At 55.9% G+C, this 104,739-nt stretch overlaps 2 protein-coding genes across 4 annotated transcripts; one reads left to right on the top strand and one right to left on the bottom strand.

Annotated features, from left to right (window-relative positions):
• Positions 1-46,121: 46,121 nt before the first annotated feature.
• USO1 (USO1 vesicle transport factor) lies at positions 46,122-77,973 on the bottom strand. Of its 3 annotated transcripts, none has more exons than XM_084266800.1 (26): positions 77,867-77,973; positions 77,368-77,454; positions 77,196-77,260; positions 71,786-71,865; positions 69,930-69,941; positions 66,328-66,428; positions 64,985-65,087; positions 64,801-64,856; positions 64,058-64,178; positions 61,395-61,573; positions 60,607-60,747; positions 59,782-59,870; positions 58,895-59,049; positions 58,434-58,645; positions 57,574-57,594; positions 54,637-54,747; positions 53,700-53,818; positions 53,210-53,391; positions 52,403-52,524; positions 51,424-51,562; positions 50,000-50,163; positions 49,586-49,675; positions 48,781-48,867; positions 47,865-47,960; positions 47,195-47,410; positions 46,122-46,951 (listed from the first exon to the last, which is right to left on the bottom strand). In XM_084266800.1, exons 1-26 carry the CDS (start codon positions 77,930-77,932, stop codon positions 46,874-46,876), a joined length of 2,892 nt encoding a protein of 963 aa, XP_084122926.1. In that variant the 5' UTR covers positions 77,933-77,973; the 3' UTR covers positions 46,122-46,873. The 3 variants fall into 3 exon arrangements, with proteins under 3 accessions (XP_084122926.1, XP_084122927.1, XP_084122928.1); XM_084266801.1 differs by having other exon boundaries at positions 58,434-58,639; XM_084266802.1 differs by lacking the exon at positions 57,574-57,594.
• Positions 77,974-79,226: 1,253 nt separating this feature from the next.
• Positions 79,227-102,271, top strand: G3BP2 (G3BP stress granule assembly factor 2). The gene is made up of 12 exons (XM_084266617.1): positions 79,227-79,425; positions 85,531-85,649; positions 87,231-87,312; positions 88,276-88,449; positions 89,420-89,510; positions 90,404-90,506; positions 91,975-92,155; positions 93,122-93,220; positions 97,546-97,648; positions 99,426-99,554; positions 99,728-99,846; positions 100,549-102,271. Exons 2-12 carry the CDS (start codon positions 85,555-85,557, stop codon positions 100,816-100,818), a joined length of 1,446 nt encoding a protein of 481 aa, XP_084122743.1. The 5' UTR covers positions 79,227-79,425; positions 85,531-85,554; the 3' UTR covers positions 100,819-102,271.
• The last annotated feature ends 2,468 nt before the right edge of the window (positions 102,272-104,739 follow it).

The following is a 104,739-nucleotide window of genomic DNA, read 5'->3' as shown; positions in this document are numbered from 1 at the left end:
CCCAGGAGAGCACGTTGTTCATCTCATCACTTGTCAGCCTCCTCTTAACGACTTCTGCAGGCATTGACTAATTCCATCGATGTTCCACACCGGGGTAGAGGTTATTGTGGTGGGGAGGTAAAGGGACAGAGGTGCCCGGTGAGCTGGGACTTACTAATTAATTCCACTGCTCAGAGAACAGCCTGTTTGGGATTAACCCCAGGAAAGGCTCCTTCCCCAGACCCAAACCTTCCTGCAGTTGTATGGGGCTTGTGAGGATGTTTCTCCTCAGTCACAGGAATTGCTCTCTCAGCGTGCTGGACAGGGCTGTCTGTCTGCAGCTCCCTTCCAAAACAGGGTCTCAGGTGTTCACTAAGTCTTGAAAACCCAAATCAGATCAAAAATCTCGATCTGACGCAGAGACAAGGCACTTCCTTACAGTGTTACACTCCGAGGGGCTTCAGGGGGGAGATGGGTACAATGCCCATCTGCCAGAGCAGTGCAGCCTGCACAAACACAGTTCCCCTCTAGCAGCCGCTGCCCCCGGGCTGTCAGCAGTCAGAACCTGCAGCAGAGGCCCCGTCTCTCCAGATTAAATCTGATTCTCCTGGTTTTCAGCCTGGAAGGAGCAGGCATTGCCTCAGCCCTGCTGCAGTCCTGGTGTTCCCTGAAATGGAGAGATGCCGTCGGAGAGGTCGGGGCCTGCGCCACGGAGCTGGGAGCACGGCAGGGACAGAGCAGCTGCAGCAGGATGCCTTTGTGGGTGGCACAGCCAGAGCACGGAAGAGACTGCTTTGATGGGTAAGCCTTGCTGATAGCTAGCAGCACCTCCAAGGAGGGTCAGATCCCACCCCAGACCAGTTTCTCCTCTCAGCACTGGGAAGGCATTCATGGCTGTTAACCATTGCTGGAGGCAGTCGGGGCGCTGGGCTCTTCCCTCCCTGCACCCCCAGATTCCCAAATAGAAGTGCAACTGTCATGAACTGGAAACCAAAGACAAGCATTGTGCAGTACTTGCTCTTGGATGCCAGTGTCGTGCATTGGAGTGGTTCTGTGATGGGTTTGTGTGAAGCCTGATAGCTCATTGCTGGTGCATGAACACCGGGTGTGTATCAGCAGGGAACTGACATGTCAGGAGCAGCCTGGAAGAGCACTGCTTGTGCCAGGTCACACATCCATCCTCCTGTAAGAACTCAGGTGCCACTTGTGCACAAACACTCCTCTGCCCCTTCTCCAGGCCAGAGGGAGGGAACGCCCAGCTTGTGATCCGAGTGTGGGGGATCTCGTGGTCATTGTGTGCAAGCTGGTGGCCTCTCCTTTCTGTGTAGTCTCTTCCCCACGTTAGATGTAGCAATAGGAACAGGGAGGATGGGTTTAAACTGAAAAAGGGGAGGTTTAGGTGGATATTCGGAAGAATTTCTTCACTCTGAGGGTGGTGAGACACTGGCACAGGGTGCCCAGAGAGGTGGTGGAGGCCCCATCCCTGGGAACATCCAGTGTCAGGCTTGATGGGGCTCTGAGTGCCCTGCTCTGGTGAAGATGGGGTGGGACTGGATGGCCTCTGAAGGTCCCTTCTAGCCCAACACATTCTGTGATTCGATGTGGAAAAAGTCACTCTGCTGTAGGATCCTTTCTTCTTCTCTCTGTAGATAAGTCAGATAAATCAGGTATCGTTTTCTCTGCCATAACGTCCATAAAATAGGCAACACCCATAACAAAACCAGACTGCTTTGGGTGTCCCCCTGACGTGGGGTGAGTGAGTCGTTACAGGACTCGTTACAGTTCCACTGAACAGTTCAAAGTCGCTTTTGTTCTTTCGGGTTCAAAACATAAGCTCACCTGACACTTTTTCTGGATCACTGAATGCCTTTGTCTGAGTTTCCAGTATAACCAGAAGTGTTCCTTCATGGAAATAATAGGAGACCAGAAAAGATTAAAAATGGGGCCAAATTACTCAGGGGAGGAAAGCAAAAGAGAGGAAAACAGAGCTGAAAAAAGGTGATTTTCTTTCCTTAATAATATTTCAATTAAGGGCTTTTCCCCAGCACGCAGAGGATGTGAGGCAGGAGAGGGAAGGTGCATTTTAATGGTGGAAGTCCTGTGAGAGAGCTCTTATTTATGGCCTTGCTGCTATTTTTGTGGGTTTCTCAAAGCTGAGATTTGAATGGGGAAATGCAGCGAAATTAAACCCTCCCAGAGCTGAGCCTCTGCCTTGCATCTCGCTGAGCATCACCAGCCCAGTCCCCAGCAGTGTGAAGTCTGTTATTTGATGTTCCCTTAAAGGCAAACCTTCATGCCAGGTTTGAAATAAAAGGCTGGGGTTTGTATTTCCTACTTCTCATCAGAAACAGGGAATGTGCAAATTCCAAAGCCCGTCCTGCTTCCAGCCTTTGGGCGAGCGCGTGTGTCGGGCTGTGCTGCTCTCCCGCTGCACAGGGGAGGGGGGAAGGATGGATCCCTGCCTCCACGTGCTGTCTGCAAGAACCGGTATCAAACGTGCCTGGGCATGACGTGATCTTGGTGAGGGCTTTGATTCACAAGCAGGAACCTGTGTCTGGGGACAGCTGCTGTTATTCCTGCCCCAGCGCCCGGCTCCGGCCCCCGCGGGTGCCGCCTCCGCTGCAGGGGTGTCTTGGTTGGTCAGGAAGCACCTGAGCAGCTGCAGGTACAACCAAACGAGGTCAGGTAAACCTGACCATGGGTCACACCTACCTTATGGTGTGACCAGATGTGTGAGAGCTGTGTCCAGAGCTGGGGCCCAACACAAGGAAGATGTGGGGCTGTTGGAGAGGGGTCAGAGGAGCCACGGGGATGCTGGGAGAGCTGGAGCAGCTCCCCTATGGAGAGAGGCTGAGGGAGCTGGGCTGGGTCAGCCTGGAGAAGAGAAGGTTGTGGGGGGACCTCACTGCAGCCTCCCAGTCCCTGAAGGGAGCAGAGGAACAGGAGGGGAATGGGCTTGTTAAAGGACAGAGACTGGCAGGACAAGGGGCTGGAGTGAAGCTGGTGGAGGGAAGGGGGAGAGGAGAGACTGGGGGGGAAGTTCTTTGCAGAGAGAGTGGTGAGGGGCTGGAAGGGGCTGCCCAGAGAGGGGGTGGGTGCCCCGTCCCTGGGGATGTTCAAGGCCAGGTTGGATGGGGCCCTGGGCAACCTTGTGTAGCTCCAGGCTGGAGGTTGGTGTCCCTGCCTGTGGCAGGGGTGTTGGAACTTTATGACCCTTAGGGATCATTCTATGATTCTAGTGATGGGTCTTCAGCTCCCAAATATCCCCCTGTGATGTCGAACAGACACAGCTCCTCCCGTTACACCAGGTAACACCCATCTGGCTCGTGCTAGGTGGCCCAGCAGCGTTAGGAGCCACGTGGACATTCGGTGCCGTAACTCCTAAGAGAAGAGGAGGTTGTGCTCAGCTCTTGGCGCCTCCTCCACTGTGGCTGGGACCCCCTTGTGCAAGGCCTTTGTTTTAGAGGCAGTTACTGGTTAAGGTTCTCTTTGGAGAAGGCAAGGAGCGTGGACACTCCTGGCTTCAGCCTGGCTGCTGGGTTTGTGGTGTGCACAGCGAATACAAAACACACGGAGGGGACAAGTCTTAGAGCAGGAAAGGGGCCCACACGTGAGCACACCTTGTGTTCACCCCACCTGTGGTGGGGGGTGGTCTACAGGGAGCATCTTGCTGCGGCTAGGGATCTGCTGTGCCTCTTGGTGCTGGTCTCTCAAGAGGAGCTTCAGGTGATGAGCTGCCTCCTGCTTGTCTTTACTCCTGTCATTGTCCTTTGACACGCTGCCGAGCTGCTGAGCGCCGGGGGTGAGCAGCGGGGCTCTCTGGCTTCCCCCCGTTGCGGCACAGGGGGTGGGTCACGCCGCAGTGCACCCGTGGCTCTCCTGCCCTCCCCATGGCACTCGGAGGCTGCCGGGCCCAGGATGCCGCCGCTGCTCCGTGCCCTTCCCAGCTCCAGGAGGGAACTGGCTGTGCCCTGCGGTGCGGCCACCAGCCGCAGCAGCGCTAACAGGCTGCTGGCTCGATGGCTGTAATTAGGCTTCAAAGTCACCATTATGCTGAAAGGGGGGAATCTCACATTCCTCTCTGCACTGTCATTTCAGGGTGGCTGGCAGCACCCCAGAAGGGCAAAACTGCAGCGCTTGGTTCCACCAGAGCTCCCTGTTTGCAGGGAACTGCTCCCCTTTGGCTTATAAGCACCCATTTTTCCAGGGGAAAAATAAATCCATGCACTTCTAAATTAGATATTCTCTCTCTGCCCTGTGGGTTGTTATCTCCCCAGTATGTAAGCGTTCTGCAAATATTTGCCTGGAAATGGCCAGAGATAAGGACGGGTGATACTGTGCTCCTGCTGCAGCAGACATGCTCCTGCCAACCTGCACAGCAGCTGCAGGGGTATTTTGCAGCTTATCGTGTCCTGGAATGAGAAGGGTTTTAACTGAGCTGCCTCTGCTGTCTGCTCACTGACCTGCTACAAATCCCATTTGCATATCTGCAGCGCTGACCTGTTTATTGCCTTAGTCCTCTCTGTCCCCCACTCCGTGTTTCAGGAATGGTGAGGGGGATGCTGTGCTGGGCTGTTCTGGGAAGGGCCTCTCTCTGTCCCAGCGTCTCCACTTTGGGAGGAGAGCAGGCTGGGGATGCTCCTCACAACCGCAGTCCTCTCTGCCGTGCTCCTCGTTCCAGCTCTGTTTTGGAGGATATTAGCAGTTTCCATCCTCCTCCACTGCCATAAAACATCCTTCTTACTCATGAAGTAGAATACCTAGATCCACCTTCTTGCCTCCTGGCTAATTACTGTCATTATCTGGCTAGACAAACTTGTCATGAGATTAGGATCTCCTCACAAAACAGGGTCATCTCAGGAAGTTCTTGCTATCCGGTTCTGTGTAAATCAGTCACCTCTGGAGCTGGGAGGCAGCTCAGCTCCTTGAGAACTCGCCCGCTCCCAGGAGAGGAGCAGAAGAGCGTTTCCACATGGGAGCCGCTTCAAAAGGCGCTGGGCGTTCCCACTGGCACCCGCGGGTGCCCACTGCACCCACTCCCTTGCACCTGCACCAGGAGCTGCTCTTTAAGATCTGCAAAGTGCCAGCCACTTGCATCGGGGTCGTTGCCCGGACGCATCGTTAACGTCACAGAGTCGTTAGGTTCTGCTTGGTGCATCCTTCACCCCTGCGCTTTCGGGGTGCGCCCTGGTGTCACTCCACAGACATGGGGTTGGGCTCGGTGATCTTAAAGGTCTTTTCCAGCCTTTGGGACTCTGTGGGCAGAGGCAGCAGGCACACACCAGGCTGGTCCTTTCTGGGTGTTTATTGAGGCTTTGGGTAATCCTGGTTTAGGAGCCTGAACAACAGCAAGGAAATAAAATTCACCCCCCTGTTTAGAAGAGGAGTTGAGCTCTGCTGCGGCACGTGCACCATGCGGTTCACCCTTCAGATCAGATGGGAGGGAAAAGTTCTTCCCTCAAAGAGTTGTGGGGCTGTGGCACAGGCTGCCCAGGGAGGGGACTGAGTCCCCACCCCTGGGGGTGCTTAACAGAGGGGAGATGAGGTGCTCAGGGAGCTGGGTCAGCACAGGACAGGGACAGTTGGACTCCATGATCATAGAATCCCAGAATCCCAGACTGGTCTGGGTTGGGAGGGACCCCAAGGGTCCCAGAGCTCCAACCCCCTGCCACAGGCAGGGACACCAACCTCCAGGCCTGGAGCTACACAAGGTTGCCCAGGGCCCCATCCAACCTGGCCCTGAACACCCCCAGGGACGGGGCACCCACCCCCTCTCTGGGCAGCCCCTTCCAGCCCCTCACCACTCTCTCTGCAAAGAACTTCCCCCCAGTCTCTCCTCTCCCCCTCCCCTCCTCCAGCTTTAGCCCGTTCATGATCAGAAAGGTCTCTTCCACCCTCGTCATCTGTGACCCTGTGATTCACAGGGCTTGTACACGGCCTCCTTCAGGGCTGGCTGTTTCGGGGTGTTGGGAATGTAGGTCTCCCTGTGCTGAGGCAATGGAAGAGTCAGGCACCTCTTACCCAATTCCCTTCCCAAGCGGGCGAGCAGTGGGAATCCCTGCGGCCGCGAGGCTGGGGTGACAGGCGCTGGCGCGGGCAGAGGCTGCCGTGCCACGGAGCAGTATGTCACCAGCCACCACAGAGCTGTGTTGCGTTTGAACAGGCCTGTGGCATCAAGGAAACCGGTGTCACCCCGCAGTGCTGCGGAATGAAGCCTGCGCAGTCACAGGCTGCTGTCACCATGGCTACAGCCAAACAGAACACTCCCTGGGCTGCAGCAGCGACCTCAATCCCGGGTGGTTCTGGCTGTCCCAGAGCCCTGCAGTGCCCCTGTGCCTCTTCTGAGACCTGCTTTGAAAAGGTGATTGCCTTCCCAGCCCTCTGCTCAGCAGTGCCTCGGTGCGGGAGTGGAGCATCCCGAACACAAGCTCTGGAGGCACGAGGTGTCCTGAGTAGTGTTTCCTGGGAACAGAGAAAGGGGCTGGCCTGGTGAAACAGAACAGGGACAGACGTGGCTGGGAACAATGGGGCTGAAAGGTGGCACGGTGACAGCGACTGTGGGGTGAAACAGCGACGGCGAGCTGTGCTGCTGGAAACCCTGCAGCACCCTGCAGAGAAGGGGCCATCAGTGCCCAGGGGCTGGACTATAATGAGACCATGGGGATGTATTGGATCCCGATTTCGCGTGTTGTCAGTTGACTTTCACCTCCCCGTGCCCCAGTTTCCAGGTCAGTAAAGCGAGGATGAGGGGCATGGCCTTTGCAGGGCGCTTTGAGATCTGCCCAGGGAGAAACGCTGGGTTAAAATGGGGGGTGGGCTGTGTACACCCACACACAGCAGCTTCTCGTTCTCTGGGGAGACAGACATGACTGTGGAGGGAGAAGGGTGCTGTGAGCCAGCATTTGGGGTGCTGTGAGCCATCCCATTCTGTGTGTATCTCGAGGCCTTGCTGCTGCTTGCTACTCCAGTGGCTCTGTGCAGACCAAGCCCTCACGCTCCCCTTGAGCTGTCCTGTGCCCCTCAGCCCTGTGACAGCCGTGTATTTCGTGTGTTTCTTGTTGGGAAGCCTGGATGTGTTTGTCCCCGTTGTACAGACTAAACCAGTGCCAGTAAATCGGGTTTAAAGAAGGTCAAAGGAGGAACATTCCTTCCTTCTGGTGATGGAGTTCCCGGCACTTCAGCAGGACCAGTGCAAGGCTGTGGTGCTGAGCGTTGGGCAGCCCTGACAGACTCGGGTTCCTTACTTTGCTCAGCGAGGGCAGGATGAGTTGCCAAGTCCTCAGGGCAGCAACCAGCTGCCCTAATCCTTTTCCTTCCCTTGCACATCGCTGTCCAAACTCAGCAGAGGTTGGAGTGGGGCTGCTACAGAACATACAGCCTGTGTGTGCCGTGGGGCTGGGTTGTAGTGCTTGTGCACAGGGTGGCTGCTTCCAAAGGCACCCAAATAAATGAGGGTCCCTGCTTCCTCTGGAATGGCCCTGTTTGGAGAGATTTGTCACCTAACCAACCCTGGGGTGCATCCTGCACTCCGTACAGCCTGGGTGTGAGTGTGGTGGAGGAGGGTGGTTGTCTCATGCTGCTGAGCTGTTCCTCAGCAGCCACAGCCCAGCAGCTCCATACAGCTGTGCTGGGACTTGTCCCTGGGGAAAGGAGACAGTCAGAGCTGAGAAAGCCCAGCTCAGCACAGCTGGTCCTGGGAGAGGCTTCCTCCAAACCAGTGGTTCTTAAACCCGGTCTGTGTGCCTGGATCATCGCAGCTGGAGTGGGGGATGCACTTTGCTGTACAGCCCAGGCTGCTCCTAGGGTTCAGCCTTGGACCTCAGCATCCCAAACAGCTGAAACAGGCGTGGCCCACATGGGTGCTGGGAAGTTTGATGTGCTTTGCATTTGGAGTGTGAGGTGTTAGGCCAAAACAGGGGAGCTACATCGAGAGACTATGAAGAAACTGCCTTTGCCCCATGGTTACATCCTCTTGTGATGGCTGAGTTTGTTAAGGACAGAGGGGTTACAGGTTCTGTACATCCACAGGCCTTTGCAACCAGTAGTATCAGTGTCCCACACTTCTACCAGTGCCTGCAAAGCAGTTTGGCTCACTTTTTCCACTCTGTTGTAACTGGTGTCTCTTGTGCTAGTGAGTGTGCTGGTACAGCTGAGAGGGAACAGGATAAGCAGGGAAGAGCTGGTAGCTGCAGGGATTGCTGGGCAGCCTTCAGGAAGAAATCTGTAGTGAGGGTAAGGCTTGAATGACCCCTCATTCATGTGGAGGGCACGTTTCTCAGCAGGCTGTTACCCCACTCCTACATCTCTTGCTGCCCATGGAAGTGCTGCTGCTGTGGTCCTGCCAGTGAGCGCTGAGCAGGTTGTCCCTGTCGTGTAGTGAGCGAGCACCGTGCTGGCAGTCCAGGTCCCAAGGGCTCTGTGGGACTGGGGACTCAGAGAGGCAAACCAGACCTCTAACCTGATGGCAAAGGGCAGCTCCAGCTGGGAACGCTGAGGGAGAGAGGAAAACCCCAGTTTACAGCCTGTTATCGAGGCAGCTGCCTGAGATAGAGCTCTGCCTGAGTCCTGCTGTGCTGGGCTTGGATCTTGGGTGATTCACTTCTCCCAGAGCCACTCACCTCCCAGGTCATGGTCGTCCTTCCTCTGTATCACCTCCAGCTCTTCCCTTGGGTGTGACGATACCATCAGGGGAGTGAGGGCTTCAGAGCTGGCTTTGGAGACGTGCTGCAGCTCTCAGCACCTGCAGCGTGCCAGGCAGCAAGGGCAGGTGTTTCTCTTGGTCAGCCTGGGCTGTGCTGTGAGCTGTGGGAAGCGGATCTCTCACCAGGGAGCAGCTCTGTGCAGTGTGGAAGGGCTCTCGGGCAGTGTCAGAGCAGCATTTGGCTTTGCTCTCACACAGACACACCATCCTGCCCCCAGGAGGGAGGAGATCTCACATCTCTGTCCCTGAAACAGCCTGAGATCCTTTCTGAGCTCTGCCTCAGGACTTGAGAGTCAAAGGAGATGCTTCAGAGCACCTTTCTCTGTCAGAAACCACCAACCTGTTTGGTGCCCTCTGTGTTCTGGGTCGTACTGCCAGTGATGCACACAGCAGCTCTGTAGCTGTTGGGAAGCCTGGTGGAACGTACACAAAACGTATTGACACACGTAGCGACCCGACAGCAAGTGACCCATCAGCTGCATGTGCAGATTCTGCACTGGAGACGCAGAGTAAACGAGCCATCCAGCCACTGCTGTGGGACACAGAGTGCCTGGGCTATCTGTGGAGCTCCTAGATACCCACCCTCATCTCATCTGGGACTTAGAAATGAAGAGAACAAGAGGTGGGTTTGTATTCTGGCATCGCTCAGGAGTCTGTGGAAGAGCCTCCCTGGCCTTGGGGTGGGAACAGCAGCTGTGCCTGCAGAGCAGGGCGCTCACTGCTGCGGAGACACGGGCAGCGTAGGCTCTGCCTTTAGTGCAGAGCAAAAGCAGGCTCCGATCCCCTCCCTCATCCCCGCCCAAGAGGCTTGCTGAAGAGGTCCAGAAAGGCTGCACCCCTCTGCCAGCTCTGCTTCCCCAGGGCAGCACCAGCCGGGCTCCCACTGGGAAGCAGCGCCCCGGCGCACAGCCTGGTACTGCATCCCGGCCCGCCTGGGGACACCAGCGCCGTGCCCGGCCCGGGACTCGGGGCTCTCTCCCCCCTGCCCCAAAGGCCTCTCCCTGCTGCGGGGAGCAGCCTCCAGCTCGAGGGCCTTACAGGGTTTCCTGGCTTTCTGGCATGATCCCTCCTCCTCCTGCGTGGAGGACGGAGGGTGTTGCCCTGGGGCACCGATCTCCCCGTGCCCTCCCCTCACCTTCCTGAGGCTAATCCATGCCAGGGAGCCCACGGGGCAGTGCCGGGGGACAGAGAAGAGTTTGTGTCACTGATGTGGAACCACAGTGTGTTCGAGTGTGTTTACAACTTCACAAACTACAAACCAGTCTGGGGGTGCTGGAAACAGAGACACAGGAGTGTGGGTGGTTCTGCAGGCCAGTGTTCCCTGCTGGAAGCCATCCTGGCCTCTGGACACGTGGTTTGTATCCTGGATCCAGGGCCAAGAGTGCTACAGGGATGTGCCCACACGCCTTCCCAGGGGCCAGCAGTGCTTGAAATCAAATTGCAGTGATGCACGGGGTTGAAACCAGCCAGGTGATGGTCAGTCTCCTCTCACAACTAAGAAGTGATAGAACAAGAGGAAACAGCCTTGAGTAGCACCAGGGGACGTTTAGATTGGACATTAGGAGAAAATTCTTTACTGGCAGGGTTGTCAGTCGCTGAAACAGGCTGCCCAGGGAAGTGGTAGAGTCAGCATCACTGGGAGTATTTAAGAGACCTGTGGATGTGGTGCTGGGGGACATGGTTCAGTGGTGGACTTGGCAGTGCTAAGTTAATGGCTGGACTTGATGATCTTAAAGGCCTTTTCCAACCTAATTCATTCTAAACATAATGATGAATCCCATGAACAAAGACCTGCAGCAGCCAGGAAGCCCTTCTGGGGCTGAGCCTGTCTTTTGGGACAACAGGTGCCCGCTCCTTGCCAGCAGTTCCAGGGCCCTGACAGCTCCTTTCTGGAGAAAAGCATCTCACCACGTCCTGGCACCTGGCTGTGGACCCTTAACTGCCCTGTGCCTGAGAGGCAACCCAAAGGAACAGAAGCCCTGGAGCAATGCTCAGTGCCTGGGTGTCCCAGCAGGTGGGGGTGTGTTGGGGGAAGGGGGAAGGCAGGAGAAGATTGAGGGGAGGAAAAAGAAAACAGAAACAATAACATTCACACTGGTATGTTCACTGGAGTTCGGTGGCCCCTCTTCCACTTCTTTTAGGTGCCACCCCCTGATCACAGTCTCTGGATCACGCCAGGGCCCCAGCGCGGTGCCCTGCGGCCGCTGCCTTTGCGGATGAGGGAGGCGAAGAGGCTGTTGCAGTGGGGAGACAGAGGCTGCAGCGGGTTCAGGGCGGTACTGGGTGATACACTGTGGTACCACTGTGCTTTCTTAACACCTTCTGACACCCTCTGGGCTTTTTTGGCCTCTGCAGGACACGGAGGAGTGGGAAGACTCGTGCTGCATCCCAGCTGGACAGCTTTAGGATGGTCTTTGAGCTTTGCTGCCACAGTCTGATGGGACCCTACAGGAAGAGCCAGGAAAGCTTTGGAGAGCAGCCTCATCTAGGGCCAGAGAGTGACCTGCTCTTGGGAGACATCTGAGACGTGCTGCAGCTCCCTGCCAGAGGTCAGCATGGACATGTGTCTGTACAGGATGGGGGGGACCTGTTGGAGAGGAGCTCTGAGGAGAAGGACCTCACCTGGTGGGTGACAGGGTGGCCACAAGCCAGCAGTGTGTCCTGGGGGCTGAGAGAGATAATGGGATCCTGGGGGCATCAGGAGGAGTGTGGGCAGCAGGTGACAGGAGGGGATCCTCCCCCCTCTGCTCTGCCCTGCTCAGGCCCCACCTGGAGTGTTGTGTCCAGTTCTGGGCTCCCTGGGATCAAACAGCCAGGGATCTCCTGAAGAGAGTCCAGAGGAGGGACAGAGATGCTGAAGGGCCTGGAGCATCTCCCCTGTGAGGAAAGGCTGAGGGAGCTGGCAGCCTCCTTCTCTGGAGAGATCCCAGCCCCGTCTGGAGACCGACCTGTGTGCCCTGTCCTAGGGACCCTGCTCTGGCAGGGGGTTGGACCCCATGGGCTCTGGGGTCCCTTCCCACCCCTATGAGTGAAAAAATACTGTGCTCTTTCCCAGGCACCCCAGATGCACCCAACCCGACCCTTCTGTGGGTAGGGGATGAGATAAGCATAAGTAAATGGTCAGGACCACCTTTTCTCCCCAGGCCTGTGGTGTCTTTGGGATGCTCTTTGGGAGCAGTGGTGTCCTCTGGACTGGGCAGCCCAGGCAGGGCAGTGGCTGCTGTGCTGCTTTCACTGGAAGAAATGCTCTTGCTCCAAATGTGCCAACTTTTGGCCCAAAAGGAAGAGAGAGAAAACAGAGCAGCTCCTGTCCCTTTCCTTCTTTCCCTCCTGCCTTCTGTCCCCCCCATGATGTTTCTATCAAACTGCCCTCATGCAGGTGCCTCCTGAGAGTCAGGGACTGGAGTGGGGATGAGTGGAGGCGGTTTCTGGGTCACAGGGGCAGTCAGGAGTCTCAAACCACACGTTCCCTTTGTGTAACCTTTGCATTCCTCTCCTCCCAGATGCAGTGTGTGTGGTGTGGAGCCGCTGGGACAGCAAGTGACACACTCTCACCTGCTCCTGCCCAGCACAGGGTAAGTAATCCCCAGGAAGCACAGGCAGAGCCCCCTCTCTAGGGCTCTTTGATGGGAGGTGAGACTTGCTGGGATGTGGTGGTTCAGCTTACATGGTTTGGGTGGTGTTTACTTGCTGATCATCCCTCAGCACTCAGGGGACAGGCATTTTAATATCCTGGCACCCCATGGGCTGGAAAGGAAGAGGTTTTTCTTTTCTTTCCTAAAAATCAAAGGTGGGGATCTTGTGCAATGGCAGAGTTGGAGCTGTTGAAGGGAAGGATTGCTCTGAGAGGAAGGGTGCTGGCACCACAGCTGGTGATGCTACCCATTGTTCTGTGGGCAGTGCTGGCCCAGGCTCCTCCTCAGCCTTCTGGGGAGCCCAGGCTGTTGATTCCTTGTGGCAGCTTTGTTTGGTTTCTGGTGGCAGCCTGAGTTTGCCTCCCCTGAGAGTGGTGGCAGCATCAGCCTGAGATCAGGGGGAGCAGCAGCAGGCCCCAGGCTCACAAACAGCCTCACCATGCAGTGCCTCAGCCTGTGCTCCTTGGCTCTGGCTGGCTTCTCAGTGATGTGTCTCCTGAGGACCCAGCATCGCTTTAAGCTGCAACCCCCGAGGGACTTTAGGCCAGTGTCCTTGGTGTCACTGTGCTGTGACCCCTCAGCCAAACCCCCTGGGTGACAGTCGGTCTGGCTGCAGCTCCTTTCTGGGAAAAAGTGACACTGGGGCTCCAGCCCACAACTTCACCCTCTGGGAAGGACAGACAAAGCCCTCCCCGTCGGTCAGGCAGCTTTCCCCCCAGTGCTCAGCCCTCCCCAGCCCCACGGGAAGCGCCGCCTGCTCTCAGCTCCTCTCTGCAGCAGCCTGGTTATCAGGAGCTTGGGCTGGGGGGGATGAGTTCTGTGTTGTCACAGCAGCTCAACACTGCAGGCAGGTGGACTGAGAGCCTCAGGGGAGCTGGAGAGCTGGTTTCTGGTCAGGCAGACAGACCTGCAGCCCTGCAGAACCAAACCCTTCTCCCCCTCCTCAGCCTAACCCACGCTTCCTCGCTCAGCTCAAGCCTTCGCTTCTGTACAGAGGGGTGACCTCTCACCTGGGGCTTGCCTGCCCAATTTGTAAGGCCTTTAATAATGACAATCCATTGCCCTGCTTTGCACATCAAAACACACACCGGCTCCTCCCAAGCAGCAGGACTTGGCAGATGATCCCTGGGTAAGGAGCACAACCACTCCTGTAAAGGATGCGACTCACGGTACCATTCCCCTTTTCCCCATGGAAAGGAGAAGCTTTGTCCCCCTCCAGACCTAACAGACATGGTGTTTATAATCAGTCACTGCAGGAATAGGCTTATGCCAGCACAGGATCACTGCTGTGGGGCTGCCATGCTCTAAGGAGGCAGCTGGCAAAGCCTCACTGCATCCCAGTGTCTCTCCAAGGCCACTTCGGAGACGGGCTGGGGAGAGGGGCTGGATGGGGCTTTCCCTGCCCCAGCTCTGCAGGTCTCTGGGCTCTGTACCTGTAACTGCCCCGGGGTTTGTCTGGCTCTGAAGGCGACTGGTGCTTTATGTGGTCACAGAGCATCTCACACAGGGAGCCTTTAATTCGAGCTGAGGATGAGCCGATTCTTTGTGGGGGAAGCGAGATAGTCACGGTGTGTTCCAGCTCCTCTTGGAGCTGATGGCTCCTGGGATCATTGTGGAGTGGGCAGTAGGAAATGGCAGGAGCTCTGCACACACTGCAGCCACAGTGTATGTTAGAGCTCCTTCGCATCCTGGGACCAGGAAAGGGGCCCTGCCCGCTGCAGGCAGTGCCCCCTCTGCCAAGGCCCTGCAGAACAGCCCTTCCTCCTTGCACCAAGCCACTCGAGTCGACACAGCTCGTCATACGTGCCACAGTGAGCCTGTTAGCATCTCTGAGATCTATGTAAATGCCAGGGATGATGAATTCTGTAGCTTCCTCTTGAAACCCTTTATTGGGTGACTTTCATGCTGCCCCCACAGAGCCCTGTTCCTTGAAGTCAAGGGAGATCTGGGTGTGGTGAAAAGTCAAGATCAGACCTGTAAATCAGATGCTAAAGAGAAGTGAATCAGTAGGAAATGCTCTGGGAGAGCAGCTTAGTCCTCTCCCATCCCGTAGAAGCACAGGGAATGGCTCAGGAGCAGCTGCCCTCCGGCGCGTTAGACGACTTCAGCAGCGCAGTGGGCTGCTAGACTGAGGACATGGAACCACACTTGTGCTAAGTAATGTGTTGAGGTCACCTAATCAAATCCATTTCTGGAGAAAAGGACATGCAAACACGTGTGTGGCAGCTCCTGGGATGTGCTCAGACCTCTTGTACAGCATCAGCATATCCCCTGGCAGAGCCCAGTCCCCAGCAAACTGCTGTGGTGCCCTGTGCTGTGCCCCAGATGTGGTGGTTCAGGTGCTCAGCCCTGGGGGATGTCTTCTGCTGTCTCCAGATCTCCCAGGCACGCTGACAGCCTCCCTTGCCCGCTGGCTCCTCCTGAAATCGCTGTGGCAGGTATGTGCCAGTTCCAGCCTCACAGTCAGCACGTTCATTCAATCGCCGTTCAGCCAGTGGCTTCCTGACGTTTTTCTCCTTTACTGTTTCAGGAGCCGGGGGTACTTGGCCTCTTGTGGGTCATAAGTCACCAAAAGGTTGCCTGTGACATCACTGCTAGTGAAATAAAAACACACAGAAACATGCCCATGCACGCAGGGAGCCGAGGCGGGGACGGAAACGCTCCGTGGCTGGGCAGGCGTTCCTTGGCAGCACCGCAACGTCCCAGTGCTGTGTGGTGTGAGCTGAGCTGGGACAGCCCATGCTCGGGCTTTGTCCCCAGATGAGGTGGGCTCCCAGCAACAGACAGGTTGGAGATGCCTGCACTGGACAGTGCTGGTATTGTCTGTGCTCGTAGCGTTCCCCGTGCTCCTCCCTTGCCCCTGTTCTGCCACCGCCTCCGTGCCAGGCAGCATCCGTGGGGCTCAGCACCTTTCCGTGAGCTGCTCCGTGGGCTGACAAGTGATGACAAGTGATGGCAGGGCTGATAGAAGAGCCTGTGGATGCTCTGCAGAGGGAATATGTTCCGCTGGGAAAGTCGATCCACAGGTCTGCTCTGTGATGGCATCAGCTGCCAGCGCTCGGTCCTTGCTCACATTGCATACAGCCAGGCAGGACCTGGGGGAGCAGCTCCCCAGTGCAGCCCTTCCATCGGGCTGCTTCCCTCTGGGGGTGTCCTGGGATGGATGGGAGAGAAAGAGGCTGGCAGTGCCCGTCCCACCCGGTCACTCCAGTCCCAGGGTTAACTGGCAGTGACCAAACAGAGGATTGGGAGGGCCATCCAGTGCCTGTGAGAGGCAGTGGCCTCTCCTCCCAGCCCCCTCGGCACACGCTGAGCTGGACGAGGCAACCCAGCAGATGTCTGGGCTGTCTGTCTGCTCAGATGGAAGGGCAGGGAGCTGCTCTGGCAGCGTTTCCATCAGTTCCCTCAACATTTTTAAAGTAACAGAAACGTGCAGCCACCTCCATTGCTGGGAGCAGGAGAAGACAGACCAGGCTCCAGACGGTCTGGAGTTCTCACCCGGAGATGAGACACACTGAATCATGTGGAGATACTTTCTTCTGTTAGTCATGACAGGGTTTACACCGAGGAACAGCATGAAGCTCCCGCCAGGCCACCCTCTGAAGAGCCTCCACGAACTGAGGAAAGGGCGCCCCTTTGTACAGGCACATCTCACGCACGCTGAGGCACCAATAAACCCAGCCTGAGAACTCGTCACAGTTTTATGGGCTTATGTTTGGTCAAGGCTTTCTTTCGAGTGAGATTCTGTTTGGTGTCCGTTTCCAAGAGCTGGAACAGAAAAATAGTGCGTTACTGCCTAGTCCAATTGAGCCTGACTCAGCCACTTGCTCCCAGGCTTAGTCGGGGCTTATCTCTGCGGCAGTTATTGAACACTAACGGCCTTGACAAGAGAACAACTACCCGGTGCGGCCCAGGGGGGCATGTGGGAATGGAGTGTGGTGTGAGGAGTCTTGGAGCGGGGATTGGCTCCTGGAGCACCTTCCCCACCCCGTGATTGCCTTTGTACCCCCTCCCTCCCTCCCTCCCTCCCACCCATCGCTGTCCTGGTCGCCTCACGGCAGCAGGATGGATGGGGTGTAACATCGGTGTGCTCTGGTGTGGGAATGGAGTGGGTTTGTCCTTAAAAAAAAGGCAGGTGTGGGTTTTTTGCTTTTCTTTCTTATTTGCCTCTTGTGACGTGTTTCTGCTCCTGCCTTGCTGCCCACAGCCAGAAGCTGGTTCCCATGAGGAGCTGCAGAGCGCGTTACCCATCGTCCCGGCGTGGGCTCTGCTCCCCACCACACATCGCAGGGATGGCTAGAGAGGAGTGGGCAGCGTGAAATTCCCCCTGGGGCCTTTTTCATTCATCCACGACCCAAATTCCCACGTAAGTATTGCTGGAATCCAACCTGGGTATTACTGTTTGGCACCCCCGGCCGTGGGGCACAGCGCTGTGTGTCTGTAACAGTCTGTCCATCCTTCCTGCACAGCACTAGAGGGACTTCCTTGTCCCAGCCTGCTCTCTGTACTGCTTTGCTGTTTGCTGTCCAGGGTGCAGGAGGTTATTTCGCTTGGGATCTGAGCACTAGTGGCAGACAATAGGAAGTGGGTGTGAAGCAGCTTACCCGTGTGCTGTGAAAACCTGGTGCCCTTTCTATTTATAGCGTGACATGAATTTTCATTGCGTTGCTATTTTGGTACAGCAAACATTCCATCTCCCAGGGAAAGGACGTTAGCAGTGCAGGTGAGCAGAGGGAAAGCACACCAGTCATGCAGACAAATATTTAATGGCCCAGAAACCGCTGCCGTTCCCAGAAAGCACATAGAACCGGGCGGCACTGCGGTGACGCTTCCCCGAGCCGCCCAGCTAAGGAGCAGAGCAGAGCTGGGGGGTGACCCCTGCCCTTTTTACTGACCTCGTGTCTTCTGATGAACTTTAACTGAGAGGGATGTTTAATGTTTCCCCGTGGAATAGGTCTGCCTGGTACAGTGAATCCCCGTGGTCGCTTGTCCCACTACTGCTCTGCCTTCTGGGTAGCTTTAAGAAGCCACAGGTGGGCTTTTTCATCCAGGAGAGGGGGCTTCTGTCACGGTTCAGTGTCTCACACCTTCCTGTTGTAGTGCAGGCAGGGTCAGCCTGGGGTCTGGATCACTGGGCATGGCCACAGGGACCAGGCAGGTCTGAGGTGGGGTGGTTGGGGTGGTGCCAAGCCCAAGGAGATGGTTCACTGACCTGTGCCATGGCTAAACTGAGGTGGAACCAGTTTAATTCCCATGGGTAGGGTGAAGCACAAGAGCACAGGTTTCCAGTGGCCCACAGCTTCTTCCCAGCAGAGACAGCTGAACAGCTTTGTGCCTGGGTGGTCTTACCATGCTGGGCCAAGAGCACATGTGAGCATGAGCACGACCTGCTGTCTCCAGCTGCTCAGCCCAAATGGCCAGGCACCCATCTGTATCTGCTGGGAATAAGGGTAGTGTTTGTCCTGCATAAACCTCTGGCTCCCCAACAGCCCTGCCCTGCGTGTGCAGCCTCTGAAAGCCAGGTTGTCTGCAGCTCTCTGTGACAGCCAGGGGTTGTCCTGGTGCTGCTTGCGGGCCGTGGTGGGACTTCAGAAGAGGGATGGTTGGATGTGGGTGCCCCAGAGATAAGCTGTCAGCTGCCAGCCAGATGTCAGCTGCATTGCCATTGTGTGTGCTGCTGAATCACCAGGTTGGAAAAGCCCTTGAAGCCCATGGAGTCCCTGTCCTGTGCTGACCCAGCTCCCTGAGCACCTCATCTCCCCCCTGTTAAACACCCCCAGGGGTGGGGACTCAGCCCCTCCCTGGGCAGCCTGTGCCACATCCCGACAAGGCGTGAGGAGCGCTGTGACCCCCTTTGCCAGGGGGGATGGAGTGAGCTCCATTGGAAGTGCTGGTGAAAGCGTTCAGCCTGTGTGAGCTGCCCTGGGCAGGTCAGCCAGGCAGGAGCTGGGGCTGCAGCCACACTCCCTGGGACAGCTGCGGTCACAGTGCGCAGGGGCAGGTCGGAGTTTGGCAGCACATGCCCCAATACAGGTCCAGTCTCAGCCCAGTATCCACTGGGCTGTGTCATGCACTGGTGGGACCTGTCTCTAATCTTGTGATTTACTCTGCCCAGAGCTCCAGCATCTTCGGAGGGTGAAATCAGCCTGGCTCATCTCTCAGAGAGCAGTTCCTGGCGAAGGCCAAGTCCAGCCTTCACCCTGTTGCTGTGTACAGCTAATGATGGTGCTGTGCCCAGAGTTTGCTTGCTGGATCTGCCAGGCTTAAGGATGCTCGTAATTAAATTTAGAGTGAGTTGGGACTCCCTGGCTGTACTACAGCCACACTTACAATTAACCCCTTCACATTCCCACTGTGCAACTGTCCTAGTCACAGTGCTGTGAAACTCTCCTGTGTCCACTCGCTAGCTTGGGTAAGGGACAGGTGACACCTGAGGCTGGTGTTTCCAGAGGGCTCTTTGCCCACCTGTGCTGGGCCAGTCTGAACCCCGCTGGATTTAGGGGGCAGGGAGAGGCTTGGGCTGTGCTGCTGGCTGTGTGACGAGTTACGTGTGTGTTTAGGATGAGGACATCAGACAGCCAGGTCCAGATACTTGAAGGACCTTTTCTTCCAGCAAGAATTAGGGTTCTTACTGCCTTGGAGAATCCGTCCCTTCTCCCACAGTCAGGAGCACAGGGCAGGTTCCTGTACAGCCTCGTGCCTCAGGTGATGGGAGGCTCACACTGCTCTTTGGGATGGTGCTAGGGTCGGTGGTGAGCATCTTCCCTTCCTATGGGAGAGGCAGTGCTCCCTGTGTGGTTCTCTCCTCTAGCCCTGCCTACTCATACTCACGGGTCTTTGTTTACCCAAGCTGCCTTTATGGGTGAGCTTAATCCCTTGGCTCTGTGCTGGAGCCAGGTAACACGAGGCACTGCCTGCTGCTCCCTTTGGCTCAGGGGAAAACACGTACCTGAAACCAGAGTACCTCTGAACTCTAATACCTTTAACCGTGGCCTCTGCTGCAGCACGGGGCTGTGCAGGACGTGTGCTGGAGTAGCACCAGGTGCTGGGTTTCAGACCCCCTTCAGAACCTCTGCCCACCCATGCTGGCTTGAGGCTTTTGGTACCCACCCAGCACCTCCCCCCAGCTTCTACCTGCTGCCTGTTCCCTGGCACCTTGCTCTTGCAGAATGGTCCCTGCACCTCAGCTGGGACAGGGAGGGAGTTGCACAGGGCAGCTCCCCTCACCCCTCCTACTCACCCTGAGTGTGGGCTACAAGCTGCCAACATCTGCACATTAACCGACTGCTGGGCAGGGACAGACACCTTTGCTTCTGGCTCTGGGTGCAAAGTAAGAACTCTTGGCCCAGCCCTGGTAGGTAATACTGAGGACAGAGGATGGCATTTACTTCAAGCCATTTGCTGCTTTATAAAAAGAAACTGAAGACACTCAGTGGTTTCATGATGAAGAGGAGCCTCTCGCTGCTTGGTATGGGGACGGCCACCCAGTCCTTCTGTGGGAGTCACTGCAGAGGAGCCACTAGTCTTGGTTTGAAGGACACAGAGAGCCCGTTACTCCGGCCTCTCTCCAGCAGCACGTGAGTTTATCTGAAGAGAGGGACGGTCTTCCCCTAGATGGAGCAGCAGGAGGATGCCACGGGTCCCTTTCTGCAGCCCGTCTGCAGAAGGACACAGCTTTGCAAGCAGGTTGCTCAGCAAGTGTGGCGCTTCCTCTCCATAGTGGGGTTGAGATCTGAGGGCAGGAGCAAACACGGAGGAGAGAGCTGTCCTGTGACTGCAGTCGGAGATGTGTGTATTGATACTGACAGCTCCCGTGGCTTGAGCAATCCTGGACGTGGGGCGAGGTCACTGGTGCTTTCATGTGCTAGCCAGCGCCGTGGGTTCTCACACCCTTATCTATTCTCCTGGCTAAGGCGTCGCTCTGTTTTCGATCTGCATAACCAGGTGTTGAGCAACTGAAATGTCATTCCAGAAATTCTGAGTGGCTTGGGTGTGTGCTCCTCACAGGAATGACTTCTGGGAATCTCTCAGGAGGGACGGACCATGCGGGTTCCGAACGTTACCTTGCTGCACAGCACGCAGTCGAATGGGTAACGTAACTGAACCGAGCACTGTGCTGCTGCTGCAGAGACTCCTCTGCCTGCTGTTCCAGAAGGGGATCCAGCTCCTGGGACCTGCGTGCTATTTCCAGATCTATAATGTTTATTTATGGTGCAGCTGTGTGCCAGCAGGGAATTGGGCTTTATTGAATATTTTCCATGGTTTCCATTGTTTCGAAGTTGCAGCAGCGCTCTTCATCCTCCTGCAGCCCCAGGTCTTCACAGGCTGAGTGACCTGGAACGGTTCAGCCTTGACAGAAGAAGACTGAGAGGGGAATCTTATTAATGTTTATAAATATCTCAAGTGTAGGACACAGGGGGACATGGGCAGCCTCTTCTCAGTGTCTGTGGAGACAGGACAAGGGGTGATGGGCTCAAGTTGGAGCACAGGGAGTTCCACACCAATCTGGGGAAGAACTTCTTCCCAGTGAGGGTGAGGGAGCCCTGGGACAGGCTGCCCAGGGGGTGTGGAGTCTCCTTCTCTGGAGAGATTCCAGCCCTGTCTGGACGCTGACCTGTGTGCCCTGTCCTAGGGACCCTGCTTTGGCAGGGGCTGTACCCCATGGGCTCTGGAGGTCCCTTCCCTACGAGTCTGTGAGTCTGTAATTCACCCCCATCATTCGCTTCACCCAGCTACAAGTGGGATGCATTCCCAGATGGAAGTGACACTGCAGCAGGCACAGGGAGGGAGCAGCCTTCAGCACTGTGGAACGCTGCTCTCCGTGGCTCTGGGCAAAACCCTGCACCTGGAACACAAAGGTGTCAGAGTGAACAAGTGGGTGCAGCACTGGCAGGGCTGTCGAGCCTTCCTGTGAGCCCACATCTCCAGGTACACATGTGGGGGAGCCCCCTGCCCAGGGCTGCCGCAGGGCAGAATGAGCTGCACATCCCTCCCAGCACCGCAGCGGCATCGGGACCCCCCACGCTGGACCCAGCAGGAGGAAGGCTGGGAGCAGCCCTGAGCAGCCCTGAGCAGCCAAGGCCACAGAACAGCCACCCGAAGTCACACGATGGAGGATGTAGCTCAGGAAAGCTTACTGAAGGATCCTGCCCTCTTTTCTTTGCTTATGGCTTCCCCTTTTAAGCTTTGGCTTCCTTGTGCTTTAGGGGGAGTCAGAGGGTCCTGCAAAGCTGCTCAGATACTCGGGACTCCAGGGGGAGCAGAGCTGCCATGGGTGCATGCCTGTCTCCAAACGGCACGGGGCCGTTGGCACTGGCCGTGCTGGGACAGGACTTGGCGAAGGGTCTCCTGAGGGAGTCACCCTGCACCCTTTGGCTGGCAGGGAGCAGGCAGCAGAGCTGTTTGCTATCCGATGCAGCAGAGAAACTACCTCTGGCTCCATACAGATGTCCTCTGACAGCCCCAGGGTACAGCTGCCCCTGTCTTTTGGGGTCCAGAGCCTGTTTAGCTGAAGACAGTCGAGCCCTGCAGGGAGGTGTGAAAAGGGCTGTAGCAAATGTTCTCTCAGCAAGCCACTGGCACTGAGCTGCCCTGAGAACTGACCAGATCTGCAGATGTGTGTGACACAGCAGGTGTCACCAGGCTTTGTGCAGGGCTGAGAGGAGCCCGTGCTGCTGCCTGGCCTCGACGGCGGGCTCGCTGCTTGCATGGCTTCAGAGACTGATGCTGGTCACGTCAGCAGACCCACACCTCCCTCCAGTCTCTCCCGCTTTGGGTCTGGGTGCTCAGGGCTCCCTGAGGGGTAAAGACCAGCTTTTCGGTGCTGAGCTCACTGTCAGGGAGGTGCTGTAAGGGACCAAGGCCCCTTGGAAGTCCCCTGAGGTTTTGTGCCAGCAGAGCAGAGGCGCAGGGAGCTCACGGCTCGTTCAGGCCACAGCAGAGAGTGCAGCAGTTAAACTGAGGATTAATTATGCTAGAGGTAGCAGCGTGACTCTAGGGCTAGGAAGATGATTAAAGGCCTGGAGCATCTCCCCTGCGAGGAGAGGCTGAGTGAGCTGGGGCTGTTCAGCCTGGAGAAAGGATGTCTAAGAGGGGATCTTATTAATGGCTAGGAAGATGATTAAAGGCCTGGAGCATCTCCCCTGCGAGGAGAGGCTGAGTGAGCTGGGGCTGTTCAGCCTGGAGAAAGGATGTCTAAGAGGGGATCTTATTAATGTTTATAAATATCTAAAGTGTGGGACACAGGGGGCCATGGGCAGCCTCTTCTCAGTGTCTGTGGGGACAGGACAAGGGGCGATGGCCTCAAGTTGGAGCACAGGGAGTTCCACACCAATGTGGGGAAGAACTTCTTCCCAGTGAGGGTGAGGGAGCCCTGGGACAGGCTGCCCAAGGGGTGTGGAGTCTCCTTCTCTGGAGAGGTTCCAGCCCTGTCTGGACGCTGACCTGTGTGACCTGTCCTAGGGACCCTGCTTGGGCAGGGGGTTGGACCCCATGGGCTCTGGAGGTCCCTTCCAACCCCGACAGCTCTGTGAGTCTGTGATTTGGTGATGCCTTGAAACATCCCCCTGCAGAGCATCTGCAGTCAGAGGCGAGTTCAGCTGTCAGGATGCTCCATGACAAACTGACCGTCAGTCGTACCTCCTGTAGTTGGGCTGTGTTGGTAGCTTCCTGCACAACCGCATCCCTGCGGCACGTTGTGCAACTGCCATTAGCATTAATGAGTTAGGAGGCTGACATACTGAGACTGTTCCTAGAAACAGTGTCCCTGGGAACGGGCTCTTTTGGCCCGGCTAGGATGGAGCGCAGGGGACCCGTGTAGGTTGGTGCTCTGTGGCATACCTGGAGCCAAACACAGACCTGGCTCTGGTCTTCAGACCTGAATTCCAAAAGTAAAAAAACCCCAAAACACTCTGTGTGGGGTCAGACTGGGATTCTGGTTAGGGCTGATGTCTCCCCAGCGCTGATGAGTGTGATACCCAACCCGATGTGGATCTAGGGGACAAATTTAAAAGCAACTATTTAAAACCTACTAAGTAAAGAGCAAAATGAAGTTCAACCCCCAGACTGTGAAGATAACCTGCCGTGGCCATCTCATTTAACCCTTCCTTTGAGTAAGAGGAAGGTAACTGTCAGATGTTAATGCTTCTAGTGCTGCTGTACAGAAATCCCACTTGGAAGCAGTCTGCCTTAGGAGGAAGCTCTGTGAGAGCCATGAGCGTAGCTTCTGCCATCTCTCTCAGATCCCTGATGTCACAGAATTGGCAGTGCTTTCTAGTTCCCACTTGGTTTTGTGCTAGCAAAGTTAGCCCTGCGTCCTGGGGCTGGCAGATGTGAAGCTGAGGTCCCCGATCCGTATCGCCTCTCCGAAGGCTGCACCAGCTCTCACTGAGCAGCATGTGCGTGCCCAGACCGGGCAGCGGTGCAGCCGTGCTCCTGGCTGCACCAACCGGTACGGATTTCGCTTGTGCACAGTGCAAACGCCCTCATTACCTGCAGAAAACCCTCCCAAAGCCCGAGGTTTCTGATCTGCTTGGATGTGGCACTTCCTCCCGTGCGCCCTGGCAGCTGAGCAGGGCTCCGCTCGCAGAAGAGCCCAGAGGGCGGCGAGGCAGAGGGTGGTAGTTGGAGTTGAAAGGCAGAGGGATCAAAGGCAGGTGATTAGCATCAGAGCCTCTCATCAGGACAGCGTGTCTGAGGGCTGCCTTCCCCGGCATCATCACGGCTGGGAGACGGGTCACTCCTTTGTTTGAGGGGAGTGCCCGGGGAAGGGGCAGCCTGTGCAGGGGTCACAGCCCAGACAGGCACAGGCAGCGGCCCGCGCCAGACACGTGGCTGCGACCAGCAAGATGGGACCAGAGATTCCCAGGACATGCTCGGCCAAACACGAGACCTGAAAGACCGGTGGGAGGCGGGCAGGTGACTGGGGAAGAGAAGCTGGGGCTCTCGGGCAGGTAAACAGCAGAGACCACAGAGCAGCCAGGCTCACTCTGGAAAACAGCAGCGCCCTTTCGGGGCCAAACAGCTGGCCAGATGCTCAGGGACCCACCCCATTGCCAGCCCCGGATTCGCTGCCACGTGCCCCAGAGCCACAGCATCCTCCAGGCTGTCGCAGAGCAGCCCTGGGGAGAACACTGCCCCGGCGTCTCTCTGCTGCCTGCTTTCATGTTGGAGATGCTGCGTGACAGGCTGGGTGCTGAGCCCAGTGCTGATCTGCGGATACAGATCAGGAAGAGCTTGGCTGAAGTAAACAATTATTCCAGAGTAAACTGGGAACCAGGAAGAAGGCTGCAGCCTTCGCTCGCGCGTTCTCACGCTGTTTTGCAAGCCCGGGCAATCCTGTGTTCCCTGGCCAGGCTGCAGAGAGGGGGACTCATGGCAGCAGCTGCACCTGGCCCTGTGGGACTCCCATCCAGAACGGGACCTGCGGGAGCTTTTGAGCTACAAGTCACACTAGTCTTTCATTATTCTCTTGTCCTGCTCATTGCCTCTGGAACCATTAATATCTTTCTATATCTTCCCTGTACAGAGGCTGAAGGGCCAACAATATCATTACTGAGTTATGTGAATGAACAGCTTTGATTTCTCATGCAGTGAAGCTTTTCTTTGGCCACAGCTCTGTATTCTCTGCTGTTTGGAAATGCTTTCCCTACATGAATGGTCGTTCTTTGTACTTGAGTGATTCCCAAAGTGGGTAGTGGGGAGCTGAAGGCACTTGCTGTCTAGTATGATCTTCACTGCTCTGTGCCGTTGCTTTGCAAGGCTGGTTTGGGGTGGTTTCAAGGAGAACTCCCTTGGAATGGGTCAAAAGGAATGTTTGAAAAGTTAGATGTGGTGCAGAGGGACATGGGTTAGTGGTGGGTGGCAGGCTGGGGTGATGGTTGGACTTGATGATCTGAAGGGTCTCTCCCAACCAAGACAGTTGTGTGATTTAGCCATCTACACATAGCTTGGTCTGTGGTACCCCAGGGTTTATAGAGGTAGCTGGAGGGGTTCTGAAGCACCGGAGCACGTTAGGCACTTGGGGCTTAATGATGGGCTGTCTGCCACACTGCTGCTGCCATCCGTGTGCCTAGAGGAGACTCCCAGGGCACATCCACCACTTCCTGCCAGTTCCCTTCAAAAAGCCATGCCTGAAGCCCCTCACCCCAGGCCTGCCTTTCTCTGCATCCCTCCTTCAGCCCCCTCAGGGCCAGGGGCTCAGAGCTGCGCGCAGGGAGGGAGCACAGGACGCAGGATGTAGGATGCAGGACAGGAACGGTTGGACTCGATGGTCTTACGGGTCTTTTCCAGCCTGGTGACGCTGTGAGTCTGTGACTCAGAGCTCTGCCCCTGCCCACCCAGCCCCCCTGGGCCGCCGTGCCGGGGCTCAGCCCCCGCTGGGCTCCCTGCTCTGCCGGGCCCTGCGTCAGCGCGGGCCCCGTCGCGTGCCCGGGCAGCGGCCGTGGGTGGGGAGCCGTCGGGTCTCTCCCATCAGCGGAAGCCCGGGAGGGTCACCCGGAGGGCAGGTCATTGCCCCACGCAGCTACTTGAGCTGCGGAAGGACGGATGTCCCCAAAGCAGAGATCTCTGTGTGCAGAGGGGCTGGGGGCTGCCCACCAGCCCCGGGATGAGTAGCGTAGGCAGGGCTGTACGGTTCTCATTGCTCACCAGCGTCTGTGGTTGGGAAATGCTCTGGTGTTGTAGTATTGTAAGGGGAAAAAAAAGGAGACGGGGCACTACCCATGGAGGAAAGCCTTCTGTAGGGCTGGGCATGTGCCTTCAGCTCCCATTCTGAGCCTCGGCAGCCCTCTGTGCTGGGTACAGCAGTGGAAGTGTTCCCAGATCCCTGTCGTTATGTGTAGTCAGTGCAGACCAGCTCCCCCTGTCAGCACAAGGAGCCTAGGAAGCTCAGGACAGACGTGCTCAGAGGTGTGTGTCCTTGGTCCAGGCTGAGATGCATCTCCAGAGGAGCCTCTCCAGGAGGGTCTGGCTTGTAGGTCCTGCAGGAAAATCTCCCTGTCCAGAGAGTTCCATGCACACTTATGGTTACTCTTCCAAGGACCAGGAAAACCTCTTCTGTTCCCGGGCTATGTTTAGGGGTCTGTGATGTACTCATTATGGAAGCACTAGTAAATAGTGGCTTACTGGTAGTGACCTCCAGACTAATCCAAGCTTGGCAGCCCAGCTTGGTGCTTTCCATCCCACAGCAGCACATAAACCACTCTGGCAGTGCGTGTCGTGTCGGCATGGGGGGGAGCTGCGGGGGGCAGGACGGGGAAGGGGCTTCTCTTGGTGCAAGCACAGTCACGGTCTTCATGCCCACTTAGAGCTTGCTGCCTTGTCCTCTGCCAGTCTTACTTGGGAATGAATTATTAATTATTCTCCGGGGACGCTTACAGAATGCTTCCTCTGACTGGCTGCCAAGCAATCACAAACCCAAACCCCCCAGCCCAAGGGGAAGCAGCACAAGGTGACCTTGCTGGGATTCTGCCCAGCCCTGGCCATGCTCCTCTCTTGGTCCTTTGCAGACCCTTTGCAGCCTGGTGCTCTGTGCTCTGCTTTGGCCCACGCCAGCGTGGCCAAGGAGGTGAGAGCACACAAAGGGCACCCAAGCTGCTGCAACCAGGGTCTGTGCTGGCACCAACACGGCCAGCCTGGGTGGTCCAGGGCTGCCCCCAGACCGGCACTTGGGGTTCTAAGGGTGGGGGTGTGGGGGGGGTGGTCTGGGATGTGCTGGGCTTGTGAGAAAGTGTGCACAGGAAGGTCTGGGGATGTCCAGAACCAGCAATGGCTGGAGAAATGAACGAGCTAGAGGGGTTAGCTGGGATGCTGTGTTTTAACTGCACCTTCTGCTCCCAGGGCAAAGAGCTGGCACAGAGATGAAGACAGTGTCCCTGCGGCTGGAGCAGGCTGTGGAAGGTGGAAGATGGCAGTAAAGGCAAGTTCCCCCTCCTACTTACCCCATCTCCTCTGGTAACCCTCACACCTTTGGAGTAACTGCTCATGAGAGCATCCCTGCTTCTCTGGGAGAGTGGCCGTGGGACTCAGGGGTGCCCAGCCCCAGGGGTGTCAGGGGTCATCTCCTCATCACTGCTCCTCTCTAACTGGGCAGATAAAGCAGGCAGAGCAAAAATCTCAGGTTCTGGTCTCTTCTGGGCAGCGTGATGTTCCTCACAGCCAGTGGATGCATACAAAGCTAGTGGCTGACACCCTGAGTGAACGCCCGGTGATGTCCTCATGGAACGCTCACCCCCTGGAGCCTGCCTGGGGCTGTGGCTTTGAATTGCACCATCGATGGTGGCAGTGCAGTGGTCCCAGGAGACTCCTGCAACCCCTGGTTCCTTCAGGCAGCTTTTCCCCGACCAGTTCCTACCCTGGCAGTGTCACCTTGCAGACACAGTGGATCCCTGTGACTCAGCAATCCTCTGCAGTGGCAGAGTGAAAGTGTTTTAATGATCAGGACCCGTCTGACTGCAGGGAACTAACCCAAAGGTCTCCCAGCTGCTGGGTGCAGTGCCTGGGCAGCTGCGTGCAGCACACTCCTCTGCTTTGTGTCTCTTGTTTTCTCCTTGGTGGCAGGAGCTGGGCCAGAGCCTGTGGGTTTCCTTGTTTGTTGTGAAAGGCAGTGGATGGGTCAGACAAGGTGTTCTGTGCAGGTGGTGTGACCCTATTGGTTCAGCCCTGAATGAGGGGATTACAGAGTCAGAAGCTGGGGAAACCCTGTTCCTGTGCACATTCCTTCATCTGCTGTGGCACCTCTCCAAAACCAATGGTGACTTATGTAAGGTATTGTGAGAGAGTGACAGGAGCGTGAGCATAGCTCTGCCTCTCGCTACGAGGAGAAAATATGCTTGCTATTTCGTTCCAGCCTGTCCAGGGGCAGAGAGAAGGGCAGGCAGGTATGATGCCGAGCGGCAGGGCAGGCAGGTATGATGCCGAGCGGCAGGGCAGGCGTTGCCAGTATCCGGGAGCTCCGGGATGGTTTCTCACATTAGTAATGGTTCCTCCTCTCATCTGCAGGTGAACAGGTCAAAAAAATTATAATAATAAAGGTTTGAAAGGTCAAGAGCTTTGGGAAAGGGCACCAGTGTCGTGGGACAGACCAAAATTACAGTGCCTAGGAAGAGCTTGGGTTTGGAAGGACGTGCAGCCAAGGCTGAGCCGTTCTAGCTGCAGCTGAACTGTGCAGAGAGGTTCCGAGCCTGTCACTCAGCACTGTCCCATCCAGGTGCAGGATGGTGCCCCCCAGACTGATCCCTTGGGGCTGGTCCTGGCTCTCAGCCCTGGGCAGTGGCACGCTGTCAGCAGCAATCCCATTCCCCAGCAGGAGCCCGTCTTGCCCCCTCCAAAGCCAGACATCCCCCCACACTTTCTCCTTCCACCTTCCTTGAGGGAGGGGTGTTGACTCACTTGGTGAGAGCTTCCCCTCTCCACAGGCACGTGAGTTACACCCCACAGACACCCCTGCTGGGTTCTGTTGATTCCCCAGACCACAGCTCTCATGGGGTTCATCTTCTTCCCTGGAGCAAATTTCCTCCCCAAAAAACCCTAGGAACAAAGTGTACTGCTCCCTCTCCCTGCTTGCTGTGTTGCTGAGCAGTGACTATGCTGATCCAAACCTCTTCTAAAGCGCCAAACCCACCTCGTTTGTCTTTGCAAGTTGTACGTGAAGGTGCTTTGGGGTGTGCTGGTGTCAGCACCTCCTGGCCCTAAATCTCAGCCAACCCACAAGGCACTCATTGGCCCGGAGGGCAGTGGTTCTAGGGCCTTGTCCTGGGGCTCCTCACACCCTGGGGCGAGATCTCAGCACCCTGTCCTGCTGCCCTCTGTGCCCAGAGAGGGGTGCCTTCATCCCTGTGCTCAGCCATCCCTACGCCTCGCAGAGGGTGAGGACTCAAAGCCAAGGTGAAGGCTGCCACCTACAGCTGCCTCCCGTGAGACCTCTGCGTGCCCTTGGGGCTCTCAGCCGGCCGCAGGCTGCGGCGCAGCGTGGCCAGTGTGCTGCAGCCCCCCTGGCTCTGATTCCCATAAGCAGCATCACCTTCTTGTGCTGTGTTCAGATGCAGACACGTCTGGGCCAGTGGAAGGGCTCTGGTTTCGGTGTGCTCCATGCAGTCTTGTTTATTAAGGAAGAATCATCTTCCCAACCACCCCGAGGACGTGGCTGGTACCAGCTCATAGCAGGGGGCTCCCCAGGAGCTGCTCAGAGCTGGTGCTGGGTTACACTCCAGATGAAATACTGGGGAAGCCAAGTGCAGAGTCAGTCAGGTAAACAGAGCTGAGCCCAGAGTGCTGATGGTCTGACCAGAGGGGTGCTCGGCAGCCTGAAAGGATCTCAGAGGAAGAGCTTTACCCCCACTTTGAGAATCTCCAGATTTAAAGCTTTTGGTCCCTGGGGACTCTGGTCTATCCCTGGTACACACACATACCCAGACCTCAAGTAATTCCCGTGTCTCCAACTCTCCCACTGAAGTTTTTAACTCTGCCAGGAGTTCATTCTGCTTGGAAAGGGCCTCTCCAGAGCCACACGCTGCCTGCCTGGCCATGCAGATGGGCTGCAGAAACCTGCAGGTCTCCCTTCCCATCCCGGGCACGCAGGCAGAACTTCACACTGGTACCACAGAGCCCAGAGAAGCAGGAAAGACCATGGGGAAGACTTTAACATGAGCGGGACCAGAGGCCAGGTTTACTAGAATCCTGTTCTAAAAGCAATTAAGATTGGATTGAAGGAGTGAATAGGAGATCACACAGAGATGTGAGCTTCCCACCCTGGTTTCAAGCTGTGAAGACCTGGGACCTTCTCACTGAGGCATCTGCTGCAAGTTATTGTGCCTTGCTGGGAGGATTGTGATAAGGGAACAAAGCTGCAGAGTTCCTTAATTAATGGAAGTGCAGGGTGGGTGGGGAGCAGTGCAAGGCTACAGGGTTCTCTGGGCCCTTCCAGGGCTCCTGTTACCCTGGAATGTGCTGGTGGCTGCTGCCGTGAGCTGGGATCCACTTTGATCTGCAGTCCCAGGCCTGCTCACAACCAGTGGGTGTGTTCGCACCCTTCTGTCGGGCTTGATGGAAGAGGCAATTAAACCCGGTCATGTAGGAGATCGCCTGGAAACAGGAGGAGCCAACACCCCAGAATGCACATGACATGGCCTGTGCAAAGCCAGCCTGTATGGGTGGCCAGAAGGGTCTTTCACTGGAGGCAAACATACCATTGCTGTTTCTATCAAGGAAAAGATCGTTTTCCTTGTTTTTCCCAGTGCCTGACTCTGATCAGCGCTCGGATAAGCCCAGATGGGGTTGAGGTGCGGTCGAACGGGACTCTGGTCTGGCTGCCTGCTGACAGGGGTAAGGCTGCAGGGCTCTGAGTGACAGCACTGGGAAGGGAATGACGGCGAGGTGCTGCTTTCAGAGACTTCAAACGCTTCGCTTTATCAGAGTGTGATTCAAGACATCACTCAGCAAGTTGCTGCAGACGCAAGTTATCATCTGAGTACCAAGCGCATTCCAGCAACGGCCTCTGAGAGCGCTGAGTGCCCTTCCTGCTCAGCATTGGTCAGTATTGTATCCTTCCCCTTTCAAGTGGATGGGAGAAGCAGCATTTTTCTTCGCAGAGAGGATAGGCCTGGTGTCCCCTGCGAGTTCTGGGAACCAGCCCAAGCTGCTGACAAGACGGGTGCAAGTGCGTCACAGAAGGAAGCGTTTGCACAGGCTCCGGCCGTGCAGTGAGGAGCCGGGACTTTGGGAGGCACAGGGGAACCCCCAGAGCCCCTGAGCTGCAGGCACGCACGGGCTGGTTGGCATTCCCCTCTCCCTGCAAGAGCCGCCTGCCCTGGGCCAAACACGAACCAACCCAAGAGGACCCTGCAGGCTCTGGCCCGGGATGTGATCCTGAAGACCACCCTTCCACACCTCTCCCCTCTCCGGAGGGAAAGCTGCCTGCAGCTGGCGTGCCAGAGTGCTCTGTGGGGCAGAAACCTCGTGTTGCTCAGTGCAGCCACAGAGGGGCTGCTGCAGTGCTGTGTCACAGCAGCTCCAGCTTGTTTCCTGAGGAAACGAGTCTCAGCCATTGCACAACACCCATCACACTTAGTTCCCCATAGCAAGGGGCCAAATTCTGACCCCCATCCGGGATCCTTGAGATTTCCCTGGCGCCTCCACTAAGGAGGAACTGGCAGGGCAAGCTCACCTCCAGCTCCAGCTCCGGGATGGAAAAAGTAGGTAGGCAACAAAGAGCCTTTCCACAGCTCACACCCACTCTTCCTTCTTTCTCGCCCTGATCGCAGGGTGTATGCACATAGCGTGTGAAGCCTTGAGAAGCCAAAGGTTGGCTGCTGGCGTAAGCTGTCATCAGCTCAATGGCTCAGGGGACCCGCTGCTCCGGCAGGATGAAAGGTCAGGGTGAAACTCCGGTCTGGCTTAACTCTCCACACCTGTGTTGGCAGCACAAACCAGGCAGAAAGTCAGTGAGTCTGTGAGAGCTCAACTGTGCATCCTCTGGAGAGCCTCTCCAGAGGAGACACGTTTTCTGGACCAAACCTCTGTTCTCCTTCTCCTAATTTATGAATAGCAGAAAGCAAGAGCATCCTAGCTATGCTGGTGGGCGTAGAAGAGCGACTCATTAGCTTAATGGAGACTTAGCTGGGCAATGAATGCCCCAATCCCAATATGTGACATTGAGTCACCGTGTGGTTGTGTGCCTGGGTGGAACAGATGCAGGTACCGTTCTGCTGGGGGTTGGTGCAGGGCAGAGTTTAAGATGGGTTTAGGGAAGGTAGGAAGCTTTTTCTACAGCTCAGCTGAAGACCTTTAGTTGTGAAACACAGGTGCCAAGCTTCCCTGGATTCACTTCACTGTCAGCATCCCCCAGGTAGGGTCCATCTTGCTGATGAGGAGGTCTCGCAGCTGCTAGGCCTGGCTGTGCCTGGAGGAGCTGTCTGTGGGGTCCCTCAAGGAAAGGCCAGCCTTGGCCAGATCAGGAGCCAGCGCTGAGTATCAGCTGGCCCTGCACAAGTCCTGAACCACCGAAGAGTCCCACACGAGCCCTGTGTGTTCCCGCAGTCAGATCACCACAGGCTGAGCAGCAAACTGCCCCAGGGGCTGCTGAGCAGTAGGCTGGGGCCTGCAGGCTGCAGGGCCTGTGGCGACTGCGTGCCCCGCACCACAGCGGGCTCTTGGGTCGGCTCGTGGCCTCTGTGGCGCCCACAGCCCTGGCGACCAGCTGGCACCCAGGCACCGAGCTTCTCCTCGCCGCTTTGCCGACAGTCCCGCTTCACCCCTCGGTCCCACCAATGGTCTCCTGGATCAAAGAGGGTGCAGAGGCCTCCCGATCCCCCCCGCCTTCCCCAGCAGGCAGTGGCAGCTCAGCTGATGCCTGCGTGCTCGGCCCTGCCCCGTGACCACGTGTGCCCCTTGCACATCAGCCAGCTGGTTGTGTGAGCTTCGCGGCCTGGCCAGAGCCTGGGAGGTGGGGGCTGCCTGAAGCCTGTCGGCACTGCCAGGGCTGGTGGCCTGGGGTGTCCCTCAGCTGTGCCCTTCGCATCTGTGGCACTGCCAGCAGTGCGCATGCAGTGCCGTAGCTGAGGGAAGGATGTGTGTGCGCCCTGGAATCCTGGGCAGGTATCTTCATCTGGGGGCCTAGAGCTGACATACCAGTTCAGAAGGAGCTCTTGTGACTTGTCTTGGGCAAGGGTTTGCTCCAGAGCACAGCCCAGGGCACAGCCCCACAGTTCTGATGCCTGTTCCGAGGAGGAGCTCTGGGGAGGAGGACCGTGCGTGCCGGCCGAGATAGTTCCAGCTAAGTGTGAGGCAGTCATGGGATCCCAAGTCACCAGCTGCTTTTTAAAGCGCTGGCCTGGAATCTCTGATGGATCATAGATGCCAGAAAGTGAAATTGCCCAGGTGATCAAGGGAATCCTCCCAGTATGTGAGGGCATTGCAAAACTTCATCGGCCCCATTACACAACCCACAGTTGCAGCTGGTGTGGGGAGGAGAGTCCCCACCCGGGCGGATGGTCCACACCACTGCTCCCCTCACATGGCTCCAGGGGCTGAACTGGATCTGCAGGTGCCGGTGAGGCTGCTTTATGTGAGGCAGTGGGCAGGGGCTGCAGCTGACCTGGTTGAGGCTGTGGGCCTTCCGATCACCGTGAAGAGAGGGCAGCCAGACCTGGCCATGCAAACGTGGATGTAGGACTTCAGCTCTGGACGGGGAGCGTGATGTTTCTTGCCTCAAGCTTAAAGCTGGCTTCTGCAAGGTCATGTGTGGCCATGGGGGTGTCATCTGCCACAGTGGTGTTAGTCCCGAATCCCTGTGCTCCCCATGCTGAGCCCGCATCCGTTACGGACATCTTCCCATTGTTCTCAGCAGCGAGGTGTCATCGCCTTGGAGGATCATCCCAGCAGGCTGAGCCCCAACCCAGCCTGCCTGGCCCCTGGCAGGGAGCAGCCAGGCAGCACAATGCACCTGGACTCGGAGCACCGGGGTTTGCTGTGGCTCGCTTCCCCAGGGCCAGCCAGATTCCCAGTGACGGGCTAACAGGCCGAGCGAGCGGGACCCACAGGCTGCCACGTGTTTTCACACCGAGGACTTGGGGGAATTCCCAGCAGAGTCACAAGCAAACAGCACCATGGAAAAAGTACTTTCCCCTCTAACAGCTCACAAACCAGCACAAACTGACGGGCAAAGTCCAAAGCGCCCCACGCACAGCGGGACTCGGTAACGGGATGAGCTCATTCGGCCTCGTGAGGACAGGGCATCGAATCTCTAGGGCGTACTGCCCAACCCTCAGCACCCTTCTGTGTCCAGAGGGGCTGCTCTGCCAGGGGAGAGCTGCCAGGGGTAGCTGGCAGGGACATGGCCAAACGAATTTGTCCTGGCAGAGCAAATACCCCCAGTCAAACCTCAATATTAAGTCCACGTTTACGGGCATCAGTGCTGTGTGTGTGTGTCAGTTGTGTGTTAGTGTAAGTACAGAAGGAGTAAACTTAAATACAGACAGCCTGATACCTGATACCCGTGCCACATCTGTGTGGCAGCCAGTGTGCTCAGGGAATGCTCTTATTTAGGTGACTTAATAGGTGTTTTAGGCTTTGTGTAGGAATACAGGACTGGAAAGTGATTCCTAGTGCATCAAGTGCAGCTGCTGGTGTGGCAAATGCTTTATATGATCCTGCTGTTTATCACACTCCAGTTTAAACCCACTCAGCTTTCCTGCCCAGCTTCCCGTGTCAGTGTGCATCCCTGCTGAGTGGCTGCACTCTGCAGTGTCAGTGTGCATCCCTGCTGAGTGGCTGCACTCTGCAGTGTCAGTGTGCATCCCTGCTGAGTGGCTGCACGCTGCTCCCCCTCCCTTCAGCTGGTTTTAGGCACCAGTTTGGTGTTTAACGTGTCCCACATCCACCTTGCTGACTTAGCGTGGTCTCTGAGACTTGGGGCTTGATGGATCTGAGCTTCAGAGTTTGGAAACCCCTTCTGAGAAAACCCCCAACTCCCTGAGCATGGGGCCCATCCAGAGTTTCCTGTGTCAGGCAGTGATTGGTTTTTCATGGGGCAGTTCTCCTTTCCTCCCTGGGCTTGACTTTCTGGCTGGTTTCTGTCTCTTTTCCATGATGGACCCTTGTTCCCCGTGTCTGGCAGATGGTGAGCGAATTGTCTGTATGGTGCTTGGTCCATGGCAAACCAAGGGGGCACAAAATGCACCTTTTTATTGTTATTATTTGGGAAGGTTTCCTTTTTTTTTCTCTTACTCATCCTGAAGTCCCACAGCAAATGTTGTTTGTCACTGGAAGATCTGGTTCTGAGTACTTCAGGAAAAGGTGATGGCACCAGTGGACTGCTGGGGAGCATCAACAACAAAAACAAAAGGGTAGATGAGGTCCTTAGGGATATGGGTCAGCATAGGATGGGAAGAGTTGGACTCAATGAGCTTAAAGGGCTTTTCCAGCCTGGTGAGTCTGTGACTCTGTGATGTGATGCCTGCCACTGGGCTGGTTTGTGTGCCAGGGGCATGTCCCAAACCCTGCAGCCGACCCCAGTAACTTGTGGTTTCCCATCTCCAGTGGGGTCGGTGGGCACACATCAGCCCAGCAGTGGCAGAGGTAACACCAAAGTCAGGGCCCAAGCCTAAAGCATCAGGGCCCCTGACCTGGAACAGGCTGCCCAGGGAGGGGGCTGAGTCCCTGCCCTGGGGAGATGAGGTACTTAGAGATCTGGGTCAGCATAGGATAGGAAAGGTTGGACTCGATGAGCTTAAAGGGCTTTGCCAACCTTGTGATTCTGTGATTCTGTGATTTCCAGAGGGAAAAAAAGCACGAGCTCCTCCCTGGTGCTACGCCCTTCCTTGCCAACCTCTCCCCTAAATCCAGGTTACCCAATTCCGGCAGGAATTAGCTCACAGCTGCCACAGTGAAATGCTTTCCTCCGTCACCCTTGCCTGCCCTCCACTGTTTCCTAACCACCCTGTCACATGCCTTGCATCCCATGACTTAATCCTCTAAGCCTTTGGACTCCATTTACATATATAAACAAATAAAAAGCTACACACCTGCAGCGGCTTTGGCCAGCTGGCAGCTGCCCTGGCAGCAGCTGCATTCCTGGGTCATGACACCTAGCAGGGCACCAGATGCCATGCAGAAGGAGCACTCCTCCTTGGCAGCAGCCAGCAGCTCTGCTCCCATCGGCCTTCCTCCCCCGTGAAGGTGAGGGACAGCCAGAGGAAGGCACCTTGCATCCCCTCCAGCACCCGTCCTGTGGAGCTCAGTCGGTGCTGTGGGAGCGGTTGGGGTCTCCATGCAAACCTCCTTCTGCGTGCAGGCAACCCCCTTGGTGACGCTGTGTGTCACCTGAGGGCCGTGTTACCGTGGCACAGGTGCCCCTCTGTCCCCACCACCTCAGCTGCTCGAGCCTGTGCACAGCTTGGCACCACCACAGTGTCCTGGCATCAGGGCAGCACACAGACAGCAGGGCTTGGCTTCTGTCTTGAAGGGTTGGCAAAAGCAGGAGGGGGTGATGGAGACCCCAGCTGAATGTGGCCTGGGGGCAAACAGGAACCTGTTGGATAGTCATTGCTCTGACAAATCCTGATATCCCTTCCTGCAGCACTGCAGGAAGAGACCGAGGCACTTAAAGCCCCTGTGCCGGGTCCAGCAAGTGCTCAGCACGTGCTGAGGAGGGATTCTGTGCAGGACACAAGGATGTGATGGGGAAGGCCAGAGCTCACCTGGGAATGAAGCTGGTGAAGGACGTAAAGGATAATAAAATGGGGGGGTTTTAGGTATGTGAACAGTAAGAGGATGACCAGGGATAATGTGGGTCCCTTGCTGAATGAGGAGGGTGTCCTGGTAATGGGGGATGATGAGAAGGTGGAGATACTGAACGCCTCCTCTGCTTCGGTCTTCACTTCAAAGCCTCCCCCTCGGGACCCACAGACACTGGAAGGAAGAGAGAGAGTTTGGGAAATGAAGAGCTTGCCTCTGGCTGAGGTGGGGGCAGTCCAGGAGTGTCTCAAAGGGATCAACTCACACAAATCCATGGGCCCGGATGGGATGTATCCCTGTGTGCTGAGGGAGCTGCTGGAGGTGATTGCTGAGCCGCTCTCCATCATCTTGGACAGGTCTTGGAGAACAGGAGAAGTGCCTGAAGACTGGAGGATGGCCAGTGTCCTAGGGAGCCTGCTTTGGTGGGGGATTGGACCTGATAATCTCTTGGGGTCTCTTCCAACCCCTACGATTCTGTGAGTCTGTGATTCTGTGAACTGAGCTTAGTGGTGTTTGTAACAGCTGACACCTCCTGGCGTTGCCAGAAGAGCATCGGTGGCTCCTGTGGCAGGGATGAGAGTGCCCACGCTTTGTCAGGCGGGGGTTGGGTCCCTGGAGCCAGCTGAAACCCTGGCGCAGCGCAGGTCCCATCAGTGACATCCCAGTGTTTCACCACAGGATACTCTAACTGTTCCTGCACAGGAAGACGTGATCCCCAGGCTGTCAGGCAGCCCAGATGGTGACACTCAGAGTGCTGCTCGAAGTGGTACCGGCCTGTCTGTCTGTCTTGCAGCGTCGCTGACAGCGACCGAGACCCGTGCGCGCTGGGCAGCCGGTGTGGGGACAGGCTGCCCCTGGGTTACAGCCACCCTGTCACGGTGTCAGGAGGCCCGGGATGTTGTGACACTTCCCTCTTCTTCCCTAAGACCCTGGGGAGCTTTGCAGCCCCGGGCTGCACGGCAGGAGGGCCAGGCCCTGGCACCAGCGGCACCCAGGCGCCTGGCTCTGTGACTCACTGTGCTGGCAGACATGGCCTTGTGCGTTGGGCACATCTCTGGGGCCTGGGTCCCAGAGACAGGCGGCTGCCATCCCCACCCAAGGCTGCCGTGCTGGCCAGCAGCAGCTCAGCCTACACGAGGTGAGGAGGTGAGCGTGGAGGAAGCTGGCGGCTCTCAGGGGTCTGTCTGGACCGGTGCTGCAGCCCTGGAAACGGAGATGTTTTCCCAGGGCAGGGTAAAGCCGGACAGAAGTCAGCATGAAAGCCCGATCCAGAGATTAGAAAGCTCACATTTACATAGATTGGCTGCACCACATCATTCACAAGCCTGCTTTGATCTCCAGTCATCTGTTGCTATAATTACTGAGGGATGGTTGATGCAAACACACGTCCCACTGCGGCGGGGTCACTGCAGCCAGGACTGAACTTCTTCCCGGTGAGGGTGAGGGAGCCCTGGGACAGGCTGTCCAGGGGGTGTGGAGTCTCCTTCTCTGGAGAGATTCCAACCCTGACCTGTCCTAGGGACCCTGCTTGGGCAGGGGGTTGGACCCCATGGGCTCTGGGGGTCCCTCCCAACTCCTTTGAGTCTGTGACTGTGATTCTGTGACCTGCCCTCTCTCACTCTGACCCCGGCCTGTGCTCCTGCTCCTGTCCCTGCTCAGAGGGCTTCCCAGCAGGGCTGCCCAACAAGGTGCTGTGTGGGGGGTGTCAGCCCTTCCCGCCCAGCAGCCACCTGGCCCTGTGCTGCCTGTAGAGAGCAGTCGCTGTGCAGAGGGGCTGTGCCATGCCCGAGCTGTGCAGAGAGCTCAGCACCAGCACAGAAACTCCTAAGCCGTGCCCGGGGGTAGCTCAGGATCAGACAGTTGGGTGCTTATCTGCGGGCGATCGCTGTACCTTTTGATGTTCCCCTGCTGCTGTCTGGACAAGCCCATCCAGGAGCTGTTCCAGAAGAGCCGCTCGGCTGTACGGTTTCAGCAGAGCAAGGCAGGATCTGATGGGCGACGCCAGCACCCCTGTAATGAGACAGGTGCATCTTATCTGCCGCAGCTCCCTGCCTGCGCCAGCCAGCGAGGGCAGCCCTGCTGCTCCTGCTGCCTCTGCCTGCTGCTGGGACGGGCCAGGACCTGCCAGAGAGTTTCTCTTTGATGCTGCCCGCAGGCTGTGGGGGATATGCTGATGCGGGAGAGAAGTTGCTGCTTCATGAAAAAGGGAGATCACCCAGAGCAAGGATGACAAGAGCAGGAGGCTCTGGCCTCCTGGGGACAGCGGGGAAGGGAGGCACATTGGAAATGACAGCGCTGGTGTGCAGCCCTTGCACCAGGTCTGGAGTTCAGACTTCATCCCAAACAGCTGCAGACTCCAAAGCACCTTCCTAGAGGAGCCAGTGCTGTCAGCTTCTGCCTTGTTGGCTGGTGTGAGATGGGTACAGCCACAGCCCTTGGGAACGGCCCGGAATAAAGGCAGCGTGGCCCCTGCCAGGGCTGGCCCGGGATGTGAGCAGGGAAGACAGAGCAGCCTGCAGACACACCACCTGCACACCTAAGAGAGCCAATGGGATCCTGGGGTGCATCCGGAGGAGTGTGGCCAGCAGGTCAAAGGAGGTGATCCTCCCCCTCTACTCTGCCCTGGTCAGGCCCCACCTGGAGTGTTGTGTCCAGTTCTGGGCTCCTTGGTATAAAAAGGACAGGGATCTCCTGGAGAGAGTCCAGAGGAGGCTACGAAGATGATGAAGGGCCTGGAGCATCTCCCCTGTGAGGAAAGGCTGAGTAAGTTGGGACTGTTCAGCCTTGAGAAGAGAAGACTAAGGGGGAACCTAATTAAAGTTTATAATTATCTGAAGGATGGGATGCAGGGGGAATGGGCAGCCCCTTTTCAGTGTCTGTGGGGACAGGACAAGGGGCAATGGCTGCAAGTTGGAGCACAGGAAGTTCCACACCAACATGGGGAAGAACTTTTCCCCAGTGAGGGTGAGGGAGCCCTGGGACAGGCTGCCCAGGGGGTGTGGAGTCTCCTTCTCTGGAGACATTCCAGCCCGGTCTGGACGCCTGTCTGAGTGATATGTCCTAGGGAGCTGCTTTGGCAGGGGGGTTGGACCCGATGATCTCTCGAGGTTCCTTCCAACCCCTACAATTCTATGCTTCTATGATTCCCTTAGCAACCACCGGAATGCCACTGTGCTTCCACCCAGATATCCCTCCCCGCCTCGCCCCGGGTGCCTCCCTGTCTCAGCATGAGGACTTCGCCCTGCCGCTGCGGCTGAGGCATCCCCGCGGAGCACCCAGGGTGGAACAGGATCAGCCCAGCTGCTGAAGGAGGAGGTGCTGAGGAGAGGGGCCAGGCGGTGCTGCCGACATCCCAGCCGCTCCGCCAGCCTCGGGCCTGCCTGAGCTTGCGGCTCTCGCTCTCCCCACATCAGCGGCAGGAGTGACGTCAGCAGCGCGAGTGACGTCAGCAGCGCTGAGTCACGGCACTGAGATGTGCCTTCCTGACGCCACAGGTCCCTCTCACCGGTGGCGAAGGCCGGCGTGCCAGCGTGGTCAGCAGCTGGTCAGGACAGGGCAGGGCAGGGCAGGCCGGTTACCAGCTCTCTGCTCTGCGGTCCCGTCTCCGCCGTCCTGCCCGTGGCACAGGCGCGGTGTCGCTGGCTGCCGGGGCAGGCAGGGCTGGGCTGTGCGCTGGCAGGTGCCACGCGGTGGGGATGCAGCCCCCAAACACTCAGCACAACGTGGGGTGGTGTCTGTGGGGAGGGTGAGCTTGGGAAGACAGGCCCCTGGCACGGTTTGGGCCAGACGCTCCGGGTGCTGCCTCTTACATGTCACACGACTCCTTAGGCAGCAGGAGGGGGATCCCGTGTCTGTGAGCCCCAAGGTTTTATCATGCAGCTACAGGAGGGGCTCCAGAGGGAATCTGAGGGCTCCAGACTTGTAGGGGTGGGAAGGGACCTCCAGAGCCCATGGGGTCCAACCCCCTGCCAGAGCAGGGTCCCTGGGACAGGGCACACAGGGCGGTGTCCAGATGGGGCTGGAATCTCTCCAGAGAAGGAGACTCCACACCCCCTGGGCAGCCTGTCCCAGGGCTCCCTCACCCTCACTGGGAAGAAGTTCTTCCCCATGTTGGTGGGGAACTCCCTGTGCTCCAACTTGAGCCCATCGCCCCTTGTCCTGTCCCCACAGACACTGAGCAGAGGCTGCCCATGTCCCCCTGTGTCCCACCCTTCAGCTGTTGATACCCATTGATCAGATCCCCTCTCAGGCTCTTCTCTGCAGGCTGAACAGCCCCAGCTCCCTCAGCCTTTCCTCCCAGGGGAGATGCTCCAGGCCCTTCATTGTCTCCACAGCCTCCTCTGGACTCTCCCCAGGAGATCCCTGGTTGGTTTGTACCCAGCACAGACACATCACTGCTGCCTCTTGACAGGTATTTTCACCTTGACAAAGCGAGGTGTGCGGGTGTTAGGGCAGCAGGGCAGGGGCACGGTGGGAACACCGTCAGTGTTCTCTGGGGTGGCTGTTGCAAGGGCAGTCACAGCTCTGGGGCTGTGCACCTGCCTGACCACAGGAGATGCCGGCTGAACGGAGGCTCCAAGTGCCCAAACCCTCCGGTTTCTCAGGCTCCAGTGAGTGTCAAGACTAATCTTTGCCTATGTCCACCCCGGTTCAACTGCAGGTGGCTTCAGGAAGGAAGGAAGGAAGGCACAACATCTGGAATCTCCCACTTTGCCTTAGCACCATGGAACCACGGAGGTGCCCGAGGCAGGTCTGACCTCTGGCTCTGCAGGGATCAGCCTCGCAGAGCCCGTACGTGTCGCAACAGCTGCCTGGTAGGAAAGCAAGTGGAAAAGTACTGCCAGGCAGCCTTCCCTCACCCCCTCATCACAGGCCGATGACACAACTCAGCATGCCTGGGATCCAGCCTTTCTCAAGCACCCTCAGCCACAGGGAGGGACCTCTTGGAGGGCTGCAATCGATGGAGCTGATAGAGCTGCCAGGAGTTGCGAGGGCACATGAGGGTGGCAGCACCAAGAGGAATGTCACGTTGGGTCGGGCCCTGCATCACCCCACGGTTGCAGGAAGGATCAAAGCATCTGCCACCGGTCTCAGTAACCTGCACCCCTGGGAAGGACCCGGAGAACACGGGTTTAGGTCACAAGACACACGGTTATGTGCCAAGAGGAAATGGCCCAAATATTTGCGACGTGTCCTTGTTTTTCTTAATTTCACCTCTGTGGAGTGTCATTGCCAAAGGCTCCATCGTGCTCAAAAGATTGATGCTTTTGTGCCCTGCAAGCTGGGCCCTGGCCCTGGGAACTGTGTGGGCGCGGGGGAGGCCGTGTCACCTGTGAGCAGCCTCTCCTCATGACTTGGGTGGCTTTTCCAACCTGGTCACTCTGTGATGTTTCCGGGGGGCTGGGAGCTGCCTGTGCTTGGGGACCTGCTGCCCTGGCCGCTGTTTTCAATGTCTGGGCTGTTTCTTGAGCTCTGCCACAACTCACCGGGCTGTTGTGCCTGGAGCCAAGGGGAGCAGCCCACCGGAGGGGTGAGCAGAAGGAGGTGGTTGGCAGGGGGCACGGAGAGCCCCGCTCACAGCCAGCCCTGCCCTGCCAGCGGGACAGGCCCCTGCCTTGGGGTCTGTTTGGGAGGCCTGAGACACCCTCCCTGGCTGCCTCGGCACAGGGAACACTTTGCTGTGTAAACATGCTCCTTCAGGCCCAGAGACTGAGACCAGGGCCAAGCTCAGGGCTTGTGTAGGCAGCAGAGCTCAGCGGCTCCGCAGCCGCTCTCTCTGGAGGTTCTGGGTTATTCTTCTCCCTTTGTCCACAGCGAGTGGTGCCTGTGCTGAGGAAAGGGGTGTGTAAATGGGCACACTTGGCCTCGCTGATCTGTTTTGTGCCTCTCCCGTAGCCACAGGCCTTTCTCCCAGGGGACTCTCACATTCACCCAGCCCAACAGGCAGCTGACACAAGTTTCTGTTTCCCAACAGAGCCAAGTGAGCAGAGAGCCTGGCTGTGGAGACCCAGTCCTTCCCCGTCCCATGCAGAGTCTGACCCAGGGATGCTGGTGCTGACACACAGAGCTGGGAGCTGTGGCAGGGTCTCCAGGAGGACAGGGAGGCCGCGTACTGCCACACGCTGTGATGGAGCCAGGTGGGAGAACACCACAGACAGGAAAAGGTGAGTGATGGGCAGTTTCTGGTGGCTCATGTCCAGCTGTGTGTGGTGTTTTGCCTTATCCGCTCTCTGCTGCCCTGGAACCTCTCTCAGCTTCTCTGGATCTCTGTGAAGGGACAGTGAAGATGGGGGCACAGACACCTGGTGTGAGCAGCAGGTTCTGCTGAGAACCTGAGGGTGCCCTGCTGCTCCCGGGCGTTACTCCCTTTCCTCCTCCTGCTGCCAGCCTGGAATGCCCTGAGACTGACCCAGATGTAGCGAGGTGGTGGCTGGCACCAGGGCTCTTTGGCAGCACCATGCTGTGCCAGTGACTCAAGGAGAGCAGGATCAGAGAACCTGCCAGTTAGAGGGACCTGGTCAAGGGAGATAGCAGGGGCTGGGGCTCCTGGGATACTGTAGAGCCCAGGGAAGGAACCTCACTCAGCCTCGGTCGTTTGCAAATGATCAACCTAAAGCCAACCATCCCAGTTACCACTGCTGCGGTGCCAGCTCCCGGCTGGGCAGGGGATTTCCTGTCTGCGGGCGGTTTGTGCCCCTTCCCAGGGCTGCAGTTTGCTGGGTGATTTTCAGCACAGACAGGCTTCAAACGGGAAAAAAGCCAAAGGGTTTCCTTGGGAAATACCTGAGGGGATAGGAAACCAGAAAGAAACAGGACGGCTCTCCTGGAGAGAGCCCAGCGGAGGGTACGGAGGGGATGAAGGGCCTGGAGCATCTCCCCTGTGGGGACAGGCTGAGTGACCCGGCGCTGCTCAGCCTGGAGAGACGCGGTGCTGCAGGACGGGTGCACAGCGTGGGAGGCAAACCCAGCCCCCGGCAGAGCGCTGAGTGTGGGTGTCTGGGGCATTTACAGCGATAACAGAGGAAGTTTGTTCTTATCCAAGCGGATTTCCTGGAGCGATGAGTGAGCCCGGCGTGTCTGCGCTGCGGCGTGTGCCGGCAGCTCTGGGCGGGCTGGCACAGCCAGGCCCGGTGAAGCCGAGCCCGTGGCCCTGGTGGGCTGTCCTGGTGGCAGGACGAGTCACAACTCGCACTGGGGCATCGTGTGCTCTGCAGGCCGGTGAGGCCGCTGGACTCGAGTGCTGCTGTAGCTTGAGGGGTGCTGCACGGAGGGGCACGGGTGCCGGCACATCGCAGCTCTGCCCTGCAGCTCTGCCCGTCCATGGTCCCCCTGTGCTGGCTGCCTGAGGGGAGGCTGCAGTGCCGGCCACATCTCTGCTGCCCCATTGCTGTTCCTGGCGTTGCTTCTGCGCACAGCCAGGGCCTCGCATCCAAGGCAGGCAGCTCTTCCCGTGCCTGGGCGGAGACACCGGCACGGAAGAGGCAGAACTTGCTCATTCCTGTACCGTGGGCCGATTCTGTGACCCGTGTGCTGGGTGTCAGACCCCCCTCCCCCCCGAGCTGGGAAGCGCCTTTCTCAGCCAGTCTGGCACGTGGGCTCAGCACCCCAGGTCAGCAAGGAGATAGAGATCTGGCTGCCATGGCTGGGGGGTCCCTGTCCCTGTCCCACACCGCTGCTCTCACCCGCCGGGGGAAATTCACGTTTCTGGGTCCTGAGCCCGTCTGTCAGATGCCCTCACGGGGCTGGGCTGCAGCCCCTGACACCACCCCCAGCACGTCCTTTCTCCGGGACCTTCCTGCGTGTATCCGTGCCGGCAGGAGGAGCAAGAACAGCTCCTGCTGCTGCTGGTGCCTCCCAGGCTGTCTGCCCTGTGATTCATTGCCCTGCGAGTGCCTGGTCGTGATGTCCCTGCCTGGCAGTGACCGTTCAGTGCTGGGGAGCAATGCTGTACCCCTGAGTATGCACTGGGGGTACCTGCAGCCTGGGCCTGACCTTCACACCAGCCTCAGGAGCTGGGCCTGTCCCAGCATGGTTTGCTCCCAGTTCTTTATCCAAAACTGTGGCCCAAGGTTATTGGTTTCCTTTAGAACCAGCAGGATGTGATCACAGGCTCATCCAGACCCTTTTCTTGCTCCTGAAAGGACATTTCAAACAGATGTGATGTTCTGCTCCTGCTTCGTGGGGCAAAGGAGTCAGAATGTGTGGGAAAACTACAGCTTTGGGAGCAGGGCTGTGAGATCAGCAGAGAGAGGGTTTGAAGCACCCCAAGTACCCAGCAGTGACTGAAGGCCCCCTCAACCACCCCCACCCTCTCCCTGTTCAAACACTCCCTCACTGCTCTGCTTACAGGGAGCAGGACATTCCCTCCAGTGAAGGATTTGCAATAAAAGGAGAGGTCTGTAGCCCCTCTGTGCCGCTGAGCACTGGGTCTGGTTTTCCTGTGCAGGAAGAGCTCTGCTCCACAGAGGGGTCTGGCGGCTGCTGAGCTCGCAGAAGAGCAGCAGGGCTGCACCAGTCGGCACTTTGCAAACCACCAGCCCAGGAGCTGGGGCAGCAGCCGTGTTAGAGACGGGATGGAGACTCCGAGCAGGCAGCACGGGACCGTTCCTGAGACCCCTGCACAGAGACCCCGCCGGGTGCTGCCCCTCGCTCCCGGCGCCTGCTGCCACTCAGCCCCTCCTGGCCCGTGCATCCGTGCTACTGTGGGCACGTGCAAGAAGCCAGCTGGAGCCTGACACGTCCTCCCCTCCTCACACTCACCGGCTGCAGCAAAGAGACTGGGCAGGAAGGACAGGAACCCTGCACAGGGTGCAGAGAAACATCCATCAGGATGGGGGAAGGAAAGATACTGGAGAGGAGCCAATGACCTGTCCTGGAATGCAGAATCGAGCGAATGCCATGGGGCACAGGGCCCCATCCCACAGTCCCAATCCAGCCTGGCTGCAGGAAGACAGAGCACTGGGATGGTGCAATGAAATCATCAACGAAACAGGTTTCCTAATTGGGGAAGGCGCTTTGAACAGGCCTCTTCATACCTGTTTGCAACCAGTTTGTGCCCTGGACTTCCCACCCTTCCTAGGTATCGCTTCCTTCAGTTTTTGCTATTTCAAACGTTCTAAAGTCGGATCCACAAGGAAAAATCTTTGTGAGCACAACCCTGCAGGGCAGGGCCACAAACCCCACAGAGTGGGGCCACAACCCCTGCAGAGCAGGGCAGCACAGCCCCTCGTCCCCTGCCCCAGGCTCCGGAGCAGCACGCTCAGCTCCCCGGCCATGGACACAGGCTGAAGTCTTCAACTACCTGTAGTAATCCCACCTGGTGACAACAGGAGCAGTGAGTAAGGGGAGCAGCACCTGTGGCAAGTCCTACCCCAGGAGCCCTGGGCATCACCCTTGCACTCCCTGTGAGGATCCAGCAGTTGCTACCTCTCCCCTCTGCCACCCCAGCCTGGCTCCAGAGAGTTTTGCAGGCTTATTAAAATATATTTTATTAAGGCAGGACAGGCTCGCTGGAGGAGCACTGTGAGGACAGACCTGGGGTACTACCAAAGAATGAAATCGATGCACTTGCTATATTCAGTTTTCTCTGAAAATTTTCTCTTTTATTCACTCCTTGAGAGCCAATAAGTTAATGTGACTCGAGCCGCTGCCGTCCCCTGGCTGAAGCAGGCAGCCAGGTCCTTTCCTGACGTCTGTGCTGGCGCAGGAGCACGTCAGATCTTTAGACAGAGCACTGGGCTAGTTACTCCACAGCTGTTCTTCTACACAACACTACCCTTCCAGCACAGGTTTGCCCAAAGTCTCTTCCAGGCTCTCAGCACCGCGGCTCCGGCCGCACCCGACGCCGTGCGGGTCCCCTGGCACATGGAGAACCAGCCGGGCAGGCAGCAGCAGCCGCCGCGCGCCGCAGCCCCCCAGCCCTTGGGTCAGCCCGGGGCCGGGCGCTGGGGCAGCAGCAATGATGCCATGTGACAGGAGTTAAACCAAATACTTTTGTATTTAATTAAGTGAAGTTCCAGGTTAAAACCGCAGAGAAACGCACAGGCCTTCTGTCGGCAACAACGAACCCAGGCAGCAGCAGTGTCACCCCTGTGCTTCCAACAGTGCCTAAAGCAACTCCTAAACAGGTAAATTTGGGGTACTCAGGTAGAACTGAACAGTGATTGCTGTTTGTTACCTAAACGCGGGGCCCTCACACACCTCAGTCACTCGGTTGCCACCTTCCCAGCCGCTTCTGGCGAGCGGGTCCTTTGCTTTGCAGACCAGGAAGAGATTTGTTTGCCAATAACGACGCAATTTAGTTTTCATGGGAACACACACAAGCATTCTAGTCTTGCTCCTCTTCATCCCCGTCCTCATCCTCATCCCCTTGATCTCCAGATTCAATGTCATCTTCATCTTCAACCTGAAATCAAGAAAGGGCCATTGCGAGCTGTAACATCCTGATACCCCCAGCCTCTGCTGAGGGAGGGGAAGCAAGTTTCACACTAACCTGAAATCACCACACTGTATATCAATTACCCTAATGAATTAGCCCTTAATGAAGGCAACTGTCACCTTATAACACCACCCAGCTTAATTTCTCTGCCATGCCCAGACCAACCGCTCAGTCCTGCCTGGGACTCCTCACCACCCCAGCTTTGCTTACCGGTACACCAAGGTCCTTCAGCGTGACCTTCAGTGCAGACAGCTTCTGATCCTGGTCAGCCAGAAGCACCAGCAGATCATCCTGTTCCTTCTTCGACTCTGCAACTTCTCGCTGCAGTTTACTCTTCTCATCTTGCAAGATTGCCACCGTGCTGCTGGAGGAATCCAGGTGCTGCTTGAGTGACTCCTTCTCCTCAGAAAGGGCTTTAAGTTCACTCTGCCAACAGGAAGATCCCCACAGCGTGTCACACCGTAATCACACAACAGCCAGAGCCTTGTCCCCTACATGCACATGCCACACACTACCTGAACACCTCCAACCCCATGTGCCCCACAGCCCTGCTCCCTCACAGCGCCGTACCCCCAGGCACCGGTACCGACCCGCGGCGAGGCAGGTGTCAGTCCTGATGTGGCTCCTTCCCCCAGCCACACCATACGGTCCGTGTCAGAGCGAAGCGACCACCTAGCCTCTCCTCACAGCTCTCTGAGGGCAGCAACACCTCCATTCCCCATGGGAACACGGAAGGAGGTGGCACATCTGGGTTCCCCTATGCAGCCCGAAGTGCTCAAGACGCTGAGGAAACAAACCACCTCCCCAGACCCTTCCTACCACCTGAGTCCTGCCAGCCAAAGGCTCGAGTCACAGGGCTCAGGGTGCTGACACCACCAACCTTCAGGTCTTTTATCTCTTGCTCGAGCCGCCCCTCCAGCCCGGAGCTGTTGGCTGCTGTCACACCGTCTCCTACTGCAGGATCTGCACTTGTGCTCTGTGGACAAGGAACTCGGTGTCAGAGCACTGGACGTCTCACACAGAGAAGTGACAGACTAAGAGGGTGCAGCCAGTTGTCACATCTGAACGGCTGTTTTCTTCTCAGAGCACAGCCAGGTGTGGCAGGTCCAGGCAGCAGGACACAGCTCTCTGCTGCCCGGGCTCTCTGAACACACGCACAGGGCACACAGAGAGGGCACAAGGTGCAGCCCTCGCCTCACACACGCTGCACTCCAAGAGTCTGTGGGGTGTTTTTTTGGGGCAGACCCTGTGCCAGACCCTTTTTTTTTCAAATTCAGCTAAATATTGGAGCCTGTGTGGCCCTGAAGCTTGTGAAGCCCTGTACAGACAGGTGCACCCACCACATCCCTCCCAACTTACAACACCTTCCAAACCAGCATCCCCAACTGTTCCTCAGAGTAACAGCCCCATCTTGTACAGAGTCACCAGGGTGGAAAAGCCCTTTAAGCCCATTTAGTCCACCCGTCCCTGTCCTGTGCTGACCCAGATCTCTCAGCACCTCATCTCCCTGTCTGTTAAGCACCCCCAGGGGGGTGACTCAGCCCATCCCTGGGCAGCCTGTGCCACAGCCCCACAACTCTGCCTGGGATTCCTCTGTGGACCAGCGGCCTCACGAGCACCAACGTGACTGGACACCCCCTCTGTCCTCATGGAGGATTCACCCAGGTAACACGTTATGTCACTTAAGACGTGTCACTTGCTGATGTGCATTCCTATGACAGGCTTGGTTCAGGACCACAGCAGGAGGGTGAAGTTCAAGATTTCATCCCCACAAAACCAGGAATTTTCACTGGTACCGTTAGTTGCAGCTTCTGATTCTCCATCTGAAGCTTAAAGATTTCTGCAGACTGGAGCTGCACCTGACTCCTGAGCACTTCTAACTCCTGTGGGAAACACAGACAAACATTTTTAGGTTAATTTGACCAGCAAGGTGCTTACTCACATTAAATATTCCTGAAGATAAATGCTACTGGGCTGCTTCAGACCAGTGGATGTGAGAGGAAAGCTGCCCCTCACGCAATGAGCATGCAGCACGTTCCTCTAGAAGGCAAAGCCCGTCAGCAACACGCTCCATTTCCCACCCAGCTCTCACAAACCTGTTCCACTGAAACACCCGACCAAGGCACCTGCCCCAACCCCGTCATGTTGGGAGCCCCTCACCCCTGCTGCACCCCACTGCCTCCATCCCTGGGGCACTGTTGTCCCCTCTCGGGGCACAAACCCAGGGAGTTGCCAATCCAGGTGTTACCAGGTCCCTGCAAAGGATTTTTTGGGCAACAGCTGCCCGGAATTACTGAATCTGCAGGTATCCACACACTGTGCTGCACACCCTGGGGAGCTTTCACATCCACATGCAAAGAGAAGTTTGGGATGGATAAAGAGATTTTGTGAGTGTGAAGAAGCAGCTGAAGTGTCTTTTGCTGGCCCTAACTCACCCAGTGAAAACCACCAGTTCACTTGTGGACGTGCCATCCCCACATCCCAGGAGTGGTGCCCTCAGCACTAAGGGTACAGCACAGCAACCACCACCAGCAGCTCCTCCCCGAAGCTGGACAGTGCTCCCTTCCCATGCCCACGGCGCTGCCGGACGGCACAGCTCACCTTCTGCAGCTCGGTGTTGTGCTCCAGGCCACCAGCCTTGCTGGTCTGCGAGGACTGCTCCGCCGTTCCCATGTCCCCTGCTGAGGAGCTCTGTAAAGGAGCAGGGCAGTCAGCCTGGGGCCCAGGCTCACAGTGCTGCTGGCAGAACACAGCGCTGCCCGAGGTCCCAGCGAGGAGGCTCACGCAGGCCAGGAGACGCTCCTGGCTACCGGGGGCAGCTGGATGCCAAAGCACCTCTTGCCAATTCCAGCGCAGAGGATGTGCACAAATAAGCAGCTCACCAGCAACGTGTCTTTGGCATCATCCCCACCCAGCTCCTCACAGACACCCACCACTTCCCCCCCAGACCAGCCTGGCATTCGGGCACAGGCACTGGAAGCTGCAGCGAGCCCGGCTGAGGCAGTCGGTGCTTACCAGCTTTTCGATCAGCGAGTCCTTCTCCCTCAGCTGCCCCTGCAGCAGCTCGTGCTTGTTCTTCCACTCTTCCAGCTCCTCTTTCAGTTTGCTCACCTCTTCCAGCTGAATGCCGTTCACCTGCAGCGCGTCGCTGTGGGAGTTGTGATGCTGCGTGTCCTTTCCTGGAAGATGCAAACAGGGGTCACAAACTCCAGCATCATTTGGAAGTGCCCTTCAGATGCCCCGACTGAAGCCGGGTGGCACAGGCTGCTCTAACTCAGGCACCAGAGCTGAGCCCTAATTACTCTGTCAGAAGCCAAAGGGGCAGCTCTGATTGGCCAAGCCTCCAAGTATGCGCTGGTGCAGCACCTGCACACGGCTTCGGCCAGTTCACACCAAGGAAGTTCACTGGCATATCACTGAGGGAGGACACCTGCTTCCTTCTGCACTTCCCACTGTGAACAATCCTGATGGCAGAGTCACTTTTTGACCCCCAGCTCCTCAGGCATCTTCCCCTCGCAGCGACACAAGCACATTGCTCCCCCTCCAGCAGCGCAGCCCCATCTCCAGGGACAGCGAGGGCTCCCCTTGCACATTGGCCACGCCACGCTTCTTCCCCAATTCACACCCTCATCCCTGACCCAAACTTCAGCCTCTGTTCCCATCCTACACCTGAGCAGCCAGGGACAGTCTTTGCCCCAGGTGGGCAGCCACCCCTGCAGCCACCTCAGCTCTCCACACTCCCCGGGCACACCGGCACAGGTGGCAGGGGCAGGCTCTGCTCTGCTCCATCGTGGGCAACCGATGCGATACCAGGATTGGGTCAGTATCAGTGACTCACAGGACTGTAGGGGTGGGAAGGGACCTCCAGAGCTCATCAGGTCCAACCCCCTGCCAAAGCAGGGGGCACAGGGCACACAGGTCAGCATCCAGACAAGGCTGGAATCTCTCCACAGGAGACCCCACACCCCCTGGGCAGCCTGTCCCAGGGCTCCCTCACCCTCATGTCCACCTAGGCGTGCCGTGGGCTCTGCAGCAGTCACCTGGAGGTGCAGTCAGGCTCAGGAGCTCAGAGCCATCTTACAGAACACAGAACTGTTACTACAAGAGACCTGAGCTGAGCACGAAGCCAGAGCAAGTGCTACCTCACTCACCCCTCCAGGCTGCCCTCCCAGCTCTCCCTCTGCCCCTCTCTGTCTCAAGGCACAGAAAAGCAAACCCCAGTACTTTCAGATAGCAAAGCAAATCCGATGCTTTGATGAAGTTGTTTGCAATGCCCAACATCAACCTGGATAAACCATTTGAAGCCTAAGGAAGTTTCCCTGTGCTGCAGACATGAGGGTGCCCGAAGCAACACGGAGCTGTCTGCTGGAGCTCTGCTGCAGATGCTGTAAATCACAAGAGCTTCATACTAAGGAGATCAGATTGGATTGTTCTCCTACCTAGCTGTACTTTAAGGAGGTTGTACTGGTCCTTGTGCTGCTGGATCTGTGACACTTGCTGGGTAACTGTTGCCTGTAGCTGTTCATTTTGCGATGTTAAGGTGTTAATTCGCTGTTTTAGTTCTTCGAGCTCCTGGTCCTGTGAAAGGAAGAGACAGGCACCTGGAGCAACCCCTCCAGGAAGGGACCCCCAAACTCCACCCCTGCGCACCGCTGGCTGGTGACACAGCCAGTGCTGCCTGTGACCAAGGAGCAGACAAACCCCCAGCACAGCCAGGCAGCTGGTGTAGGACAAACGCCTGTGACACAGACCAATGCCCATCACCCCCACCCCAGGGACGCCCAGAGAAAGGAAAAGGAAACACGTGGGCTCCAACAGTTGGGATTTTCCCCCATGGCTGAAGCCTGCACACGTGGTCCATCTCCAGAAGTCATCACATGTTCCATAAAGCCCCAGGGGCAGCTCCAAAGCACCCTGTGATTCCAAAAGGTACCACTAGCCAGGGGCCACTGCAGACCCCTGAACTACCGAGACCTGCTTCAGCGCCCTGTTAGCTGGTTCAGTTCTTTGGCTTCACTCCTCTAAGCTGTGACAGCAAAGCCAGTGAAGTACCCTTGGGGAAACAGTCCAACCAGAGCAGGCAGGACCCAACCTCACCAACAAACTTCATTGCTTTGCTCAGCCATGTGTCATCTGCTGCCTCTGCCAAGGCCAGAGCACAGAACAGAGACACATCCTTCCCAGGGCTGGGGGCTGCCCAGTTACTCATTTGGAAGGCAACACACAGAGCAGAAGTACCCCAGGAAAGGAATTCAGCTTAAACCATATCCTACAGACACTTCAGCTGACCCAGAACGCTGCTTCAGAGCTCTCAGAGGTGTTTCTGCATCACTCCATTCCCGGCTGTCTTGGAACGCTGGTACCAACCTGCACTGTGGTGCCTCTGAACACCCGCTCACACAGCGCAACCCCCCTCACCTGCTCTCTGATGACCTTCTTGTAGTGAGTCACAATGTTGTCGTGCTGTTCCAGTGTCTTCTTCACCTCCTCCTCCTTTTTGTCCTCCTCACTGGACTTGTAAATGGCTTTACTGATGACACCTGGCAGAACAGTTGGTCGGCTCAGCCCAGCTCCCCCGTCTGCGCTGCCCACACCCCAGTCCCACAGCCTCACCGTGGGGCCCGGCACCCAAGACTCAGCCCACACCCAACACCAGGCAGCTGTCACCACCACGGGTAAGGAAATGGGGACGCCTGTTGTGGTCAGGCTGCACACCTCCTGCTTAGGCAGCTTCAGAGAAGCCAGTGGGGTCAGCGCCCCCCTTCCAGACAAGCTGCTGTCCCCTCAGCGAAGGATGGGGAGCACTGAAGCCCCCATCATCTTCTAACGAGCCAACAAGTTCATCATTCAGAGTTGTTAAGGAATCAGTTAGAACCAGCCAGTATCTGGATTGGATACTTCCATGAATCGGGCTCCAGTGAGCACTCTACGCGCTCAGTACCGCAGTCTCCACGTGAGCACGGTGAATACAGCTCTGGGCCACGGCACAGGAACTCACAGCACGGATTCAGAGCCACTTCCCCATAGAATATATCGTTACCAGCTACTATGAGCCCTGATATTCTACTTGAGCTGCGAGCTTGGGTACATGATGACTTCCAGCCACAACTGAAAGGTGTTTCTCAGAATACACCTGTCAGTATCACCAAGCTACGTTTAAGAGCACACTGTGCAGCTCAGTCATCACTTCATCACAAGTCCCACAGAAATGAGGTAACATCTCACCTTCCAGTTCCTTCACGAGCTTGGTAAATTCATGATCAAACATCATGTGGTCTGGGCTAGAAAAACTAGGCTGTGGCTTCTGAGCAGCTCTGGAATAAAGTTCGTGTTTGCTAATGAAGCCAAGCTTCTCAATGAAGTTCTCCCTGCCAATCCTCTTCTCAATCAGCTGCTTCAGCTTCTCTCTGAAAGGAAGAGACACATCAGTCCCAGTGCTTGAGGAGAAACAAGCCCACCCTTCCCTAGAGGTGGATCTTGCAGCCACCACTCTGATTATCCATCCCGAGCCTTCACCGCAGGAGATGCTCTGCGTTCACTCTGCCAGCTTCCAGTGGCCACCAACCTCTGTCCTGCACCCCGGAGCAGGCAGGCTGGAGGACAGGACCTCAGCAGCAGAGCTCTGCGCTCCCCCGGGCCAGAGGCAGGTCAGGGAGAGTGCACAGCCAACCTCCTGCCCGCCGCCCGCACAGCCTCCCCACAGCCCCCCTCGTACTTCCTGTAGTTCTCCAGGGAGTTGTCGTTGTAGTAGATGGAGATGCCGAGCAGCAGCGCGCACAGGCCCTGGACGAGCTGCTCCTCCTCGCCCAGGTTTTCAGCGATCTGCCCCGTGAGCTACAGCTCTCGTTAAGGACATTTGTAGTTTAGGCACAACACTTGTCCCTGCAGAAAATCCCAGTTAATGAGTTTCCCACCTCAGCCCAAGGTCAATGAGGGACAAGGTAAATCGCCAACGAACCCCCTCACAGAGCCTGCTTCTGGTCTGAAGGACTTGGGCAGGCAGTGGCTTCCCTGAGATGGCTTTGCTCCCTGCCTGCTTAACTGAAGAGCTGCAGCTGTTCCAGAGCAGGCTTGTGCTTAGAGGAGGTGGCAGCTTGGCCAGATTCTCCCCAAAAAGCAAACACAGAAATAAGGTCCAACAGAAGCAGGAAACATTCTTCCTTCCTCAGGGGAAGGAGCTTAAGTCACCCTGAAAATACAGAATCCCCAGGTTGGAAAAGCCCTTTAAGCACATAGAGTCCAACTGTCCCTGTCCTGTGCTGACCCAGATCTCTCAGCACCTCATCTCCCCCCTGTTAAATACCCCCAGGGCTGGGGACTCAGCCCCTCCCTGGGCAGCCTGTGCCACAGCCCCACAGCTCTGCCAGGGAAGAACTTTTCCCTCCCAGCTGAGCTGACCCTGCCCTGGCACAGCCAATACCCCTGGGCTCATCCGAATAACCGGTCCCCTCTGCAGGCTGAACAGCACAGCTTGCCCCACACACGGGTTTACAGACCCACCTTAGAGATGGGCCAGTGTATGCAGAGCGCTCCTCAGGAGCCTGGTCCTACCTCCCAGCCACGCAGGACCCCTGAGACCCGCCCTGGGGTACCCTGACCGCGAGCGACCCGTCCCGGCTCTGGCGGCTCTGCCCCGCAGGGGCCAAGGATACGAAGGGGACGTTGGCTGGGTTGTGGAGGAAGTGGGTGACAGCGATCGAGCAATTGCTTAGCCACGTGCACAGCAACATCAGTAGTCCAACCCTGGTCTGCACTTTGCTGCCCTGCAAGGAGTAAAAGCCCCTGGTTACCTTCCACAGCTGAGGACTGCAAGGCCCGAGGAAGCCGCACAGACTCCAGGCTGGCCCGTGTCCACCTCCTGGTTAAACCAGCCCAGCTCCTTCCACAGGCCCATCCGTTAGTTCTGCTGAACGCCCCTTTAGTGCTTTGATGAAACAGGGATTAAACCGCTCACACTGCACTGTTTTCAGAGCACAACAAGCAGCAACACAGGCGTGAGGTACAACTCAAGGCAAATTAGCACCAAAGTAAAATCACAACAGATTAGTTCTGCGTTTATCATTAATACTGGGGTGACACGAAGGAACACACCCACCACCCCTGCCAAGCAGGAACAAGGTGCACTGAGTCAGGCCAGGGGTCCCTGTGGGAAGAAGAGCCACCAACACTTCCCCACTGACTGAAACATGTGAGCTAACGGCCAGTTCTAGGCAAGGAACAGCCATATGGGAGGGTGTTGCTTCTGGCCACACACACGTCACGCCGGCGAGAGGGACACTAGCTGCAGGACTTGTTTTTGTGGGGTAGGGAAAATGAGCTGGCATCTGCAGATGGGCTGACTCCTCAGTCCTGTCCTGTCTCTGCTGGAGGTACCATGGGCACAGCAGCGTTAGGACCAGTGTGCATCTCTTCTGACCACCATCACTGGTACGGCAGCCGAGGCAAGTTCAGCAGTCAGGCTGAAGGGCTCCGCCCTCGAGGGCTCCCCCAGGCGCTGCGACCCACTGGGGTGTATCGCCATGGCCACACCAAGCCATCTCCATACAGGAGGGGAAGGCAGATCACAGGTATCCAGGCTGTGGCAGCGGTCACACAGGGAAGGGAGACTGTCCCTCCTTCATCACCATCACCATCCAGAGATGGAACCAAGGACACGTCCATCACCAGGACGGCTCAGCACCCACCTGCCACGTTGCACGGCGAGTGCTACACACCGTGCACCAGCAACCGTTTTGTCTCCACTGTAGGTCTGCTGGTTTCCATGCCTAGACCTCACTGTGAGTTGCCTGGTCCCCAGGCTCTTGCCCCCTCCTGTCCTCCCAACCGTCTCTTTTACCTTCCCCATGCCCTGCCCACGGCAATTACCTCAGGAACTGCACACCCCACAACGCTTCCCACCTCTGCTCCTGAGGGGACACTCACCTCCACGGCAGTCTGATGGCAACAGACTCACCAGCGGGTTTCCCCAGAGATGACAGGGTGTCCTACGAGCTGCCTCACCACTCACTGGTCCCCACTGGGCACGGCCAAGAACTGCCCTCCCTCCTCCAGTCTTTGGGTGAAGCAGGAATTAAGGCACAAGGTGGCAAGTGACAGGTCTGACGTGCTCACACACAAAGCCATCTGCCATCCCGCCCTGGTGGGGCCTTGCCAAGCGGCGTGGCTGAAGGACCTGCTGCCCACAGCTCACAGCCACCCTCACTGTGCTGGGGTCTCCCAAGAGACCCTCAGCTCCCTCCCCAGCAGCTCACACAGCAGCAGCTCCAGCTGGGACCCTGCAGATCACATCGGCTGTGCGCTGCTTGAGCACGAGCGTGCTGTTAAAATGCCAATTCTGCCCAAATTGGGTCCAGATGAGATGATGTAACAGCATCACAACACTGCCAACTGTGTGACTGATACCCTGGGGAGCACCACCCTGACAGGGCAGCACGGGAGGGCAGACTGTCCTTGTATCCACTGGACAGGAGAGCACCTACCCTCCACACTTGCAGCATGCTCCTACAGCAGGAAGCACTGGCTTCCAACAGAACAGGCCACAGAAGCCCCTTTCCCCTCAGTTCATTGACACAGCCCAGCCCTTAGTGGTCTGACACTATGAGTGACCACTGTCACTGGCAGCCTTGGCTACAGCACGTCGGCACGCCCCATGCTGCCCAGAGCATCCCTCGCAGCACCACCTGCCCAGTCCAGAACTCAGAGCTCCCTTTGCCTGTGCAGCCCAGTGGTCACAGCACTCTGTCCCCAGCCACACACCTCCCCTAGTTCACATGTCCAGCATCAGGACCTCCACAGCATCCACAACAGAATCCCCAAAACCCAAACCACAGAGCTATTTCTCAGACCTACCATGCCAATGCCTGCTGTGATGACAGCCCACCACAGCCGCTGCTCCCCAGTGTGGGGTGGTACCAGTACAGACCCACTCCTCAGGACAGCTGCCAGCCACAAAGCCGACTGTTACCAATTGTTTTTCCTGATGCCAATAACCAGCTTAGCAGTGACACAGCCTGGGAGTCAAGCGACTCACTTCAGGTGCACTGACCAACAGTGTGATGATGCCCAGTGTTCCCAACTGGCCGGCAGTGCGATGCCCAGTGTTCCCAACCAGGGGCTCCAAGGATAAAGCCGGGGCTGGTAAGGTGAAGGTACAAAGCAGCTGCCCGGCAGGTTAACCACCACTTTCCTTTCAGTGCTCAGAAGCCAGCAGCATGTTCCCACTTGAGGTTGCAGCCACTGTCTGCTCCAGGCCAGCCCCAGAACACAGCCTCCAACCACCTTCATTTCCTACAGGGAAGCACATCTGTTGGGTGAACAGATGGGGAACGAGCCCACCCCACCGGAAGGAAAGCACCCGTGCCACCCAAGATCCTTATCCCACAGGTTTGTGGAGCACCCCCAGAGAATCCCCTGGAGACACAGAGCGAGCTTGTTACACCAGGAAAACCCCAAACCCAACCGCAACACAAAGCTGTCAGTGGGAACACGTCAAAAAGCAGTTAAAGAAACCTCCCCAGCACAACCCAAGGCAGGAGGAAGAGGCCGGCTTTTGGCAGGGAGGTGCCGAAGCTGCGCCAAGACATACGTACCCGTCTGTCGATCTTATCGCCCTGCAAGTTACACACACGTTACTTGAGAACCTTGAAGTGCAACACACGTCAAACACCCCCCCAGTGCCCGAGACCCCCGTACCCATTAAGGCTGGGGAGCCACAGGCAGCTGTACAGGCTCAGCTTTACCCTGACAGAACCGCTGGCAAGGGGTAAGGAAGACTGACTGTTTTCCAGCCAAGCAGGTAACGAGGGTCACATGGAGCAATTCAAATTCCCAGCATTCTGCCACTACTCTCAGCTGCAGGAAAGCCAAATTGCTGCCAGTTAACGAGCTCCTTGCCACAACTGTTCAGGGAGAAGCACGCCTGACAGAAGCCATCGTCACACGAAGTCGGGGCTCAGAGGCAGAGTTCTCTCGCTCAACCTTTGCAAGGCCGGGTGTAACGGGTGGGATGAGTTCAGAAAAGCTTTTGGCTTTCAACAGCAAACCCAAGAGCTGTCAATACCCAAGAGCCTGGGGTTCAGGGTGTTTCAAGTCAGTGTTACAGAGTAAATACTAGCCAGGCTCTTGGTCAGCAAACAGGACTGGGGATCCTGCTGCTTCACCTTGTATTTAAAGCCAAGTTTAAGGCCTGGGTGCTTCAGGACCCTCTGCCTACTGACTGCAGCCAACACCGAGCAGCAGTGCTGGTGCAAAAAGCAGGCTTGCTGCTTTGTGCTGCTCCTCTCCACCCCCTGAAGCGCAGAGCACTTTAAGCAAAGCTTAAAAAGAGTCTGCAGGAGAGACACCTCCTCCTCACTGAGCCAGCGCTCACGTCCCCCTGCCACACGCCTGCCAAGAGCAGCGCTCTGCCGGATACCCCAGCGTAACCCGCGGCAGGGCGCCGGCGCCGTACCTGGGAGAGGATGTTGGTGCACTGCTGCAGCAGCGACACTGGTGGGTTGCCGATGCTGGTGGCCAGCTGCACCCTCAGGAGCTGCTCCTTGAGCGTGGCGTTCTCCTGCAGCGCGTGCGCCAGCGCCACGGCGGCACACCAGTTGGACAGGGAGTCGGTGGAGAAGAGGCCCCCGCAGAGCAGCTGACCGGCGGAGACGGAGTTACCTGTAGCTACCAGAACGGCCGAGAGGGACCGGTGAGATCACAGCCAGCCACCAGGCCAGCAGAACATTCAAGACATCAAAGCAAACAGTTAAACCCCAGAGAAATTAAACCAGAGGAGTTTTACAGACACCCTAAGCCAGACCTTGCTCGGATCAGACACTCAGTGGCAGGTAAAGACTTCTACCGAGGGCATCAGCTGATGCCTCCCCCTCTGTGCCAGTTCACACCCGCTGCAGGGCCGCTGGCCTGGCGTACCGTCTATCGTCGATGGCAGCAGCGTGGACACGATCTCCCCCTGTCCCTTCTGGTTTTTGTACAGAAAGCACTGGAAGCAGTAGAGGACAGCGCAGCGCAGCACAAAAGGCTGCCTTTCGTTCACCATGGACATCAGCAGCACTACAATCGCAGCCCTGTTGGGGAGGGAGGAGAACCCCATGAGGACCAAGCTGTGAGTGCAGACCACCAGACACACAGCTGGGAGCACACTCTGCAGGTACAGACCGACACCTTCCCACTCCCCCATCACCAAACACTTGGGTAAAAGCTTCTGGTTTAATACCAAAGTTGTTGGGTTGGGTAAAACAGAACACTAGATCCATTATACTTGGCCAGCCAGCTAGCTAGGGTTCCTGTGCAACTCTTCCTTTCCCCTCTCCAGAGTTCCCTGCTGCACCCTGCCAGCTTCCAGGATGGCCCCAGCAGCCTGTGATAACGCAGAACGCTCCCCTCCTACCCTCACCCTCATATTCAAATGCTGAGATTAAGATCTCATCAAGCTCATGCTGACTGTTCACTAGTCTCAGAAAATACGTATTACCTAGGTATTCCCAGGCTCTGAGTCCCGTTGTAGACAGTCCTTGGGCTGAAAACAGCAGCTTGTGGCTGTCTAGGAGCGTCTCAGCTATTGCTCATTCACCTCGAAAACCATGTAATGAATAGAGCCAGTTCTCAGCCTGATCCCCATGCAAACACCCAGTGTTCGTGCTGTATCCAATACAGTTCCAAGCTGTTGCTCTGTGTCATAATTCCAACCCCAGATTGTACACCATGCTCTGGTTTAAAGCTGTGATTTAGGTTTAAGACTACAATTCCCACACCAATACATCATCACCCAACACCAGTAAACACTCAGCTTCCTCTACCTTGGTGGATTGGAAGGTGCATTTACAGAGGCAAAGTAGTCTTGGTTCATCTGGCATCCTCGGATGACCTCTGATACAGTGTTAATGGTCTGCAGGAAGGGCAGAGGGAGAAATCAGACAGGTAAACATGAGCCATGATCTACCCTGGTGACCCAGTTTTACCCAGGGTCACCCTGACAGCTCCATCTGGAAAAACACTGCCACATCTCAGCAGAGGCTGATTCTGAACCTCCACCACAGGCAGAACCCAGCGAGCTGCCAGCTCTGAAGGCAGCTGCCAGCTGTCCCTGCGCGAAGCTGCAGGGGCTCCTCTGGACCCACTCGCCTCCAGCTGGTACTTCAGGCCACTGGCTCTGGCTGCCAGGCAAACGGCGCCTTTCCGAGGAGTCAGGAGGGGAAACCTTTGAGGAGCTGGAGGGAGGCCGTGCCCAGGGCGCTGGTGCACACCCACCCTAGGCACACTGCTCTCCCTGGGAACACGGGCCTCGCCCTACGCTGCTGACTGGGGTTTCTAGAAGGTAAAAATCCCTCCCCAGCAGAGGCCAGCTGCATCTCTAGAGACCCAACAAGAAACATCCCAAGGCAGGGAAAGCTGGGACTGATCCAGCCACTGGTGTGGATGCTGAAATCCAAACTGAACCAGCCTGAGCACACTCTGGTTGCACAAGGCAGAGGCCTGTCTCACACACAGCTGACACCTGGCATCCCAAACACCCAGCAAACACTCTGACCTCAGCTTGTGTCTGCAGCCCCCCGCTACCCCCAGACTCTGGCTTTCAGCCAGCGAGCTGCCCCCACCCCCAGCGACCGCTCGCTGCCTCTTACTTCTGTCAGGATATCAGCAGGGACTCCGGTGGCCATCAGGATGGTGCAGAGCTGCTGCAGCAGCCCGCAGTGGAACATCGCCTTCTGGCAGCTGCTGGTGGCACCCGGGGGGTTTGTGGGGGACACCAGCACCCGCACGAGCTAGGAGAGAGGAAACATCTCCATGGGAAGAGCCCTTCTGAGATGCAAACCAAACCCGCCCACCCGTGTGGGGACTTGCTGTGAAACAGAAAGGGTCCTGAACAATTAACCACCACGTTCCTGCCGTTACTACGTGTGGCCCTTGGACTCTGAGCTCAGGGAAACCCTCTGAAAGCTTCAGATCTCCAAGCCCACTGCGAACAGTGGGAGCGTGTGATGAGAACTCAGACCACCCTTCTGTCACCTGCTGACCAGGACTGTGTTTCACAGCAAGCAGCTGCCTGCAGCACAAGAGCAGGGGAACCTGTGGGCTGCTGGAGGGGTGAGCTCAGAGATACCAACAGTCCCTAGTGCTGACCCACAGTGCAGGCAGCTCCTGGGGCTGGTGCTGCAGCCGTGGATTCATAGAGAGGGTTCCTGATCCCAACACCCCTAACCACATGCTCAACTGGGATCACTATTACCCCAGGTACACAGCACACCAGCCACTGCAACCCCACCTGCAGCACAGGCACTCGTGTGGGAGGCAGCTCAGCGCGTCTCCTGAAGGCTGGCAGCTCACCCTCAGGGGTGTAGCAGGGAACTGCTGGACTGCGTGTGCTGGTGGCAGGGGGGCTGCACCAGTGTGAGCTGGGGAAGCGCTTTACCTGCAGCATCAGGTGCAGGTTGGTTACTTTCTGTGCCGACCACCCGCAGTTGTCATCTCCAACTTCAAACCACGGCTTCATACGCTGGATGTATGAGCCTTCTTTGAAGAAATTCTGATTGGAATTGTTGTTCTTCAGCAAGTTTTGTAGCAGGAGGAGACAATCTTCCACCACTATACCTGGAAGAACCAAAACCCAAAAGATTAATCCAAAGATGAGACATGGGAAGTGAACTGTCACCGTGTGCTAGAGGGACCAGAGCAGATGCATCCCAGCTCTTCCCTCTTAACATTAGATTTGGATCAACAACTGTGTGACCCACATGAAAAACAATCAAAGGTCACAGAATATGCTACAGAGATGTCAATCTGGCTATTTCCAGGGAAACCATAGTTGTGTTTCTTCCCCAAGTCCGAAGCAAAAACTCTACTGCCACAGCATGTGAGTTTGTAGGAGTTTGTGGGGCAGGAACAGGAAGAACCTCACACACAGCCACACAGCCACCCTGTCTCCAAGTATTCCTGCTTCATGGTCAGGCTATACAGCCTGCACTGTAAGCACCACAGTGGAATTCCTCTTGCCCTGCACCACGAGTCAAACACAGCAACTCTATCTGGATTACACATTCATTCCCTTAACCACTGGCTGCACTCCACTCCTCCAAATCCTCCTTCTGGGGTTTATTTATCTGGTGACAACAGATGAGGAAAAGGCTGAGGTCCTCAACAATTTTTCTGCCTCAATTTTCACTGTCACCCTCTCTCCTCACAGCTCTCGAGTTGAGGGCCTGCAAGATGGGGACCGGGGAGACAGAGACCCTCCCCCTGTAAGTGAAGGTGAGGTTCCTGACCATCTGAGGAACCTGAACATACACAAATCCATGGGACATGACGAGATGCAGCCCAGACCCTGAAGGCATTGGCTGATGGAGCTGCCAAGCCACTCTCCATGGTATCTGAAAAGCCATGGTGCTGAGGGGAGGTCCCTGGGGACTGGAAGAGAGGAAGAATCATGGCCATTTCCAACAAGGGCAGGAAGGAGGCCCAGGATGGTGTTGGAGGCCCCATCCCTGGGAACATCCAAGGTCAGGCTTGATGGGGCTCTGAGCGACCTGCTCTGGTGAAGATGTCCCTGCTCACTGCAGGGTGGGACTGGGTGGCCTCAGAAGGTCCCTCCCAACCCAACACACTCCGTGATTTTGGTGGAGAAGCAGTTGTTAGAAATCAGCCCTTGCAATGAGCCAATTCCAACCCCAAGCCCTGGAGCTGCAACAGCTTCTCCTTGACCTCGGGTCCCGTCGGTAAGGAGCGAGTGCTATAGGTGCTCATCAACTCTGTATGGCCAAGAGGAAACCCTCAGCCAGCTGTCAGGAGGACAGCATGGATGAGGCAGCATGCACTGGCACTGCTGGGGTGCCTCCAAACCTGGCCTCCACAAAAAGGGGCAAGACTTCCTCCCAACACAGCCAGGCACTGCCAGGAGCAGGAGAGACCGGGCATCACCTGCCCCTGCCCTGGCAACGGGCCCGTGGGAGAGGAGAACTCACAGCACTTGGGAATGTTCATTCCAAGCCTCCCAAAACTGTTAATGCCTAAAAATAGCAGCTTTGAATCAAAGGTCTGCTTGATCCTTCCATGCCAGTAGTGCTGGAACAGTTCAGCTGGGAGAGAAGCATTAAGAGCCCTGCAGCCCATGGAAGGGTCATGGAACAGCAACTGTCTTGTACTGAAATAGGTGCTGCAGCAAGCTGCACACAGCAGCAAGTTCCTAACGTGCTGCTGATAACCACAGCAGCACCTACCTGCTGCACCAGTTCTGCTTACTCTTACCCTTTCCCCTCCAAGAGGTAAATGCTTTGGTGAGGAGCTGAGCAGAGCCCCACTGTTTCTGGTGAGGCTGCAAACTCAGCAAGCTGTCCCTTCCAGCTGCTCCAGGCACGTGAGGTGCTCGCAGGAGGAATGGGGGAACTCACCATCAGAAGGACATGGAGGTCCTGGAGCGAGTCCAGAGAAGGGCAACCAGGCTGGGGAAGGGGCTGGAGGGCAAATCCTCTGAGGAGCAGCTGAGGGAGCTGGGGGTGTTCAGCCTGGAGAAGAGGAGGCTGAGGGGAGACCTTCTCCCCACCTCCCCTGCCCTGCCAGGAGGGTGCAGAGAGGTGGGCGATGGTCTCTGCAGCCAGGGGACAGGAGATGGGACAAGGGGCAATGGGCTCAAGCTGCCCCAGGGCAGGGTCAGAGCAGATGGGAGGGCAAAGTTCTTCCCTGGCAGAGTTGTGGGGCTGTGGCACAGGCTGCCCAGGGAGGGGGCTGAGTCCCCAGCCCTGGGGGTGTTAAACAGAGGGGAGATGAGGTGCTCAGGGATCTGGGTCAGCACAGGATGGGAATGGTTGGACCTGATGGATCTTAAAAAGGGCTTTTCCAACCTGGTGACTCTGCTTTGCTCTGTGAGTAACAACGGGACCACACGCACACCCGACACCGCCGGTCCCAGTACAGACACACAGCACCACACACACTCCCACACAGGAGCTCAGCTGGTGTGGGCATGACCAGGTTGCTCTGATCCTTCCACCCCTGACCCAGCTCCACACCAGCCCCAGCCTGCACACACTGTCCTCCTGCTCGCGAGTGGCACAGCACCGTGAGCCTCAGAGCCAGCTGTACCTCCATCACTGTTTCCTTCTTCTGTTATGATGTCCAGAAGTCTCTCAAAGGCATTTTCAAAGGCAACAATCTTCTGTATGGCTGCATTGCTCTTGGTCAGCTGCTGTAACAACAGGACTCCCTTGACAGGTGGGGGAGAGAAGACAGCAGACTTAGCTTTAGCAGGACTGCATTGCTGTGTTCAAGTCAGCTCTCTGAAGGATGCTGACTCTACAGGGAAATCCTTGGCCAGAGCTGCTGATGGAACCACACGCCCTGCAGGTCTAAGGAAAGGCACCACAGGCACCACAGGATGGCTGCCTCACACCTCCCTGCACTTCAGAAGGGAAGCACACAACTGCTAGCATGGATGTTATGTGGCTACACAGAAGAAAGAGGGAACTCAAAGCCCCTCATCTCTTCTGCAGCGACTCGAGCACTTTGGCATCTGCTGCGTGAAGAGGAGGAACTAGAGCCCAGCTGACAAAGTCCAGGAGAAAAATCAGGTTACATGCTGGGAGACCCTACCCAAAGGTCAACACTTGCACTGACTGCACAGTGACCAGCTGCCTTCGTTACAGGACTTGTGCTGAGACATCCAAAAGCCACCAGCTCAGCTGCAGAATGGCAGCTTCCCAGCTCTCAGCCACAGCCCTTCCTTCACGTGCACTGGCTTAACTTCACCCAGACTCTGCACCAGCACCAGCAAGTCCACTGGCAGTTGCTATTTGTGACAGGGATACACAGCCTCCTTCAGTACTCACATCGTTCCGAATCACCTCCCTGGAGTCAGCGAGTAAATCCATCAGTCTGGACACACCTGCAAGCAGCACAGGAAAACAGGAGTGTAAAAACAGGCAGCTCTTGCCTGCCAGAGCTATTCAGAACATCAGAATGCCTGCTGAGCTCCCAGCTCCAGGTTTACCAGCAGTGACCTCGAGCACATACCCATAGGGCTGACAAGAATTATCTGCTGCACTTGAGGTCCTTGCTGCTTTAACAGAGATGTAAGCAGCTTCACTCCCGGCCAGCGCACGTGGAAATCAAATTCCTGCCAAGGAGGAGAGGAGGACATTAATAAATCCCTCAGCATTCAACCCCCTCTTCTAGATATCAGTTAGGAACAGACACCAGAGGGATGAGCAGTTTCATCTCCTCAGCACACGGCCAGCATGGCACACACTATCCCATTCTGAGGCTCTCTTCCCAGCAGCAATGGGAACTCCCAGCAGTTTCCTTTCCCCCCTCTCCTCTGGGATAACTTTCCCAGCTATTTCTGCCTTGTGAAAACCAGTCTGTCCATATTTCCCAGCAGGAAAGTAAAGTCCAAGCAGGAAAGTAAAGTTCTTGTGTCTCCTTCCGACTCCCAAAGAGTAACAGAGGCTTCTCCCTTAAAATTGGGTCTTACCATCAAGGGAAAGCTCAAGAACTAACGAGCCCATGGACAGACCTGACCAGCTACAACAAACCTCTGGGCTCCCCTCATTTAACAGCTGGAGACAGGAACCACACATCCACGAGTCCCTTCACAGAGCCTCTGTCCTTCAAGCATCACCTTGCAGTAAGCTGTCCGGACAAGCAGCCTTAATCTGACCCTGAAACTGAGCCCATCTTGTCCCTCCCTGGGCACCCCCACCTCTGGCACAGGCCAGGGCAAACAGCTCCCCTTCGCTTGCTGCTGAGAGGAGGGTGCCAGTCACCAAACCGGGCACTGCAGCAGCGACTCCTGCACAGGAGGAGCCCTGCCCAGCACAGTACTGCTGGCAGAGGGGACACTGGGCTCTGGTGTCTGCAGAGAAGCCAAGGGATGGCCTGCAGGTCGCTCAGCGAGGCACAGCTCCACACAGCGCTCCGTGCTACCCCCAGACACCTGTGATCTTGGTTTGGAAGCAGAGGCTTTAACAGTGAACCAGGAGGCAGTCCTTGAGGATAAATCCCCTGGAAAATGAGCTGAGCATGTTGTGCTGAGGGAAAGCAGGCACCCTTTCTGCTGGAGCCCCACCTCAGACATCGCTCTCCATAGAGCTTAATCATCACCTGAAAAATGCCCTTCCCAGGTGGCAGCAGCTGCTGCTGGGGGAGCAGCCAAATATCTAAACCCCCTTCAACATCTCCCTGCCTCAAGAGCTGCACGAGCCCACACACAGGTCACTCCTCCCTCACCTCCAGCCCCTCACTGCCATGTGTAAGGACACCCCACGCTGACACAGGCCTCAAGACCAGAACAGTGTGACCTGTAGAGATCAGCCACCAGCACAGCCCTGGGTACTCAGCAGGATGCTGCTACTCACCTCCACCAGCGTCAGCAAGAGAGTCACGTTCTCCTGCTGCTTAATGAAGATCTCTGTGAACTGACTCCCCAGGTCATCGACTTGCTTTGGGACGTTTTCTTCTGCAACAGGAAAAAGAAACCAGCATGTTACAAACAGAACTGAAGCACCTCAGGTGGCTGCAGTGACCTTACAAAGCCAGGGCCATGGGGGACAAACAGCTTCAGTCACTGCTACCATGTTAATGAATTATATTCAAAATTAAGACCAGGACAAGCTTCACACACAAGGGAACACCTACATTCCTCTAAGCACTCCTTTTGTCAGGAGGTGGTTTGGTTTCAAAACAGGAGGGAACCAAGATTCACCTAAAACTCATTCCAGCAATAAAAGAAAGGATCCTTTTCCAGGGGCCCAAGCAGGCTCCAGCTCCCACCCCATGGTTTCAGCTCCAGCCAAGGCCACTCTTCAGGAGATTTCAGAGGGAGGTGGGTGCCCCCAGCAGAGGAGGAGCAGGCAGCCTCCCCGGGTACGTCCACGTGCAGCTGAGCTCAGCCAGCAGCCAAGGTCCAGCGTGCAGGGCGAGGTGCACCTCACACCCAGCAGCTCGAAGGGAGCAAGAGGAACATAAACCACCTGAAGTGGCCCAACCCCTCTCAGTGACTTTGGCTCAGCAACAGCAAAGGCCTCCACATCAGGAGAGGAAGTTTGATACAAGGAGCACCAACACCTCTGTCATGGAGTCTGAACTCCCCAAACAAAGGGCCCTTCAGTCACTCTTTGGGGGTAGTACACCAATGCCCTCTTACATAGTTGTTTCATGCATGGTTGTTGCACAACCAACACACAAACACAAGGGCAGCCAGCGCACAGTGTGGCAGACAACACACATCCCTGCTCTGCTGCTGTGCCTGGGCTGAGTGACAACTGCCTGTGCTGCTCCACGGAACCACCGTGCCCGGGCACTACCCTGGTGTGGATAAGGTGTTGCAGCTGAAAAACTGAGCAAGGTCAACTCCAACTCGCTGTGCACACAGAGAACGTGTATTTCACTCAAGTCCTGTACCACCTGAGACCTCAGCTTCACAACCCTCAGTCCCACTGCCCAGGGAAGGGAGTTGGGCTGGGTGTGACACCAGTGGCCAGCACACATGAAACCAGTCCCTCACCCAGAGTGAAAGTCAATCTTGGCCCCTGGCTGGGTTGTGTTCACAGAGGGCTTCTCATGGAGCACAGCCAGCCAGCACACAACCTGCTCAGGAGCGACTCTCCAGACCCCCATCCCACGCCAGCCCAGCACCCCTCTCCCTGCACACCCCCTGCACAGCTTCCTGCCCTGCTGCCTTTGCTCTCCACAACCTCCAAGCCCCTTCTGTCCCACCCAGTGTGGTGCCCCCTGCCCAGGCTTCAGCCAGCACACAGCACAATGAAGAGCCACAGCAAACACAGCCCAAAGCACCAGGCCCAGCAAACACACATAAAGCCACTGACTTCCTGACCTGATCTGAGGGTCTGGTTTGGTTGCAGGGAGGTAGAACAAGGACTCTTCCTCCTGCTTAGACCATGGGTTTTAGTGCCTGGTCAGGGAGTTGCTAACAAGCCATCAACAACCCAGCAGCTATGAAGGGTCAAAGGCCAAACACCACCTTCATCCCCTGCACTTGCAGGGGTCTGGCCATGAGCAGAGAGCCCCACCAGCCCCCTGCTGTGCCCAGACAAGAGCTGCAGCTCTCACAGTCCAGGTCAAGCTGCTGCTGACGGTGACGCACCGCCAGCTGTCGGGTTGTAAGACCTAACTAAAAATCCTCTGTACAGGAAACCCCCTTGCCCAGCCCTTCAGCCCTCAGCTGCTGCTCACTCCTCGGCAGGGCTGGACTGCTGCAGGCAGCGGGGGAGCAGCAGCAGCTCTGGCTGCACAAGCCAGGCGGTGAGCAGAGCTGAGCCAGCCCAGGCACACGGCACCCGGCAGAGCGCGGCCACACAGTGAGCGCTCCGAACAGGAGGGGCTTAGCAAGCCTGGGTCACAGTCACAGAGGGAGCTGGGTGGGAAGGGACCTTCCAAGGCCACCCAGTCCCACCCTGCACTGAGCAGGGACATGTTCACCAGAGCAGGGCACTCAGAGCCCCATCAAGCCTGACCTTGGACGTTCCCAGGGATGGGGCCTCCACCTCCACTGGGCACCCTGTGCCAGTGTCTCACCACCCTCAGAGTGAAGAACTTCTTCTGAATATCCCACCTACATCTCCCTTTTCCAGTTTAAACCATCACCCCTCGTCCTATTGCTCCATGTCCTTGGGAACAGTTCTTCCCCAGCTTCCTACAGGGGACTGGAAGGGGCTATAAGGTCCCCCTGGAGCCTTCTCTTCTCCAGGCTGAACCAGCCCAGCCCTCCCAGCCTGGCTCACAGGAGAGGGGCTGAGATGCCCCAGTTCACACTGGTAGCAAAGGAAAAGCCCACTCCAGAGGTTCAGTTGCTGCACGTGCCACTGTAGAGCAAGAGGCAGCTCAGCTGTGAGCCCTGCACAGGCCACGTGCTGCAGCTCCTGCAAACCAAGGAAGCCCACACTCCTAAAGGCTTCTTTTCTTTAGGCTCCAGTCAAAATGTTTCACTTGGAATTCTCCATGGGCTGTGATGGCCAAACATCTTGTCCTTTACCCAAACTAAGCTGCAAGTACTCAGCATCTGAACTGTGGATTCCTCCTGGTCCCAGCTCTTGTCCTTGCACATGTTCCAGGTGCTGAGGCAAAGCCTGAGCCACACACAGGACTTACACAGCCTCCTCCAGCCTGCTGTGCTCTGCATTTACCCCAGGAGCTTGACTCTAGTTTGGGGTGTTTAGGATTCTTCTACAGAAGGGTCAAATTGAAGTTGTCTTGGTTTCCCCCCATCTCAACCTTTGCTTCTCCCTATCACTACTTCTACTAAATTAAAATAAAAGCAAAAGGAGCAGCACAGGAAGAGCCAGGCACAGAGAAACTGCATCTGCTACTGACATGGATACACACAGATCCTGCAACCAAACCTCTGCCCACAGGGACTGTTAAATCTGCACATTCCCAGGGCTCAGAGCAGCTTCCATCTGGCAAGATCAGCTCTTAGTGAGTCACCCACAAGCACCCCTGCAAACTGGAATTGTCTCTAACCCAGGAGATGAAGTGCAGTGAGAGACACAGAGTTTAACAAAGGAGAACACACCAAGTGTTAGTGGTGACTTCTGTAGAAGCCACGGGTGTGATTTACCATGCAATGCTTAAAAGAGACACTGTGCAGGACCCACACGTGCTGTGCCACACTTCAGGGCTGCGTGGGAACAGCAAGGCTGCTCACAAGCCTGTGCCACTGAAGTCCTGAATCTGCACCCTGCCAGGACATCCTGGAGAAGAATTGATGGCTTTCAGCACCGCTGGAGAGGGGCTGGCACCCAACGTGCCCAAGGGACGGGAGCAATCAGACAGGGGAGATGCTTCAGCTCCAAATCAAATGGAGCAGAGTGCAGCAGCTTTCACTAAGCTCCAACACAGGTCTTCACAGTGTCCTTTTTAAACAGCAGCCAGTGTTAGGGGTGTGAGTAGCAACTAGACCTACAGAGTGCCATATGTACATAAGTAAAGGTTCTTTTACCTTCGGAATCATCTGTCAAGGCAGAGGAAAGAAAAAGAAACGAGAGGTTGACAAGTTGAACAGCTTTCCCAACAGCACAACCACAGAGCAGCCCAAGCTCAGGTTCTCAGAGCAGCCATCCCAGCTTTCACAGCAGCAGTCACTCCTGCGAGTAGCTCTCATGGGAGCAGCCCAACTGAACCACCCCCTTCTCTTACACCACACACAGCTCAGGTTTGTCAGCTCTTTGCTCTTCCTGAGCATGTTAATCAGCAGGGCCTTATCAAGGCCACCCCCAGCAGCACGGAGTCACCAGCACTGCAAAGCTCTGGCCTTGTTCAAAACCTTTCAGGAACGAGCAGAGGGCAGGGAGCAGCATGGCCATCAGGACAGGCTGGAGGATAACCCATCACAGCAGGACTGCAGCAGGGAGCAGCATGGCCATTGGGACAGGCTGGAGGATAACCCATCACAGGAGGACTGCAGCTTGGAGCAGCATGGCCATTGGGACAGGCTGGAGGATAACCCATCACAGCAGGACTGCAGCAGGGAGCAGCATGGCCATGGGGACAGGCTGGAGGATAACCCATCACAGCAGGACTGCAGCGTGCAAGGCTGTGTTTCACAATGGAGCCCAAATGGACCAGCAGAGCCTGCTGCATGGGAGAACCCTCCCCTGCTCTCCCTGAGGTGATCGATCCCTGAGGGAGCCTCTGAAGGAGTATCATGGGGTAGGTACTGCAGGCAAGAGGCTTAACAGCAGCACCACCTCCCCTTCTGCCCAGCCACAGGAGCAGTCACACTCTGCTACGTGTAACAAACTGAAGAATGATGTACAAGCACCATCAAGGGCTAAAAGACTCTGGAGGGTGTTAGGAACCCACCGTGTCCTGCCATGAAGGAAGCAGCCTGCTGCTCACAGAGCATTCCCCTGATGGGTCTGGAACAAGCCAGGATGATGGAGCAGAACAGACACCCCACGAGCCTTGTCCTGTGTCACTGATGCCTACAGCTCTTGGGCTGCCCCTGAGCACTCACACTGCCTTCTGCTGGATCCCATCCCGTTCCCTACACACATCCTTGACACGTGGAACAGGGAAACAGGAGCATCCTGCCTTCCACACCCTCCACTCTTCAAGAGCCTGACGCGATTACAACCCATGGCTGGTTAACTGGCAGAGGCATCTGGCTCTTCGTGGCTCTGGGCACTCACACCTCCTATTCCTGTACTTAGTTTTAGGAACATTCTTCTTGCTCAAGCCCAATCTGGGTTACCAGTCATTTTCTCCAGCACACTGGTGTTTCTGTGAAATGTGGGGTTATTTTTAAGAGCTGCAACCATTTCACTGGCCTTTGAGGCCAGTTTTGATGGCCCACCTGTGAAGGTAAACTCGGGGCAGGGAGCTGCATCCTGTCTACTTCTCCATCTGACTATCTCGGGAAGAACAGGCAGAGACTCCTAAAGCACCCAGAAAAGGGGCTTCCAGGCTTACATACAGCCACCCTATCAGAGGGACAGGGGATTTTCTCTCTCAATATCCTAGTTAAAGCAGTCACATCCTGTTTGACACTGATGGCCAGAACCATCCTTCCCCAATAGCAAAGAACAACTCCACTCTTACACACAGGTGTAACAGAACAAGGCATTGTCCCACTCCAGCCAGGCTGCTGCTCACAGCTTCTACCATCAATCAGCAGAGCAGCATTCCTTTAACACAGGCTGCACCCAACAGGATGTTAGGGTTGTTGTAACAGCTCCACAGTCACAAAGCAAACCTCAGCATTAGTAAATCAGAGTATGACAGTTTATAATTCAAACAAAGCCAGCAAGGAAAGCACCCCCACCCTTAACACAGCTGTTACTACCACGGGCTTACCTTGCTCCTCCTCTTCTAGGTCATTCGATATTACATTGTAGAGAGTGTCCAAGGCATAGCCAATTATTTCAGAATCTGAACTGCAAATGAAAGAACCACTTGTCTTTAGTGACTTATTCCCAACTGCTCTTTAAGATTGTTTTTCAGTTCCCCTCACAGCATTCGTTCAAGGGAGAAGGACTGATGCTGACAGACAGTTACAACATGGTGTAACCACGAGCTGCCCAGGCCCCAAATGGAGTCAAACTCCTCTTCCCAGTTCCATCCCCTCAGGTGGCCACATCCCCACAGCCTGGTGATGCACGATGACCTCAGGAAGCCTCATGGTAAGTGTGGCTTCCACTCCCCATGTCACTCCCTCTGACCTGCTCCTCAAGCAGGAATCTCTGGGAGGGACTGTGGCCCTTTCCCAGAGGTGACCCAAGGAAGCCACAGGCAGGCTTCAGCACCCCACCATGAGACACTCCCTCCACCCTGCCAGCCATACCCAGGGGCCTAGTGGCATGTGAATGCCACAGCCTGAGCTGCAGATTCTCCCAGTCTCTCACCAGCTCCTCGGACTATACCCGCTTATTAAGGGGGGCTGAACTCCTAACACCCCCAGGAAGCTGCTGGGCTGCAAGTGAACCCCGGGGCATTTGCTCACCTGCTGACACCGAGAGCCCTCTCTCAGTAAATAACCTCTCCTCTGAGACACCAGCTTCTCCTGCACGGTGGAGGCCAAGCCACCTGTAACCCCACACTGCCACGGAGACTCAGCGCAGAGCTCGCGGGGCGGTGGAACATCTCGTCTGCTGCTTGTAGGGCAGCAGAGCTCACAAACAGCCACGGGAGATACAAGCTAGCCTGACAAGGAGAGCACCTCAGCGGGCAGGAGGACACACCTCTCACCCCGGCTGCCACAGCCAGAGCCCTGTCACAGCTGGAGGCGTGTGCTCTCTGCTCTCCCTGGCACACACAGCACGGCCGCCACACCAAGGGTTAATCAGCATCTTAAGAAGCGACTGGGCCGGTTCAGAGCAGAGACCTACAAACCAACCCAACCAGCAGTCTCCAAGCCAAGCCCTGTTTGAGGCCAGCTCCCTGCCACACTGCTAATTACAGGTGCCAGCCCCGAAGCAGCTGAGGCATCTCTGCTTTTCTGGGCTGCAAGGAGGTGACCCACCAGCTCTGAGGGGACAAGGAGAGCAACACGCACCCGTGTCTCCCACGCCCCTGGAGCACGGGGCTCAGCGAACTGCCAGTGGCACCTCCCCTCCCATCCTGTGGCTCTGGCACTAAGGTGAAAGCCAGAAACAGTCAGGTGTTGGCACAAGACTCACACCACCTGCTTTTAAGCTGGGCCACAGTGGAAACGAAAGGGGAATAAACATCTTCTCCACCAGCCTGTCAGTCAGAGTGCACACAGGGAGCTCTCAGTCTGCACCAGGGTCTCATCCGGCCGGGGTGCTCAACCTGCCCTTCCCTGCAGCCCTGGCTCATCACCACAGCGCTCCAAAGCCTACGGTTTCCTTTTCCCCTCACTGAAACAATTCCACATCTGAAGTCACACAGAACTCACTTCCTGGAGGCTTCACAAGCCCAAGCCACAGCCTCGCTTCTCCTTCCTCTCGCTCAGGAAGTGGCAGCAGCTACAAAATGAGCAAGTTTTAGGCCAATATGGTAAAACAGGCATCCTTTCTCTTGTCCAAGAGGAACAAGCCACCAGAGGAGGACAGCAGCAGCCCATCTTCACTGCTCACTGCCTTGCTACCACCTGCTGTCCACACACAACACCGTGCCCGTTACTCTGCCCAGCTGAAGCTGTGCAGCCTCTGCCCTGCACTGAAAATCAGGCAAGAACAAGGCTCCCAGTCTCACCAGCACCCGTGAGAGACACAGCCTCTACACAGCCTCTACACAGCCTCTACACAGCCCAACAACCCGGGGTAAGCTGCCTGCAGCCACCTACAGCACTTCACAGTGGGAAGAGACAAGCACCAGCTGCACTGCTGAGACAAGGGAGGAAGAGCAGAGCGTCCCATCGTGTCACCCATCGTGGGCTGCCCGGGGGGGGCATGCTGTTCCCCCTAGAAACACATCACTGAAAGCTAGCCAAGGGGTCATCACCTCCTGCAGAAGGGACGTTTATATTACCTCTCACAGAAGTTTTAATGAGAAGCACATCACAATTAAACATTTAGAACTAATAGCACATAAATGACTGAGGCTTGTGCCTTCAGAAACCTATTTCTTTCCCTCAGGTTCCTATTCAGTTTGAAACCACCACAGCTGTGGCACAGGATTTTAAATGCTTCACTTAAAACAGGAGTGAAGCGTTGTGGTTCAAGGTGACTCCTTGCTCCAGTGCTGGATCCCACACCAGCTCAGTGCTGCTGGCCTGTGCTGCCATCAGTGCCACATGTTTTTCAAAGCCATCCCTGGTGGGATGTGGCAACACGCAAACAGCAAGTCAGGAGTTCTCCAGCACAGCACCCTTCTACTTCATGCCCTGTGTTTGTTTTGGAATACAAGAGCAGTAGTGTGTTTATGGGCCTGGCACATGCAAAGGCTGACTCAGGAGCGCCGTGGGGCTCCAGGACGGCTGACAGCTGAGGAGGTAGTGAAAGATTCCCTTCTCCACAGCAAAAATAGGAGATAGAGACTAAGGCAGTCTGCCTTGAACTCTCCACAAGTGGAATGATGTGTGCATTTGGGACAGAAGGGGTGTATTTCTGTTCTAGGAGGAGGCAGGGCCCGAGAACAGAAGGGCGAGCAGCACACACTGTGTCAGCACAGCCACCCAAGCACGGCAGTGAAGCTCTCCTGCCCCTCTCACCTCACCCCAAGGGAACACCGGGGTGCCTGGCAATGCAGGGAGCCTGAGCAAAGCAGGAGGAGGGAAGGAAAGGGGCAGTATGGCAACAAGGCTGGGAAGGGACAGCAGGGAAGCGCTGCTGAGGCGAGCTGACCCCGTGCTGCTGCTGACCACTTCCAGTGCCACGAGGAAAACAGCTCATTCACCAAAATCATGAGAGACACCAGAGACCAAAGACTGCTACCTGTTTACTCAAGGGCTACAGGAACAATCCCTGCCACAGCTCTCAAGGAACAGCCGTGCTGCTGTGCTTGGTGGGGAAGTTCTGGAAGCCAAGTACCTCTCACCAGCAAAGCTGCTTCCATTTCCCATCCACATCTTCCAGCAGGACAAATGCTGCTGCTGCTGAGCAAAGAGCTGTGAGCCTTGGGCTGTTCTATTCATTCCTGGTACATACCCTCACAGGAAAGGGTGTCTGCACATGTCCCTGTCCCCACATTCCAGTGCTCCACACACCCGCTATCCGCTCCACGGGCACTCGGGCTCTGAATTCAGAGTCCCACACCTGCCACCAGCTCCTCCTGGAATTCTTTCCCTGCCAAAACGGCTGGGGAGCAGATGAAGCCCCAGCCCTGCCTCCACACAGCTGGGAACTCGGATGGGAGTCCTGTGGACAGCATTCATATTCTGATGCACACAGAACCCAGCAGCTGCCAACCTGTGTAACATCTCCTGTTGGACAGGTAACAGCCATCAGCAGCTTCCTTAGGCTGAAAGGCTTCACCTCAGGAGCTGTTGTGCATCTTCAGGCCAGCACAGTGACCACTGCAAAAGCAGACTTCCCTAAAGCTCAGCTACAGAGGAAACAAATGTCACCACTGTGACTTCAGTGCTCGTGGTCCTGTCCTATTTCTCATCAAATTCCACCTTCTGCAAATCTGAACCTTCTGAGCCACATGGCCAACACGTGTGAGTCCCTCACATGAACACGGTGACATGTGAGAAGACAGCTTGAGTCAGCTGCTGACTTCTCTTTGCTCTGAAGCTGCCTTGATGCTTTAGCAGCTACAGTGCAAAAACCACAGGAGGAGGAGAGGCAAAAGGAGCCTTTTCCACTTCTCTAGGCAGCTCCGAGGTGCCTCGGGTCACACCGACAGGTCCAGCAGGTCAGAGAGCTCTTCCAGGTCACTAACACAGCGCTGACAGCCCAGGAGCCCTGTCTGCTGTCACAGCACCAGCTCACACCGGGCATCGGGGCCAGCGGAGCCAAACTGCCCTGAGCTGCACTCCTGCAGCCACAGCAGCACCCCGAGCCTGCCCTGCACTACTGCTGGCACCAAACTGTGCGCTCACCACCCCAAACAGCCCTCACCTTGGCAAACAAGGGGGCTACAGCAGCCCCCTTGAGTGATCCCAGCAACCACCACGTGTGCCAGCTGCTGTGCCCATCCACCCCAGAACGGGACATTTCCCTGTCCATATTTCGGGGAAAGCAGCACTTCTTTCAGCTGAAAACCCAAGCCCATGCACTGACTGCTTCTGTGAACTGCAGCCCCAGCCAGGGCAGACACCCGCAGAGCGCCCCAGCCCACCCAGATTCCAAAGGGACAGCTGGAGCCTGGACAGGCTCTCAAGTTCCTGGCCTGAAGGGCTGGGGTTGGCCTCTCAGGGGAAGGGAGATCAGCAGAGCCCCGCCTCCCTGCTCAAAGTTCAAATCTGGCCTCAAGAGCAGATAAGTGGATGAAAGCAAGCTCCTTGACCTCCTTTTTTGAAAGGCTTCCCCTCCACTTCAGTGACAGCTCCTCCTGGAACCCTCTCACTGTCTGCATCACACAGGTGGCATGCCGGGGGACAGCACAGACACCCTCCGGCCACGGCACCGCTGCCAGCGACCCCAGGTCCGAGCTGCACGAGTCTGCACAGGCCCCGTGGCTGCTGTGGGGTTTTGTTTACCCGCTTTACGCTCCAAGCCGGCCGGCCAGGCGGTCACAGCACACATGCCTGCCTAAGCACCGAGCCTGGGCGGGGTTCGGCGCCTGAACCAGAGCAGCACAAACAGGTTCCCAGTGAGCACAGGGACTGGCCAGTACAGCAGCACACGCAGACCCGGACTGGTGTCGCCTGTCTGAGCAGCAGCCGGGGAGCCCAGCTCTCCCTGTACTCCAACCCTTTGATACACACACCTGCATCCTCCCCACGACGGAATCACTCCACCAGACCAGTTGATGACACCTGAGAAAACACCCTGTACTGAGGTCTTTCATTCCCTCTCCGTTCTGCCTACTCCACCTCACGCCCAGTGACAGGCTGCCCTGGGTGAGTTCAAATACTCCATTTAATTAAGATGGCAATTTGGGATTTACCATCCCACAGCAGTGGGAGCTGACCACTGAGCACCCAGCTCTGCCCCTCATCCAAGCTCCAGGACTGCTGCTCTTTTCACCTCTGAAGACACTCCTGATGACCCCTGCCGTGGTAAGGAGCCACCGTGACCGCAGAGCAGTCTGAACCCCGCTCCCCTCCCAGGTGTACGGGCACGCCGAGCCCAGCCTGTGGCCGTGCGGGGCGGGCTGGCAGCTGGAGGCGGCTGCCCAAGGACAGCAACACACTTACCGGTCCGTCTGAAGCACGCGGATGAGGTGCTCCATGGCCTGTATGCCCACCTCCAGCCGGTACTTCTGCGGGGACACAAGCGGAGCAGTGAAGGGACGAGCCCGGAGCCCCCTGAGCTCTCAGGTGACGCGTCACGCGGCTGCTGGGTGCAAGCCCGGATCCCGGCACGTACCTTGGACAGGGACTTGAGGGCCCGCACGGCGTCCCGCCGGTCGTCCAGCAGCGTGGAGGAGGCGACGCGGTCACAGAGCTTCTGGATCTGCAAAGGCCGGAGAAGGGCGATGGCAGAGCTGGGGGGCGATGCCTACAGCCCCGGGGCTCCGCGGCCTGACGCCAGCGCGGCCCGGGACAGGCGGTAACGTCACCCCCGCGCTCCCGGGTAACGTCACCGCTCCGAGTGAGCCCGGCCCGGCCCGGCCCGCCGCGGGGCTCGGCCCGGCCCCGCAGCCCACGCCGAGGGCCCGCCACGGGCTCCCGGCCCGCACCGAGGGAAACGGCCCAGGAGGACGGGCAGCCGCCCGGCCCGCCGCGCCCCCCGAGCGACCGGGCGGCCCCTCACCCGGCGCGGCCCCGGCGCTCCCGCCGGCAGCGGCCCGGGCGGCTCCCGCGGCCCCCGCGCACCCCCCCCCCGGGCTCCCGGCAGCAGGCGGGCCCCGGCGCGCCCCGCTCACCGTCTCGGCGCCGGAGGGCTGCGGCCCGGCGCTGGGGCCGCCCATGACGCCCCGCAAGAAGTTCATGGCGGCTCCGCTCGGCCCGGCCGGGCGCTCCCCGCGCCCCCGCCGCTCCCGCACCCGCCGCCGCCCCCGCGACGGAAGCGGCCGCCGCGCCTGCGCAGCGACGTGGCGCCGACGTGGCCGCCGGCGGGCGGGCGCTCGGGGCGGGGCCGGCGCGGAGCTCCGCCCCGGGGCAGGTGGGGCCCGGCCGCCCCGCTCCGCCCGGCCCGGGCCCGCAGCTCCCCGCCAGCCGGCTCCGTGCCGCGGGGCCGCCTTTGCCGCCAGCTCTGCGGCAGCGAAGCTCCGCACGGCCCCGGGGCGGGGACACGAACCCGGCCCCAGCAGCCCCAGGACCGGGAGCCGCGCTTGCCCGTGTCAGAGGGATCAGCGTAACTCGGACTCCTGCCTTGCTGGGCAAGGAGCCCTTCCACAAGGTTTGGAATCCCAGCCTGGTCTGGGCTGGGAGGGACCCCAAGGGTCACAGAGCTCCAACCCCCTGCCACAGGCAGGGACACCAACCTCCAGCCTGGAGCTACACAAGGGTGCCCAGGGCCCCATCCTCGCCGCACAGCCCAGGGGCATCACAGCAAACAGCGTTCCCTGAGGCAGACAGGACAAAGCCGCGCTCCCGTCTCAGCACAGGCCTCCACACCCCGACCCTGCTCAGCCTCTGCCCCTTGCCACGGGGAGCTGCCTCGCGGAGCAGTGCACAGCCAGCTGGCACCGCTCCCCCGGCACGCAGGACCCCGGGGCGCTCAAACGCTCCCTCGCCCTGGCGCAGAGGAGCAGCAGGTGGAGGGAGGAAAACGCTCCAGAGGCCACACGGCTGGGTAAGGCGCAGAGACAGCGCAGGGCCCCTCCCGCCGGGCCAGCGGTCAGTCAGCTCGCCCTAGCGGGACAGCGGCCCTGACCAAGGAGACAGGCCCGGCCCGAGCCCGGCGCTCCCGCAGCTCTTCACGGCCGCGCTGTCCGCCCCTGCGGGGGTTGGAAGCGGCTGCCCGGGGAGAGCCACCCTCCCGGCACGGGGCAGCCCGTGTCAGCCGGGGGGCGGCTCACACCGAGAACGCGCTTCCGCGGCGGACACCGGCGGGGCGAGAGCCGGGCCCGGCAGGACAGGACAAGGCCCAGGGAGCGCGCAGCGGGCCTCCCGCCATCGCCTCCCCTCAACCGCCGGAAGCAGGCGCTCGGACTGACGTCAGGGCGGACGCGCGGCGGGGATTGGCGAGGAGCGGGCGCGGCGCAGGCCGGGCAGAGCGCGCAGGCGCGGCCTCCCGCCGCCCCGCCCCTGCCTTCCCCTCGCTCGGCGCAGGCGCGCACGCACGCACCCGCACGCGCGCACGGGAGCCCCGGCCGCCCCTCCCCCGCCGGCCGTGACACCGCCGCCGCCCCGCGCCGCTCGCCCCGTCCCGTCCCGTCCCCGCGCGGGACCCGCCGTGGGACACGCTCGCCGCGCCCGACGCCGAGCAGGGCCTGGGGAGGACGCGCCTCGGCCCGGCGCACCGAGACTCTGCGGCTAGGTGACCGGCGGGGGCGCGGGGTAGGCCCGGCGCGGGGGGGGGGGGCGGCGGCCGTTTAACGGTCGCGGCGCTGAGGGGAGGAGCGGCCCCGCGCGTGGCGCCCGCCTCGCCTCAGCGCCGCCCCGCCGCGCTCTGGCTCCCGGCCCGGCTCCTCGCCCGGTGTGCGCGGCGCGGGGGCGGCGGAGCTGGGGGGGGGGGATGGCGGGAGGGGGCGGCTCGGCCTTTTGTTCGCCGTCACCTTGGCGGCGGCCGCTCTTCCGCCTCGCCCGGGGCGGCGGGGGGAGCCCGCGAAACGCGCCCCCTCCTCCCCTCCCTTCCCCTCCCTTCCCCTCGGCGCTCCCGGGCCCTGCGGCCCTGGGTGCTCGCTGCGGCGCCGGCCCTGCGCTCGGCTGCGCGGGGCCTCCGGAGGTGGCAGCGCCCGGGCAGGGCCGGCTGCCGCCGCCCCGCGGAACCGGCCTGCGCTGCCCTCGGCGGCACGGGGAGCTCTCGCCGGCCGCGCCTCGCTGCCTGGAAGGGCTGTCCCGGCTCTGCGGAGCTCGAGCTCCTCCCCGCCGCAGCCCGAGCTCCCGTGCTCGCTCTCCCGCGGAGCGTGGCTGGAGTTGCCGCCAGCGCCTCTTATTCCGCGGGGCTGGGGGCTGCCTTCAGCCCCTCTTCCCCAGCCGCCCTCGTTTGTCTCCCGAGCTGGGCTCGGTGTGTTCTCGGGCTCATGCTGCCCGTAACCTCGGAGGGCTAACGCAGAGGTCACTGCGGTGCCAGCCTGGGTGCCCAGGAGCATCCCCCTCAAAGCTTTGAAACCCCCCGGTGGGTTGGGTGACCCTGGATCCTGAGCATCATGCCAGGCGCGGCTACGTCAGAGAGCCAAAGCAGGGGAGGAGGAGTGAGAAAGTACGAGATTGCTGTTTGGTTTCAGCCAGGAAGACTTAGTCACGTGGGGGTCGTCACTCTGGCCTTTGGTGTGGGTCTGGCGGTTCCCGAGCTCCCTGCGTGTTCTAGACGTTTCTGGCTCGGTGTGCAAGCCCTCTCCTCTGCTACAGAGAGAGGCGTGAAGGCACCCAGGGTGTTTGTGATCCCTTGAGGTATGGGGTGAGTGGTGCTGTTCCTCGCTCAGCTCTCCTGCGCGTAGGCTGCTTACACGCACCGCGTACGTGTAAAGCCAGCGCAGCACTCTGTGATCTGCAGGGGATGGAGGAGCACAACAGGAAAGATGCACGCTCTGAGTAAGCATTTCTGTTTTGTATAAAGCACGCTCTGCTGTCTCAGGTATTTTGGGTTTTCTCATTTCTCTTGGGGACACTTGTAATTAGGGAGCCCGGCTTCGTATCGTAGGCACCGTCTCTGCCCGTAGGGAGGCCGTGCCATCCTACTCGGTGCTGCAAGGCCCACTTCTCCCCACGTGTCAGGGAGCAGCCGCTGCTACACCCAGCCAGGTTCCTGACAGCGCTGTGGCTGGGGTGTCACAGCACCGTGGGGTTTGTCAGCTTGCCTTCTGCACCCGGAAGGTGTTGTTAGGGACAGACCCGTGTCGCTGTAGGCAGTCTGTGTTCAGCGTGGCTGTGAGTACCTGCCCTGGGAAAGCCTTTTTGCTCCTGAGGATGCTGTGTTTTTGTGGGCCCTGGTAGCACACGTGTAAGAGAAATAATCTTTGTTTACTATTTGAAGCGTGCTCGTTGTGTTCTGATGTGGGCTGGCCCTGCGAAATTCGGACCTGTATCGAGGGTCAACAGCAGAATATAACCTTCTCTGTGATGGCTAGCTCAGTCTGAGAACAGGCTGAGCTGACCACCAGCCTGCCTGTCTGCCAGCATCCTGACGAATGAAAGGCTTTCCTTTAGGGAACTGAGGCTCTCACACTGAACAGTGCTGACAGCACACTGAGGAAACACAGTATCTTCACACGCTGTGTTGGACTGGAGTCCCTTCTTCCTGTAGCAGTTGTGACACTGGGTGTCACTTCTTTTGGGAGTATTTGACAACTCAAGAACTGCATCACAACCCAAGGAACGTGTGAAAAGATGAATATGTCAGACTAATGGGTACATCTGATGAGATGCTACAAGAAAGGCACTGAACCTGGCACTGGGTGACAACAGAGGGAGACGCAGCGGCTTCCCCAGACCGGGCGGTGCCACGGGCTGCAGTTGCTGTTGTGACTGCTGTTGGGGTGGCTGTACCTCAGCTCCCCAGAAGATGGTCCCCTGTAACAGACAGGCCCTAAAAAACAGGGTGCTGTTAAGATTCTCTCTCAGAAAACCCAAACTACACACACACAAGCACACGCACAAAGCAGCAACTGGGCAGCTTGATCTGAAGGAACAGCATGCTGTGCCTTGGGGCTGTGCCTTGGGGCTCTGCCAGTTCAGCTTGTAGTGGATTAGGTAAAGGAGATCGGAAAGTAAAGGGATTCTGGTAGATGATTTGGGTTTGCTGGCCCTGACTGCAGGTGGGGGATGATCTGAGTGCTTACCTCACAGAGCATGAGAGAGAGAAGGTGGTTTTGGTGCTGAACTGCCTGGTTTGGGGCTTTCCATTGCTCTTTGGGTATTTCTGCGTGTTAGTCGATGCTCATTTTCCTTTATCATGGAGAACCCGCCAGCCTTTGCAGACACCCTGGGCTGTGCCAGCTGGACTGTCAGTTCCTCTCTGGTGTTTTAGCTTTATTCAAGGTGTGGCTGCTGCACAGCGTGCTGCCATTCTGGGAGCCCAGAGCAGCCTCATGGACCACAGCAGCTTTATTTGCTCCTCTGCAGTAGGAAATGCAATTTAAAAGTGGTAATGGGAATTTAGGAGAAAGCTGTCCGAGGTTGAAGGCTGCTCCCCCCTTCCTTCTGTCTCCCTTCTTCTCCTGGGGCCTGGGAAGCAGCTCAGTGTCTCATGGCTTTGCTTTGTGTGCTTGCTGCGTGGAGAACACCTTTCTGATACACAAGAGCATCTTGCCAAATTGTGTTTCAGTTTAAGTGATATGTTCAAACTTTGGTTTAAGGTGTGTGTCCAGATCCCATCAGCAACTGGGACACCAGTTACAGACTTGTGGGTGTAGGAATGAGCCACGGTGCCACAGCTTTATGTAGAACTCTAGCTGGGTAGCTGTGAGCACTGGCTCATGGGCGAGTTGCTCAGAAATACTCACTTACAGCTTCTCAGTAAAACAAATGTGAGGCCTGGATCTCCCTCCTGGGACTGGTGAAGTGTCCAGGCAGCACCACTCTTGTTGGCCTGCTGTGGAACGGGACAGAGGTGGCTTTGGGCTGCCTCGTTTGGCACAACCAAGGACACTGCTCCGAGGTTTGTTCCCTGGATGCCTGAAGACGAGCCTGTACGCTGCCGCTCCGCAGCTCAGCCGTCGCCTCAGGTAACTGGTGACTAGTGCACACTTCCTTTTCCTGCGGGGCAAGGGAAATAACAAGGAGCAAGCTCGGTACCGTTGAGGGGAGAAAGGCTTCTGTAGCGGGAGCGCTGCTTATCGGACAGGATGCCTGCCAGTGACCTTCAGTGTTTGAGTAACAAACTGCTGCCGCCTGTGCAGACCGACGGGTGACGGTTTGGTTGTGTCCAGCTGAAGTGGTGAACCCAGTCTAATAAATACAGTTTGATACATAAAGATGGTTACAGCCTGAATGAGTTCACACACTGTAACTCAGCGTGGGCTCGTTGAAGTACCATGGCAGGTGGTTCCCAAGCGCTTGGGCACGATTGCCCCAGCACGAGCAGCATCTCATCCTTTCAGCCCTTAGCAGGTTGTCTGTCGCAGAGCCTGACTCCTCGCTTTATTTGTTGGGCCAGCAGATGTTATCCTGGGCCATCGAAGGTTGTGTTTGGCAGGGCTGAGCAAAGCCCATACTGATCTTGTCCCAGAATCTAACAGAAGGTAGCTGGGTGGAGTCACAGAGTTAAGTGAATGTCACTACTCGCAGTTGCACTTGGTGTTGCTCCTTGGAGGAAAATACCCTTTCTGCTTAGTTCATGTGCTTATCTCTGTGTGCAGATAATCATTCCTTTCTGTGCTGACTCTCCCATTGAATTTGTTTTCTTGAAGGAGGTGAACATGGAAGTGGCTTCAGGTAGGAACTTGTTTGTCTGAGGTAGTGGTGACAGGTGACAGGCTCATCCAGCCGCCTGTGCGCTGCGGTTGGAGCTGTAACGAGTGTGAATCGTGCGATGTGAATCAATGGAAGAATGGTGCTGCTGCCTGTGCAGGTCCCTTTGGTTCTGGAGCCCAGTGCCTCGGGTGGGTGCCTCAGTGTCCCTGAGCCCTGTCTGGGAAGAAAGGGATTCCACGTTTTGTTGTGTCCTCCAGCTTGTGAGACTCTGTCGAGATTCATCGCGTGTTGCTGGTTCTCCGGCAACCCTCCTGTGCCCCCTGGTAGCGCAGGCGTCAGAGGTACTGGATGGGGTGGAGGTTAAATCCTGTCGATTCATGATGCAGGGTTGCCTGTGGAGGAGCAGCAGTCGTGTGGCTGTGTGTGTTACCCTGTCTGCATAGGACAGTGCTGCGTGTGTGGCGTTGGTCAGTGTGCAGGATGGAGGGGGTCTGACAGTGCAGTTGCACCATAAGGAAACTGGCAGATACATTTATTTGGTTCCTGGTGGTTCCTGTCTCAGCTCTGTGTTTTGTTTCTGGTTAACAGCTATGTGAATGCCTGGAGCAGTAAGTTCTCTTTGAGACGCGTTCCCGGTGGCAGCTCGGGCTGAGCTAAGAACACAGCTTGTTTTATTTGAGGGAGACAAGTGCTCGGATTCTTCTCTCTCAGCTGTTATTCCTTGACTCTGGAGTATGAATTGATGCAAACTGGAAAACAGCTCTTAATAGAGTCAGGATCTGGGGGGCTTCCCCAGGCGCCCGGTAAAACACGGCGCTGTGCTCTCTGAAGTTTGGACTGTTGAGATGGTCCACGACGATGCCTTGGGGTTTGGCTGAACTGGCACCTTTACCTCCCATCCCCTCAGGCCTGCCAAGACACAGGGCCTGGACTTGAAGGAGGTGTTGTACTCGTTGGGACACAGGGAGATGTCACTCTCTTCAAACCCAGGTTCATGGCCCCCAAGTCCAGGGTACCTGTATTTTTATTTCACTGCCTCTTAATGACTCGGCGACCCCTTTTGTGATCTCTGAGGAGAAAACAAAGGGAAAAAATCCTGAGACAGGTGAGGACCTGGACTGAACCATCCTGTACGACACTGATGCTGTACTGCTGTCGCCCGAAGTCCGCATGGAGGTGGACGTTGCTCATCTCTCTGAGCACATAACCAGCTTCTGAAGAACTGGCTGCCTGTGACCACGCTGTGCTCACCTGCCTTTCTGAAAGGTGCCAGCAGCCTTTCCTGGAATAGCAGAGCTCCCAGTGAAGAGGAGCTGGAGTGTGATACAGATCTGAAGCAGGGTAATGGCTGGTCAGGGATTGTTGTGTCGTGTCCCCAGAGGTGTGTCTGCTCCTCGTGGTAGGCTGGCAGTTCAGTAGCGGATGTACTTTGCTTGTTGCTGGTTCAGAGGGATGCGCAGGGGCTGCATCTGCATCTCAGCAGGGGCTTCAGAGAGAGCAGAACCCGTGACGAAGCTCCGTCACCAGCACTCAGGGTGGAGGTCAGGTCACCAACATCGTGTTTGGTGTCTGCTCCTGGGGCAGGGGCGCAGGAAAAGGAGCGGTCTCACCCCTAGAAACTTTGGAAGCTGATATGCTGTGCAATACAGGACTGTTACCAGCAGACTTCAGCCAGCGTATTCCTGTTGGGTTTGCAGTGCTGTTGAACTTGGGGTTCTGGTTGCTCATTGGTTTTTCACCAAAGGGATAAATAAACGGGGCTAGACCTTTTCACAGGGTTTTCCTGTCTTTGTTGGCAGAGCTTAGTTTTGGGGGTTTTAAGCACCTGTTCTGAATGGGATTTTGTTCCCACTCTTCCCTCTTTGTCACAGGAACACATGAATTGGTGAAATCTGTTTTCTACTCGGAGAGGAGGGGCAGAGTGTCCTGAATTGGTGAAGCAGATCTGTGGGAGCCAAGTTCCTGCTGACCTCATTGCTTCACTTCGAGTATCATTGTGCACATCCTTTGACAGGGAAGCTGTGACGTGTAGGGCGGTTGGAACTAACCTGACTGTTCTTCCTTGCAGCGTTTGACATTGTGTACCAAAGAAATGGTGATGGAGAAGCCAAGTCCCCTGCTGGTAGGGCGGGAGTTCGTGAGACAGTACTACACCCTGCTGAATAAAGCTCCTGACTTCTTGCACAGGTAACGCTGCCACGGGTGAGGTGTGAGGGGTGGTGTTGAACCAGTGTGTGTGTCGTTCATTCTAAAGCAGATAACATTAGTTTCTGAGTAGGGGAGGAAATGGGCCTGGCTAACCAGCTGTTGGGCTCTTGGAAGGGATTTCTTCTTCCTGAAAATGCTCTAGGCTCTAGAACGGCGTCTGGATGTAAGGCGCTGTTATCAAGGGATTTCTTGGGTGGAGCAGTGAGCTCCCTCTCTGCTGAGAACATGGTGATGTGGACGTATTCCAGAAATACTTCTTTAAAAAGAAAAGACAATGGCAGAGGAAGGAAGCACTTGTGTGTGGTACCCCAGGCAAGCATGCTGTTCCTTTCAGGGTGCCGTGCTTTGCATTGCCTCTCAGAAGTTTTTGCCCAGATTATGACTGGAGATTTAAGTATAAATGTCACGGCCTGGACAAGGTAGGTGGGAGATAGAGTAGTTAGGGTTTGTTTCCCTGGCCCACTATTGACATGGAGCTCTGAGTGTGTTTCTTCTTTTTTATTTCCCTTCCTCCTTTTTCTGGTTTTGAGTGGCTGTGCACAGCTGGTCACTGCATCTCCACATCTGGACTTGAAGCAGAATGGACTTGCAAGAAGTGGAAGTGGAAGTAGCTTTGCCAGTGTATTAAAAGGAAAAAGCAATCACTGCTTGGGTCGGGCTTGGTTCTGAACTTGACATGAGGTTGATGAGGAAAAATTGGATTGTGATTGAGAACCCGTTAGAGCTCTCAGACTTCAGAGTTCAGGCTTCTGAATAATGGTTCTGTTCATCTGTAGCTTTGGGGCATGGGAAGAGGATGGTATATTTTTTACTTAAATCACCAAACCACTGTGGAACCACGTTGTTTTCTGTGTTTAAATCTGGTTTTGATGTGTCTGTCTGTGTGTTCCAGGCTTTCCTAATTTATCTTTACTAATCTAACAGAAATTGCAGTTGCTAAAAGTCCTGCTTTCAGAATTCTTCCTCACACCCAAAACTTCCCCAAAGGTCTTCGAATTGGTTTGAATCTCTGCTGCTGCTGTCCCTGTTTTGGGGGCTGCAGAGGTGGCTTCTTTCTTCTAGGGAGGCTGAGATATGGGGACATTTGCCTTTCTGTTCTTTGGCTTTATGAATGCTGTTTTGCTGAGAGGGCCTTACCTTCCCTCTTCCTCTTGCTGTGCCAGTCTGAACAACAGCTCGCTCACTGCCACAGAAGGGCTTTGTGTGCTCTGGTGCTTGATGTGCCCCTTCTTGCAGCAGCAAGAGAGTTTGGACTGCAAGTGTAAAGTTGCTGGTTTGTCCTGCTAAAAGCTTGAGAAGAGCACTGAGTATCCTGTCGCTGGTCACTCTCCAAAGGTTATCCAGAGATCAGTTTGCCCTCTGGATGGGTGGTGCACAGTGTAGCTTGCGTGCCTGTTGCACCTGAGGGGAATTGATATGGCTTTACTGGCCCCTTAGCTGAAAATCTAGACCTCCCTATGCTGCAATTGCTGGTGGTTGAGCTCTGCAACCTTTGGCTAAAACTGGTTGGATTTGGTTCTGTGTTTTCATACTGTGACCGTTGCATCTCTTCACTTGCAGGTTTTATGGCAGGAATTCTTCCTACGTGCATGGAGGACTGGATGCCAGTGGGAAGCCACAAGAAGCAGTGTATGGGCAAGCTGTGCGTATCTAAACCCATCAGCAGTCCTCCCTAACACGTAGCACTTGCTGTAGAAATCAGTCTTTCTCTTTAGCAATTACTTACACTTTCTTATCTGGTAAATAACATGTTGTGGAGCTGCCTCCTGTTCAGAGGCAGATAGGAGCTTGTTGGCTTGATTTCTTTATTGCACATTGCTGCTGTTGCTGTGAGTTGTGTTTGACACATCAGCTTTGCATCCGGTCTGCAGAACATATATTTAGGGTGGGAAACAGAATCAAGGGGCCCTGTGAGATGTGCCCTGTGGATTTATCTTAATTCACTTCAAATTGGTTCCTTGGGAAGGGGGCTTTGATCTTTGTGACTTACATGGAATTCTGTATGGTGCCAAATTCTTCTGAGTGTGGAGCTTTCTTAAAGTAGAAGATAACTTAGGAAGACATGATGACAGTCCAGGAAACCCCAGGTTTCGCTTGGTGGAAGAATGCCCATCACTGAGGCTGTTCATGTGGCAGCCACATCTTTGAGCAATGTGGCTTTGACCCCAGGGCAGGTTTGGTTTCATCTCCTTTGACCAGCAGCACCTGATTTGGCAGCACAAAAATCTTGGCGGGACAGATGCCAGGAGATGACTCGCTCCTGGGAAGTTTGGGTGCATCCTGGATGTGTAGAGGGGTGGGGTTTTCTTTAAACACAAGGCAAATCCTGTCCCTTTCACAGGCCCTTCAAAAAAAGTGCTGTAAAGTGGGCCGTGTGCTGTAACAGAGCTGAGAAGTCGGATAGCGAGTTGTACGCTATGTGCCTGCTCTGAGAAGCACTTGAAGCCTGGTGGAAAGCTTCAGAGTAAGAGTTAGATGAGCTGAGGTAGTCAGTTCTCAGCAAGAGACACTCCTGCCTCCTGCATTTACTGTTTGAGCTTCAGTGGGATGGTTGGTTGTGTTGGTGTTTAAGAGGTGTAGCTGAAGTGGAACTGTCTCTCTCTAGGAGATACACAAGAAGGTGATGTCCCTACAGTTCAGCGAGTGCCACACCAAGATTCGTCACGTGGATGCTCACGCGACTCTGAGCGACGGGGTGGTGGTGCAAGTCATGGGCGAGCTGTCCAACAACGGGCAGCCCATGAGGAAGTTCATGCAGACTTTTGTGCTTGCTCCAGAGGTAAGTATATGGAAGGTTGTGTTTCACTTCAAATCACAATGACAGAGAACTGACACGTGGCTGCTCTTGTCTATACCTGGGGCAACAGATACGATCTGGCTTCCAAGAGTGACCTGGGCTGTACATGAGAAATGGGTGTATTGGACCCATCCCGAGGTGCTTTGTGTTCTCAGGCTTGAGCTGTAATCCAGAGCACGGTGGAGGCTGTGCTTAGGAGCTGTAATCCAGAGCACGGTGGAGGCTGTGCTTAGGAGCTGTAATCCAGAGCACGAGGGAGGCTGTGCCTAGGAGCTGTAATCCAGAGCACGAGGGAGGCTGTGCTTAGGAGCTGTAATCCAGAGCACGAGGGAGACTGTGCTTAGGAGCTGTAATCCAGAGCACGAGGGAGGCTGTGCTTAGGAGCTGTAATCCAGAGCACGAGGGAGGCTGTGCTTAGGAGCTGCCATTGGCACAAAGGAGTAAAGAAATAGTAAATGTTGAGCTCTGCAGCTCAGGTCTCTAGGGTGGCTCTGTGCTGGCTAACAGTCTGCCAGCACATGGGAACATGTGTTGATGCTGCACAGGCTGCTGCTCCAGTGCAGCTCTAAGCCAGAGCAGACCCATGTAGGGGTACAGGGCGTCTTGTCCTCTTCCTCCTCCCGTCCCCGCCACCACACGCGGTTGTGCGGTTGATGTTTCAGTCTGGCTGAGTTTCTCCCCCATTGCCCTGCGCAGGGCTGTAGGCACACAGTCACCCTCTGGAAGCTCATTCTGGGTTTTTATTGTGAAGTTTTTGTAGTGGTGTTTCATTGGGGTGGAAGTTACCGTGCTGTTTATTTGGAGAACAAGTGTCTTGGGAACTGGCTGTAATGGAACAGCCGCACTCCGAAGTGTCGGCATGCACACCCCAGGGGTTCTGACTCTGCTCTGTCCTTCTTGTTGGCTGCTAATACATCATGGATTCAGAACAACCCACGTTGCTCTTTTACAGGGCTCAGTTCCAAACAAGTTCTATGTCCATAATGATATCTTCAGGTACGAAGACGAAGTATTTGGGGATTCAGAAGGAGAGCTTGATGAAGGTGAGAAGAACTCTACACATAGTTTGTCTTGCTCCTCTAGCATGTGTGCTGGGCTTTCAGAGGTGTCTGGAGGAGATGGAACAACACACACTGTTGCATTCTTGTGGAGAGTAGCTGTTGGGAGGGGGCTGAGGCAGGGAGTGTGGGTTGTGTTGCTGGAACTATCGGTTGGTCCAAAATACTTTGTAAAGCAAAGGCTGTGTAGCAGGACCTGGTTCCTGGAACTGGCTCAGGGTGGGTGAGGCTTGGCAGAGAGTGGAAGAAACGAGCAATAGTGTTGTTGCTGCCGCTGGTTTCATCAGGTAGTGTCGATTCCTCTGATCAGATGAATCTTCAGGTAAAGGGATTTGAAGAAAAAAGTCTTTGCTGGCTTGTCAATCATGGCTTGTAGCTTACTGTATCTTCATCTCATCAGGTAATGAGTGTCTGTGCAGGGGCTGAACTTGACCCTGGGGGATTTCCCCACCTCTCTCTGTTCACTGAGGCAAAGCAAATCAGTACAGCCAGTATATATGTACACGTGTTCACTGGATAACTTCTGGAGCTGTTTCATCAACAGTCATCCTCATGCCTGAGGTTAATCTTCTTAGGTTTAGGTGCTGAGATATATGAGCTAATCGTGCAGTCTGTCTTGTTCACTGCTACTGTATGCAAAGCATCTGCTGCTTTAAGAGCCCCTCAAACCCTCCTCCCAGCACGTCCTGGCAGGAGTGTGTCTCCAGTTTCTGCTTTGGGTGAAAATACAGAGAGAAACAAAGCTGCTGGAGTGAGTGGAAGGGCCTTCTCTTTCCTTGCAGCTAATTTTGCCTTAATTTGCTGTTGCTTTCCTTTGATTGTTGATAGATGAATACGCTGTTATTTAAGTGTGGTGTGTGTTTTTCTTTCTGTGTCAGAGTCTGAGGAAGAGGTGGAAGAGGAGCAGGAGGAAAGGCAACCATCACCTGAACCCGTGCAAGAGAACGCGAGCAGTACTTACTATGAAAACCATCCTGTTACGTAAGAAACCCATTTCTACATGAATTTGCTTAAAAACAGAGACAGAATTTCTATGTGTTTGGGTTCTGGATGGGATTTCACAGGCACTTTAGGAAGCTTTGCTTGATAGGGGTCTGTGTTGTTACTTTCACTTTGAAACATCTCCTCTTGCACAGAGAGAGGAAGCTGGGGTTGTTCTTGGGTTTGTTACTTGCTCTCAGGTCTGGTTTCCTGTGAGGAGAAGAGGTAGCAGCTGTGTTCCTGTGCACACTTGGTGGAGTCATAGCTGTGCAAAAAGTAGAGCAGTGAGTTGCGACCCTGTCATTTCCACAAACATGGTTAGCAGGGGAGTGGTTAACAGTACTGGTGCTCCTCAGCTTCGGGGAGTGAAACTGAGAGGAAGGTCTGCTCTTTGGAGAGTCGCTCTGCAGCTCTATTGGAAGGATACTCTCTGTTCAGAATGTCTTAAAATGTAAAGATTTCAGAAGAACTTTGTTTATGCTTTTATAAGGAAAATACATTTTATTAAAAAAAGAAACCAACACCACCAAGCAACCCTGTGCTTTTTTTGAAGCATAGAAATGGCTTTTGAAGGACCAGAACTGACTTCCTTGTTTCCTTGATTAAAAACAACCACACCAAATCCCCAAATATCTTTGCACCATCACTAGAATGGGGTCTGTTAAGTGCATCAGTGATTGTGCTCCATGCTGATCGCACAGTGCCATTAACGGGAGGTCGTAGGGAAGAGGGGAGTGTGCTGGGATTGGGGCAGTGACTGACCTGCCCAAGGTACCACAGGAGGGGTTTGATCCCAAGGAGTGTTACATTAAATTAGGACTTGGGCTGGGGTTCACTGTGCCAGGTGGAAAGAAGGTGTCAGGGCAGCATTCAGCGGGCAGTCACCTAAGTGTGTGCTGACCTGTGGCAGGAGCTGCACAGGCCGGAGTGTTTGGGATTTGGTAAAGCTTTCAGGGTGACTGAAGAGAGAAGTGAACAGCTTCAGGTCCCTTACATGTCCAGTACGCAGAGTAGAGGAGGAGTTGCACATGGTTTTCAGTAAACAAGACTCCCAGCTCCTTTGGCAAGGAGCTCATATGGAGTTGTGTAAATAAGCTGTGAGTTTCTTTCCAGAGTTGGCTTTGTTTCAGTGTATGGCCCAACCTTCCCTCAGCCCCTCACTGCACTTCTGTGTCAGGAGCAGCAGTTCTTGAGCTGAGACATAGTCCCTGGAGGGTTTATCTGTCTGTGATTTTCAGGTTTTCTGCAGAGTTGTGAAACATGTCTTTGCTCCAGCAGGAGCACAGTCTGGCTTGGTGTGCAGCTCTGGGGTGCAGCTTAACTACTCACAGCAGAGTATGTGTAGGTACCACAGGGTGGCGACTGGAAACTGAATGGTCTCTCTCCCACGAGCTGTTCCCACAGCACAGCGTACACAGTGCATGCAAACCAGCTGATAAACTGCATAACATGCAATTGATCATTGTAGCAATGGGATAGAGGAGGCGCTGGAAGAGTCCTCTCATGAACCTGAGCCGGAGTTGGAGTCTGAAACGAAACCTGAGGAGCTGAAAGCTGAAGTAGAAGAAAAGACCCTGGAGGAGCTGGAAGAGAAGTCTCCATCCCCACCTCCTGTAGAACCTGTGTCACTACCGCAAGAACCACCAAAGGTCAGTTAAAAGTTGTATCTGTGCTTCTGGGTGGAGATGGTAAACCAGAAAATTTGGGTTTGAACTTAGTGTTTTTGAGTGGGCAAACCGCTGCCTCTTTTCAGTGTCGTGCTGTACAAACAGCCAGACTCAACCCTGAACTGGTAAAACCAGGGAGTTTCACTAAAACCAGGAAGAACTTTGTTTTTAAGGGCTGCTCAAGTCACCTGTTGTAAATTTAATGCTCTGCTCTGAAAGTGTGCGTGTGGTTTTATGCATGTGTAAACCCTTTTACATGTGGAGTTATCATACAGTAAGGGAACACCTCAAGCTGCCACCACCAAAACCCTCATACAGTGAGAACCACTGCTCTTCCTCAGAAACAACCATAATGCACTGACAGTTGCAAAACTGCTGGCAGCATAGGCTCAGAGAGCACGGGGGGCATCGACTGTCTCCCTTAGAGGTGGGACACCCAGTCTTACAAGCCAGCGTGCCTGCCGTGTGTCACCTGGTCAGGTTACACGTGGGCAGTTCTGAAGGGCCGGGAGGAGCTGGGAAGGCTGCAGAGAGGTCTTTTGCCAGCTCCAGCCTGTCTCCCGTGTTATTTTTTTTCCAACCCTTTTTCTCTTTTCCATTTTTACTTCTGAGTTCAGCATCCACTCTCCTTCTTTGTGCAGAAGGCACTGAACACCCGAGGGTTCTCAGTCCTGGGTCTGGTTACACCATGGAAAGCAGTGATCCGGGGGTGCCGAGGGACGGGGCTCACTGGTAGCCACCACGGTGGGCACGGCACACGCTCCATGCCGTGGGGTCCTCCTAAGGCTAGAATCACAGCCCCTCCTGTATCCTCACCGGAACGCCCGCCCAACGATTGTTTAATAGCCAGCTATGAACAGAAAGTGTGTGCTCATCAGCCGAGTTTCCCTGTAGGATTGTCAGTGGTTTGCCATGATCAGTAGCCCAGGTTTGTTGCATTTCCTGCAGGCTTTCTCTTGGGCTTCAGTGACCAGTAAAAACCTGCCTCCTAGTGGTACTGTTTCTTCCTCTGGAATTCCGCCCCATGTTAAAGCACCCGTCTCACAGGTAACCCATCTGTGAACACCTTGGATTGTCGCGTTACTTCTGCAAACTGCTTCAGGTTCTGTTGCTTTTTGGGTTGGTTGTTTGGTTTGGTTTTAAATTAACAAAATCAATCTGTTTGTTTGGCTTAAATTGCACAAATTAATTGTGTTAAATGTTGGTGCACTCGCCTCGCCGCGAGTGAAGGCACCTAACGGGCGTCACGTGGGTGATGGTGACATTAATATCTGTCTGTGCTGAAACAGGGAGTCATCCAAGTGGATTAGACCTGTATTAGTGGGAGATGGTTTGGTTCACAAGGGAAAACAAAGCAGAGCAAAACAGAAACACAACTCCCCCCCAAAATGGTCGTTTTCTAAATCATGCGCAAAGGAGTGTGTATTGGCAGAAGTGCCTGGCAGTGGAAAGGTCTGGCACCCTTCCCAAGGAGGTGCCCAGCTGCCTCACACGGCTGATGGCTACAGAAACACGCTGGGTTTCGTCACCCATTTACAGTGCACTTGCCACAGAACCCTGTACCAACTTATGACTGTGTGAGGAATGGAAGGATTCACATTGCCTTGCCAGGACGATGCTGTCCTCCCATTCCTGGGCTGACTGGGTGAGGAGGGGAAAGAGGAAAGGAAGTTTGACCAGGTGATGGCTCCTGCCCTGCACGTGCCAAGCTGGAGTGAGAGGGGCTGAGGCTGTCAATCCAGCCACCTCCATCTAAATAAAACTCCTGAGAACAGAAAGTGTGTGCTTTGACCTCTTGGGCTGACGCTGCACACCGCAGCACACGTGCTGTGGCAGCTCCCATCCGACCTCCAAAGCCTGCAGCTGTTGGGAGGGCAGCTGGGTTATTCCAGCTGTTGGTTTAGCACTGGTTCCCCCTCTGATTTTTACTGATGGAGAGGAACCTGGTTAGCACTGCCACTCAGCCACATGCATGTTAAAAAGGAAAGGAGGGAAAACCCCACCCCAAAAGTCCTACCTTGCATGGTCTGGCCTCTGATCTGACGTGGAAATGGAATGATGTGGATATAACAAGCTGGGAAGCCTGTCTGCTTTCAGCGTCAGCAGGGCTTTGAGCACTTAGGTAGTCCTTGAGCCATAGAAATGTATGGGGTTTTTCAATACAGAATAGATTTATGTGAAACTAAACTTGATTTTGATTTATTTGCAGTAGAGAGGGTGGGGTTTTGTAATATGACAGCAAAAATGATTTAAAATTACCTGTACATGGAAGCAGTGTAGCTTTGTAGATGTACGTGTAACTGCTCTGTGTTGCCTCTGCAGCCTGTCATGCTTTCTGCCTTTCCAAGTACTTGTGCTGTGACTTCATGTTTCAGTGATTCTGAGGGGAGTCTGAATAATACTGAAGTGCAAGAATTTCAGTGCTCAGCCCTTCTGGGGACAGAATTAGTCAGTTCATAGCTACTTTTCTTGCCCACTTTTCAGACCTGGGGTACGGAAGGCTGACAGAAGAGGCATCTGAACAACTTCTTCAAGGGGCTACAGATCAGTAGGAGCTTTTCCCTGTTCTCTTGCATCCATCGATGACAGATCCCATGTGTGTTACCAAGGACAGCAGGCAGCACTAGTGGGTGGGTGGCTCCTTGGGATGCCGTTCCCACCAGCATCAGTGATGCTGTGAAGCAGCTGTGCCTGTCCTTCTCATTCCTTTCTCTGCATCGCTCCCCCCTTCTTCTATTGAGTTAAAATACAGCCTCTGCAGTGTGAACTGGGAACCCCTCAGAGGACTGCCTGCCCTTTCAGCATAAGCCAGGCTGGCTCCTGCTAACATGCAGCTGTGGGTGTAAACGGGTCAGCGTTTCTTGCTCTTTTTCTTCTTGGAGGCCACTGGGAATCAGCTGCCTGTGCTGGTGGGCTGGGCTTTGCTTTCTCTTGAGGACTTTCAGATGCTCAGAGCAGCCATTGGCACTAAGGCAGCAGCGGTGGCAGGGTGCTCCCTGGCTCTTGTCTGTGGCTTGGCAGTGGTGAGTTCAGGGAGCCATCGGCTCACAGGCGCCGCGTGCTCTCACCACCTGAAACGTGCTCAGACTCCGACAGGCTCTTGGATACCCCGTAGTGCCCTTGTGGAGGTGATGGATGGGTGCTTTTATTAACTCCCATGTTCCACAGGTACCTCTGAGATCTGAGGTGCGGCTCTGACCTGGCTACAGGAATCCTGGGGAGAGGACGTGCAGCGGTTTGCTTCTCTGTCACGTGAAGTGTGGGGTTTGCTTTGTTTGCTTGGCTGGTTGGTTCTTTGCACGCCTGTGTTCTGACTGGGGCAGGCATCTCACTCTGGAGAAACTTGGAAGCCTTGTGAGATTCCAAAAATGGAATTGCACCAGCCTTTGGAGCCGCCTCTTTCCTTGCTCTTTCTGTCACATCCGCCTCTGTTTCAGGGGGCATTCAGTTCCAGAGCTGGTGAGTAAGGGCTGACTTGTGGGGTCACTTTGCCATCATTGCTAGCAGCACTGCCGCAGCAGAAAGAGGTCCCTCTCCTTCCCCATGTGAGCGCCTGTGGAGAAGTGTCACCTTTCCCTTAATTGTCCTCAGAACTCCTTCAGGCTGGCTCCTGGGCAGAGGGCTTCTTTGGTCCCTGTCAGTTGAAGTCCTCATTCCAAACCTTTCAGCCCACTTTGTGCGCTCTCGGTGAAGGGAGAGCTGCAGTTAGCTGCTGCTTGGGCTGGACATGGCAGCCTGACCAGGCATCTTGTGCTGCTGCTTGGGCTGGACATGGCAGCCTGACCAGGCATCTTGTGCTGCTGCTAAGAAGTGCAGTGGTTTGGAGAGCATGGCTTTACCAAGTGCTTTCCTCCTCAGGCAGTGCCAGAGAACACCCAGTCAGTCTTCCTCTCAGAAAGGGCTGGCACTGGTTAGAAAGCAGCTCCTGAGATCAGGTCTTTGTTGTTTGCCTGGACAGAGAGCACTTGTCTGAGACAAGTTCAGCGGGTAGAAGTTACCTGATACTCAGGATTGAGTGGGAGGGCATCGGTGACTTAGGGAGTCTTGGCTGTGCTGGACAGAAGGACAGAGTGACACAGCCTGGCAGCCACAGCAGAAATGGAGGTCTGGACAGGTGGAGTTTTGCTTCCAGGGTACCGTTAGTAGTGCAGTGAAGATGTGCAGGTGAGAGGTGGCAGGGGAGCTCTGCTGAGCCCCGAGGGGTATCACGGAGGGCTGGATTTTCTCCTGCATTCTTGGAATTGAAAAAATGATCCTAGAAACGCTGAAAGGACAAGCTGATGCCTGAGTGGGTAGAGCACAAGCGATAGGAGGGCTGAAGCTTTTATTTAGCACAGAATGCCTGCATGCTTCATATCAAATAGCATCTTTTGGCCCCTGTGAGGTACCCTCTGGCTGGAAGCATCAGTTGTCTTGAGTCCTGAAAGGGAAGTAGGGAGATGTTTAACATAACGGAGTTCTCTGCAGTCATTTAGGCCTATAGCCATTGTCCTTGTGTTTAATCTTCCTCAGAAGCTGGTGTTGTTCTTCATGCTCCTAAGGATAATTCTGTTTTCCTAAGATAAGAACTCAGCGCAGCAGCAGCTGCTGGGCTGTTGTACAGAAAATGCAATTAAAGGAATGTTGGGAATGGCTTCAGCAGCCAACAGGCTGCAAAGAAATGTTTTCTTGTTGTTTGGTCTCTTTTTCTTAAATTCTCCTTAAAAGTGTATTTGCTCACACAAATGAAATAGGTGTTCTAGTTCCTGAGAATGCCAAGCATGTATGTCTTGACATCAGGAAGGTTGGAAGAGTCTCCTCAGCAGGTAGTCTGTCCAGAAACACTTACCACACTTGTGAGGGCTTCTGTTTTGCTCTCCTTTCTTTTTGCCAGCTTCCTGGTAGTTGTTCTGTGCTTGAAGCAAGCAATCCCTCAGAGTCTCTGATAGAAGATGTGGTTTGCCCGTCTCTTCATGTTCATCTCACACTGCCTCCTAATCCCTGAAGCTGGAGCTCAGCATGAGGAAGCTGTATCTGACCTATGCGGGGTTTTAGTCAGGTGGAGGTATTCCTGAATAATGGGAGTGTTGGGGTCAAACACAGAAAAGCCACCTTAGCCATGCTTTGGGGAGACACTGACTGAGGGATGGTTGCTTTGCCCCTTTCAGCAGAGCTGAGCACTGCAGTCCTGGATTGGTACAGAGGAATTTATAGAGGTGGAAAAAATGTATTCCCAAACACCTTGACACGGATATGTAACTTCTGGATTCTGATTTGTGCATGCCACTGACCTGTGTCTTGTGTTGTGGGGTTGTTGTTCTGGTGAGTTTTGGGAGTTTGGGGTTCTCTTACTGGGGCAGTGTTTAATAAGGCTTGTTCTCCTCCTGTTTTAGCCACGAGTTGAAACTAAACCTGAAGCTCAGTCTCAACCTCCTCGTGTACGTGAACAACGTCCCAGGGAAAGACCAGGCTTTCCACCCCGAGGACCTCGACCAGGTAACGTGGATCAGCTCCTGTGTCTGCTTGGGAGTAGTTGAGAGGCATCTCCTGGGTGGGTCTTGCCTGGACTGGTGTTGTGTTTGGCAGTTAATGCACTGCCTGCAGCTGGAAATGGGGGAATGTGACTGCAGCCCACACTGGTGACGAGTTGTTGCAAAGATCAGGCATTATTTCCAGGTTTCTGGTTTGCTGCAATGTATTTTAATGCTTAGACCACTCACGTGCTTGAATACTCTTCCTGTGGCTTGATGCAGTTCTCAAAAGTTGGTGTGGAAATCTGAATGGTTTGAACCATGACCTCTAATTTTGCTGAACCCTGGAAGTGACAACTCTTAAATAGCAGCTGCTGCTTTTTGTTTTGCAAGAAAACCTCCCCACATGTCAGGCTCCATCAGTTAATAATTCTGTACTTATTTTTCCATCTTCCATAATGGTCCTAAATGCCATTTGTGGTTTGTCTGCCTCATGTTTGCCTTCGTGCATGAGCAGCCAGCACTCTGCATTTCCTTACTCACACAGAGTATCCTACCCCAGGCTGCTCTGGCTGGAAAACCTGCACCTTACTAGACAGCTGTCAGCAGCACTCTTGAGAGGCGAAAGCCTCCTGAGGAGCAGCCATCGGGAAACCTCTGCGCCGGGCAGGGGCTGTCCAGCCAAAGCCCCGGCCTTACAGGATGTTGATCAGCTCAGTGTCTTCCCCAAATGTGAAAATAACTCAGGAGTAGCAAGGGGAGGGCTGGTACCTGCGATGATCCTGCAGTGGCAGCATGGGGCTGGCAGGGTGCTGCCTGTGGAAGGGGTTAAGGCTTTTGGAGGCTCCAAAAGTGTCTTCACTGCCTCTAGCAGAAATTGGTTCCAGTGGAGGTTTTGGGTAGGTGCGTTGGGCTTGACGGGGCTTTTGGCTTTGATCAGTGCAGGTTAATGCTGCTCGTTTCTTTAACGTGGCATCTGCAGCAGGGAGCAAAAGCTGCAACTTGGGGCTAAATCAAATATCGGATCCCAGGGGTTTAATTCTGGTGGTAAGGCTGGGGGTAGCAGAGGCACAGGAGACAAAAGCTGTCCCCTCAGTTAACCAAAGGGCAGAGCTTCAGCCCTATGGTCTTATTTTCTAAGTCAGCAGGTGCTGTTTTATCTGCTGAAGGAAACCTTCTGAGCGAGCCAACCAGCCTGCTCTAAATGGGCTCATGGGGGAAGCTAAGAACGGGGTACATAGCTATGCCACAGTGCTTCAGGTACAAAGGGCCAGCAGCAGGAAGGGTCTAGTCAGGAGATCAGGGAAGGGTTTCACCTTGCGTGCTGCCAGGCATGCCAGCACTGAGCTGGAGAGAACATGGAGCTCTCACCTGTCCTTGGCCAGGAGAGGTGACTGCCACAGCGTGGTTTAGTGCGAGTGCCAGGTAAGGGCACTGTTATGGTGCTGAGGAATGGATGGAGAGGTGACTTAAATCCAGGTCTTACTAAAAGCACCTTTTAATGGGCACTGAGCTCCTCTTCAGCATGGTGCTGTAAGGTGTGACAAGAAGTCAGTCAGTCAGATTCATCTAACCAGGGAGACCAGCCGAAAATGAAAGAAACACATTGTGATGTTACTACCCCCATCCTCAGGGCCAGGTGAAGAGGAGGGTGGTACTGTCCCCACTGTGTCGCCCGTGGTAAATGCAGGTACACAGCTTTAGAGGGAATGTGCTTGGTGCTGTTTGTAGATGTGTATGTCTGTATCCATGCACATCATCTAACCTCAGCAGCTCTGCCTTCTGCTGTGTGTTGCTGACAGGGAGAGGGGACATGGAGCAGAACGAGTCAGATAATCGTCGAATAATTCGCTATCCGGACAGCCACCAGCTCTTCGTGGGGAACTTGCCGCATGATATCGATGAGAGCGAGCTGAAGGAGTTCTTCATGAGTAAGTAGCAAGTTCAGCTGCGGAGACCAAGAAGAAAAGTGGCTCTGAAACATCATGTAGTGTTCACGTGGGGCAGCTTCTCCGTGATGTGAGACCAGGGGTGTTGTCTGGAACAGGCACCAGGGGTGGTGGAGCCAGGCTGGTAACATGGCTTTTCCCTTGTGTTTTCCCAGGCTTTGGGAACGTGGTAGAACTTCGCATAAACACTAAAGGAGTGGGAGGAAAACTGCCTAACTTTGGGTTTGTGGTATTTGATGATTCTGAGCCTGTCCAGCGAATTCTAGTTGCCAAAGTAAGTATTGGCATTGAGTGAATGCCCTGAAGCCCAGGCGGTGGGGCCGTCCCGGTGTGCGTTGCTGTTGTTTCTGGCATTCGAACAACAGTTTTTAAGAGAAACCTCATTTGGCATGTTCACTCTGTCAGGAGTGCTTGTGGCTTACGGACGCTGTGCCAGCGTTCCTCAGGCTGCATCATACCCAATGCAGGTTCTTAACCTCTGCCCGTAGACACCACGCAGGGCTCAGCCCTTGTAGAGACCTGCCACTGAGTATGTAACCTTTGGATTGAAGGGCACTGTAGGGATCTCTGAGCTCTGTGTCCTGGGGCAGAGGAGGAGAGGGGTTATTTGTGGCTGTGACCTGAGGAATGGGCGAGGGGAAAGCAGCAGGTTCCATTTCCAGGATGTGGGTGCAGAACCCTAGAGCAGTTCAGCAGGAACATCAGCCCTGAAGGGAAAGGCTGAAGGTGCAAAGAGGCCAAAGGCAGCCCTGCCCTTACCTGAGAGAGATGTTAATTGCTTGCATGCCAAATGAGCTTTAAAAAGATGTTCCATTTGCTGTAGACCTCTTGGGCTGAGGCTGGGCACTGCATGGGACCCTTAACCAGCTAATCCTTGTCCCTTGCATGTCAGGGAAGGTAGCCCAAGGCACATGCCGTGCGCGAAGGGGCTTTGCGAAGCGGTGACTAACTGTGCTTGAACCCTTCTCCCCGTAAGCCGATCATGTTCCGGGGTGAGGTGCGCTTGAACGTGGAAGAGAAAAAAACCAGAGCTGCTCGTGAGAGAGAGACGCGCGGCGGCGACGACCGCAGGGATATCCGCCGCAACGATAGAGGCCCCGGCGGGCCCCGCGGGATAGTGGGAGGTGGCATGATGCGAGACCGTGACGGAAGAGGACCCCCTCCCAGAGGTGGCATGGCACAGAAACTTGGCTCCGGGCGAGGAACCGGGCAGATGGAAGGCCGCTTCACCGGACAGCGTCGCTGAGCTCTCCACTGTGGGCAGACAGTCTTGGCAGTGGTACATTATCCATCGTGTTTGCATTCTTGTTAATTTTTTTTTTGGCTTTGGAATGTGACACAGCCCTTCTGATCATTTCTTTGATGTGAAAGCATCCTTTGGTTTCCAGTTTAAATTGAGGTGGACGTTCTTTCCCCAGTTTCACAACAGGAGTCACACTGTTAATTTATAAATGTAGACTTGGAGAATTGAGGACTGGGAAACAAAAAAGAAACAAACCAGACCGGTTAACTATCTGCAACAAAAGTGAACTACAGGACATGCCCGCTAGAATTCAGGTGCTTTCAGTCAAACCCCTGTGCTGCACATCTTGTGTAAGTGTTACGTTTCTGCTGTTACCCTTGGAAACAGGAATAGTGCAATGTGTGCAATTGGAGAAGCTTGCCTTTTTTTGTCCATAGAACACTCAGCTCCAAACAACCTCGTGTTTACGCACTCATCAGGATGCACTAATGGGTACTCTGAACTCATTTCTATCGATCTCTGCAGGAGGCATCGGAGGAGAAACACCCTTCATCCTCTTACTCAGACAGAATAGCTTGTGAACCGATGCGGGCATCTGATCTGCTTGCAGTGACCAACATCTGTACACACACAAACCTTAACGAGACTCCGCGGTCGTTCCGGAAGGAATCCGTTCAGCTGTAACCGAACCCAGAGTTTCAAAGTCGTAGCCCTGAGTATGCAACAAGTTTGATAGCTCACGTCAGGTTTTTCTATCTGCCCCTCGTCAGTACAGGGATGGCTGCTCAACACACTCCTCCTTCCCCGTCCCTCTTCGATCAGCATTGTACAGTGAAATTTGTCTTGACTGTATTTGAGTTCTCTGGTAATGTAATAAGCATGATGGTGCCTTCTATGAATACATCATTCCAGTCTCGCTGGTGATTTTGTACAGTATAGTGTATGAATTACTGTGCTGCAAAGCCAGTCGGCTGCAAAGCATTTAAAGGAAATCATTGAAGAATTGTATTAAAAAAAATTGCAGTATCTTTCAATCAGTAAACGTTGCTAAAATGATCATCCACCTTGCTCTTCAATTAACAAGTTCGCCTGTTTTTTTGCAGAGGGGGGGAAAGGGAGGAAGAAGGCATCTGACTAGCTCCAGGCTGGCTCTTCTCTTTAGTCAGTGTCACAGTTAAAGAAGAGGGAGTTGAAATCTCCTGGGCCTGAATGTGGGAAGCCAGGCAGGAGCGGGAAGCGCTCCCAGCCAGCTCGGGATGAGCAGAGCAGAGCAGCCTTGGTGAGGGTGAGCTTATCCACAGGGATACTGCAGTTTTCAGAGAGCAAAGCAGCAGCTCCTGTGCATTTGCATTCTCCAGTTGCATTTTTTGAACAACTCTTTCTTATCACTCATTTTGCACACAACTCTCAGCTGAAGCTGACACGGGGGCGGCTCCAGATAAAGGGTAGAGAGGAGAGACCCCCGGCTCGGGTCTGGCTGGTGGGTGTTCCCAGTGAGAGGGCTGTTTCTGGAGGAGGCTCTGGAGCTGTTCCGTGAGCAGCAGCTGTGGCAGACAGCGTGGTTCAGCTGGATGCCGGGGTGTGCAGCGAGCACCTGGCTCCCAGGTGTTGGGCATGGAAGGGGGAAGGTGTTGGCACATGCATGTGTGAAATGGAACCATTTCAAGTGTGGAGGACCTCAAGTAAAACAATGGCAGTGTCGAGCAGAAGCAGATAGGGCAAGGCAGCAGTCTGTCTGCAGTGTGCAATCCAAGCTGCCTTCAAGCAATTTGGAAGATGTTGCACATGTTTCTGTTGCGTTAGGTGAGGTGGCACCTGTCTCTTCCCCAGCTCAGGCTCCTCTCTCTGACGGTAAGTCCTGCACTAGTTTTCCTGCACTACTTGGTTTTTCCTCCCGTTCCCATTTCCAGATCTCGGTTGGTTGGTGAAGCTTTTGCATTTTGAGCTGTTACCTGGAAGTCTGTAGTACTTGAACTGCTCACCACACGACGAGACCACGTGGGTTTGCAGCCTTTGGAGGCACCGCTGTCCCCACTCAGCAGTTTGCCTCCAGTGGGCTTTGTGTAGCCTCTTGCTGTTGTTCCACTCCCCCTGCCCTGTTCTGTAGCGCTGGGGTGTTTTGCCACCACCCAATTTGTTTCTGTGGCAAATGGCACTGGGAATAATCCCAAGGAAACCCAGAGTGTTACAAATTGCTACTGAGCCGTTCCCTGTTCCGGTTTGCTGCTTGTTTAAGTGACGTCAACAGCCGTTGGAACGTCATCTGGAGAAGTTTACGTGGTGATAGCTCACCTGCTGTACTGTGGACTCTTGTGTGTTCTTGACCCTCTCGATAGTAACTGTACCTCCTGGAGCAAAGGAAGGGATCACTGACCATTACTGTTAGTTGCTGATTTGTGGATGATGGGAGTATTTTGTCATTACGGTTCTATTTCAACAAACTTGGCTGACCATCTTGGCTTTAGTAGGTATACAGGACAGTGGATTACCATCTTTATTGCTGTAACGTGTCAAGCATTATATGCCAGTAGATTCTAGTTCAATTGTTGCAGGTGGAAAGTATTTTTACTTTTAAGTTCCCATTCTGAATGTGTTCTGACTAAACATACCAATAAACTACTGATGTCTGCAGCATTTACCCATGTCCCTAATTCTCTTGACTGCAGGGTGCTGTAGAGCGAGTCCCCCCTCACTGTGCAGAAACTGTGCCCTAGGAAAGCTGTGGCTGGCTGCTCGGGTGGCAGTGGGAAGCCACAGCACAGTGTGGTGCTTTGCTTGGCGTGTTCCCCCTCAGGTGAGTTGCTACACTCTGGTTTGCCACGGCTGCGTCGACTCCTTTCCAGGGGCCTCAGAAGCCATGGGGGTCTGCAGCCCGGCAGTGCTGCTGGGAAACCGTGCCCAGTGCCTCGTGGCCCTGAGCAGCCCTGGCTTGGGTTGCAGCAGCTCTGGAGCCAATGGGCTCAGTTCCTTCACACCAGTGTGGGTGGCTGCCCAGGCACTGGGCTCAGCGCAGGGCTGGTGGCTCCTCTCGGCTGCATCCCAGGTGGGATTCCTCTGTGCTCACAGGGCAGTGGGGGCTGCAGCATCCACCTCAGGTGATACAGCTTGAGCAGACACAGCGATGCTGCTGGCAGGAACAGGAGCTGAGTTGTCCTGAAAAACCAAACCTGGAGTTGCTCAGCTTCAACCTCTTCAGTGGCCGTACTCCCTGCTTGTCCCTTCTCTGTGTTGGGCGGCACCACCTGCCCAGCAAGGTGGTGAAAGGGTGGTTTGAGAGTCATGGAGCCTGTGTGGAGCTGGTCTGCCCTGGGTGACGTTCCTGGCAGCTGCTATCTGCTGTCTCCAAGCTCTCTCAAGCACATTGTGGCTGTGAGATGTTCTGCTGAGCAGCTGGGGGAAGGGGCTGAGAAGTTGTGAGCTGAATGAAAAAACAAGACCCTCTGGAAGAGCCGGAGCCTGAGTCCCCAGCAGCTGCCCTGAGGGGCCCCTCTACAGGGGCACGATCTGCCAGCACCCGGGATCTCCATACAGACCAGCACCCTCGAGGCTGTGTCCTGAGGGCTGGGGCTGTGCAGACCTCCCTGGTGCTTTCTGAGGTACATTGGAGGCCTGCAAACTGGTATTCACCTGGAGCTTTGGCTGGAGGAGATGTGAGCGAGCAGTGTCTGGAAGCGAAGGAGGTCAGCCAGGTTTTGCTTGTGCCATGAAGTCGGGGGAGGGGGGGCGTTAAAACTGCTCAGGACCGCGTTCTTCAGGCCCCGAGCTGATGTTTAGGCTTCGCCAGTGACTCCCAGTAATCATCAGCCTGCACCTCTGTCTTCTCCTCTTCGGAGGCTTCTGCGGGGCGGGGACGGCCTGTCCCCCGCCTTCCCTCGCTCTCCCCGCCCCGCAGAGCCGCGGGACCGCGGCTCTGCGGGGCGGGGA

The sequence above is a fragment of the Gallinula chloropus genome (assembly GCF_964237585.1).
Source record: "Gallinula chloropus genome assembly, chromosome: 7".
Lineage (NCBI taxonomy): Eukaryota > Metazoa > Chordata > Aves > Gruiformes > Rallidae > Gallinula > Gallinula chloropus.
This window is presented reverse-complemented; position numbering and strand designations above follow the sequence as displayed.

Bases quoted from the DNA above. Each gene is read 5' to 3' on its own strand.
- USO1 (XM_084266800.1), bottom strand. From the start codon at position 77,932: ATGAACTTCTTGCGGGGCGTCATGGGCGGCCCCAGCGCCGGGCCGCAG. The intron at 52,525-53,209 runs GTGAGATGTTAC...CTGTTCTGCCAG, and splicing joins GCTCGTGAAGGAACTGGAAG to GTGTCATCAGTAAAGCCATT. The intron at 51,563-52,402 runs GTGAGGGGGGTT...TTCCTTTCACAG, and splicing joins AGAAGGTCATCAGAGAGCAG to GACCAGGAGCTCGAAGAACT.
- G3BP2 (XM_084266617.1), top strand. From the start codon at position 85,555: ATGGTGATGGAGAAGCCAAGTCCCCTGCTGGTAGGGCGGGAGTTCGTG. The intron at 87,313-88,275 runs GTGCGTATCTAA...GTCTCTCTCTAG, and splicing joins AAGCAGTGTATGGGCAAGCT to GAGATACACAAGAAGGTGAT. The intron at 89,511-90,403 runs GTGAGAAGAACT...TTTCTGTGTCAG, and splicing joins AGAAGGAGAGCTTGATGAAG to AGTCTGAGGAAGAGGTGGAA.